Genomic DNA, 112,516 nt, shown 5'->3' on the forward strand with positions numbered 1-112,516 from the left:
GACAGGAGTGGGAGGAGGACAGTGGGAGAGCCCACACCCGTGGTACAACACCCCCAGGCCCACTCAGGCCCCCCAAAAGTGCATGTGACCCCTTTCAAATCTCTACACCTCATTTGCCCCAGGCCATACCCTGGGTCCTGCAGGGCGGCAACCAGACACCAGCACCTGTCACAGTTTAATGGTGACAGACCCATCCTGAACATCCTTTGTCCTGTATAATGAGTTCTATGCAGAATTTTGAATTGTATTAGTTGCATATTTGAATTTTTAGTCATTTTAAAGGTGTTTAAACATATTTGTGACCATTTATCTTTATTAAAGTTACTGGATAAGTCACCCTCCCATTTTGAAGTTGGAAGACAGATTGAGTCTTCTAGTTTAGATAATAGTCTATATGTTTTTGATAACAGCTTTGGGGCATTGAGATTCATGAATTCTGCCACCCTAATAGGTAGCTGTAAGTTTAATTGATTAATGGTATATTTTTACATATAATAGATTTAAGCTGGTGATATTCTAAAAATGTTTTGCTACTGATTCCATATTGTGAGGTGAGAATATTAAATGACAAGAAGTTTCCATTTTCTTTTAAGTTCTAACTGTTTTATTCCTTTATTTTTCCATTGGGTAAAATTAATCAGCTTTTTGTTTTTGCAGGATGTCAGGGTTGTTCCAGAGGGGTGTAAACTAACATGGAAAAAGTGAGGGATTTGGTTATTTTTAGAAAATCCCACCAAGCCACTAAGGAGGAACTGATATTGATGCTTTTAAAACACTGATGTGTTTTGATGGTTGAGCTGATGAATGGCAGGTCAGAGATAAACACATCCTCACACAATGCTTGCTCTACATCTAACCATGTTTCATCCAGACTGCTAGGTTTAAGCCATTTGGAGATATACTGCAGCTTGTTAGCAAAAGTATTTTTGGCATGGATTCCTTTAATCTCTTTATTTTGTCTTATGGCAGCAGCTAGGGGTTCAATAAAAATAGCAAAGAGTGATGGAGAAAGCGGGCAGCCCTGTCTGGTTCCTCTCTGCAAACAGAAGCTTGGAGAAGTTTGATCATTGGTCTTCACACATGCATTTGGGTTGTTATATAATATTTTTATCCAATCTATGTAAGATGACCCAAACCCGAATTTGTTTAACGTTGCAAATAAAAATTTCCAGTCAAATGTTTTTCTGCATCTAAAGAAATGACTGTGGATTCCAGATTATGTAGAGTAGAATAATCTATGATGTTAATTAATCTACGCATGTTAGTAGAGGAATGTCTACCTTTAATAAAGCCTGTTTGGTCAGGATGTATTATTAGAGGAGTTATTTTTTCTGTTCTCCTGGCCAAAGCTTTGCTAATTATTTTGAGATCTACATTTATTAATGAAATTGGACAGTAACTGGATGGAAGTGTCGGGTCTTTACCTGGTTTTAATAGTAGAGTAATATTGGCTAGGTTCATATTTGAAGGTATTTTTTTGTTTTTCCCTTATTTCTAATATCATATTGTAGAAAGTGGGTGCCAGCATTGTCCAGAATTCTTTGTAGAATTCTGCTGGGTAACCATCTGGACCTGGACCATCTGGACCTGGACCATCTGGACCTGGATTATCTGGACCTGGACCATCTGGACCTGGACCAGGTGGACATGGACCAGGTGGACCTGGACCAGGTGGACCTGGACCAGGTGGACATGGACCACCTGGACCTGGGGCTTTATTGTTGGACTTCATGGGGTTCACCGAGGTGAATCCGAGGCCGTTTTATTTTCATGTTTTCATTCTGGAAGATTGATGTTACTAAGAAATTGATCATTATTCTCATCTGTTGTCTTTAGGTGAGATTTATATAAAGTTTTATAGAATTCTCTAACAGTGTTATTTCTCCTGTCAGGCTGTGGTAATGGTGCATTTTTAATTAAACAGTTAAATTGTTTTATAAGTGAACATGTTTCTCAGAGAGCAGTCCTGCACATCAGCAGGATCCTTCAAGTACTAACAAGCATGAACTGGGTGCAGCTACTGATTTTACTCCAGATTTTGAGTTTTTTCCAATAGATCAAACTTAATGTTTCAGCCAAGCATGGGCCAAGGTCCAATGTATTGTGGAAAATAATGTCCATTAGGGGGCCCTGTTGTACCATGTTTGTAGAGACCCTGCCCCACTGCGCCCTGCTTTGCTAGTTCTTAAACATGACAGAATGAGCTCATAGCTAAAGAGCCATTGATGCATAATAAATGTTCTTGTGAGGTAGAGGAATGTGAGGAATCCTAAATTTGCTCTGACTGATGGATCTGAGGGCTGCAAAGATATAACTTATCAAGTCAAGGTAAGCCACACACTGATGGGCCAGCTAAGGACGTGTCCTATCAGTTCAGGCATGATCCCTGGTGTCCTCACAGGTCTTTGATTTAGTTTGTGTAAGAAAAGGAAAGACATTGCAGTGTACGTCCTCAGTGACTGACTTTCCTCAGGAAAGACTTTGAACTCTGACTGGGATTCCTGCTCAGCCTCATGTGAATGTCATCTGTCAGCTTCTTATCTTTCAGCTCTTCTTGTTTTGTCTGAAACTCCACGAGAGTTCCCGTGTCTGAGCTGAAGGCCGACGATGAGTGTGTGACGCTGGAAAGGGAACAAGGACCAAAAATGGTCCTATAATATGTGCCTGTTTCTGGGGACCAATGACAGATACACACTCATCCATGGACACTAAAACACACTGTACAACAGAAATAGCCCATTACTTTTTCAGACAAGGCTTCAAGGCTGGGTCACTTTTTCCATTTAGATCCGGTCTGTTTGTTTTGTATCCACGCAGGTCAGTCGGGTTTGACAGTTTAGAAAATACACTCAGTAACTTTCTTTTTCCAAAGGTCAGATAAGAAGTTTGATACTGATCTTGTGTATTTTAAAAGTCGAATCGGAGTCATTTGTTATTATTTGTTTCCTGATCAGAGGATGAACAATGGTTAGTAAAGTGGGAGAGCAGTTTGTGGAGTCCCCCTTAGAAAAATATGATAGTCTTACTACAAATAACTACAAATAATGATTACTACATATAAAGGGATTCATTTTTCAGTCCTCATTTCTTTCTTCCACAGCCTCATCCTTCTCTGTTTCTCCTGGTCTCTCTTACTTTCTTCTTCTTATTCATTTCTTTTCACATGTTTGTTCTAACCAGTTCTCAGGACTGTCTTGTTGATATATAAAATATAATAAAAAGAATTGTCAATGTATTGTCAGAAATACCAAAAAATGTAAGGTGCTGTTCCATTTGATGTAAACACACATATGTACAACATAAAAAATCTACAAATACTTAAAATATGCAGATATAGATGAAAAGATTTCTTGCACTGATAAAAAAGTCAAATAAAAGTTGATCTTTCACATTAATTATTTACTGTATGTGGCCCGCCTCATCAGCCCAGTGACAGAACACGAATACCTAACTCACTTCCCAACAGAGTCAAATTTCACGTCTCAATGTGTTATAAGACTGATGCTCGACGTCTCACTACATCTGGACACACGCATCAGTTAACATGATGAGACATGTTCAGCACTGTCGGTTAAACTCCCAAAGTGAACCCAGTCTGAGACTCATCCTACACATTTTCCACTGTCCTTTCCTCTTGCTACTTCACTCCCAGTTGCAAATGATTAGGAGTTAAAAACACATCTGTTGACAGATGCTTCACTGTTTGTGACAGAATGTAGTTTACTGAGGCAGCGTGGATGACAGAGGAATAAACACACACAGCAGATGACAATGATCCTGTTGTCAAAACACTGACTTATGTGTGGTTTACCAGCATTGTGATGCTTATTGTGCCATCCACACCCTTTCACACACATATGAGTTTTTTATCACTCTAGAGGACATCACACACAATAATTTGCTGGAGACTTGAGCTAACACTAACCACTGTTTGCGTAGCTCTGAACCAAATGTTTAATACCAGCATCTAATGATTGCCATAATGGTGACTTGTTTATGTCCTCAGAAAGGAGGCGGGTACCCACAATGAGACTCTTTAAATAGATTTATGTCCCTACCATTTGAGTAACACACATAAACACACACATACATGCACAAGCTGGTGCGGCCATCCCTATTAGGGCATTTCTTTGACATCCATTTATTGTGTATACCCCAGCACTAACCTTACTCTAACCTCAATTCCCACTTCAGCCCTGACCCTTTAACCAGGACCCTAGAGATGGTGGTCTGTCTCATTAAGACAGACCTTGGTCCACACACACACACACACACACACGCTTTAAACCAAGTCCTACTTTGTACCTTTGTGGACAAAGTGACTGTCTCCACGTTTACAGGAAATCTCCAGGAGTTGGAGTGCAGTCAGATTTTCAGCTCTGTAGGAACAAGACTAAAGCTTGTTGTTCGTACATGACATGGCCCTGAAGGAAATACAAGCACACACACACACACACAGCATAGACCTCCCACCCATACACACACATATACATATACATCTATGACCAGTTTGAGTGTATGATGAATCTTTCTGATGCAGAAGGGCGTGGTAGCTGACACCCTGTGTCAGGCTGTCAAAACGGAAGTAGGTCTGGGAGGTGCAAGCTATCTATATGACAGTACTGTCATGAGAGTAAATGTAAGAGTGGAGCTCAGTCTGAAGTGAACGGCGCTGTGGTGCTCTGTAAACTGTCTCCTTCTGAAGCTGGTGAAGGACAAGTCAGAGATATTACCATGTAATATTTTACAACAGATGATGGAATAATATATGAAGTCTGTCAAGTCATAGAAACTAAAACCAAACTACCCCTTCCAAAAAAAAAGAAGAAGAAGAGGAAGAAGAGGAAGAAGAAAGAAGTTATACCAAAGTAACCTCTGCATCCAGCTCCATAGCAGACTGGTTTTCTTTCTGTTTACATTTCATTTAGTTGGCTCTGAAGAGTGCAGTTTCTTAGAACGCATCATGGGGCCATGGTAATATGTGTTACTTCTGTAAACACTGTCACAAAATGTTAACATATAAATGCTGGAAGGGTGGGGGGTAAAAGTAAACTAAAAGTAAAGTAGAAGTAAACAGTAAAATGAAACCAAAAAAAGAAAAAAGAGATAAAGATCCACCAAACAGAAGTAACACAATCAGCTGTTCAGTCTAAACAGGTAAAAACAGACATTCAGCTGGTACACCTGGAAGGAAACAGTAAGAAAACAAAGCTGACAATCATCGGGAGCACCTATAGAAAGACAGACAAGCTGGAAAAAAAACATGAATCACAATAACAGAAACTTCAGCAACACAACATGAACAGAAGATCAAACCCACAACAAAACACGGTGAGGTCAGAGCAGACCAGGGCCCCAAGGACCCAGGAGACCAGCCACCACCCCCGAGCACGAATCCCTGCCAGCCCACCACAGGGCCGACCACGCAGCCCACCTTCACCCCCACAGGGTAGGATGAGCCGGGGCAGGCCTCACCATGCTCACCCTTTTTAAACAGACTAACATCTTCTCCACGACCACCGATGTGTCTTTCCACGTGGTTGTTTAGGACATCAGAAGCTGCTCGTTGCATCGGTTGGAGTTAAATAACAGTTGCAGCTGAAAGATAATCGCTGTGCAGTACTTATTCAATGGGAGGCGCCGACCTGTTAGCTTAATTAATTCCAATGTAAATTGCACAATACCCATTTAAGATTAAAAAAAAAGATGAGAAGAACATCAGAAAAAGAAAAAGAAAGATACAAGATGCTACTGCACGACCCCCACAGCCCTCAGAGAGATATGGCACAATTCACGTGTCCATAAAAAACTATTCAGAATTATTCCAAATTATTTGGTAGAAATAGGGACAGAAGAATTCTTTAAAGAAAACATATTTAAACCTCACGGTATTACGTATAAGATGTTCAAATCCAGACCTGCACAGATTTTTCTACATTTAGCTGATTTTCTACGTCTGCAGCTGCTTACTTTTGTACTTTGAGTCCAACCCTCTGACAGTTATGTGTTGGAGTTAAAAGAACATGTTTAGGATTAAATGAATGTATACGGTTAAGCTTGGCTTTTTATAAATTCATGACTGAGGTCAGAAATATTTGTATTGTCATAAAATACACAGTTTAAAGTTATTGTTTGTGGATCTGTCACATGTTGTGATGTCACCTGATGCAAAACAACTGCAAAAGCTGTCACCTCACAATGTTTGAGCTTTGATAGCAAAACTAGTGTAAAGTGGACATATGAACGAGAGTTTCTATTTCACAGATTCTACTGAGACTGGGCTGCATTGCCTCTACTTTTGTGAGTAGCATGATTCTATGTTAAGTTTTATTTTGCAACCTTTTGTTGAAAAATGAATTTAAATTGATTTTGAATCTTGAACCTGGAAACAGTAAACGTGTATTAAGTCATTTTTCCAGAAGACAAAAGCCTACAAACACCAGACAACATGAATTTGACTGCAATGGGAAGCGCTTCACACCACCATCCAGTCCTGCATCAAATGGAGTAGTTATGGGTTTTTATTGGCTGTAGCTCCATTTATCATTGATGTGAATGCAACACAAAAGCAAGCTTTCATTTGAACACGTTCCAGTGTGCACAGCTCACGTCTGTTTGACAGGAAAACAATCACAAAATAACAAACTGACCGAACCCCTGCAGAAAGTCAGGATTATTATTCTGAATGTTTGGCCTGCAGGATAGCGTGCAAGCTCATCCCTACATGTTACTGCAGCTAAGACTTTTACTCCGTTAGTAGTTACTGAGCCAGTTCTGAAAACTCAGATTTAAGAAGCAGCTAAACTCTAATGAGAACTGTAAGAAATAAGAAGAAAGAGTAATTTTGTTAAACTGGTTTTGGTCCTGACGTGGTTTCTTCAGAGTGATTTGTGCTTAGACAGCATCGGATGCAGGATGAGCGGCAGCTTCTTCTGCTGGCAGATTGTGTAACACCAACATTTTCTGCTGAGTGGACTTTTGGTGCCCGAACTGTTGAGTGAGAAGTGAAAATGAAGCGTTACCATGGAGACCGAGCGAGGAAAACATAAACAGCTGAATCTGTCATCCTTCTTATCATTTGCTTTTGTTTTAACGCTCTAGAAATTCCTGCTCACCATCTCGCTGTGGCGGCCTCACGTATCAGCCGCCATCAGAGAACCAACAGGTTGTGTGTAGTTTATGTTTAGTGATACTTCCAAGTAAACTATTTATAGGGAGTTCACCGTATCCAAACACCTCATGTATTGTGCTGAGATGTGTTTATCCCTCATTCCAAGTTTTTGTTTTTATGACGAGAGTCCTGTGGTGCCAAAGCAAAGCAGGAGCAGAGAAAAAGATTTGGGTTGAAGACAAAGAATTTGTTTCAAAAACATGTAAAACTTTGTAGTTGCAGCTGATATCCTGACTTTAGAGTATTTTCATTTACATAAAAAGATGTGAATGATTTTCTAAATCCCTGGCTTTAGTTTAGTTTACGTTTTACTTGCCTGTTATGGACATTATTTATGTGTGGTGTATGAAATCATGCAATACTCCGGCTCACTTCTTCTGCTCTCTTTCTGCTTGTCTTGTCTCTGCAGGTCTGTGTTTCAGACTCAAATGCTTCAGTAATGAGATCATATGATGTCATGCAGCTAGTGCAGGAGCAGCCTTCCGATCACTCTGGCTTAATCTTAGCGTGTGTTTAAGTGTGTGCGCAGTGCCTTACCAAATGCCTGCAACCTCTAAGAGGTTAAACTGTTAACTGAAAACAAAACATTTTTTTAAATCTGAAAATAAGCACATATACATTTGTATTTAAATAAGTTGCTTTAAAGCCTGTGTACATTCTAAATGTCACATGATCTCAGGATATAAAGCCTACGTTTGTTACGAAAGGACCCATGAGTAAAGAAGATAGAAGATAAGCTTTATTAATCCCCTAGAGGGGAAATTTGTTTGCCACCAAACGTCAGATACATTCATACAGTACAAACATAGAAACGGTAAAGTCCAGCATTAAAAAAAAGTAAAAAACGACAAACATCAAGATACTAAGTATTAAAAAATCTGACAGCAGGGGACAAAAGACCTTTTAAAACATTCAGCAGAAGACTGATGCAAAACAAGACGTTTGCTAAAAGAGCTTTAATGATTATCAAAGACTTTATTTAGACTAAGATGGCTTTCTAGAAATAAAAAGTTCTCAGTTTGGACCACGTTTTTTTAACCCAGTATGACGCCCAGAGAATCAGGGGTGATGCTGATAACAGCCGCAGCTTTTTCAGTCAACTTGTTGATCTTATTTTTGTCATCCACACAAATGCTGCTCCCCCACACAGAAAAAAACACTGGCTAAAATTCCCTGATGAAACACAAACACAAGATTCCTATTTACATTTAAAGATCTGAGAGCCTTGTCTGAGCCTTCTCCAAGACCACCGCCATGGTCTTTCTAAAATCTAATGTTCATCCAGCAGGACACCAAGGTATTTGTAGGATTCACAATTTTGTTGTTTAAATGGTAAACACTGAGAAATTAGGAAAATATTTAAATATTTCCATTAAGTAGTGCATGTTTTAAGAAAGACGCATTTGTTGATAGCATCTTAAACAGCCAAGGCAGTCGCCAACACCAAGAGGCAGCGTGTGGTGTCTCAGACTGGATGGGCCGTGGGTGAAGTTCAGCCTCATTTCATAGCTAGTGACAGAGAATTAAACCAATCAACATTCACCCCAACATCGTCTTACACAGAAACAAGCCCAGGCTGGTGAAGATCATCACTCATTCATCCTCCTGCTTCTAATTTTAACAACGGCAGCAACAGTAACTGTCCACACACACAAGGAATGCATCATTTTACATCCTGTCAGCCTCGTTCATCTAGACGTCGTTATCTGTTTCTTCAACATCTGTTTCCACTGAATCCAGTCCAGACGTAGGCCATGAGAAAGGCTGTCACCTTATATTTCATCATGTTTGCTCACGGGCGAACCTGAAAAGACTGACAGAGGGTATCCAGAAACACACACTAAACACACACACACACACACAAACTGCAGGGGTGATACATTCCTGAGTGTGTGTACTGTACCTGTGTTTTTCTGCAGCAGTGATGTAATGCTCATCGTTTATACAGAGTCAACAGGGTGAGCAGGAGTACTAAACACACAAAACATCTACAAACAGCTGATAAGTCAATGAGCCAGTATGACCAGGATGATGTCACTGAGGTCCCGAAAAACAGCTCCATCTGACCCACAGGTCAATGTGTGAGTGCTGCACAAGTCTGAGCCACACTTAACAGACATCTGCAGCATCAAGAGCTACAGTTCAGAAGATCTAGCACAGAGAGCGAGAGAGAGACAGAGAGAGAGAGACAGAGAGAGAGAGAGAGACAGAGAGAGAGAGACAGAGAGAGAGAGAGAGAGAGAGAGAGGGAGGGAGGGAGAGAGAGAGAGAGAGAGAGAGAGAGAGACACAGAGACAGAGAGAGAGAGAGAGAGAGGGAGAGAGAGAGAGAGAGAGAGAGAGAGGGAGGGAGGGAGAGAGAGAGAGGGGGGGGGAGAGAGAGGGAGAGAGAGAGGGGAGAGAGGAGAGAGGGGGGGGGAGAGAGAGAGAGAGAGAGGGGAGAGAGGAGAGAGAGGGGGGGAGAGAGAGAGAGAGGGAGAGAGAGAGAGACAGAGAGAGAGAGACAGAGAGAGAGAGAGAGAGAGACAGAGAGAGAGAGAGAGAGAGGGGGGGGGAGAGAGAGAGAGAGAGGGAGAGAGAGAGAGAGAGAGGGGAGAGAGGAGAGAGAGGGGGGGAGAGAGAGAGAGAGAGGGAGAGAGAGAGAGAGAGAGAGGGGGGGGGAGAGAGAGAGAGAGAGGGGGGGGGAGAGAGAGAGAGAGAGGGAGAGAGAGAGAGAGAGACAGAGAGAGAGAGAGAGAGAGAGAGACAGAGAGAGAGAGACAGAGAGAGAGAGAGAGAGACAGAGAGAGAGAGAGAGAGAGGGGGGGAGAGAGAGAGAGAGAGGGAGAGAGAGAGAGAGACAGAGAGAGAGAGAGGGAGCGAGAGAGAGAGAGAGAGAGAGAGAGAGAGAGCGAGAGAGAGGAAGGGAGGATGAGAGGAAGATCAGTTTGTAAAAGTAACACATTCCTCCCCCCTTATATGGACAAAAGTATTAGAGCCTATCGCACCATCCCTATACCACACACACAGTTTCCAGCAATCTAGGATTATTTTTTAAAATGCTGGCTCCACAATTAAAAGGTACTTTGTCTGAAGAGAGTCCTGCTGGGGTGCTGCCCTTACAGGAAACCTGCACCCACCCATTGCTGCAAGCCTCTGTTTGTTTGCTCTTTCCTCACTGGCTCTGTTTAGCCTGCTCACCACAGCTTGCAAGAATCCTCTGTGTTTAGAGGATAGAAGAGAAAACCCAAGAGAGGCATGCTGGTCATGAGGAAATCCAACCGTGCTCAATGGGTGGCTTGTAGAAAGAGCCAGAGAAATCAGAAAAATAATAGGATAGAAACACAACAGGCAGAGGAGGGTGTTAGCAGTAGTTTGGGGGTTGAATATGCAGCTGAAAGACAGTGAAAGTGAGTGAGAGGAGGACAAGTCAAGCAGGGAAAAGAGAGGCAGAGGGGAAGGAAGCGAAAGCTTACCTTAAAAGGCTGTGTTGCTGGATGGAGACGGGTGTAGTGTTTAAATATGCTTCCCAGGTTGCTAAAGGTCCCAGCCTACATTAGCAGATCGCTGGATTAAGAAGGTTTATAAAGTGGAAGATAGAGAAAGTTTCAGAAGATGGGACTGCAGGGTGTGTATGTGCATCAAGATCACCAGCGGCTACTAGATTCCTGGATAATAAACGATTCAGCTCAGTCAGGTATTCTTTAAAGACTGAAATAGATGTTTAGATTTAAGATAACATTCTAATATATTTTGGAATGTGCAACAGGAACTGATAGACAGGGTTTGTTACCATAACTGACTCGCAAAGATGAACAGATTACATGAACACACACGGACACACACACTCAGCTTCATGTCCTCGTCATCAAATAGGAACTGATGAACTAGGAAAAGGTCCAGGCCCCCTCCCTCGGTTACCATGTCTCCTTCATTCTGAGTGACTTTCTAAATATGGCCAGAGAAAGAGAGAGCTGAAATGTCCCGGGTTCCATCTGTCTCCAGTCCTCAGCTCTCTGTCCAAACTGGAACTAAATCCAAGTGTTTGTTTATTCTGTGTGAGAATAAAGGGTGAGGAAATACACACAGCCAAGATAAAGTCTGATTTGCTATGATTTACAACCTCAAGCTTTGATATAATTCCTTCTATATATAATCCTTTTCTAGATCAGCTGCCTATTAGTTAACCCCTTACGATGCAGACATACCGGTCCAGGTACATGACTACTAATCAACAACACTGCAGCCATGTGTGCAAGCCCCTCCGTCATGAATGCCCACAACATACACATCAAATGAAAGCTCAAAGTCTCGTCTTTCCGATGATATAAACCATTTTGACACACAACAGCCACAGCGCTAACACTAAAGCCTTTTTTACAGAAAAGCAGAGTTTAAATGTTGACTTTCCTTACCTTTGAGGGCTCTCTATAGGTCAAACATCAATATTTCCCATCAACACTGGTCTCATTCTGTCCGTACAGGTTAGGCGAGGACAAAAAAATATTTTTTTCTGTGTGTTCTAAAGTGTATAACTTTTTATCAGTGATACTTACAGGGATTCTGATTGCTGTGGGTGAAACTAGAGAGTGTTACCTTTACAAAGAGCCCAAGCCTGTACTTACAATCCAGAGGGTTCAATGACAGCAGTAATTCTAATTTGGAGGTCAAATTACACGTTTTTACCCCAATGACCTCACTTGATAAGGGGTTAACCTAATCTGTTATAATTCATTATTATTATTATTATTATTATTATTATTTCCAACAACACAGTTTACATACTTGTCAGTTTGGTCTAATAAACTATTATTGTGGAGTTGTGTAGAATATTAAAACCACATCAACAGTATGAAAAGTTCCTCATATGTATCATGTAATAAATAAATAACATTTTTAAAAAAATAAAATGTACCCCTCAAAGAAGCTGCACTGCTCTCACATCTCAGCAGTTTAAAGCCGTGATGTGGACTCTAAGTTGCTGGTTTATGAAACCACTGGTCTTCTGTTATAAAGTCCTCAGGAAGCCAGTTTTTTCACAGGTTTTCTAAGTTTCAAGGTCTTAAATGTTAAGACTGAGCTTGTGTTTAAAGGGTTATAACTTTTTTTCTTGTAAGTCGTGCTGCGTGAAGCCGTTTTGTGTCGTCAGTGTCTTACATGCGATAGACAACGCAGGACTTTCCGTTTGGAAAATTGTGAGAAATCGTTTTGCTGAAGCCAAGTTTTAAATTATGTTCAGAACATAGACGAGCAAATTTCACAGAATCCAAATCTGTTAGAACTGAGTTATTACGGGTGTAGTGATTTTAACGCTGCATCACTTTGGCATTTGCATTTACTTTTTATCACTATTTTTCCTCCAGAGAACATCTGTGTTGCTGTGCATCAGCACATACAGGATGGCTGCATGTAGTCTGCCAGAGCTACACGGTGAACAGCTCGATGCTGAGCAGAACCTTTTCATTCGTCTTCACTGCCTTGTACCAGGGCCGGTTCTAGGAATGCATACATGAGGGGGCAGGCATAAATTTGAAGGGGGCACTATGAGTACATACTTCAGCATTTTCTTGTTGTTGTTTTTTAAGTGTTTCTTTAACGGAACTGTGCTGTTAGTGGAGTCCAACTTCAAAGAAATGGATTGCACTTTGTCAGGCCTCTACTCTAAGACCTGTCCAGCTTGGGTGTCCCACCTGAAACCAAAGCTCCTGCTGGTATAGCTCTTAGAGTCACTGAGGCACGCAAACCCCCTGACCACAATAAGGTGGCAATCCCTCAGGGGGGGAACAGAAAATATCAATAACAAAATGAAGTAAGAAAAAAGAAAAGAATGATCCATTATCAAAGCTTTAACAACCAACAAAATAACAATTGCCCTATTGGACAGCCATTAGATGTCTAAGCATTTTGAATAAATTTGAAACTAATAACAATAAACTCAACTATCTGTGTGTTTGTTTCTGTCTGTATATAGACCATAATGATTAAAGAATCAGCACTACCTTTTTTAAAAGCTCTAAAAAATGGATGCATCATGCAGGAGGACTGAATGAAACTTTCCAAAGTGGTTTTGTGGCCGGAGTTTTTTTTTTTTCTAACTACAACTCTCCAAGATCGGAAATGCACATTGTCGTCTGTTTAAGCTGAGGCATACATGAAGCTCTGAGCTGAACTGCTGAAAGCAGCGGGAATGTAGAGTGAAACTTTCTGTTATTTTTTTCTTCAAACTAGCATGCTGAACTAAAGGCTGGGCGGAGCTTGAGGGGTCTCATATGCGCAGCTCGTTTTCCCTCAGTCTAGTACCGAGGAGGCAGTCACATCTATGGCCCGTGCGTGATTGATCACTGCTCCTACTAACAGGCGTAGACACGTTTAAATAGAACAGAAACAAACCCCAGTTGACAGAATAGATGCAATAAATACGTCTGTTATTATAAGTATTTATTCAGTATCGCTACAACACATTTAACAGAGCTTTACTCTATAAGTTTTACCGCTGGAGCTCAGCAGCCGCTCTCTCTACGAGGGGGAGAAATATGACACCGCAAGATCAGGCTGTATGTCAACTCATTTGCATACTAAACACTGATTGGTTGTTTTCTGTGGTGGTGGGAAGGACTTGTTGAAGACAGTACAATGGATCCTGTGAAGCTCCGACACACAGAGTTCAGTACAGAGGGGAGAGAGCGTTTGGAGAGATTTGCCCATTTCGGCGCATTTGATTGAGGGGGCAGAATGTTTGTTTGAGGGGGCACTGCCCCCTCTTGCCCCTGCGTAAAGCCGGCCTTGCCTTGTACTGAACATCCATCATCTATACCGCTTTAGCCAATGAAGGGTTGAAGGGTCCAGTTAGAGTCTTGGGTATGTCAAAGATTGACAGCTAATGGATTTGATCTCATTAGTATTTTTTTATGTAATATCAGAGATTTTCTCTGACCTTCGGGGCCAAAAGTGTCCCACAGACTTTCATTAAGAACACACATTTTAATCTCTGTCATTACAGATTAAAACTATTCACTCTTTAACATCCTTTGGAAGAAAAGTGGGGATACTGAACGCAGGGAATCCTGGTAGAGGATGGGAACACGGGCCGCTACGAGAGATTTCTTTAAACATGTGTGTGAAATTATGTCTGATTTTCAAAATGTTCATTAGAGTTGGATTAAAAAAATATTTCACAAATACACACAAAAACAAATCTTACTGTCCCCTCGTGGTCTCACAAAAATACCAGTTTCTGCCTCTAACGGGGAACCAGCTGAATCTGGTGGAATGAAGTAAAACTGTCGGTTATCCCTACTTTTGTTTTCAATGCACACTTTATGAGAATTTTTGGAAAATTAAGGGCCTTTGTTCTTTTATTTATTTTAAAGTATCGTGACTTGAAGGGAAGGGGGGTGACATGCAGCAAGGGCCCACAGGCCTGGACCCAAACCCAGACTGGCTCTGTCTGGAGCTTCGGTCTCTGTAGGTGAGACACCTGCTCAACCAGGTGAGCTAACCAGAGGTCCACACATTTTCTTAAAATAAAGCATCCACATTTCTGTTTCAGCCAAGTTTAAACGATTTGGTTCAATATTTAGACATTTTTTAGTGTTATCAGAGTTGTTTATTATCTGCAAGTTAGAATTTGATTTTAAAAATGGATGGAAATTAAACATTTTGTAGTCATTACCCTTGGAAAGAAAAAATGATATTTGAAGGATTTGAAAATTTGGATAAAGGGTAAGAAAATGTCTTTTTTGTCACAGGTCCTTCATGTGTGTTAACAGCCTGCAGGCTCGGGTGTGACTGTAACTTTCCATTTCTTTGTGTAAGATTGTGTATTTTGAAGCTTCTGACATGAAAAATAATCGTTTTCTTACATCTCTGGATTTATTGATGTTTTCCTCTGCATGCTGAAATCCAAAGTCCAGACAAGTCATACTGCTGAGAGACACAAAGACTGAAGGTAGACTAGATGACGAGCGTTGCTCACATTAAACCAGGTGAATCACGTCCCTGGTCTTAGTTTAGTCACCTTGCTTTGCCTCCGGCTGCAAGCAGCTGGTTTGGCTGTATCTGGTCCACAGACTCAGACACACACACAAAGAAAAGGTGTCCTCACATGTGCTGGGCGTGTGAGTGTAGAAATGATTTCATGTTGGTCAGCGAGGCAGGCAGCTGCATACAGGAACATTTAGCCTGATTACCTCTCGGTCTGTATGACACGGGAATCCAGAGGACAAAAAGCAGACCTACACACACCTGCACGTGCAAAGACTTTCCTAGAAGGAAACCGCTTGTGGAGGTAAGAACATATTTTCCATGACATACACCACACACACATGCAGGACAGAAATCCACACACATGTTGCCCTTAGTGACAACACACACACACACACACTTATGAAGATGTCATTATTCCTGCAGTTCTGACTTCCTGATGTGTGTGTGACTCACCGTCAGAGCTGCTGGGTGAGTCAGTGTGATTACTCTGTTTTATGACTTCAGATCTACACAGTAGTTTCCTGTTCTTAGGAAGGAGCTGATACCACACATTAAGTGTGGTAAAAGGTGTGTCTGTGCAGGTGCTTTGGGCTTTAAGTAGCGGCCTACAGTGCTGAAATCAGCTCTTCATCTGCTGATGTCTGTCTTCTGCAGAACCAGAAACGTCTGTTTTTCTCCGACTTTTAAGTTTGCTGTGTCTTGTTTTCTGGTTTAGAACCATTCTGACTTTCTTTAATTGTGGATTGATGATCATGCAGATATACAGTTTACAATGTTCTAAGCTAATGACACCTGATGAAACCCTGCTGGTGATAAATGGTGACTGTAGCCATTAAAATCTGGTCCCGACCCCTGTGTTTGGATGCACCACAGAGTCAGTGTTAGGTTTGTTAGAGAGTGCTGATCTATACCACACCCTGAAACCTGGAGATGCATGCAAGTTAAATCCACAGAGAACTGCACTAAGCTTCCTTCAGCTGATGGGGAGATTTGAGTTAATCTGCTGGAACCTGGTCAAGATCATTTTGTTTACTGACCAAATCTGACAGCGACGAGACAACTTAGTTGTTCAAACAGCCAAGTGTTTCCTAATGGGCACTACTTTATAAAATTATATATATATAAATTATATCAGAATATAAAACAATAAAACAGCAGTTAAAGTCACTTTTTATCCAAAGGCAATGGAAGCCGGGCTCAATGTTTTTTAACACCATTTTCTCATGATGACAGAATAATTAATTTCGTTATAACTGATTATTCAATGCAGAGTTTGAGGAGCTGGAGCTGCTCCTGGCCCACCACAACCAACACACAGAGACAAACATTTACTCAGACCTGCAGTTACTCCTGAAGAGAATTTAGAGACTGAAATCAGTCTATCTGATAAATGAGGCCAGCCCACACAACTGCCCGCCTGGTATTCTGTCCTGGAGCTGGGACTGGTCACATAGGTTGTCCCAGAAACCTCCTGGTTGTTAATATATAAGAATTATAAAATTAAGATATAATAAGTATGTACATTAATAAATAATACTGGATTTTACTGAGTGTGTTTGTGGTCTACTGGGAGAATCACGGACCTCCTTCACACTTTGGATGCAGCAGCCTGTCTCTGAAGGAGCTCTGTAGGGATGTCGGTACTGGGATGCTGGGATGCCTCAGTACAGCAACGGAGCAACATCCATCACTGATCAATATGTCCGATTTTACTTCTATCGTGTCTGACAAAGACTGAAACTGCATTGTGTCTGATTGTTAAGTTTTACCAGTCACTCATTCACATAATTACATATCTACACCATGACTTTAGCCCCTCCCATCAGCTGTCACTGGGTCTGTTTTGATCATTGATATCAGGTTTCATCAATTATTTTATTTTATTTTATTTTATTTCCAGTGTTTTCTTCATGGGGGTCCTTCACCTCGGGAGCCTGCTCTGACTGTGGGATCGTTGCCATGGTTCTGAGTGACTGCGGGCCCTGCGTTGCATCCATATGGTTGCAGTCTGAGCCCCTGTTTGCTCCAAAACATGGTGAGGTTTTTGTGGCAATAACATCTTCTGGGTGGGGTGGCTGTTGATGCGTGCTTACTGTGTGCCTAATGTGTGTGTGTGTGAAAGAGAGAGAGAGAAAGAAAGAGAAAGTGTGACTGTGTGTGTGTGTGTGTGTGTGTGTGTGTGTGTGTGTGTGTGTGTGTGTGTGTGTGTGTGTGTGTGTGTGTGTGTGTGTGTGTGTTTCCTAAATTTGTTCTGAATTGAGCGTGTGAAGATTTGTGTTTGTGGAACTTGTAAAAAGTTTATGCTACTTGTATAAAAAGTTAAATTTGATTTGATTTGGATAAAAAATAAAAGATGTTTTATTTTGAAGAGGCTGTACGGTGGTTATGAAGACTCGCGATGATCAGAAACAAAGCTTGTAGGATACAGTGTGACACTGTGATACTTTCCCTTCATGTTGGTAATGAAATACCTGTTTTCTTTGTTTTTATACTGGTAATAACCTTGTCACTACACGCAATGACAAAGGCTTTAACTGGCTTTGGTTTCAGCTGATTATAGTCTATCTCAGTTTTAAAAACCCTTTTAAACATTGTTTTTGTGTGTATGTGTATAAATTTTATTGCAGCTTTGGAATTGAAATTGTGTTCTGCTGGCCTCTATAGGAGATCATACGTAAACCAAAAGTAAAAAATAACCCTTCACCAAATATTGCTCTTATTTTTTTTCTTTGAGGATCTGAATCCTTTCATTTAAGTTGTTAAGAGTTGTTTGAATCTAGAAGCTTAAAGTTTTGAATTGTGATATTTGGGTGCCTTTGGAGGATTTAAAAACATTAATAAAGCCATTAGAATATGTCAGTGAGGTTTCTGTGAAACAGATTTGTCTGTGGCAGATGCTCATAAAATCCATTTCAATCTAAATATGGCCTTAGTTTCATCTAATGAGTAAAGTTTTCCCCTTTCTATCCCACTTCATCATATGGGAGCTAGTTTTATGTGCATGTTTAAGCTCCTTTTAAAGCAAGTCAGATGATGAAAGCACAAGGGATGAGAGTAAAGCAACATATTTGTTTAATTACCTGCAGTTGAGACTGCACACGCAGCGTCTTTGTGTGCAGATATGCTGGAGGATTGTCTTTCACAGTCTCTTTCATCATTTTAATGATATAGAATGAACCACTTTAGCTTCTTGTTTTGACATACAGCAATCAGTTTGACCCCAACTCCAAATTTAATCTACTTTTCTTAAAACTATCCCTGTCTTTGTCCTTCTCCTTTATACATCTGCCTTTTTACATTCAAGCACACACTTTCTGTCCCCAATCAGTCTGGTTTTTTTCTACCTTTCTCAACTTTGCACACACTTTGTCATTGATATTAAGTAAGCAAATAAGTTTTGCTTTTCCAAAGATCAAAACTATTCATCTCAAGGATGAGGAATCTTTGAGTTCAGCGGCTGAGTCTTACATATTTTAGAAACTTGAAGTGTGTGAACTTGTGTGTCAGAAAGAACACAACTGGATCCAGTTTAGCCCATTTCTCAGTCTTCTCAGCTCACCCCTGCCCTTAGTTTCTACAGTTTTATCCAATACTGTCATTTAGACCGATTCCTTATTTTACTATCAGTCATTTAACAGTTTTTTTTTCCAGCCCTAATCTTTGTCACATTCTGAGAAAAAACAACAACCAGGCATTCATGTTGTGATGGAAAAAATAATTAACTTCGGACAATGACCCGGATGAGAAAGTCCATTCAGATTTATTCAGACTCGTGCATGAGGAGAGTTGTGCAGCGTTACCAGCACTGACGGGCTCTGAAGAGGAGAGGTGTGTGTGTCTTGGGTTCGCCTTGCAGGAACAATGGGATTATTACAGTGTGGTGGTACTCAGTGAAGCGTGATAAACAACAGGATCATTAACACATCAGTTTGGTCTCTTAATCAGCTCTGTGGGAAGAACATTGGTCAAACCTGATCTACTCAGTATAGTGAAGATTTGCTTATGATAGGATTAACCTGCTCATGACACAAGTGTTCTTCCAAACACATCATCTAAAGAATTAAATAACTGTAGGAAAAATAATAAAAATAAATAAAATCTCCTTCACAACGTCTAATACAAATGATCTCTTCTTTACCAGAAGAAGATGACTGATAAAGTAGATGAGAATCGACTGTAAGATGATTTTTGACTCTTAAATTCTGTGTAAAGTTGGTCACATTTTTCTTCCCCATATTTTACATTTTATCCCGTCTTTTATGCCGCTCCGCTTGTTTAAGAAGCAGAAGCTCAGTTTCTGTCAGCAGGTTTCCATTAAGAGTTGTTTCATGAATTTTAAAGTTGAGAGTAGAAAGGGGACATCGAAAAATAAAACTAACTCCTGCTTTTTTAAAGCCAGGAGCCTTTAAAAGGGCACACAAGGGGAAATACTGTTTGCAAGTAAAACAGAGCAAAGCTCTAGTCCTATCCTGACCATGATCCCAAGTCATTTACATTTTTCTCTTCTTCTTGCACTCTCATTTTCTGCTTTGTTAGTTGACTGCACTACATTTGTTATTTCTGTATGTAGTTGTTGTTAATTAAGCGGTAGTGAGACAGCAGTCGAACTACCACTTAATTATGACGTCCATCTACCAACTTGTTTGAATTCTTGCTTGTGTTGTTCTTTCTCTCAAATGTAAGTAACTTTGGATAAAAGTGTCTGCTAAATGACTGTAGAATAGAATAGAATAGAATAGAATAGAATAGAATAGGAGGAAAAATGCTCGCCAGGGTGTGTGTTCCAGCAGAGACGAATTCAACAAGCTGCACACACATGATGTCACTGACCGCCTGGACACTTACAATGGCAAACAGCTGGCTTTTAATAATACACACAAAACACACACACCAGCACATTATGGCTGAGACATTACAGTTCATTGGGCATCACACACACTAGGTAGAAACCAGGGATAAAAGACACTAAATTACATTTTTGAAAAATAATCTATTACTTTTTAAAAGACTAGCTGAGGGGCTGTTTCTTTCTTGCTCTGTTCTTGTACGGTAAGCCAACAGTCAGCAGATACTTAGATGAGCTCATAAACTAAAAATCTTACTGGTCATTAATAAATATTACATTGTAGTAACAAAGTCAGTCAAAAGAATGTCCCGCTGTCTTTATTCTCTACTCTCACTTTGACCTCCTCATTACTCCTCCTCTCCCCTTCCATCCGCTCTCCAGACTGATGAACTGTAAGAAGAGGGCATCTAAAAAGGCCGAACATTCCTCTGTCCTGAGCCAATGCTCAGCTGGAGAGTGTTCAAGCACACACGTACACACACACACACACAGAGAGAGAGAGAGAGAGAGAGAGAGAGAGAGAGAGAGAGAGAGAGAGAGAGAGAATTCCCAACCACATGTTGAGTCAGAGTTGTGGGTTTACCAGAGAGGAACAAAGGGCGACTTCTGGTGCGCCCCTAAGGCGAACCCCCCCCCCCCGGAAAAGGAAAGGTCTGTGCAATTTGTCTGAAAACAGGTAAAAGTGATCAAAAGCCACACTTAGATGTGGACACACACACAACGGATCAGAGATTGGTGAGAATGATTCACACACACCCTTGGGGTAAAATAAAGATGAAGGAGATGTAAACGTTGGAGGGGCTGGTGACATCATACCTTTAAAATCCCAAAGGCGAGGTCATGACGTCATCCTTACAAAAGAAAAAAAATCAAGAGAGAGCGAGAGAAAGAGAGAGAGGGAGGGGGACGACGAGGAGGAGGCAACACCCCCATCGCCTCTGAACTTTTTCTCTTTACCAATTAAGGATCTCCCGGCAGAAGTTAGAAAGTAAAGGACAAGAGAGGCGGAGGTAGAAAAGAGCCAAAGAGCAGAGGGACTATCTCTTTCTTTTCCTTTACGCCACCACTACGACTGAAATCCACCCCTTTGCCCCACCGGGACTGTGCGTGGGTCGGGAGCTCCGGGACCTTGGTGCAGCGCATACACACAGTAACAGCAGTGCCGCTGCGCGTCCTGACCGAGCGGACCAGAGACACGCGCACTTAAATCAACACGCAGGTGAGTGTCGTCCACGCTGCACACTTGTGGGTACGAGTGACACTTTTCACTGTGGGAGAGTTTCCTTCAGTCGGATCTGGACTAAAATCTTCAGGGAGGTTGTGGTAGATTTGGCGGTGCGTGCGCTCTGCACGCGGCGGACGTCTGTGATACAGCTGATGTGTGCCAGCTTCGTGGGTGTGTTACTGTGACCTGTCAGAGCCGTGTGGCAGAGGTAGAGCCTACACCGGAGGGTATGCGGTTGCAATCATGTGAACTACTGTTGCGGTGCGGTGCCACACCTCACGCGCCATCAGTTTTATTGGTGAAATTTACCTGATCGCTGGTCCACAGAATCTATTTTATCTTTGCCGCCACTGGCATTATCATACAAGCGTTTGTATAGGTATAAAACCTGTCCATCCATCCACCCATCCACCCATCCATCCACCCACCTATCCATCCATCCACCCACCCACCTATCCACCCACCCATCCACCCACCCACCTATCCATCCATCTATAGTCGTAACTTTGTTTATAGGCTCTTGTGCACGAGCGCGTGCCCTGCTTCAGTAGAAGTGGGCTGAAGCATCTGTCCGGTGTTACAATTAGGGGCTACACACCAAATAAGGTAATGAACTGACACTGACTTCTTTTACCGGGACAGAAAAGTGGCCGCTTGCGCCCCCCGCCGCTGGGATCGGGTCTCACACTGGTGTGTGCAGCCTGCGAGATGGTTGAACAGAAATGTAACGGTGTTCACACCTGCGGCTCCATCAGGCTGCAGCCATAGACAGCTCCATCCTGGCTTCTCATTAAGCTATGAGGAAGAGCTAGTTTGTTGTTTTTAATTGTTTTAATTTTTAACATGGCAGTTGTTCTCGTGATTAAATTTATTCCAAGCAGAACCATTATGACAAGTCAGCCTGTCATAAAATGTCCATTTTTATGAGATTTGTAGGCTAAAATGTGTTGTTTTTTTCCTGTAGTGGTCCTGTGGCATCAAGATAAAATATTTACATTCTCACATGCTACTGTCATTTTTAATGCATCACATCACACGATGTGATAAACAGAAGGGGATTCGTGCTTATTCCCTCTCTGTGTGCCTTTAAATTCTGATAACTGTTCATTTCAGGGAAATACATGCTTACCTGGCTGGAGTCTGGCTGACTGTGAGTTTCTTTTGGTAAAAGAGATCTTTTTGTCCACCTACTGTTGCCAAGTGCCGCTCAAAGAGAATCTTAAAAGTCAAGTGTGCAACCAAACCAAAGCTCAATGACAGAAAACTTTCTCATCATTAAAAACCTTTATGCACCTGAGATCCACTCAGACAAAAACATCCTCATGTCTGGAAGAATTTTGGCCACTGAGGGCCACCGTGCATTTTTGCTCTATAAAGTGTTTCTTCCACAGCTCTCGTGGTCATTCGGCTGTACCACATGACTGCTTCTTGTTAAATGTGTGATGCAAACAGCAGAAAACCTGCTTGGCTAGGCTGGTTAGCTTCTTGGCTCATATAAACCGATTTTTAAACCCAACCAAGGACATAGGTCATAGAATGAAATGGAAAATGTTTTGTCCTTCATTACTGTTGCTAAAGTGATGTCTAACCACTAGGAGCTGCTATTTATGTTCGATTTTGAGACACTTCCTCACTGGCTTCACATTTCAGACGTGGCTGTAACATACAGGGAGGATCAGCCCAAGGTGGACTTGCTCACATCAAGAACTCAACATTTATTTTAAATTTTTTAAATGACTTATTAAAATAAAGCTAATGACTGTTTTTTTTTGTTTGTTTGTTTGTTTGTTTGTTTTTTGTTTTTTTGAAGTACTTTATGGATCGTTTTCGTTCTCTTACAAAGTGACCTGTTGGATGGGGTGCATCTAAAATTCAGGTGATGATCTAAATTCAGCTTTTATGCAGATGTTTACATGACTCTGTGGAACTTTTGAAAAGTCTGGGAGAGGTTTGGATACTTCTAGCATCTTCTTGGTTTGATGGCATGTTGAATTAAAGAAGCCTGCGAGCGGGGAAGTGGTGAAAGCATGAAGCTGGCATAAGAAGTAAACAGAAACCTGTCCTCATTTGACTCCTCTAGGTCTACTGTCACCCAGTAAGCGGTGTCATCACCACCAAACTGTGCAGAAACTCCAGCAGAAAACCGTAACTTAGCTGTAATCTGTGCATCTGACTTGCTCACTCCACATCATTCATGTGGTGGAGGTGTTGTCTTGTGTTTAACTTCCTGTGCTAACTTGGTGCTGCTGTGGGCAGATAGGGTGCGGTTAGTGATAACGAGAAGCTGCTGATATTACAGGTTTGTATTGTGAGAATGTTAGTATTACTGGGTGGGGAGGCTGAAAAGCCCACACTCATTCAGATACCCTATATCACAAACTAATGTACCTTGATCTCATTTATTATTTACCACGTCACAGTTTCTGTACTTTCAGAACGTTAAGCAGTTAATGCAATTTTTGACAAGATCATCATGCATAAAAGCTTCCTTCCTACTTCTGGTTGGTCTTTAAAATAAGTTTTTAAAGCACCTTCATCTTTGTACCCCACCCTCGGGTTTTCATATGTTTCATTTGTCCAGGAAGTGGAGTTTATGCTGTTTCACTCGTTTTATTGTTTGGCTGGAAGGCAAAAAGTGAAATACCAGTACAATATTAAGCTCTGTTATTCAACTCATCCTTCAGTCTAGATTACAAAGATCATCTAGAACTGGATTCATTCAGGATGTTTTTTCAACATTTAACCATGTCATGCATAATATTAAAAGAGAGTACAATATTTTAGTTCTAAGGACAAGGATGTTTATTTGTATTAGTTTTACTTGATGGAGTTTTATTTTAAATTATTACTGAGTGGGTTGCAGTGAAAGCTGATCTTGTATTTAGTGTAATTCTTATTAAAGTATTATAGTTTGACAAAAAATATAGCTGAGTGGGATTATTTAGGGTAAATGTGCTGGAAGGTGTGAAGCAAGAAGAGTACAATGTGTAATATCATGTTTGAACACTAGAGGGCGCCAAATGACTATCTAGAGAGGCCAGTTCAAGCTTCACTTGTAAGACATCTGGACGTGTCTCGGTCATTTCATAGTGTCTCCGCCCCGTGTTTGTCTGGTTTATTTAGCAAATTCCACAGAAACAATAGGCTGCTATACACAGCGAACATTTTACCAGCTTCCTTAACTCTCACTTACTTCCAGGCAGCTCTTTTCTGCACAGCTGATCCAAACATTCATCCTCTTTCATTCATTTTCTGTAAATTCACTGCTGTTAATTTGGCCTTGTTTCCTGTTTTGCTGTTGTCATCAGTTAAATATGTTAATCGAGCTGGTTAAGTGTTGTTTACACAGAATTAAAAGTTGCGAATTGGAGCAAATTACAAATCTACAGGGATCAGAGCTGAATGCCCAAAATGATCTAACGCTATTGTTCTATTGTTTTAAACGGCAGTGTAAAAGTATGCTGGTGCTCCACTGTGTGTCTTACAATAACAGGGCCCTTTTATTGGGGTGTTATTAAGACTGGGGGCTCCAGGGTTGTTTTAGGGGTGAGGAGCATTCTTTAGATTCCCCCTTAACCAGACACACACAAATAAACCCGCACACACACACACACACACACACACACACACACACACACACACACACACACACACACACACACACACACACACACACACACACACACACAAAGGCTAAGCATTCTTGATGGCTGCAGGCCACACTGTGGCTCCTGGCACTGATCTCCTTATTTAGTCAAAAAGCTGCAGTCACATTTCTCCCACCATCTTATTCAGAGAAAGAAAATGGACATAACTTTAAAAAGAGGTTGTGTTTAAGGACCATACCGCGACGCAGTATTAGAAATTCTCTTGGATGTAAGAATAACTGTTGAATCTGAAGTATGTAACTTCATATCATTGTATTGTAAACTTTCCCTACATCCGATGTTCATTGTGACAAATATTTAAAAGCCCAGAATTAGCTGCATGGTGATCAGACGTGAGGCAGCTCCCTGTCAGAGGGCCTACCTTCCACAAATAAAACGTGTAAAACGTGAGGGTTGCAGTAGCTAGAAACAACATGAAAGCTGACTAGAGTTAAAACACACGGAGAACCTGTCACAGCTAAAATGATGAATGAAATATGCTTCACAATATTTATTTATGCAGTTATTTTAGATGTGTTGTGTTCAGGTGTTCATATGGATACAAAAACACACTTCCCTGTTATCAACCTGGCTTTACCAGCTTCTTTAAATTAAAATTCATTTTAACACTTTATTTTGTGTCATTTTTGCACTTAACGTTTCCCTCACTGTCAGTAGCAGCTGAAATTAAAACCATTTTTTTGGTTTAAGGTATCTTAACAACATGCTAGTTGCAGGAAAACATATCGTGATGCATCTTAGAAAGCTCAGTTTTCTAGTTTACCAGAGGGATGAGTCCCACCTGATCTTCAAAGTCACAAAATATTGTGCAGGCATAAAGTTAGACATGTGTTCTGACTCAGCAAAAAGACAACATTATGTCCATATACTCGAACAGAATGAATACTACCTTGTGTTGTTTAATGGCCTTGCATGCAGCCTCATTAAATACACTAAGATATAAAAGCTTAAACGCTGTTTATCTTTCCTTATTTAGCTCTGAACGGTGGCATGGATGTTTGCATATTGACAGTTATTTGAAGACTGATGTAGACACCACCCTCAAGCTGAACACGTCATCTCCTCACTACCTCCTTTGTGTTCTGTTACACTCCATAAAAGATCTTAAAACTACACTCAAAACTTTAGAAAGAATATATCAGATGAATCTGCCTCCCGCTACACATCTTAACTCAAACACTTACGTTTAGCATCATGAGGCACATTTGGATCTGGTGTGTTTGAGCTGTGGGAGCAAACAGAGGAGGTAGATAAAGTGTGACGTCTAGACATTCAGTGCCTGCACTGTAACCTCTTCAGCGATAGGGCTGCAGTGCAGTGACGTCATGCATGGACTCAGATGAAAGCCAACATTCAGCCTGTAATAAAACATTACAAGTTAGCCCCTCCTTGTGCCCTCACACAGCAACTAAACCCAGCTGAACACAAACAGCAGAAGTCACTGATGCTCCCTCTGCAAAGCTCAAACATTTATCACTCCTGGGACTCATGACCATCTGATGAGCTCATATCCTCACAGGGACCCACCAGAGAACTCATTTCTTAACTGTATATCTGCAGCATCGCTTTGTTTTGTCCACCCTTTCCTCCTGCTGCCTCTGCCTGTGAGGGTGGAGTGCCCAGATCAGTGCTATGCAATATTAGTTTACCACATTTTCCCGTTTCGTCACCTGGTACAAACACACGTTTATCTAATTAAAATATTTTGCTTCTAAAAAATAGACTGCAAAGGTACAATTTAAAATAAAATAAAATTGGATCTTGAATCAACATGTTAAAAAAACTCTCTTTTCTAGACTATTATTTAGGTCTAGACTAGCCAAGCCAACTTTATTTATAAAGCACCTTAAAAACAGCAGCGATGACTGACCAAAGTGCTGAACATTGGAATAAATGTCCCAGAAATAAGGTAAATGTAAAATACAAGTAATGTTTGTGTCATTTACAAATAGTTTGAAACAGAAGTTCATGTTTTAAATGGCATAAAAAAGCATGAACAGCTCTGGTCTCGACAATCCTTCGTGGACTTCTTGTCTCTTTTTGTAATAATTTTTAAGATTTATAATCAACACGTTTGCAAGGACAGAGCAGCCTCTTGCTCTTAGATGGTCTAAGACCCACGTGTGAATATATGTCTCATGGTGCCGGAATAATTCACTGGAATACGCTTTTATGCCACCAGTGGAGGGACAAAGGTACTGATGAAAATCCTGGTCATTCAGCTTATATTTAGTAATATATTCAGTATATTCAGAAGTCAGGTAACCGCCTCTTTTACAGCACAAAAGTAGCTGAACCTTAACCTAACCAAATGAAGCAACCCCAGACCATAACACCTCCCTCCACGTTCGGGGCGTAGAAACTGCCACCACTCGTCTTACTCTGATCCTACCATCCCTGCAACAGGAAATTCTGCCCTCATTAGACAACAGAACCCGTTTCTATTGCTCCAGAATCTATTCTTTATGCTTTACTGATATGTAATGTATTTATTTGTCGTGTCTTCCAACGACCTTGTGGGAACTGATGATGTCTGACACACTGCACTGTGGTAAGCTGGAAATGAATTGCCTGTATGGGATAAATAAAGTTTTCTGAATCTGGATATCTTTAGGCTGCACAACTGTTAACTCCCAGTTCCTTGATTTTTCTGCACACTGGGTGTTAATTCTTTTACTTTCACTGACGAACATTGTCATAAGATCCACTTTTGGTTTGTTAAATTTGATTTAATCAAACATTTAAGTGATCCCCAATAAAGATCCTTCACCACTACATTTCTTCCTTAAAGATGGCTGTTCACCACTGTCATGCCAGTATTTAACCCAGTTTTAGTTGTTCCGGGAGTCCTCTTCTTCTGTTTGCTTGATGCAGACCGATAATTTCACTCTTTTTAATCAGACTAACATATTTTCCAGGGACACTGGTTGTTTAAGAAATGAGAAGCTACTCAGTGCATCACTTTTTTCATTATGTTCCTTTTAAAATATTGAGCTTTAAGCGGTTTGGGGTTTTCCTAAACCTAAACAAGTATCCCTGATGATCAAACTGAGGCTTTGTTTCTGCTGGTTAGTAATGTGTGGCATGTTTCTCCTGGGAATAATTCAGCCTAAGCATTCTTTCATCATGTGCAGTTATGAAACATCTTAGTGGCTTCAGACTGGTCCAATGTGATTATTAACAGAAGTGAGGAACCAGAATAAAGCTGAACACATAAAAACATGTCACAAATTCAGCTACTTCTCTGCGTGTTTCTCCTTCATAACTTTGTTCGGGGTGAATTAATCATCTTCAGTATTGTTCAAGGACGTGAAACATGTCTCCCTAACTGTTGTGAACATGAAAATGCGCGCGACTGCAGCTCGCGCTGCCTCATCACTTTGGCAATCACACTTTTTCTTATTCGCCTCTTTTGTTTGCGAAATCTCTTTCTCCGGGCTAAAGTCAACCTCTCATGTTCTCTCTTGTCTTGCTTTTTCTGTTCTCTGCAGAGGAGCTGAGGAAGGGAGTGAGTGAAGTGAATATCGAGCAGACTCCACCCAGAGACCATAAAAATGAGCGGTTCCCACCCCCGGCTCCACCAGAGCGCCGCGCCCGCTCCCAACGCTCTCTCCACGGACAAGGACGTAGAAATGCCCGCCACGGAGAAGGACCTGGCCGAGGATGCCCCGTGGAAGAAGATCCAGCAGAACACCTTCACGCGCTGGTGTAACGAGCACCTAAAATGCGTCAACAAGCGGATCGGCAACTTGCAAACGGACCTCAGCGACGGGCTGCGGCTCATCGGACTCCTGGAGGTCCTGTCCCAGAAGAAAATGTTCAGAAAGTACAACCAGAGGCCCACCTTCCGCCAGATGCAGCTGGAGAACGTGTCCGTGGCCTTGGAGTTCCTGGACAAGGAGAACATCAAACTGGTGTCTATAGGTGGGTGTGAGGAGTGTGTGAGTGTGTCAGGCAGCCCTGCCTTCTTGGACTTTCTAAGGTTACGAATGTCGGTGGTGGCCGTTTTTCCTTCTGTCACACAGGCTGTAAGCCAGTATGAAGAGCACCGCATGTGCCTGCAGGATGCAGAATGAAGCTGACCTGAACAGTTTGGGTGAAAAAACGCATCTAAACGTGAATATTTCACTCCCATGAACGTGTTAGATAAGTCTGCTGGTAGCACGACTTAATGTGTGTTCACTGACATTTTCCTTGCTGTCCAAGGCTGCACAGCTTTTCTCTGTCCAGATCTGAGGCTGGTTGTTTTGGGAGGAGGGGGTCTGACTGTGGGGCCCTGGGTTTCTGTTCTCCAGCTGCCCTGATTGGACTGGGCCAGTCTGAGCCAGACTTTGTAGGCCTGGATGTGACCCGGGCCCAGTAGGACAGGGTGGCTGATCCTGCACACAGAGAGACAAACACAGGCCTATTGTCTGTGCTCACGGCGAGCTGGGTCTCCACAGCAGCTGAGAATACTTGGCTCATGTTTTCTGATGTAAAAGTGGGTTTAACGCAGCCGCTTGCTTCCTACCAACACGGACACTTTTCCAGTTCTCTGTTGTTTGCGGGTTGTTTGCTGCTGGACTAGAAGAGTAGATTTCTCAAAGGGGCTTGATCAAATAGTTCTTGATGAATTTGCTCACACTTCTAAGTTAACGGGTCATATTTTGTATAAATGACCAGTTAGATGGATGGATAGGCAGCAGAGCATGAAGAGACGGAAGTCTTGTCTTTGAGATAAAACTGGTACTACAGACAGTCACAGGAAGGGGTTTGTGATCGTCTGACGTGAATCAGACATGAGTGAGTCCTTGTCATCCTCGGGAATGTCTGGCTCGCTTCACTTCCACACTAGTTACTGCCTCATGCTGCTGCCAACAGGTGAAGTGATGGCGCTGTTTGAACCTTGTTTCTAACAGCAGGACAGCCTTGAAACGAAGGTGGATGAGCAGTGGAGACTGTATTGTATAAGTACTGTGGTTCATGTAAGGTTGTAAGAATGTCATGTTTTCTAATCTTGATTTCAGAGTATTTTATGAAAGTCTGGGGCTCTGATGTTGTTCAGGTTCAGTACCAGGCTCCGGTAATCCTCCCTGCTCAGCCCTGCCTGTCTGTTCCTCCAGCTGACTCACCCTCATCTCCAGCTGGCCCTTTGAGTCATTTAATCTGAAGATGAGAGGGGAGTTTGCTCTTCTTTTACTTCCTCCTTTCATTGCGGAAAATGGACACACCCAGGCAGCAACACTCACCACAAATTACCAAACTGCCATCTCTGCCCAGCGTGATGCATCAGCCTCGCCCTCCTTCTCTGCCCCGAAGCTTCTTCTCTTCACCCTGAACCCTTTGAAATAAAGTTTATGCTTAAAGGTTTATCCCCATTAAACTAATGTAAGATCTACCATTTCTAACTGAATCTTAGATGTCCACACCTGTTTCACTTCTCCTTTTGTTTGTTGCTAAAAATGGGAAAGAATTGATACACAACAATGACCAGTGTAACACTTCATTAGGAGCTTCTTAGAAATGGCCAGTACTTCACCTGAACGGGACCACGGTATCCGTGCATGGAGCTTAACCAACTACCAATAACAATTAATAATCAATCTGTCATGTAAAACGGCGTCTAGCCTGACTCAGTAGCCTGTTGCTGGGAGATGACTGTTAACTAATGGCTGCCACTGATTTATGAATTAAGAAAAAACAGTCCAACCATAGTCGAAACCAACATGTTTGATATTTCTAAATGACTGAAAGCTTAAATTATTTTGAATTATTTGAATTATTTTTTTTTGTCTAGAATTCCAAAGTAAACTGCTTGCAGTGTTTCAGACATCTGAAGCTCAGACTAGCAGCTAGTTAGTAGTTAGTAGCTAGTTGGCCTAGTCCAGCAGAAAGCTGGGAAAGTCATCACACTGTTCCAAATCTGTTCAATCCAAGTGTAAAAGACACACCCAACAGCTGCATGAAAGGGTCAATGACTTATCAGAAGTTGTTGCACTTTACCAAGAAGTAGTCCCTCCTACAACTTTCTTCTTTCAGTACTCAGGTTTTATAAAAGGAAAAAAACTTTACTTATGCCAGAGGGAAATTATAATGTTCTAGTATTTGTTTTATTTATTTATCTATGTTTTTAAGCATCAGGACAAATGTCTTCTGTGTCAGGACACAAAGTAATCTGGTCCTAACCAGGTCCTGCAATAAAGTAATACGTCTTCAGAAGAACACCACTGGATATATTGTTTTTACTCTAGAAAAACTAGGCCAAAATGCAAAAACAGTCCTTCTACTGTACAGGAATTAAGAGGGTAAATAGCAGCCAGATGCTCCTGATTAACTGTTTCAGCAGGTGTGAGCATCTCATCTATAAAAGCAAACATCTGGTGTGTATGCAGCGACGAAGGACATCAGCATTGTTGCTGCCCATCAATCTAAGAGGGTTTTAAGGCCATTTTCAAACTGTTTGGAGTCCATAATTTTACAGTGAGAAAGTGCTATAAAAGAATGTTAAAGTGAGTTGGATCAGATGGATGTTCACAAAAACCCAATAATAAATTGTGTGCTAAGTTCCAGACATGGCTAAAGCTTTCCTGAAAGAGCAGAGTTTTAAGGAGGGATTTAAAGGTAGCTAGAAACTTGGTTTCAGTGGCCAGAGTTGCATTTGGTGGAGGTTTTAATGGAAAAAGCCATCGATGGAGGTTTGTTTGTGGATCTCAGTGGTCAGGGGGCACGTAGCAGGTCAATATGTCCCAGATAGAATTGGGACAAGGTTATTTAAGGCTTTACAGTCGAGCAGGAAGAATATGAAATCTATCAGGAAGCTAATGCAAGGCAAGCACAGAGGAGATGTGGTCAAACCTTTTTGTCCCAGTACGGCGTCTAGCTGCAGCCTTGTGGATCAACTGGAACTGGCAGAGGGAGCAAGGACGGCTACCTGAGTTCAGTCAGTTACAGTCGTCAAGGTGAGAGTAGACCAAAGTGTGCATGAAGTTTTACAAACAGCAGTTTAAAAGAAACTACTTTGTTTTAGAAATGACCTTTAGCTGGAAAAGAAAAATGTCTTGACTTCAAAACCAAGACTGAAATAAAATTTTACTCCTAGATTCTTTGCAGCCTGGATGTTATTTGAACAACTGGCCCGATGAGCAGTGAGACTTCCAGGACTGCTTTTATCTGTGGAAAACATTCAAGATGGTTGCTAAACTTCCCAGGAGGGATGGTTCCAGGAAGCTGATCAGACCATGCTCAGAGAAACCGCATATCAGACTCAGCAGGTCTCAGTTAGCACGTCACAGTATGGGATGTTTGGAAGGGCTGCAGGAGAAAACATGGTGGCAAAGTCTGAACAAACCACAAGACTTCTGGAACAATGTCCTCTGGACAGGTGAGACCAAAGTGCAGATGTTTGGCCATAATGCACAACATGCAGTAGTTTGAGATTACCACATTTAGCATGAGCATCCAACTCCTCATACCAGCTGTCAAGCATGGTGGTGGGGGGCTGATGATCTGGGCTTGTTTTCCCATCACAGAACCGGGACAGTCATTGAGTCAGCCATAAAGTCCTGTTAATGGACATGTCCAAGTATTCTGTGGTCAGGTGTGAGGCCATCTGTCCTGTAGCTAAGTCTTGGCTGGAACTGGCTCAAGCATGAGGACGGTGATCCCAAACACGGCAGCAAGTCTGCAGCAGAATGACGGGAAAAGAAAACCCTGGAGGTGTTGCAGTGGTCCAGTCAAAGTCCAGTTCTCAGCTGGGACTTAAAGAGAGCTGTTAATAAGTCAACAGCCTCAAACGTCAACAATCTGTAGCAACGATGTACAGAAAAGACCGAAATTCCTTCATGATGTGAGCGTCGGATAACGTTAAACAGGAGACAGAAAACGACTGAAGGTCATTGCTGCTGAAGGTGGTTCTGTTATTCAGTCATTGTTCGTAGTTAGATTCTCACCAACTGCTTCTTGGGTTAGTTTTGGTTCAGTAACTGTTATGATGTTTAAGGCCTGATTTTTATTCATGTATCATGTCTTGAATGTCAAACTTTAGAATTTAAAGAGGGTTTACTTTTGGTTTAATATAAAAACATATTTTTATAATGTAATTATTGTTGTCAAATAACATGTTCAGATTTTTTAAAAAGCAAACCTTTAATTTAAGTTAGCTTAGTTGTACATAAACTGTTTATTTTAGACTCATTCTGTGATCTGTGAAATATGAAAAGGAAGCCTGTTTCTGCCGTCTGCTACGCCCTGCCTTGACTAGATCAGCTTCTTAGAAAGCCTGTTTTTATTGGTGCAAAGCAGTTCCAAGGTGGAAATTCTCAGCCAGCAAAGCTTCTGTAATTGAGCTTGTACTTCATTCTACATCTGCCACTACCGGCCTGCTCCTCCTCCTTTAATCACAGGGCCGTTACGTATCATTAGAATCTGATTTCAGGCTTGTTCCGTGAGGTGGATCAGCTGCTGTCACCCTGCTGGATCAGCTCTGAGCTGCAGTGTCCAGCCTCGGTCTCCTCCCATTCGCAGTCCTCGCAGATTGCAGTGCAGTGTTCATTGTTAAGAGGCTGCAGCTCAGTAGGTAATCTCTCTTTCTGCAACTCTGACAAAACCACCCATGATTTGGCAGCAGCAGCAGACACATGACTACTGATAAATCCAGAGATCTCGCATGTGTTCATTCAGGAATGCAGTTAGAGCAGCAAGGCTGCCATCTAGCAGGGACTGGAGACACTGACTGTACCGCTCGTCATCCTGCGCTCAGTTGAGTCTGCTGTGATTGAAGCACGCGGCGTTAAACGGCTCTTTAAATCTGTAGGTTGCTGAGAACACAGCTTGTTTGTGTCCAACAGCTGTCTGTCTCACCACACCGAAGTTGGTGGAAGTTGGATGATTTCCCTTGCATCATCCTGTTTGTGGCGTCAGCTGTTCAGAATAAGACCTATGTTCATTATTTCAGCCAGTCAGCAGCCCAGACATGATTTGAAAAGCCTTCAGGAAAACGTCTGTAGCTGTACGTGACTAAACCTGCTTGGAGTTTGTGGTGGTTTGATGGTGACTGTCCAGCCAAGCTCTTCCCGTTACCCACGCAGGCAGGATGCATCATAAGCCCGGTGGAGGTGGAACTGCACATCTAGCAGCTATGTTGGATGTGCAAGTTGAAACCAACCGTCTCTCCGTGGTGTTGCATCATAATAGAATAATTGTGCTCCATGTTGGTGATAGAAGAATCAGGTGTTGTATTTAGTGGTAGGGGTTTAAAACTGGTTGAACGTGAGACCGGTTGATCTGGGCCCTCATGTCTCTGCACTCAGAGGGTTTTACAGTATAGATTTATGCAGTCGGGTTTGAAAGTTACCGTACGTACGCAAACAGAAGTGTAAAATAAAAACTAAACACATTGTGAAATTTGAAGATAAACCACAGAAGTCATGCAGATTTTCTCAGCCCCCTATCAACAGCTAATCCAGCATCATCTTCACCCTACCTGTGCTGTAAGATCTCCCCAGCCAGGACAGTGTGGGTGAGTGGACGGTGTGGGTGAGTGGACGGTGTGGGTTAGTGGACGGTGTGGGTGAGTGGACGGTGTGGGTTAGTGGACGGTGTGGGTGAGTGGACGGTGTGGGTGAGTGGACGGTGTGGGTTAGTGGACGGTGTGGGTGAGTGGACGGTGTGGGTGAGTGGACAGTGCTTTCCTATTCATTCCAGTGGTATTCCGGCTATTGCATTACATCATAGTTGGAAAGATGCCTTCATGCCCCATCCCTCGTGTTCAGAGTGAACAAGCACACATAACAGAGCTTGTTCTTCATAGATGGCAGATTATCAGCAACGAGACCACATCCTGCATGACACACTGTTCAGGTGAAGCTCCAGCTCGTTGGGTTTTTACTCTGCTCTTTGCTTGGTGTCTTGCTACGAGGTTTTACCTACAGCTGCCTGTCAGAAAGACGTCTAGAGGGGATCGGCTTTCCCAGACCGGAATCATGTTCGCCAGGCCAGAAACGACCAGCCGCTCCTCGGCTTGGTGGTCGTTTCCAGAGTTGATTAAAGAAAATGTTTTAAACCTCATTCACCATTTTTACGTTGAGCTTTTCTTTCTTTCTTTCTTTCTTTCTTTCTTTCTTTCTTTCTTTCTTTCTTTCTTTCTTTCTTTCTTTCTTTCTTTCTTTCTTTCTTTCTTTCTTTCTTTCTTTCTTTCTTTCTTTCTTTCTTTCTTTCTTTCTTTCTTTCTTTCTTTCTTTCTTTCTTTCTCTCTCTCTCGCTCTCTCTGTCTTGTTCCTCCACCCCTCTGCCTCCCTTCCCCGTCCTCCCTCCCGGTCTGTAACCACAGCCCAGGGAATGGGAGGTCTGCCAAGTTCCAGTTTGCTTTTGTCCTTTTAAGGCTAAAAGACCGGGGGAACTTTTTCAAGTGGAGGAGAGCAGAGGGAGGGAAGATGACTGGAAGGAGTAGAAAGGAAGAGCAGGAAGTGTAGTAGCTACAGTGTGTGAGGAGGAAGGAAGGAAGGTGTGCTTAATATTTTGGATGTTTGGAGATGCAGTCAGGTGTTATAGGTGATCTTTATTTTTTATTTCATCTCACTATATTAAGGCAAATCTGCAACAGCTTCCATCTTAAAGTGTAGATTAAAGTGTGTGTGTGTGTATGTATGTATGTGTTAAAGTGTGTGTGTAAGACCAGCGTGAAATGTGACATATTTCCTCTGTGTGTTCTGTCTGGACACACTGAGGAAACGCATGCTTTTTCCAGTCATGCTTGCATGTATCTGCATTGTGCTTCCTTCAAGTATCTTTAGGAATCTTTCCAAGCATGAAGGTTTGGAATCTGCAGTCCCCCCCCCCCCCCCACACACACACACACACACTAACTGCTCTGTACTTGATGCAGTCGCTAATTTTCTGCTCATCAGTACAGGTAGGGCTGGGCGATATGGCCTAAAAGTAAAATCTCCAATTTTTTATAACCAAATCCGGTTTCTGATTTTAATCTTTTTCTTTTTCTTTTCTTTTACAAAATATAAAATAAACTTATTAAAAACATTTATTTGTTTATATAAATGAATGCCAGCAAAAATAAAGCATATAATGTCGTAGCTTTTCCACTATTTAAACGACTTCATATACATAGAAATATGCGACACAAAGCATCCGTGATCTCTTTCCATCTGGATCCTCATCATACAGGATCCATTGCAGGAATATTTTCCCCAGATGAAGGTCGTCTCTTAACTAGAGTTTTTGGGTTAAGTTGGCTTCTGCATCTTGTACAGAGCAGCATGTCTCACTGCAGTTATACACACAGATAAATCCCAGGCGTGAGTGAAGAGACACTTCACTGAAAATCTGTCAGACACCGTTCTGGTGTGGAGGGAGGGCGAAGTCTGCTGCTAACTAACTGGAAAATTCCAGATTTTCATAAAAATAAATCTCCAGAAATGGAAAATTCGATTTATCGATTAATCGCCCAGCCCTAAATACAGGTGTGTTACTTGCTGGTAGCAATCGGGTAAAGTGTGGGTTCATTCCTTAAGTTTGACCATTTCTCACACACTAACTATCAAAACCAAACAGACAAGTGTCCATGTCCAGTTAGCACATTTATACGGCCAAAGCCCCCAAAGTGCTTTACACAAACCAATAAAATATAAAAACTCAGGGACAACACACAAAGGTTCAACATAAAAACTCCAGTAGGGACCCTGTGCTCAGCCAAAGGCCAACACGTGCATCTTAAACCAAGATTTTAAAGCTGACAGGCTGTTTGCAGAACACACGTACATACATTAACAGGAACATCACTTATCCAAAATTTCTGTCTAATAAACAAACTGTCTCCAAATCTTTTCAAATTCTTCATGTCACCCTTTATGTACATTATGAATCCACCTGAGCCGTGTAGGTGGCTGTACATCCTTCCACTGATTAGCCATACAGTTATTAGCCATTCAAATAAATCTAAGTTTGTATTTTTATTATTCCTGTTACGTGATTAATTTTATTAAATATCATTAGTTATTACCAGAACATATGTATGTAACAGTGTTCCTGTTTCACTTTTACGTCTCGGACAGAATTGAGAGTCTTGATTATTTGTGTAACCTGCTGGGAGTGTAATATGTCCTGTTAATTAGATTATTTCGAGTAATTCTATGTCTAGTGTTGTAAGAGAAACACTGACCCTGTCTACATAATACCTCCCAGTCTTCTTCATTAAATTTCTCTCCAAGGTTTTCTTCCCATTTATATTTTGCTTTTATTTCTTTATATCCTACATTTCAGATATTCCTGAATATATGTAGGATATTAACTGTCCAGCTTCCTGCTTGTTAAGGCCAAGTTCATCCAAGGGTGGCCTTTCTAGTGATCGTAGGTGATGTAATGCCTCACCTGACGATATTTTAAAAATAAGTACTTGGCGGCCTGTCTTTAGAGAAGGTTTGTAAAGTCCCTTTTTAAACAAGTCTCCAAAAGTTTTAATACCTTCCACAAACCATCTTCCACCTTTTTGTTTCCTGCCTTATCAGCTGCCTACAGTTCCGAGTCATTGGCCAGGTTTGTAGTTTGCTTGGACAGTCTTTTACTGCTCTAGTCCACTGAAAACTGGTGTGTGTACCCTTATGATATTAAAATGGACACATATAATTCAAGTAGACCTTTCAGTTTAATTCATTTCTATCCTGGTGGTCTTAGTACTGCACTTTGGATTTGACTGTCCTGTGTGAATATCTGTGATGACTACTGAGGACAGGGACGGCAGAGACCTCAGGACTTTCTACCAGACTGTGCTGCTTGTTTTTTACCCCACAAGATCCAGGACTAATCTGCTCCAGATGCTTCAGAATAACCTGAATGTTGTGCAGAGCCTTTCCTCCTGCTGCTGCCCTTCTCCCTCGTCGAGATGCTGGGATAAAGTCAGGCTGCGGGTCAGGGGTAGCGATGACGTCATGCAGTGTCATGGGTCTGACGGGGTGGGAGCGGGTGTCCTGCAACACAAACAAGCTAAATGGATGAGTCATGGGAATTTTGGGTACAAAAGGAATATCAACCACATATACACACTTTCTACATATGGTAGCTTCTACACTAGACACACGCAAACTTGTGTCAGGGGGATTGGGAGGGTTGTGAGTCAGCACAGGGGAAGTCTGTGGCGATTTGTGTCCGTATATGGGCTCCATCAGGCTTGCTACGCTGTGGTCTGCTGGGAATGCTGGCAAATTCTTTGCATGTTTAGTGGCTTCCTGAAGTGAATAATACAGTCATCTGTGTACGTTATCAAAAATGTGAGCACATTTACAGTATGTCCTAACAGCAACCGAGGAGGAGGAGCAGCTTACCTTTCATAGTAGATTCTCCTCATTTATATATTTATTACTTTTTAGGACCTTGTCTGGTGTGTTTTATGGTGAAATCTTCTAAGTTTAAAATTGTGCTTCCTGAGGTTGCTGTGTGGTACACCCCTGTTATAGCTGATCTATATTAGATTCAACTTTGTCATTACACATGTACAGATGCGGAGTAACAAAATGCAGTTTAGCATGTAACCAGAAGTGCAATAATTATTCATAAGTCCATACATACATCCATCCGTACATACATCCATCCGTACGTACAAACATACGTATGTACATCCATACATACATACATACATACTGCCTTGACCACTGAAGGGTCACAAGGAAGCGGGAGCCTAACCCAACATTTTAGCAGGTGAGAGGCAGAGTACACCTGGACAGGTCAGTGCAACAATTTTACACTTTGTTCATAGTATATAGATATGTGAGAAAGTACACATACTGTAGGTATGCATAAATATAATGTGCAGATATTTATTCAGATTGTGATATATGGAATGAATTACTATAAATATACTTTACAGGTTGTGGTATAGAGGTTAAGGTGCAGTAGACAAGTGTAAATCTACAGATACATGGATATGAATGATATAGACATGATGTACAGACATGAGGAGATATGAACACTAAGGTTTAATACGGTGGACTTAAAGATGGGTGAGACACACATAGTATACTTAAAGGGGAGGTGGTTTAGTGATGTGTAGGGGCAGGGGGCAGAGTTCAGTAAGGAAACAGCTCTGGGGAAAAGCTGTTCCTCAATCTGGTGGTCCTTGTCCGGAGGCTCATGAAAGCGCCTGCTGGAGGGCAAAAGGTGGAGGTTGGCAGGGTGGGAGGAGTCCTTGAGGATGCTGCAAGCTTGGTGTAAGCAGCCTTTCCCCTGAATGTCCTCAGTGGCTGGAAGTGCAGTCCCTGTGGTTTTTACCACCCTCTGCAGCATCTTCATACCACACTGTGACACAGCTGGTCAGGATGCTTTCCATCGTATAGCTGTAGCGGTTCACCAGAATGGATGAAGACAAGTGGTGTCTTCTCAATGTCCTCAGAAAAAAGGTGTTGGTGAGCCTTTTTGACCAAGCTGGAGGTGTTGGTGGACCAGGAGAGGTCATCAGAGATGTGGGTCCCCAGGAGCTTGTAGCTGGAGGCATGTGCAGCGCAGCATGCGGCCAGATGCTGTACCTCCTTCCTGTAGGCCGTCTCGTTGTTGCTGGTGAGGCCTATCACTGCTGTGTCATCTGCAAATTTGAATGGGCTCAGAACACAACCCTGCAGTACGCCTGTGTGATGATAATGATGGTGGAGCAGGCGTGGCCTGACCTAACTGGGGCCAGTTGGTCTGGAAGTCTACTATCCAGTGACAGGTGGAGATGTTGATGCCCAGATCTCCAAGTTTAGTGATCAACTTGGAGGAGATGAGTGCTGAAGGCTGAACTAGTCAACAAGCAGCGCTATGTTATTGTCCAGATGTGTGAGCACAGTGCAGCACTGTGGTGGTGGCTGCATCCTCTGTCCTCCTGCAGCAGACAAACTGGTATGGGTCCAGTGTGGGTGGTAGGCTGCTCTTCAGGTGTGCCAGGACCAGGTGCTCACTTCACAACAATGGGTGTGAGTGCTACACGGCGGTTGTCGTTCAGGCACGTCAGGCTGTTTTGGCACTGGAACAACGGAAGTACAGGGGTGGAGTTGCTGGACTTGTAGTCACTGATAGCCTGGATGCCCTGCCACATGCGTTGGGGATCAGAGTTGGAGAAGTGAACCTCCAACTTCAGCTTGTAGCACTGCTTGGCCATGATGATGCCCCTCCTCAGACTTGCTCTGGATAAGCTGTGTGTCACCTGATCTAATGGCGGTGTTGCAGGCCCTCCACATTCCTGTTGCAAGAACTAACCCGTGATGCACAAGCAGGCGCAGCTCGAACCCTCCCATGAGTGATCAGGACCATTTAACTGTTAGTTTATCTCTGTCCTTAGGCAACCTTTTTCTGTTGCTCAGCCTCTCTTCTTTTAATGTGCCTCACCTTTACAATCACGTTATTTGTCTCCATGTTGTATCTTTTTCTTCTTCTTCCATTCCTGAATGGCCTGAGTTACCAGTTCATTTCTAAGAGGATGGCAGTGAGTTGTCATGGTGAGACCATCCGTCCAGCCTTTCACCTGAGCCTGCTCTGTTTTAGCAGCAGGAGCCACCATGTCATGCATCAGTGTTGGCAGTTTGGGTGCACGTCTTCCATATGAAACATGGCTTGACGTGAGCAGCCACCTGGGACGTATCCTAGATGAAGCTGGGTATTGCTTGCTTCTCATCTGCATGGAGCATCAAATTCCAAACCTTCCTCTGTTGGTTTAGATCCCCATCCAACCGGACCCTGTTCTTAAACTCTTGTTGTGTCTCTTTGCCAAAGAGCTTTCAGACGCTGCTACGGCAGGCCTTGAATATTTCTCTGTGACCCCCGCCCCCAACTGCAGCCCAGCGCTCTTATGAAACAATATCCAAGTGTGAAGGACCGTTTGAGGCATTGTTATTGATGGTGAGCTGTTGCTGCCAACAATATTTGCAGTCTAGACAATGATTGTAAAAAATGTTGACATTGATGTTAACTTTGAACAGACTGTCCAAACAGTCTTCGTTGTCTCAAACCACTAAAAAGAAACTGCCTGTAAGATGTGTTTTTTATTCCCAGATACAAAGATTTCACTTTTCATACACCCCACAGAGGTTTCCACGGAGTTTCTGAGATCCATTAGCATATAGCTCCACATCCTTATGAGTCACTAAAGCTTTGATCCCATTTTCACCTCTTATAGCTGCCATGTTCTGATCAGTCAGGAGATGTGTTGATGCCGAGCTCCACCTTTCCTGTTGGGTGGATCTCGGCAGTCGTCCAGTTTGCTCCTCCTGCGGTATGTGTGCCATGCCCAGACTAGCTTCAAGTTGCATCACCTTCCCTTCTGCTTGGAGCAGTATGTGTGGTTGAGACTCGAAAGCACACCCCAGAGCAGATAAATGCTAGATGTGCAGCTTTGTCATTCTGTTACATCCATGAGGTAGTTGTGTTCACATCTATGTTGAAACTCCTGGAAACGTCCCTAATAGTTTATCTCCACACCTTCAGATTACTCCAACTACATCTCAGACAGAGAAAGTATGGCTTTGTTAACGTTGTGTCCACGATACTATGGTTTATTTGTAAAGTTTTTGTTTTTTTATTTTGAAGTTCATTTACTTGGTTTTTCTACAGAAGTCTAACATCCAAACATACAGAATGTTTATTGCAATTAATTAAAATTAAATTTGAGAGATGTATTTAGAAAAAATGAGCTAAAATACAAATGGATAAAGCGTCACATCATGCGTCTTATTGCAGGTACAGTTTGATTATAACTTATTTTTAATGAAGGAAGTGTTTTTGATAAATTATCAGGCTTGGTATGCTGTAGTCTGTTGGGAATGCCGGCCATTCTTTTCATGTTTTGTGGCTTCCAGATGTAGAGAATACACTCATCTGTGCACAGTATCAGAAAGTTAGAGTGAATAATGTCCTAACAATAACCTTGAGGAGGAGGAGGGCTTTGTGTGACAACTAACAGAGGTGGATTGTTCAGGCAGAGGTAGAAGCTTTCCAGGAGCCTAGTTTTTCCTTTTACTCTTTTCTTTCCTTTTTTTAGGGCCAACATCAGAAATGCTCTAATATTAGTTTGCCCTTTTCAGGTGTGTTTTATGGTACCATTGTGGTCTTGTAAGTTAAAATAGTGGTGCCTGAGGTTGCTGTGTGGCACACCCCTGCTGTAGCTGATCTGCATTCCTGTGGCAAGAACTAACCTGTAATGCACAAGCATGCACAGCTCGAACCCTCCCATGACTGATCAGGACCATTTAGCTATCTTAGTTTATCTCTGTCCTTAGGCAACTTTTTTCTGTTGCTCAACCTCTCTTCTTTTAACCCTTTAATGCATAGTGTCCACTACAGAGGACACATATTTAAAGGCTGTTTTTAAATGTATGCGTGGATGTGGATCGTACATTAGCAGCTTCATTGGACATTAGTGAGTCACCAACACTCTGCCACGTATGAAGAATAACTACATTTGATATAGTATATATACATACATTACTGTTATATACCATTATATATATATATTATACATACATTACCAAGTTTGCCTCAGTGATAAACAGGACAAGAAAATGATCCAGGTGTTTTTATAGAAAATTTATATTAATATGACAAGATATTATTTATAAATATTTTCATAGATCAAATAGAAAAATCAACACACTGAGTAAAAGTTTAAATAAGATTAAAATACAGAAAAGCATCAATGTGCATGTCTGTAGAAGTAAAATATTTTATTTAAATAAATGTGGTACTGTTTGTAATAATTCATGCACCAGAGGGTTAATGTGCCTCACCTTTATTTGTCTCCATGTTGTATCTTTTTCTTCTTCTTCCATTCCTGAATGGCCTGAGTTACCAGTTCATTTCTAAGAGGATGGCAGTGAGTTGTCATGGTGAGACCATCCGTCCAGCCTTTCACCTGAGCCTGCTCTGTTTTAGCAGCAGGAGCCACCATGTCATGCATCAGTGTTGGCAGTTTGGGTGCACGTCTTCCATATGAAACATGACTTGACGTGAGCAGCCACCTGGGACGTATCCTAGATGAAGCTGGGTATTGCTTGCTTCTCATCTGCATGGAGCATCAAATTCCAAACCTTCCTCTGTTGGTTTAGATCCCCATCCAACCGGACCCTGTTCTTAAACTCTTGTTGTGTCTCTTTGCCAAAGAGCTTTCAGACGCTGCTACGGCAGGCCTTGAATATTTCTCTGTGACCCCCGCCCCCAACTGCAGCCCAGCTCTCTTATGAAACAATATCCAAGTGTGAAGGACCGTTTGAGGCATTGTTATTGATGGTGAGCTGTTGCTGCCAACAATATTTGCAGTCTAGACAATGATTGTAAAAAATGTTGACATTGATGTTAACTTTGAACAGACTGTCCAAACAGTCTTCGTTGTCTCAAACCACTAAAAAGAAACTGCCTGTAAGATGTGTTTTTTATTCCCAGATACAAAGATTTCACTTTTCATACACCCCACAGAGGTTTCCACGGAGTTTCTGAGATCCATTAGCATATAGCTCCACATCCTTATGAGTCACTAAAGCTTTGATCCCATTTTCACCTCTTATAGCTGCCATGTTCTGATCAGTCAGGAGATGTGTTGATGCCGAGCTCCACCTTTCCTGTTGGGTGGATCTCGGCAGTCGTCCAGTTTGCTCCTCCTGCGGTATGTGTGCCATGCCCAGACTAGCTTCAAGTTGCATCACCTTCCCTTCTGCTTGGAGCAGTATGTGTGGTTGAGACTCGAAAGCACACCCCAGAGCAGATAAATGCTAGATGTGCAGCTTTGTCATTCTGTTACATCCATGAGGTAGTTGTGTTCACATCTATGTTGAAACTCCTGGAAACGTCCCTAATAGTTTATCTCCACACCTTCAGATTACTCCAACTACATCTCAGACAGAGAAAGTATGGCTTTGTTAACGTTGTGTCCACGATACTATGGTTTATTTGTAAAGTTTTTGTTTTTTTATTTTGAAGTTCATTTACTTGGTTTTTCTACAGAAGTCTAACATCCAAACATACAGAATGTTTATTGCAATTAATTAAAATTAAATTTGAGAGATGTATTTAGAAAAAATGAGCTAAAATACAAATGGATAAAGCGTCACATCATGCGTCTTATTGCAGGTACAGTTTGATTATAACTTATTTTTAATGAAGGAAGTGTTTTTGATAAATTATCAGGCTTGGTATGCTGTAGTCTGTTGGGAATGCCGGCCATTCTTTTCATGTTTTGTGGCTTCCAGATGTGGAGAATACACTCATCTGTGCACAGTATCAGAAAGTTAGAGTGTTTTTGATCAATTATTGGCTTAAATCTGTCTCGGCATTAAGACGTGACCTCTGACTCTGTGTTGATAAGATAAAGGTTGATTTATTCTTTACCTTTCACTGTATTCTCCCTTGTGCTTATTCTCTATTGCCAGTAGCACTCCAGTCCTTTAATGGGAGTGAACTAGGGTGTAGCTGATCTTGTGCATAATTGGTCTGTTTGGGGACACAGGCCGGAAGAATTGCAGTGACCCAAGAATCGAACCCTGGGGGCCTCCTGACAAACCAAATACCTTAGTTATAATCAAAGAAAAATGGTTATGATCTGAACTATTTAACCTGTTTTCCCAGTTCATCAATGGTTTCTTCCAGCCAGCAGTCATATGTTCCCTTTAATCGGTGTTCAGATTAAAGTTATTTAACACCTTTTATGAGTGTGCTTGGTGCAGATTAAAGCTAGATTGAAATCTGCCCAAAAGTCTAAGTAGTATACCACAAAGTAAACGATTCCTATCTCCTCCAGGGCTGAACATGGTCAGTGATTACTTGGTATGCACCCCACTCCTCTCTAAAAAAGGAGGGATGTTTTACATGCTATACATCAAATGACGGGTAGCAGAGATATGAGTGAAATCTGAGGGTTTTGAAGGACAAATCGTTATATATCATTACTTTAAATCAAGGAATGTCTTTTATAGCTTGTAGTACTGAGTTTTTTTTTTCCTTTGCATAGTTTTTGGTTGTTTTAACCTGAAAACGTTCAAGTACTTATTATACATTTAAGCAGACCTAAATTATTATTCTCCCCTTATACAGTGTGTCCACATAATGACTGCCTTTGTTTGGGTTCTTGTGTTCAGAGTGATTATGAATCTTAATCTGCACTTCCTCTGTTTCTCAGACTCTAAAGCCATTGTTGATGGGAACCTGAAGCTGATCTTGGGTCTGATCTGGACTTTGATTCTGCACTACTCCATCTCCATGCCGATGTGGGATGAGGAAGAAGAGGCTGACGATGGCAAGCAAAAGACTCCCAAGCAGAGACTGCTGGGATGGATCCAGAACAAACTGCCAGAGCTCCCCATCACCAACTTCAACAAGGACTGGCAGACTGGTCGGGCTCTGGGTGCCCTGGTGGACAGCTGTGCTCCAGGTGAGGGAGAAATGTGGATGTTTTGGGAGCTATTTGCGGCTCTGTGTCTTGGAGAATTTTGGAGTGGTTTCGGTGTGATTCAGGGTTCAGTTGAGGTGAAGAACTAAAATGCATATGTACCATGCACTTGTTTATGCATTAAAAATAAATGAGTTGTTAACGTGTTATTTGTGACAGCCTTAGTTCTAATACGATGTTTAGCAGAGTTACTGGAGGTTTGAGTCTAGCCTCCTCTAACTGGAGGAGTGATGCTAGCCTCGCTTGTAGCATCATAACTGCAAAGAAAAGCCATTAACACATGCAGATCTGGGATCAGGAGAGGACATAAGGGCATAATTCTCATCTAGTCAGGGCTGAACAAAGCAGAGAGGGAGTTCCCCATGAAATGGTGATAGAGTAGGAGTCTGCAGGGAAGAGGGATGAGGTGAAAGTAGGAGTAGGTTTCCTGTTACATGCTCTGGATGTTTGGCATACCTGCGGATCACCATCAGCCCCGAGCTGGAGATAAGGGTTCAACAATAAGTTTCTCTTTCCCTCCAGATAAATGCCTTAAATAAACTAAAACTGTGCTTGAAGTACAGCTTTACTTAAAACTAACGCTGCTGCAGACATGTTTCCAGGACAACCAGGTTTCTGTCCAGGGGGCTGTTAAACGTTCACGGCTTGATTCAGAGTCTGGATTGCTCAGAGTCCTAGAGACATAAACGTGACCCCACATACGTTTGAAAGAAAGGCGTGCTTTGCATTCTGCCGTTTACCAGCTGAACGTCCTGAATGCTGTAACTTTGGAGAGAAAACACAGATGACAGACAGACTGGAAGCTGTTGGCTTCTCAGTAGTGACGTGCATTTCTGTTTAAATCTGCATTAATTCAACATAAATCCCTCTCAAAGCATCTCACTCCCTGCTGTTCAAAACAGAATCAAATACTTATCTTGCTTTAAGTCAGCATAATTCATATAAAATGATTATATTTATTGCCTCAGCAGACAAAAAGAGGGACAAAAGGTAAAACAATTTATTTCCAAAGCATCCAGACGACTCTGTCTCATTATTTTTTCATTTAATTTTTGTTTTAAGGCAATAATTGGTGAATGACAGCATTTTCTTTTTATTTATTTAATCCAGCTAATTTTCGTTCTTTCCTTCAGGTCTGTGTCCTGACTGGGACCAGTGGGATCAGACCAAACCAGTGGACAACGCCCGTGAAGCGATGCAGCAGGCGGATGATTGGCTGGGCATCCCTCAGGTGACATATTTAAATGTGGAACAATAAGAAATGACTTTTCTTATCTAAATGAAGGGGAAAGGTGTAATTTGGCCTTATTTAAACGCTTATGGGGGCGTGTATTGGCTCTTCTTGGTTGTGTAACGGACCACTGAAGTTTGTCACTGTTTACCTGAATCCATGGAATACAAATAGAGATCTCAGAAACTCCAGTAATTCATTTATCTACACAGTCACACCTGATAATGGCCAAATATTCAATTTAATGTATTTTTTAGCTTATTAACCCTCTCTGAGAGAGGCAGATGAGTTGGGATATCCTTGACCTTGACAGGGTCACCACCCACCTGATGAGGGCTATTTTTAGCTTTGGATGAAGGGTTAAATTCTTGCTTTTTAACCTTGCCGTCATAAAGGTGAACAGCTCCATCATTGCTGTCATTGTTCACATACTTGCTTGCTGCAGTGTTGTAAATAATATTTAAGGCTACGTAGTCATCCAGTCACATTTCCTCCTCATCTGCCGTAGTGGGTCACCTTCATGTGGCTCCGGTAGCTCATTTATTCCTGAGAACGTGCATAACCGTACATAATCCAAACACGTCATCAGAAGCATGGATAATAAAAAGCAAGTAGATGTCAGCCTACTGCTCAGCGCATGTTAAATACAGTGAATAATTTGACTTATTAAAATGTTTAGTAATATGGTAGGAGGGCTTAACTCCAACATTATTTCCTTGTTTTTGTTGAAGTTTGAACATTTAGTGAGGAAATGTGAAACAGACGTTGGTTGTACTGTTTGGTGGCTGTTCTCGGTGCCATGCAGCCGTGTGTTGGTGAAACTGGCACAGCGTAGCGTGCTGACAGTTGGCTCTGTGGTCGCTGCTGCTTCCTCCTTCATCGCTGCTCCTGCAGAGACGCCGGTTTCCTCTCAGCCTGCCGTCTTTGCGGGCAGTAAAATCAAAGAGCGACACTGAATGATTGGCTGTCTGCTGGGTTGCATGTGAATCTGGTTCAGGTACTTTCCGGCCTGTGGTAAAAGTTGGTATGTGGCTAAATCAAAACATGATTCACTTTTGTGTGTGTAATGTTTCCATGGCAACAGCTGGAGCGTTTCTTCTCTTTGGTAATGAGGACGAGAAATGCTCTTTCATTAGTTAAATATGTTCTTTCTTGTCTGTATTATAGGTGATAACCCCAGAAGAGATTGTCGACCCCAATGTGGACGAACATTCAGTCATGACCTACCTGTCCCAGTTCCCCAAGGCCAAACTGAAGCCTGGTGCACCTCTCCGACCTAAACTGAACCCCAAGAAGGCTCGTGCCTACGGGCCAGGTACACACTTCCCAAATCTGAGATACAGCCATCATTTAGTATATAAATTGTCTTCTATTTTGATTTTGATTCTTTTTTTAACTTGCTGTTCTAACTCTTGTCTGAAGGCATTGAGCCAGTTGGTAATGTTGTGATGAAGAAGGCTGTGTTCACGGTTGAGACCATTAGTGCTGGGATGGGAGAGGTGCTGGTTTATGTGGAGGACCCTGCAGGACACAGAGAGGAGGTTTACCAATTTTCATGTATTTGGACTTTGTGTAAACCTTAATCTTGACTTTGCTGTTTTGTAAATGCCTTTTAAATCTTTCTCCAGGCTAAAGTGACGGCAAACAATGACAAGAATCGCACCTACTCTGTTTTCTATATTCCCAAAGTGACAGGCATGCACAAGGTAAGCTCACCACATGCTGAGCCCACAGTAAATAACTGTGGGTGACATGTCTACTTGATTGTTTTCACTTGAATGATAAAAACAATCAGCCCATAAAATACACTGCTCAAAAAAAATAAAGGAACACTTAAACAACACAATGTAACTGCAAGTCAGTCACATGTGTGTGAAACCAAACTGTCCACTTAGGAAGCAACACTGACTGAAATCAGTTCCACGTGCTGTTGTGTAAATGGAACAGACAACAGGTAGAAAATTATCGGCAATTAGCAGGACACCCCCATTAAAGGAGGTTCTGCAGGTGGTGACCACAGATCTCTTCTCAGTTCTGCTTTCTGGCTGATGTTTTGGTGACTTTTGAATGCTGGTGGTGCTTTCACTCTAGTGGTAGCATGAGACGGAGTCTACACCCACACAAGTGGCTCAGGTAGTGCAGCTCATCCAGGATGGCTCATCAATGCGAGCTGTGGCCAGAAGGTTTGCTGTGTCTGTCAGCGTAGTGTCCAGAGCATGGAGACGCTACCAGGAGACAGGCCAGTCCATCAGGAGACGTGGAGGAGGCCGTAGGAGGCAACAACCCAGCAGCAGGACGCTACCTCCACCTTTGTACAAGGAGGAACAGGAGGAGCACTGCCAGAGCCCTGCATGACCTCCAGCAGGCCACAGATGTGCATGTGTAGCTCAAACGGTCAGAAACAGACTCCATGAGGGAGGTATGAGGTCCGACATCCACAGGTGGGGGTTGTGTTTACAGCCCAACACGGTGCAGGACGTTTGGTGTTTACCAGAGAAAACACCAAGATTGGTAACTTGGCCACTGGCGCCCTGTGTTCTTCACAGATGGAAGCAGGTTCACACTGAGCACATGAGACAGACGTGACAGAGTCTGGAGACGCCGTGGAGAACGTTCTGCTGCCTGCACGTCCTCCAGCATGACCGGTTTGGCAGTGGGTCAGTAATGGTGGGGGGTGGCATTTCTTCCTCCATGTGCTCGCCAGAGGTAGCCTGACTGCCATTAGGTACTGAGATGAGATCCTCAGACCCCTTGTGAGACCACATGCTGGTGCGGTTGGTCCTGGGTTCCTCCTAATGTGTCAGCAGTTCCTGCCAGACGAAGCATTGATGCTATGGACTGGCCGCCCGTTCCCCAGACCTGAATCCAGCTGAGCATATCTGGGACATCATGTCTTCATCCACCACAGACCACAGACTGTCCAGGAGTTGGCGGATGCTTTAGTTCAGGTCTGGGAGGAGAACCCTCAGGAGACAATCTGCGACCTCATGAGGAGCATGGCCCGGCGTTGTAGGGAGGTCCTACAGGCACTTGGAGGCCACACACACTACTGAGCCTCATTTTGACTTGTTTTAAGGACATCAGCCTGTAGTGTGTTTTTCCACTTTAATTTTGAGTGTGACTCCAAATCCAGACCTCCATGGGTTAATAAATTTAATTTCCATTGATCATTTTTGTGTGATTGTGTTGTCAGCACATTCAGCTATGTAAAGAACAAGGTGTTTAATAAGAAGATTTCATCCATTCAGATCTAGGATGTTATTTTAGTGTTTGCTTTATTTTTTTGAGCAGTGTATTTTTAAATAGAAAATGACAGATTTATGTGTTAAGACTTTTTCAGACACTATTTAGAGTCTGAGTCAAAGCCGCTCTGACTAAAAGGTTGTTGTTTTATCTGATTCATCAAGTTTAGCTGAAGCTCATTTTAGATTTTTTTTTTTTTTTTTTTTTTTTTTTACGGGATCAGTAACGTTTGTGACTGACTCGTGGTTGTTATCAATGACTCTGAGATTATTGGCTCAGTTTGACTTCCAGCTGAGGGGCTGGAGTTTAATTTAGGTTGTTTGTTCAGGTGGAAACTCCAGACAGATTCACGTGGTTAAAAGATCTCGGGACTTCTTGCACCCCTGCTGGACAAATTTTCATTTACAGTTTGATGAGCCTAAAGAGAAACAGAGAAAAGTTAAAATTACAGAAAATATTTTTATGCACTCATACTTTTTAAGTTTAAAAAAAAAAAAAAGAAGAAAAAAGGAATAAAGTCACAAAGTGTGACCATAAAAAAATGAGACAAAAAGCAAGACCCAACCAGACAGAAACATGAGGAAAACACTGGACCCCCCCCCCCCCCCCCCCCCCCCCCCCCCCCCCCCAAACCCTGCATTGAAATAAGCGGGTCAGGACAATAATCGGGTGGGTCTTCGTCCTCCCTTCTGCCTCTTTCCAGGTGACTGTGTTGTTTGCTGGACAGCACATCTCTAAGAGCCCCTTCGAGGTGGAGATCGGCATGGCTCAGGGAGACTCCAGTAAGGCCACCGCCCAGGGACCAGGTCTGGAGCCCTCAGGAAACATTGCCAATAAGATCACCTACTTTGAGGTCTACACAGCAGGTAACATACCAACCAGGGGGGTTTGCCATTAAATGAGTGTAGAAATGAAAGGAGCCAAGATGTGTGCGTCCCTACTGATATCGCTGACCTCCTCTCAGGTGCTGGAGTTGGCGAGGTGGAGGTGGTGATCATGGACCCTGCTGGCAAGAAGAACACGGTGACTTGCACCATCGAGGACAAAGGCAACAGTAGCTACCGCTGCACCTATAAACCCACTCAGGAGGGCCAGCACACCATCTTTGTCACCTTCGCTGGCGGTCAGATCAGCAAGAGTCCCTTCACAGTAAACGTGGGAGAGGGTAAGGGTTACAGCTTCAAGTCACGGCTAGCAGTGATCCTGTTAATGCTTATGATGTGTAGGGTATCGCGGCATGATCTGTGGTTAGTTTGGAATGTTTTGCCCCACCAGGATGTAATTAGTTGGTGTCCAGCGTTTCCTCTGCGATGATGAATAACTGGCGTTTTTCCTCCTTGTCTAATTGTTTTCTGTCTTTTCTTGCTGCTGTTTTCTTCTGTTCTCTTCCTTCTCTTTAACAGAGGCCTGGTGGCATCTGTCTTCTCTGTGGGACGGCCTCTTCCTTCTGCTGTCATTTCCTGTTTCCTGGGATCTCTCTTGGGTACCTGTGTGTGTGTGTGTGTGTGTGTGTGTGTGTGTGTGTGTGTGTGTGTGTGTGTGTGTGTGTGTGTGTGTGTGTGTGTGTGTGTGTGTGTGTGTGTGTGAGGAATAAGCAACCTTAATAGGGCCTGTCAACGTTCATGAAAACAAGAAGTCAGCGGTATATTCTCTGATTACAAACCAACACATTTAATGCAGTTTGTATTTAATCAGGGAAGTGATCCAGATCCAGTTTAACTCGGTTTACCAGTAAGAACCGAGCTGGTGAAACTAGCTTTAGTTCTCTGAGTGATGACATCACCTTTAATGGATGAATGTGTGCTTCCTGACACCCTGTGTTAGCATCACATAGCAATCTTTTAAATGCAGCTTTTACAAAGACCTTAAAGTTTCTGTAAGTGTGATAAATTAGACGTATTATTAGGAAAGCTTTTTATGGTTTCCAGGTTACACAAGATTTTAAAGGAATAGTTTTGGTTTTAAATGATAAAATTTCTCTTTTTGTAAAGTCCATTATGAAGAATAGTTGTGAAGAATGAGATTGTGCTTAAATGTAGTTTTAAATTCACAGAAATGTGAGAAATTTAATCCTTTTGACCTGCGGCTTCTTTCAGAAAACAAATCTTTCTGTTTTATGTTTTAAGTCTTCTGTTAAATGAATAAAATTAAATGGTTTGAGACCAATAACCTCTTGATGAAAATTTCTCAGAAAGTTTTTTAGCACAGAACCACTTGGCATTACCTCCATGTAGATGTGCAAAACATTAATACTCTGGAAACTGCAGCTGCAGCCTTGTTTTTATAAAATAGTGGACCTTCATCTATGAAGATCTGTTTTCATGTCTGCTGTCGTGTTTCATCTAGAAAGAGAAAAACATTAATTTAAGCAACATTTTAGAATATAACAGAATATCAGCATATCTGCTTGTTGCAAGGCATTGTGCTGTGACTCAGCAGCTTCTTCTTTAACCCTTTTAATGCGGAGATATGAGGAGCACGCCGCTTCCTGAGCTGTTGTCTGTAAATACCCTCTGTGGGATAAGATAAACATGAGAGACGGAGGATGAGTCTGCAGGGTGGCAGGAAGGAGGGAAACAACAGAAAAATGTGGAATGCTTACTAGCAGAGTTTGTGTTGGATGGATGGACTGACATATTGAATGGAAATGGTTTGGTTTTCACATATTTCACCCCACAGCTCATTCCACCTCTCCGCACTGAAACCACCAGTGAGCTTGCATGTGGTCGTAATGCTTGAGTCAGAGTAGCTAGAGCCGCCTCTTTGTCTGCTTCCCATTAACTCCTGTGTCTCCTTCCACAGCGTGTAATCCAAGCCTCTGCAGAGCGAAGGGTCGTGGTCTGCAGCCAAAGGGCCTGAGGGTGAAGGAGACCGCCGACTTTAAGGTTTACACCAAAGGAGCTGGCACCGGAGAGCTCAAAGTCACCATCAAGGGCCCCAGTGAGTTGCACATTCCCACAGCAGTGCTGGTTCAGGGAACAGATCAAATCCGTTGGAAGCACATTTATTACGATGATCTAGCTTTATTACACTCCTATTCACGCTGCTTGGAATCAAGATTATGTTCCATTTAAAAATGCACATCTTATAAAACCTTGGACTCTGAAACCACCTGAGTCTCACTAACTCAGCCTGTGGACAGAAACAAAGCATACTACATCAAAATCATCACATTACTGCCTGTAGCATCCGTAAAGTCCCGTGTTAGTGCGGTTTGATCTGTTGGTGGCGATAGAAATCTTAACCAACCTACAAGGGAGATGTTTGTGTTGTTTTGTCCAGTTAGGACGGTCTTTATTTCATTTATTTCTTTTTGTTTCATTTATCAGGATATAACAGGAAACATTACAGAAGAGTTAGACACCGAAACACAATCCACTGCAATGAGTCAGCGGCGCCTTCAGCAGTACCACAGCTAATCAGTTTCATCATGTTAATGGCCAGAAAGTTGTTTATTATGAAATCAACCATGAAAATACCACAGCTCAGAAAACACAATGAATTTATTAAAAGAATTATTCTCCTTTTAAAAACAAAAATCTTTTCAAATATGCCTTTTAAGTTGTTCCTCTTTATTCATTAATTAATTTTTGTAAGCTTATATTTTGGGAAAAGAAACTAAATGACAGCATGTAACTCCACCAAAGAAGCTTTTCAACATTTTCTGTCCATACTTGAGCTGTGCGGCTCAGATAAAATAACTGCTGCACAAAGTTTGTCCTGTTTGTCTTTCAACTTCCTGTTTGGACAGGAAGTTGAAAGACGGCACACTTCCTGGTTGTTGAAGGCCATAAGACCAGCAGCCCGCTCAGGAATTCATCATCAGGAGCCATCTAGTGCTGAGTTCTGTAGGTTATAAGTTGTCTTTATCCGGTTCAGCGTTGGCTCACGGCTGTTGCAGGGAGCAGAGCTAACGTCTGCCCGGGGGAAACAAAGTTTTACAGGTTATAGTTTGATCTTGATATTTTTGTTATGAGATCATATCATTGATCTAAAATTAACTAAAATCTATAATTTGCCCTAAATAATAGAATTTGCCTGTTAGATACCTCACGTTGACCCCAGAGCCTCGGCTTACATCGTGAGTGTGAAGCTTAATGTGTTTCCCTAAACCAGGATTTAAGTTAAAGTTTCTTAAAGAACTGAAACCTGGATGCATCGCTGTGTTCACAGAGGGACTGGAAGAGCCATGCAAACAGAAAGATCTTGGTGACGGTGTGTATGCATTTGACTATTACCCGACCACACCTGGAACATACAGCATCACCATCACCTGGGGAGGACAGCACATCCCTCGCAGGTACACATACTGAAGCACAGCTATGCTAGAAAGTTCTGCACCAAAACGCACCAAGTTATCGTGTCTGATGAGGCTTCTCTTTATTCAGTCCCATTGAGGTGAAGATTGGTGCTGAGGCCGGCCAGCAGAAGGTGAGGGCCTGGGGTCCAGGGCTGGAAGGAGGTGTCGTTGGCAAATCTGCTGACTTTGTGGTGGAGGCTGTTGGAGACAATGTCGGTACACTGGGTACGTAAGGCAGCCTGAGCAGAGAGATGAAACTGTGCAGTAAAATAATCCTAAAAATGCTAAGCTGCATGCGTTCTGTTTGCTCAGGTTTCTCTGTGGAAGGTCCGTCTCAGGCCAAGATTGAATGTGATGACAAGGGCGATGGATCCTGTGATGTGCGCTACTGGCCCACAGAGCCTGGGGAGTATGCTGTTCATGTGCTCTGCAACAACGAGGACATCCAGCACTCTCCCTTCATGGCTGAGATCGTCAACGCACCAGGCAAAGACTTCTATCCTGACAAGGTATGCAGACGTCCAGGGGCACGTGTATGTACGGAGGGCGTGGCTAGAAAATGAAATGCAGTCCACTTTCCCTTCAAATTGTTAATGTTTTTTCCAGGTTAAGGCCTACGGTCCAGGTCTTCAGAGCAGTGGTCTGGCTGTTGGGAAACCCACAGAGTTCACAGTTGATGCCAAGCAAGGAGGACAAGCTCCTCTGAAGATCGTGGCTCAGGTGTGGAATGACTCTTTGGACACAGTCATGTAATAAAAATGTGAAAACCTCAACGAATCCAGAATAAAGCAGATGTGCTGAATAATTTTTATTGTGATTTGCTGTTTTTATACAGTTAGAAGCTCTGGCTGTTACTGAAACATGCAACATGTCAGAAAGCCAGCGTAGTTATACCACCTGGTCATAGGTTAAACGTCTACAATAGTCATACTTTAATTGTTTATGTCTGGTTTTAAGAGGTTTTCAGTGGAAGACCTGGTCTCAGCTCAGTCCCCTGAGGACCTCAACTGTGTGATAGATTTCTACCACTGTGCTGTTTTCTTCACAGGATGGAGAAGGCAATCCTGTGGATGTGCAGGTTAAGGATAATGGCAACGGCACATACACCTGTACTTACACCCCACGTAAACCTCTAAAACACACCGTCATGGTGTCCTGGGGAGGAGTCAACATCCCGGAGAGTCCATTCAGAGTAAACACAGATTAAATCACATTTTAATCAATAAATCAGGTTTTCCTCGTCACAGAAAGCCTCTGAAGCTGCTGTGTTTTTGACAACAGATGAATGTTGGAGCAGGCTGCCATCCAAACAAGGTGAAGGTATCTGGACCCGGAGTGTCCAAGACGGGCCTGAAGGCCTTCGAGCCAACGTACTTCACTGTTGACTGCGCCGAAGCTGGTCAAGGTAGTGAAATAAGAAAAAAAATAATCTCACACAATTTGTCACAGACTTTTCATCCAGCTTTTCAGTTTGATTTCCAGTGCTGGTATTTCCAGCAGTGGTTTCTGTTCACCAGATCCTAACGAGTTCTTTTTCTTCCGTTCTGGTCATTTTGTCTCCGCTGTGCCAAGCTCAGACTCTTCTGTTTGTATCAGGAGACTTCCAGGGAGGGAGGGAGGTCGCTTCTTCGGTCCCTTCCTGATCAGTGACCGCTCCAGTTGTGTAAAAATTCTCCGCTTCCTTCTTTCTCCAGGTGACATCAGCATAGGAATCAAGTGCGCCCCTGGCGTGGTGGGACCTGCAGAGGCCGATATTGACTTCGACATTATCAGGAACGATAACGACACCTTTACTGTTAAATACACTCCTCCTGGAGCAGGCAGCTACACCATCATGGTGCTCTTTGCTGACCAGGTGGGTTTAACTCATTGTGAATGGGAGTGCTTGAAGATGAGCCGACTCTGTTTATAAGTGTGTTTTTTTTTTTTTTTTTTTTTTGTTTGTTGTTTGTTTAGGCCATTCCAATGACTCCCATCAGGATCAAAGTGGATCCTTCTCATGATGCCAGTAAAGTCAAAGCTGAGGGACCAGGGCTCAGCCGCAGTGGTACGAACACAGTAACACAGCAAACTGGTGGCACAAATAGTCCCTTCATAAGCCTCACGTCACATTTCATAAGAAGTTGTGCTCTTTAAGATCCAGGCTCTGGTCATTTCACGCATTGACTACTGCAACTCCTTACTGGCTGGCCTGCCTGCATGCTCAGTTAAACCTCTGCAGATGATCCAGAACACAGCAGCACGTCTGGTCTCCAACCAGCCCAAAAGAGCTCATGTCACTCCGCTGCTAATCGCTCTCCACTGGCTTCCAGTTGCAGCGCATCAGATTCAAAGCTCTGCTTCTGGCTTACAAAACAAACGGCTCCGGTCTACCTCCACTCCTTAATCCAGAGCTACACTCCCTCTCCACAGTTACGCTCTGCCAGTGAAAGACGCCTAGTGCTCCCACCACAAGGTGGCGCCACATCAGTAGCTAGACTCTTCTCCTCTGTTGTTCCCCGGTGGTGGAACCATCTACCAAACTCCGTCCGATCCGCAGAGTCCTTATCCACTTTTAAAAGCAAGCTAAAGACTCAGTTGTTTAAGGAGCATTTCCACACTTAGCTTAACTCTTCTACTCAGAATGAGTTAGAAAGATTTGTCCAGCTCTTTGGCTCAACCAGGTACTGAAGAAGCTGTGTGCACTTATGCCCAAGATGATGTTGTTTGATGAAATTGTGATCTTGTATTGAAACAAAATGACTTACAAAAAAACTAAAACTAAAAAAAAAAATATATAAAATCATATGCACCACCTCAGCAGTCTGATTTCCACTTAATGATGACGTCCATCTTGTTTGAATTCTTGCTTGTGTTGTTCTTCCCCTCAAATGTAAGTCGCTTTGGATAAAAGCGTCTGAATAGAATAGAACACACATGTTTTTATTTCTGCTTTTTTATTTTAGGCAGAGGGTGTATGACTAGTAAAGAGAAAATCTTTGACTAAAAATATTGGAAATGAATATTTCAAAAAGAATTGTTCCTGAAAGTCCAGATGGATCCGGATTCAACATGTTGTCTTGCTCTCAGGGGTAGAGTTCCAGAAGCCCACTCACTTCACCGTGAGCACTAAAGGAGCAGGAAAGGCCAACCTGGACTGCAGCTTCAGCGGCCCGAGCAAAGGAGAAGCCGTCAAGGACTTTGAAATCATCAACAACCATGACAACACTCACACTGTGAAATACACACCTGTGCAGCAGGTAAGATGGGAGAGCTGCTCCCACCTTCTGATGCTTAGGTGCCTCTGTGAAGGTCTGAATAAGAGACCGCCTGTAGGCTTTCAGCTGGGTTTTGTTTGTTTTTTAATTTTCCACATAAGATCTTTGTGCTCACACCCAGATTTTTCTCTTTTCTGCACCAGGGTCCTCTGGGAGTGGCTGTGACCTACGGTGGAGATAACATCCCCAAGAGCCCCTTCAGCGTTGCCGTGGCACCCACACTGGACCTCAGCAAGATCAACGTCACAGGCCTTGGAGACAGTACGCACCTCCTGTCCTGTTTCGTTCTGCCCTCGTGCTACATTTAGCTTTTTATGTTAAGCAGACAGTTAATAATCCGATTTTAATAATATTTTGATTTTAATTGAAAAAGTGTGAAGCTGATCAAATTTTTACTGTATTTAGTTTGTATTGGCCCATTTTCATGCTTCCTGTCTTTACCAGATAATAATCTTAAGCACTGAAGCTTTCAGATAATTATTTTGGCTTCTCATAATTCTTGGCGGTTTTGACTTCGTTTCTCAGATTTCGACTCTTAATTTTGAGTGAATTTGGTGTTGCAGCTCCTCTGGTTGCTTCTTTAGATCAACCACGCTCTTTTCTCTTTATGTTGTTGTAGAAATGACTGTTGGGAAAGACCAGGAAGTGACCATCAAATCGAAGGGTGCTGGTGGTCAGGGGAAGGTGGCTGCCAAGGTGACCGGGCCGTCAGGGAAGCCGCTCACCAGCAAGGTAACGTTTCTTACCATGTAGAGACCATGCTTGTTTTTCTTTTAAATAATGAGCAATGAGTATTTCTGTTTGTAATTGTTTTGTTTTTATTTACCTTTTTTAATATTTTGTCCCAGGTTGAGCCAGGGCTGAGCCCAGAGACCAGTCAGGTGAAGTTCATCCCCCGTGAGCCGGGGCCATACCAGGTGGAACTGACCTACGATGGAGTGCCAATCCCCGGATCACCTTTCACCCCCACAGCTTATCCTGCTACAGACCCCTCCAAGGTTAGCCACAGTCAGCAAGAAACGGTGTTCCCTTACTCCCCGTCTGTCAGCGGTCATTCATCCCTCTCACCTCTCCTCAGGTGCGCTGCTCTGGCCCAGGCTTGGAGCGTGCCAAGGTTGGAGAAACAGGGGAGTTTGTTGTGGACTGTACCAACGCTGGTCCAGCTGAACTGACCATTGAGATCATCTCTGACAGCGGGACTGAGGCAGAAGTCCACATCCAGGATAACGGAGACGGGACCTACACCATCACCTACATCCCCCTTTATCCCGGCTCCTACACGCTTACCATCCGCTACGGTGGCCAGGATGTGCCCAACTTCCCTGCTCGGCTTAACGTGGAGCCCGCGGTCGACACCAGCGGAGTCCATGTATTCGGACCAGGCGTTGAGGGGAAAGGTAACACATCCGGCTGTCACACACTCATGGTTTAAATGTGTTCACTCTTTAATTTGGTTTCAACACATTAAAACAAACGGAAAGAAAAACGAGTGATTAAACAGAATCATGTCGGAGTGAAGTCGGGTCTGATCTGGGTATACGTGTCACAAACATGCTGCATGCTGCCGCCCCGTGTTTTTGCAGGAGTGTTCCGTGAAGCAACCACAGACTTCACCGTGGATGCTCGAGCTCTCACGCAGACCGGAGGCAACCACGTCAAAGCCCTCATCAGCAACCCGTCCGGAAGCCGCACAGAATCCCTGGTCACCGACCGAGGAGATGGAACCTACAACGTGGAGTACACGCCCTATGAGGAGGGTGAGTTTAAATTCAAGCATGTTTTCATAAATAGCTTTGATTCTTTTATTCTTTCACTTAAATTTTTATTTATTTCTTTAACTATGAAGCATTTTTTACCTGTCGCATGCTGTAGGACCACACAGCGTGGAGGTTTGCTACGACGGCTCTCCAGTCCCCAAGAGTCCGTTCCGCGTCGCAGTCACTGAAGGATGTGATCCAGCTCGCGTCCGTGTACATGGTCCTGGACTGAAAGGTGGCATCACCAACAAACCCAACAAGTTCATGGTGGAAACCCGGTACGTGACACAAAACTCCAAGTCGGGAATCACAAATGTTGCTGAAGTGTTTTACTGCTTGTGTGTTTAAATAATACGTTACCTTCCATCTGCAGTGGAGCAGGCACCGGCGGTCTTGGTCTGGCCATGGAAGGTCCATCAGAGGCCAAAATGTCCTGCACTGATAACAAAGATGGCAGCTGCAGCGTGGAGTACGTCCCATATGAGCCCGGCACTTATAACCTCAACATCACCTACGGAGGACAGCCCATCGCAGGTAGACGTAGCAGGAAAATAAAGTTCAAGTTTTTAAAACTTTACTGTCTCAGCTGAGTTCTGACTTTTTTACTATGTTGTGTGTGAGTAGGTAGTCCATTCTCAGTGCCAGTCAGTGACACAGTGGACAGTACCAAGGTGAAGTGCCAGGGTCCTGGTCTGGGCAGCAACGTTAGAGCCAACATCCCACAGGCTTTCACCGTGGACGCCTCCAAAGCTGGAGTGGCGCCACTGCAGGTCCGCGTACAAGGACCCAAAGGTGACGCATGTTCTAATCTTTCTGAATCCTTATGCATGAAGTTTTTGATTCTTTGATAGAGATAAAATGTGTGTTTTGACCTTTTCTCTGTTTCTTTGTTTGTAGGAGTTGTGGAGCCAGTGGAAGTGGTGGATAATGGAGACCAGACTCACACAGTCAACTATGTTCCCACCAGAGAGGGACCCTACTCTATTAATGTTTTATACGCTGATGAGGAGATCCCACGCAGGTACATAAACGCATCTATCGACACACACTCATGTATAATGAGAAAAACTGTAGGTAAATGTGGCAGAAAAAATAATTCAAAGTTAAAACACGGGACTATAATTCGGTCTGATGTAGCAAATAGCCCTGACTGCGCTGCTCAAGCTTTTCTGCTTCCTCTTCACCTGTCAGCCCTTACAAGGTGAAGGTCCTCCCCACCCACGATGCCAGCAAAGTGCGTGCAAGTGGACCGGGCCTCAACACCACGGGTGTGCCTGCTTCTCTGCCTGTTGAGTTCACCATTGATGCCAAGGATGCTGGGGAGGGGCTGCTGGCAGTGCAGATCACTGTAAGTGCTCACATTATGCACATAGACACCATGAGAACTGCCAGCAGGTTTTAATTCACATGCTGGTAAAACCTTTTTCTGCAGGACCCAGAGGGGAAGCCTAAGAAGGCCAACATCCGTGACAACCACGATGGGACCTACCTGGTGTCTTATGTGCCAGACATGACTGGCAGATACACTATCCTTATCAAGTATGGAGGGGATGAGATACCGTATTCACCGTACCGTATCAGAGCTCTGCCCACTGGAGACGCCAGCAAGTGCACCGTCACAGGTTAGAATCTCAGCCTTGCATTGGCTGGTTTGGTTTCTCTTTGCTCCGTATACTGTAAGTGTCATTCTGAATGACGACGCATTTTGTTGACGTACACAATGCATCCAGATTAGATTCGTACCAGAGTTTTATATGTTTGCATCACAATGACCACAAGCAAGTCTGTGATCAGCAAGGGCAGCTCAGAGGGTCCTGACTTCACCTGTTTGAACCCACTGCTCATGTTTTATTTTAAGCATTGGTATGTTGTTCCTCACGCTGTGCTCCTCAGTTACACCCACACACACACACAAACACCCACACACACACACACACATGCACCACCACCACACCCCTCTCCCTGCTTCACACTCCACCATCACTGTGCATTTTCATCCAAGTGTCTGGACAGGTTATTGCCACTCACCCCCCCACGCCCCCACCTGACTGTCTGTTATTTGTCACTTTTGTTTTTTCTCGCTCCCTCGCTTCTCACCGTTCCTTTTATCAGTCTCAATCGGCGGTCATGGTTTAGGTAAGCCTACTGAATGATTTGTAATGTAGAGGAATTGCTTTACTTTTTCTTTCTTCTCTGTCGGCATGGAGGATAGTGGTTCCAGCTTTCAGGACATTTCATTCTAACTTCTATATTTGACTTTTTCATGCTTTTAAACATTTTTTTACCCTCCAATTCAATTTTTACCTTCTCATGTAACTGTGACTAATGGACTAACAGAGTAGGTATGATGGCATGGTGGAATGGCTCTCTGGCTAATCTAGCTTTCAGTGATAAGCTGAAACTGTTCGTAACAGACGACTCGTTGGCAACGACCTACAGCAGGTTGAAATAATATGACTAGAACTCATCCAGCTTTAACCCAGTCTCATGGTTGTGGAATGTGCATGCCAAAGGCAGCCTGTATCTGCACCAGAAACCAACCACATCTCCTTTGTTCTCTGAAGGCGCTGGTGTTGGCCCGACTATCCAGATTGGTGAACAGACAGTAATTACAGTGGACGCCAAGGCTGCTGGGAAAGGCAAGGTGACATGCAGTGTGTGCACGCCTGAGGGGGCGGAGCTTGACGTGGACGTGGTTGAGAATGAGGATGGGACGTTCGACATCTTCTACACGGCGCCACAGCCTGGCGAGTACGTGATCTGCGTTCGCTTTGGAGGAGAGCACATTCCCAACAGTCCGTTCCAAGTCACGGTGAGTGATGCGTGTTCTGGCCATGCGCGGCTGCTTGGCTTGTATGTTCTAAAGCATGGTGGAACAAGAACTCACGAATGAAGCAAACCATGAGGCTCATGCTCAGTCAAAGCTTCACAAGAAGGAAGAGAATAGTAAAACTCAGGCTGTGATTGAAAGTGGTAAATGGGATCTAGCAGGTTTAAAATGTGTCACATTAGGGCCTTAAAAGTTTAAATATAAAGTACATTTGCTTTTACAAGCAATGCCGTCCTCTGCTTATTGACCAGAGGTGACAGGATTCTCAACAGGCAAGGACCAAAGACGCCGCCTTTTCCTACAGATTGGGGTCCTGTTGGCATTAAGAGTTTTTTTTTTAAACGTTCTGACTGCAGTTTTACTACCCTTCAATCCCTTATCATCTCTTTTTACCTTCTCAATCCCCTGTTCTGCTCATACCAACCCCATCTTCACCACCTCCCACCCCTCTCAGGCACTGGAAGGAGCTCCATCAGACCAGCTCATGCAGCAGAGCCAAATGCCTCAGTACTACACTCCACAGGCCTGGGTACCTAAAACTTCAGTTTCCAGCCTCTTTAATTCTTTCTGGCTTTGTTTTTGTTTCCTTCTTTTATGTAATCATCATCATCATCATCCCTCATGACTTCATTTTACCAGGGTTCATCAGTGTCTGCTGTCTCTCTCTTTACAGGTGTTTCATGTTGTAAGGGTTTTTTTTTTTTTTTCCTTCTTCAATAATTTCATTTCATTTTTCAATCATTTCTTTCCCTCCATGTCAAAAACTACGCCTCATACACATGGACGGTGCAGCAGAGTTGCACAAAACCAAAAAGGCATGTTCCCGGTGTTGCACTTGGTTTTTTGGGGGTTTTCAGCAGCATGGAAAATATTTTAAATGAACTTGCTTTGCAAAGATAAGATATTTTCCATTAATGTTTGTGCAGCTCTTCTGTTCAGCGCTCCATGTTCAGCCATTTTGAGAACCACTGATGTGGGCATGCCAGACGCTCCACTTTGTTCAAAATGGTCCTCCATGCTTTTTCGCACCCCTTTGGTCCATCTGTTTGTTGTTTTCTCTTGTAGTTTATGTCGGTGTCATCATCCTGACCATGATCACCCATGTTACCTTCTCATCTTAGAATTGTCTCATCCTATGTTGGTGTTTGGAAGCTTGTACCCCTCTGCCTCAGTTTGTTGCTCACATCTGTCATATTTTGTTGCTGGAAGCACACCTACCCCACAGCTTCTTTATAATCTATCCTTTAATTCTGCTCTTTGTCTCCCAGGCAACAGACAGACCAATGGGAATGAATGGTCTGGATGTGGAAGGACTGCGACCTTTTGACCTGGTCATCCCATTCACCATCCAGAAGGGAGAAATCACCGGTAACATAAAAGAAGGTTTGACTCTCATCCTCCATGATTATTTCTGTGTAGCAGTTCTGACAATTTGTCTGTCGACTATTACAGGTGAGGTCCGAATGCCATCAGGCAAGGTGGCAAAGCCTGACATCACCGACAACAAAGACGCCACTGTCACTGTCAAGTACGCCCCCACGGAGGCCGGCCTGCATGAGATGGATATCAAATACGATGGAATCCACATCCCTGGTAGAGCTGAACCATCTGCAGACAGAAAAGAGACAATTAAAACCTACAAGCTGCATCAAATAATGGAGCTTTAATCACTTCTTTGTTGTCCATCTACAGGAAGTCCCCTTCAGTTCTACGTGGATTACATGAACAGTGGTAATGTCAGTGCCTACGGCCCGGGCCTCATCCATGGCACCGTCAACAAGCCAGCGGTCTTCACCGTTAACACTAAAGATGCTGGAGAGGGTACGTGGTAGTGGTTTTTAGTACAACTTGTGTATCTGTAGAATATGTAGACAAGCCCAAGTGTTTGATAATACTCTGCTGTTTCAAACTTTAACACCGGCACATTCCAAAGAGGAAACCGGACCATGGAGTGACTAACAAAATCACATTTAACCCTGTTAATACCATGTCCTTGTAGGTGGTCTCTCTCTTGCCATTGAGGGTCCTTCCAAGGCAGACATCAGCTGCGTGGACAACCAGGATGGGACCTGCACTGTGTCCTACCTGCCAGTTCTGCCAGGAGACTACAGCATCCTGGTCAAATACAATGACAAGCACATCCCAGGCAGCCCCTTCTCAGCCAGGATCACTGGTGAGGTCAACACTTTCCCATCAACCCGGGTTTTCTTTCTAAACGTCTAATCTGGTTTCCATGGTGTGGGCTTACCAACCACTTCTTCACAGGATGAGAAATAATGTTTTGTGGGATAATCACGCTTTAATTTTAGAAAACCCTTTTTAAAAGGTTTCGTTGAGTTTTTTTTACTCCTAATTCGGTTTTAACATGATTTATTTTAAAGTCTTTTAGTCTTTTATCTTTAAGTCTTTTTGACTTAGAAACTGAATGTTAACAACCCAAACCACATAAACTGACCCCAGCTGAATAGAAGAGGTGGGAAAGAATCCTCGCTGTGTGGTATCAAGGCCAGTTTTCTGGTCTCTGTCCAAACCTCATGGGACCAACAAACACAGTGGCTTAGTCTCTCATGTTGAAGAAGACTCTACGATGCAATCACTCCTTTGCTCACTAGATTTGCAGATATAACTACCTGGAAAGATGGTGTAAAGCAGCACAAAGGGTTGTTTGGTTGTGCTCATGTTACTCTCACTGCCGTCTCCAGGTGATGACTCTATGAGGATGTCACATCTGAAGGTAGGCTCAGCTGCAGATATCCCTCTGGACATCGGAGAGCTTGACCTTAGTCAGCTGACTGCCTCCCTCACCACACCCTCAGGCCGTGAGGAGCCCTGCTTGCTGAAGATGCTGCGTAATGGACATGTTGGTGAGTTTGAAAGCGGCTGATGTCAACCTGACGGAACATGTGACTGTTGCGATAACTCTCCCTCCTTTTTGGCACATTTTCCCGCTGCAGGCATCTCTTTTGTTCCTAAGGAGATCGGTGAGCACCTCGTCAACATCAAGAAGAATGGTCGTCATATTCCCAGCAGCCCCATTGCTGTGATGATCAGCCAATCAGAAATTGGCGATGCCAGCCGTGTGCGAGTCAGTGGGCAGGGTCTGAGTGAGGCCAGGACCTTCGAGCCTGCGGAGTTCATCATCGACACTCGGGATGCAGGTGCAGGCTTGAATAAGAGCTTTAAACTGTACAGAGGATAATTTAGCCTTTAGCGTCCAGATCTGACATTTTTCTTTTCCACTTTCTCACTCTTTTTCTATAGGATATGGTGGCCTGAGCCTGTCTATCGAGGGACCCAGTAAAGTAGACATCAACACTGAGGACCAAGAGGACGGCACCTGTAAGGTCACCTACTGCCCCACTGAACCAGGAAATTACATCATCAACATCAAATTTGCTGACCAACATGTGCCAGGTGCTTGCCATACAGGGGTCTGGGATTAAAGAGCAGAGATGCTTTCGAGTCTTCTGAGTAATTAATTGGTGTGTGATGTTGCAGGGAGTGCATTCACAGTGAAGGTCACCGGCGAGGGCAGGATGAAGGAGAGCATCACCAGGAAGAAGAGGGCTGCGTCAGTGGCCAACGTTGGCAGCCAGTGCGACCTCAGCCTGAAGATCCCAGGTAACCAGATGCTTTTACAAAACCCTGAGGGTCCTTCTGCTAAATTAGAAAACCTACTTTCCTTCTCACGCGTGTATATTTGTGTCTTTTCAGAGATCAGCATAGCAGACATGACAGCTCAGGTGACCAGTCCATCGGGCCAGATTCACAAAGCTGACATCATGGAGGGAGAGAACAACACCTACTGCATCCGTTTTGTACCCACTGAGACTGGTGTGCACACTGTGTGTGTGAAATACAATGGCATGCATGTGCCTGGCAGCCCATTTCAGTTCACTGTTGGGCCCCTGGGTGAGGGTGGGGCTCATAAGGTTCGCGCTGGAGGGCCAGGCTTGGAGAGAGCAGAGGCTGGAGTACCAGGTTGGTGCAGTGTGTCTGTGTGAGTGTTCAGTATGTTTTAGATGATGCACCTGACTGGCCTGTGTTTTTGTTTAGCTGAGTTCAGTATTTGGACGAGGGAGGCTGGAGCTGGAGGTCTCAGTATCGCTGTGGAGGGGCCGAGCAAGGCTGAGATTGCCTTCGAGGACCGGAAGGATGGCTCCAGTGGAGTGTCCTACATTGTGCAGGAGCCTGGTGAGAGGAGACGAGGGAACTGAACACATCCAGCAGATTAAATCTGATCTGAATGCTTTTGATTGTCATGTTAACATACGGTAGTTTCTGCTTCGTTGACGTGTTTCGGCCGTGTTTCGACCGTGTTTGGGCGTGTGCAGCGTTGTGTACGTGTGTAAAAGTTTCTGACTGCTCTCATCTGGTCCTCTGTAGGTGACTACGAGGTTTCAATCCGTTTCAACGATGAGCACATCCCTGACAGCCCCTTCATCGTGCCCGTGGCCTCGCCATCAGATGACGCTCGCCGCCTCACTGTTGCCAGTCTTCAGGTGAGGCTCTGGGACACGCACACATCCGTGTGCGCACACACCAGGCCACAGCTCACTGCCCACAATGCAGCAGCTTTTCATTTCATGTCTTCAACGTTGCATCAGATAGAATGAGACAACAAAATTAATTAAGGTTCCAGTTGAGTTTCTTTGGGTTAACATGACGATCGGCTTACTGCTTCCATCTTTAATATGAAACTTGCTTCAGCAGGCGTAGGAGTTACATCACCGATCAGGTCTGATGACCATGGCTCAGCGTCTGGTACACCCAGAACCAATGAGATGACCAACATGTAAATATAATTTCATAGCTTAGTTTAGTTTTTAGGGTTAAGTTCACCTGCTTTATTTATCCCCGAAGGGCAGTTCAGTTTAGAGTCCACCAGACGATCACAGACATTCTTTACACTTGGTTATTGGCAATCAATAACCACGTCAGGACAAAAAGCAGCAAACACAGGCCGCCATGTTACATGCTGTTTAGCAGATTTAACACGCTACAGAGTTGTGGTCGCTCACTCCGGCAAAGGCATGATGGGTAATAGTCACACCCTCCCATACCGAAAAAAACCGGCAGAAAACACCTGCTAACAGCTTCTAACATATTTTCCTGCATGTCAGCCGGTTCATCAGTTGATGCTGGTTTATTTATGTATATATTTATATTTATATTAATCCTATAATGATGATGTATTTCCCGTTGATTATACAATATGACTTTTCGAGAACAAATTTCTGCAGCATGGCAACTATGATCTTTAAACGAAGAGGATTGTGACAAGAAAATATTAATGCAACCGTCGTTTCTAGCATTTCTCCAGGTGTAATGTTAGTTTTCCCTTAAATAAGATGAACGTTCCAGGTAGAATAGTTTGGTCAGCTGCTGCATTGTTGGGCAGAGCAGAGGCTTCTGGGAAACAAGAGGACTGTGTGTGTTTCTCGTGCCTCATTCTAAAGGCCGTCAACAGCTTCTCGACTCTGAAAGTGTGATGGGGCGCTAAAGGGTTAAAGAGGTTGGATATGGGCTGTTTCTCCCTTTCTGTCTCTGTTCACACTCAAAGCTGCAGAACAACACGAGGCTCATTTCTCACAGAAAAGACCGTATGGACGAAGAAACTGAGGCCAAGCTGCACTTTTCTGCTGGGAATGAGCTTTCATGTGTTTTAAAATGAATCTTCAGCCGTTTCCAGACCCCCTAAAGACTCAAACTCCACTATTTCTCTCTGTCCATCTTCTGTTTCATTTCCACTCTTACTTGACTTCTCTGCCTTTTCACGGTACAGCCCTCCTCTTTAGTCTTGTTAGCGACCTCCAGGTAAGATGAACATGATGCTGTTGTCGTAATGCTGTTAAGTAGACGGGACTGCTCGCTGTTAAGTCGGGGGGTGGAACGGGCTTGTAATTGACTGGCGATGCGGAGTTTGAGAGTGTGAGTGTGTTGTTGTTGAGCAGGAGTCGGGTTTGAAGGTGAACCAGCCGGCATCGTTCGCAGTCAGCCTGAACGGTGCCAAGGGTGTGATCGACGCCAAGGTCCACAGTCCATCTGGAGCACTCGAGGAGTGCTGCGTCACAGAGATTGACCAAGGTAACCCAAGAGAAGCTCTTCTGAGCATCTTCACACTTTGCTCGAGCTTAATGCCACTTTTGGAAAATGACTCGTGCGTTAACATTCCCTCCTTCATTGTGTAGATAAGTATGCAGTCCGGTTCATCCCCAGAGAGAATGGCCTTTATCTGATCGATGTGAAGTTCAACGGAAGTCACATCCCTGGTAGTCCATTCAAGATCCGTGTTGGAGAGACAGGCCAGGCCGGAGACCCAGGAATGGTGTCTGCCTATGGACCAGGACTGGAGGGAGGCACCACAGGTAGCGCACCACTGTCTGCACACAATGACCTGGATTCCTGCTCGGTATGGTTTTAGTTTTCAGTTTTCCAGGCCTGGACGAGTCCGGATGAATCCATGTTTTACAGACTTTTGTGCCTGTTTGTTCATTTCTTTTTTTAATCTTTTGAAAAGCAGAGTATTTTAACACAGACTTTAAATTAAAGGCCAAAGGATATACTGGGATATCCCTGAAGATCTTTTAAATGACATCACAACACACTGGTGATAGTAGTCGAGCATCTAGGTTGACAGATCTGCCTCCGCTGCTGGGTGCAAACGTTTCATACTGTTTTCTACGTTTTAAATGTCTATTTGAACATGAAAGGTACCGTTGCTTTAAAACCGTGAAAACCAGCCACTGAGATGATCATTAGGAAACATCACCGGCACAATAAATGAACATGAGGGCTTAATATGTATTTCTCCCAATCCTACATCCTCCCTTCATGCCCCGAGGAAGAGTTCAGGTGAAACACCTGGTTGCACTGACTCATACCTGAAGGCTGCAGCCATCTTTGATGTGCAGTCAGCCTGTTAGGAGTTCTAGTGGCCGATGGTCTAGTAGCTGCTTAGTTTTCTTCTTCTTGAAGCAGAGAGGATGCTTTCTGTGTTGCATTGCTTTGGTTATAACTGATCTGTATGTAAGTATCTAGAATTGGAATCTTCTAGCAAATATTTGGCTAAACATTTGGGTACATGTCAGAGTGCATGTAAAACTGATGGGTATTAAGTCAACAGTTAGACGGATATTAGCTACCACCTGTGAAATATCAGCAAATTTCACTGGTTGGAGCTAAAAAAAAAAAGTGGAGAAATCCTGAAAAGAAGAGAGAAAATGTGGAAATAACAAACTCTTCCTCTTGATAGTCACCTCTCTCCTCCCTGTTGTTTCCATCACCTTCAGGAACTGCGTGTGAATTTGTGGTGAACACGAGCACGGCTGGCCCTGGAGCTTTAGCTGTGACCATCGATGGTCCTTCCAAGGTGAAGATGGACTGTGTAGAGTGCCCCGAGGGTTATAGAGTCACATACACCCCAATGGCCCCTGGCAACTATCTTATCTCCATCAAATATGGTGGTCCTTACCACATTGTTGGAAGTCCCTTCAAGGTCAAGATCACAGGTGAGGAAGACTTTTTGTTTTTTATTTAAAGCTGAATAGAAATGTTTGCACTACTAACTTACAATCTTTTCCTTTTTCCAGGTTCAAAGCTGGTGTCCAGCCATAGTATGCATGAAACTTCTTCTGTCATGGTAGACCCCGTGACGCGTGCCATCAGCTGCTCTCAGCAGGGCGCGCCCATCCATTCAGACGCCAGCAAGGTGGTGGCTAAAGGCCCAGGCCTGAGCAAAGGCTTCATCGGTCAGAAGAACAACTTCTGTGTTGACTGCAGCAAAGCAGGTGTGTACAGCCGGGCCGTGAACAGCCCCGTTTCTCTCATTCTCTCATCCCTCCATTACGTACGTCTGAGTCCTGCAGAGAAGAGCCAACAACCTATTGACCACATAAAAACACAATTTTCTGAAGCTGCAGGTCATGTTTATGCTTAAGTTTGCTTAGAAACACATTTAAAGTTGTATGTCACAGAAAAAATCATTTCACCAGGAAAATAAGTATTTAGAGGAAACTATATTTGGATGGAGTTTTCTAAATGACTTTAGATGTTAATACATGTTGAGTGTTTTGTCAGCACTAGACAGCGAGTCAGTCAGTAAAAAGATCTGTTTGATTCCAACTGTAAGTCTTAGACTTTGTATTGACCCCCTTCAAAGGCAGGCCAAGCCGAGAATGAAACCTACATTGACATCTGGAATTTCTATGACCAAACATGCCAATAAAAAACTCTGGTGAAAGCCTCAGAGCTGAAATATAAATCTTGTTTTCTGTTTGCTGTCGTGTGCGCAGACCGTTTGCAGCAGTGTTTGTTCTCCCTCTGCAGAACAATGAAAATGTCCCACTATATTTTAAAAGCGCACGTAATGCCAGGATAAAGACGTGCGTGGCTTTACTGTCTCTAACACTAAGATGTTGTTGCAGTCACTCCTGTCTTGTCTCATCCTGCAGGTCGTAACATGCTCCTCGTTGGTGTGGATGGTCCCAAGGTCCCGTGCGAGGAGATCCTAGTGAAACATCTGGGTAACCGTGTGTACAACGTCAGCTACCAGCTCAAAGAGAAGGGAGAATACATCCTGGTGGTGAAGTGGGGAGACGAGCACATCCCCGGCAGCCCCTACCACATCACCGTCTAAAGATGCAGCAATGCCTCGACCAGAAACCTGTACCACTGTTACAACTGCTACCCTGTCTCCAAGCTAACCAATAGCTGTTTACAGCTCCAACACCCTCCCCACATACAAATTTAGATTTCCCTTTTGATTATTTAAAGCTCATGTTAGATCTTTTGTTTTTTTAGAAATCATCTCCGCTGTAATCCAGTCCAGAGGAATGTAGTGAATGTTCCTCTCTGCAGTCGTTCAGTCCATTTCTTCTTTCTCTCATTCAGTAAACTTAGGGAGGAAAGACTTGCACCTTTTTTTTTATTACTGTAAACTAGCCGTCGGTTGTTCCTGACCTGTATGTGGACATTAGTGGATTAGTCTAAACTAGTGCAGAATGTCAGTAGCAGACGTCCCCCCTGCTTTAGATGGAAGGTTACGTTTACACTGGAGGAGCTCTTACATATGATTAATAATGGATCTATGAACTTGTGTATGAACAATCACAGGACTCGGATCAAAAAGTGTCAGGAGTAATGTGCCTTCCTCATGTTTGGGCCTTTTATGTAATGTTGACTTGCTTCGATGTCAGACCTTTAGCTGTCGGTATAAAGGTCAGCTTGACTGTTACTTGTGCAGGAGTAGCCTTGTTTAGCCAGTAAATGCTCAGCACGGCCTGATTTTTACCTAACCCAGTTTAACCTGCTGCTAGTGTGATCCAGTTGTAGCCACTGCTGTTCTTAGTTGTAGGAAAATCCTCACAATTCAAAGGTTATGTGAACAAATAGGAGGAAGAAACGGCTTTGATTTGCTCTCTCAGCACTGCCACTGAGAGATGCTGCTTTCTGTGTATTAAGATTTGAAACCTGCATGTGCTCCACATGTGCTTTGGTTGTGAAAGTCCTTCAGATGCAGAGCGGCTTCCACCAGCATGACGCGCAGCGTTCGCGTGGAGGAAGTTTCTCTGATCAGTGAAAAGGTTTAAAAAGGGAAGTTTCCAATCTTGTGCTGGACAGAGGAGTTAGAGTCGGAGGTGATGTTGTGGTTTGCCATGTCCTTCAAGCACCATGACCAAAAATACGAGAATGTGTTGCTTTTTCTGCTCAGTGGTTTTTCCATCTCACCGCGGCCTCCCCCTCCCCTCATCCTTCCTGTTTGCATTCTGCCTACATGTCAGAACAAAAAAATCTTGTTCGAAACAAAAAGGCTTTAAAAGTGATTGTAAGACAGTATTTTGATACACAATAAAATATTTTTCTGTCTGTCTATTAGCTGTGTCCCGTGTCTTTATACTTTTGCAAGCATTTAAAACCAAACTACAGAAGCTCTCTTCAGAGCAACCTCCGTACTCAGTAAACATCAATATGAAGGTGTCCCAGTGGGTGGAAATTTTACGGTTTAATGGACTGATGCCACTGAAGGCGGCTTTTTTACAGAAACTACCCTCTACATGTTGCTGGAGGACAGAAAATCTTATCACAAGCTTTGAACATATACAGCAGCGAGCATCAAGCCTGCCGTAAAATACCTTTAGTTAAAAGCAACTTTCTGCAGCCGAGAGGCTTGTTTAGTTTACACCCACTAGATGCCCCTCCCCTTATTAACCCATGAAATAATTTAATACGTCAACCATTTCTTTTTTTTTTCAGTATTTAACAAATTTTGAAACATACATTTCCTGCGTTTTTGGTTTTTTTTTTAAATGCAATTTTTTCTTTCTACCATTTGTACATGTTTACATGTATTTGGTCTGTTTTCTATGTCACCAGCTTTATTTCCTGTACCTAACTGTAACATAGTACATTTATCCAATGGGATCTGCCAATAAAATGAATCCACATGTTGTGAAAAACAGACGTGAACAAACGTTCAGGGAGATGCACCACAATGAGGACAAACCCTTTCCTTCAGAATGACGCAGCGTCTGCACCACTGCTGCAACACAGAGCTTCCAGAAAGTAACCAGATTATAAAGTATCATTACAGTATTCTTAGTATTAATAAGAAATCAATAAAATTAGATTGGAATAGATAATCAGAAAGAGGAGGATGGAGTTGGAGCTGGACCCGAGAGAAATGAGGGAAACTGAACCAAACGATGTAGACGTAAGAAACATCTCCTCAGGTACTAGGGAGGGAAAATCACGGCTACTGTAACTTATTCTTTTATAGCTTTACATAGTACGAGTACCTCAAAAATAGAATCCCGTTTCCTATTTCTTCTGGATAAAGCTGTAAGGTGATCATAGTTTTAAAAACTGGGATAATGAAAGAACAGATGTTTATCAGCACTGAAGGTTCTTAATAGTTCATCAAATAATATTTTGATGGATTTTATTCTTCTTTACGTCACTTTGGTCCACTGTGGATGTTTTAGAGTGCTTTATAAATTTGGATTGGATCAAATACAAGGACGCGAGTCTATGCCAGTATAACCAGCTTCTAACTACTGAAACACTACCAGTCAGCCATAGTTGATATTAAATCTGTTACTAGCCATGCTTTTTTTAGGAGCAGTTAAAAAACTATTTTATTCAGGAAAGTTTTTTGTTGATTGTATTATTTATTTTACTAAATCATATTGTTTCATTGCACCTATTTAATGTACAGCACTTTTTTTAATTTGTGAAAAGTGCTTTATAAATAATCGTTGCTAACTTTACTTTATATACAGCTGTCTGCAACATCAAATTTGCACAATAAGAAACAAATCTGAGTCTATCTAAGCTAATAAAAGTCTATCTGAATCATTAACACGAGTTAATCAAGCTTCCAGTAGCGGCGCTGAGCTAGGTGGCAGATTTAGATAAAAGAAAACAGGACATGTTTTCTTCTTCTTTTCTTCTTCTGCTAAGGTGGGGTTTTAATCACTGCTCCAAATCTTTTTTTATTATTATTTATTTATCTTTTGGTACTGAAGAACCACATTTGTCAAATTCTTGTCCAATCAGCTACTATAGTGCAGTAAAAAAACAGTTCTATTTGGATTTTTCTAATTTTATTATATATTTAGAAAAAAAACACCAAATTTTGCATATCAAAAGGTATCATCCTTTTAAAACAGTGTTTTTAGAATAATACACTAGAGCTCTGGACCAAGTCTACTGTAACATCTCACATAAAGCTGGACTTCTGCCACACCTGGGACTGTCAGAGCATCAGTCTCTGACTCTAATCCCAGCATACAGACCACTCAGCTGCAAAGAGAAGCCAACTACAAAGACAGCTCGAGTCTGGACTGAAGAAGCCACTTCAGCTCTGCAGAAAACACAGACTGGGAGTATTTGCTGAAGGGACATACTACAGCTGTCCTATCCTACATAATCTTCTGCTCTGAGTTTGTTGTTACTTAACCAAAAACCGTGGTTTGACAGCAAGGCGAGGACCCTTCTTGAAACAGCGGGATTCTGCTTGTGGGTCCGGGGACACTCAGGCCTACACAGATGCATGGAGGAGCCTTAAAGGAGCCTTAGGAGAGGCATCAATTGGGCTAAAAGCAAATACAAGCAGCACAGAGAGAAACACTTGAACACTAACAGCTCCAGATCCGTGTGCCCGGGGATAAAGGCTCTTACCAACTACAGAGAGAACTGTTCACACTGACACTGGCACTACACACTACTCACTCCAAGATACACTCACTTCGACCAGCCAAAAAACTTGGACAGTACTGTCTCCACCCTACATGGACCCACGTGTAGAGTAACATCTTGCTCCTGCAAGCTACAGTCCCAACCTGTCACAAGTCAGCTACCATGATCCCATGATTACTGACTGCCTGTCGTACAGGAAGCAGGACGTGAAGCTGGGACTATCTTGGACTATCAGCATCGGTTCTCCTCAAGGCTGCGTCCTTTCCCCCCGTCTCTTTTTCCTCTCCACCAGCAGCTGCACCTCCAGTCATCAATCTGTCAAACTCCTGAAGTTTGCGGATGACACCACCCTCATTGGACTCATCTCTGGTGGGGATGAGTCCGCTTACAGGTGGGAGATTGACCATCTGCTGTCTTGGTGCAGTCAGAACAACCTGGAGCTCAATGCTCTAAAGACAGTGGAGTTGGTTGTGAATTTAGAAAGAACACAGCTCCACCCGGCCCCATCACCCTGTGTGACTCCCCAGGCAGCACTGTGGAGTCCTTCCGCTTCCTGGGCACCATCATCAGCCAGGACCTCAAGTGACCATGAAAGCTCAGCAGAGGATGTACTTCCTGCAGCAGCTGAAGAAGTTCAAGCTGCCAAAGACAATGACGATGCACTTCTACACCTCCATCATTGAGTCCATCCTCACCTCCTCCATCACCATCTGGTACGCTGCTGCCACTGCCAAGGACAAGAGCAGGCTGCAGCGTATCATTCGCTCTGCAGAGAAGGTGATTGGCTTCAATCTGCCTTACGTCCAGGACCTGTTCACCGCCAGGTCCCTGAGGTGTGCAGGGAAGATTGTGGCTGACCCTCCCACCCTGGTCACAAACTCTTTGAGATGCTCCCCTCTGGTAAGAGACTGAGGTCCATCAGGACCAAAACCTTAGTTTCTTCCCCTCTACAACCGGCCTCATCAGCATGGCCGGGGACCCTCCACGACTCTGACACTGGTTCAACCACTTACTGTCAACCAGAGATGGTCTTACTCGTTGAGTTGGCATAGCTGGCTTCACCAACAGTAAAACAACCGCATAGCTCTGCCCTCCACCCATTTATTCACAACTTCTGACAACATAAACACAGAGCTACATACTTCCTGTTGGAGTATGGGAGCCGGGAAGGCTGAATAAAAAATCACATTTTGATCAAGTAACTGTTGCAACTGCTGCTTATCTTCTACCCCAAGTAGTAACTGCTAGGGCATAACCTTTACATCTTATAACATTTAAGCATCATTTCATTTAAAAACTAAGCCTATATGTGAACACTTTGTATTAGAGTTCTAACAAGACAAGTAAATTTGAACTTTACTCTTAATTAAACTCACAAGTACTCACTAATGACATGGGTTAACTTGTGCATAGTTGTGAGCATCTACATTTACTCATCCATTTCACAGAACAAGCAGCTTCTCTGCCGGCCTTTCCAACATACTACATTTAGTTTTAACACATTAAATCAGAATCAGAAAGTGTCCTCTCAGCTCTTCCCATCAACCAGGAGCCTCTTGGTGCACCGTCATCCACAACGAGGACACCATCTCCTGGTTTCACATTTCTTCTGGTAACTGACCACTCCTGTCTCTCTTGGAGAAGCAGCAGGTTCTCCTTTGTCCATCGTTTCCAAAAGATGTCTGATTAGTACTGTACTTGCATCCACCTCCTCCTGGCATACAAATCCTCCTTTTGGAACAGTCCAGGAGGTAAAGCTGGGTGTCTCTGGAGAAGAAGCAGATGGTTTGGCGTGATATCATATCATATCAGATCCATATCATTCTGGTCATTTGACACTGGTTGATGGCCTGCTACTGAAAGTGACTTCAGCTTCACGTAACAATGTCTGAAGACTCATCATCAAGAAGCTGCTCTTTAAGAATCCTCCTCACAGAATGAATCTGTCTCTCCCAGATCCCACCAAAATGTGAGCCGGCAGGTGGGTTAAATATCCAGGTATCATAGACATTAGCATCTCTGAGATCTTTGATTGCTTCATGCATTTCTTTCTCTTCGCCCACCAGGTTTGTACCATTATCTGATCTCGTAACACTTGGCCCCTCCTTGCAACAAACCTTCTGAATGCATTTATGCATTCGTTTGACGAGTGAATGGGCAACTTCAATGTGAAAATAAGACATGTAAACAATTCTCCTCATCTTTTGACCTTGCCCCTCCCACATTTCACCTCAAAAGGGCCAAAATAGTCTATTCCAGCTCTGGTGAATGGAGGCTTGTCAGGTGCTGGGCCATCTGCCATGTTTTGTTCTCTAGCTCTGGCTCAGATTTTTCTGGTGGCAGAATCGTGATCTTTAGGAAGAATCCCAGGATGCTTGGCATCTGTTGGCATGGCATGTTCCACAACAGGATCAGGCTCGACAGTCTGACTTCTTTTAAGTTTGTCACCTTTCAGAAGAGTCTTAAGTTCATCACGGAGATTGATGATCTCCATGTCTCCCATTGCAGCATCTGCTGTAGTAAGCAAGGATCCTTTGAGTTGATCTGAACTGAACATTTGTCTTTTAACCACATCAGTTTTCTTTTCTTGACTCAAACCACCATCTGCTTGAGACTTGAGGAACTTGCGATGCTGAACTTGTGCAGCAGGTGTTTGGATTTCGACATCTCTCCGAATGAGTTTTTGGTATTTCTCTCATGTCTGGTGCAACTGGACAGTTTCTCTGTCAAAAATTCTGTCCCAGAAATCCAGTCTTGACCCTTGAACACTTTCATTCCTCTCGCTGCATGGTCAGCGGGATGCAGCTCAGGGTTTACTCACATCCACTGGCTTTACTCTTTGATTGGTGACACTCGATTTACTGCAGATGTTTGAAGCTGGTGTTGTCACTGGCAATTTTCTCTGGACTCAAATTATTTCAAACATCAGTGACAAAATTGTAATGATCATAAACACGGTGCTTTCGTTACTCTTTTTCAGTCTTTTTTGTACTTTCAGTAGTTCTTTTTTCAGGAAGAGCAGACATATATATATATATATATATAGAGAGAGAGAGAGAGAGAGAGAGAGAGAGAGAGAGAGAGAGAGAGAGAGAGAGAGAGACCTGACTCAAATTAATGAAGCACAACCAAAGTGTAGGACCATTTATCACAGAGGCTTTAGTTTTCCTTGTTTTTGGTCATTTGAGGGAATTTGGGCAATATTAAGAGACAAAAGGGGTTAACAGAAAGTGGCATTATTTACATGTATAGGTTCCAATAAAAATCAGTCTAATAACTGGAATGAAAGAATAGAAGGCAAGGCTAGTTTAATTTGCACATTTCATGTAGAAGACAATTCAAAGTGCTTAACATAAAACATTAAAAGCATGACAGCGGGGAGCAGGAAGCAATAACAAGCACATTAAAACTAACTTTAAAAGAAATGAAAGAAAAAACAGAAAGAAAAAAGCTAAAATAAAATAGATAAATGCAAGAAATAACGCTCCAGTGTGGGGAATTAACAGCTGTTCTGATAAAAGGCAGCAAATAGAAAAGTTTTAACCCTGATGTAAAACCGGATCATCTTTCTAAGAATTTAAAGATTAATGAAGGCAAACAGAAAAACAAACAAAAATAAAACCATTTTCTAAATGCTGGTTACAGCCCGTTGAACCGGATCTGTAACCATCACATGAGGAACAGGTAGCAGGTGGCAGCTGCCAGGGCGGCGAACAGCAGCAGTGCCGCCACCACCTTCCACCTGTTGCCTCCAGACTTCCGCCCGAGAGGCTCCCTGATCCGCACCACCCGGTAGTTTGTTCCTCTGTTGCCGAGCTGGATGAGAGGACTGAAGCACAGGAGGGAAGGTTTAGGACAGATAAACCGGATAAACATGCTGCTAATTCAAACTTTAAAACTCACTCTTTGTCTAGGTCCAGTTGCTCGTCTTCGTCTTGCTTAATGCTGCTCCTTTGCTTCAGCCTTGGTGGAGCAAAAATTCAGAATTTGTAAACAGCAAAGCAGCACGATTAGTTAGCAGGACGGAGGTCAGCAGGCCCAAGCACAGCGCTGAGATGGCCACTTTGTATTTTCCTTTATTATATTCAGGTTTTTTCACTACATGCTTCTTGGCCACCATTTTTCAGAGAACACACAGATAAATGTTGTAATTCATCACCGGATTTAAGTCAAACTGCCGGATTTTTGCAGAAGTGCATTGAAAATATTTGTAAAGTGCATCAATTATTTCTGTTTTTAAATGAAGCCAATGGTGTAAGCTTTTCTCAGAGCCAGTTGTGGTGAAAGTGATGTCAGGTGGCCCTCTCCACCCTTTGCTCAGAGTAATACGACTAACTAAATGAATTCATAAATGAATAAAAAGAAATAAGCATGAAGCAACAAATCCAACCAATTCTAATTGTACCGTGACGACACTGAATGCAACACAGTCTGCTTAGCTGCACCTTTTTCACTGGAACTGTGGAGATGTGAAACTGAAAGCTGCATTTCTGACACATTCCTAAGATTAGAGGTGAGACTGCATGAATGTTCTCAGCTGACTGGTGCAACATGTTTCAATGGAACAGTGTTTCTGTCTCATTGCTGCTCAACAGGATACCTAAGACTCTCCTTAGGGTTCCTTTCCTTAATGACCTCCTGAGAGCCATTCATGACTCATGGGTCCTTATTAAGTGGCAAAACAAACAAAAATTTTTTAAAGAATAGCCTGAGGAACCTTTGCTCAAGACCACGTAAATAGATGAGAAGAAAATCTGGTGATTGTGACTGGTACGATCCACGTGTCCCACTCAGACAACCTGAGGGGTATGTGCAGCATCTTAGGCTTTCCTTGGAGTTTTTACAGGGATCTGTTGGAGCCACTTCTCCTGTGGGGGTCACAGTCCTGAGTACCAGTGGTACAGCAGCTGACAGGCTTAATTTGCATAGTTCTACTTCGTCATTCAGCCATTGGTTTTTCTGACGTTGCTGTTGCTTGAGATTGCTGCCACTTTGTCAGCTACCATAATGCCCATCACCAGTTTATCAGTCTGGCTCTAGAAGTCCCAGAAGATATCCCAGCCAGTCATGTTTATGGTATTCCATGCACAGTACACCATGCATACACTCATTGCATCAGGCTCATTTCTATTTGGAGGTTTGCAGCAAATAAACTTAGTTGCATACTTTCATTATAAGGTTGTGTTGTAGGATTACACAATAATAATAACACAGTAAATCTACTTTTACTAGATGAAGTCCTCACACTGTTCATCAACTCTCTGCCCTCAAACAGGCTACTGTGGTTTCATTCTTTCATCACTACACAGGACTTAAAACTGCCTCCAGGATTTAATCTGCATATTTAACGGGAAGACCTGGTTTCGAGGTTACAGTATGAGGATGATAAATACATTATGTCAATGGAGCGTCTCCATGGGGAGAACGGAAACAGAAGTGTGTTGTGTGTGCTAAAATGTACTCACGTGGTGGCATAGCCATCTTGCTTCTTCTGTAAAATGAAAGCGGGAATGTTTGTGAGATTACTGTGGTCTTCCAGAGAAAAATAAATTGGCAAAACACAGAACACAGCAATCAGGACTAACCGGACCATGGTGCGTGATGTATGTAACTTCCTCTTCTGCAGCAAACATGCAAACAAACAGCTGCATTATTTTAACTTAATGACATTAACTTCACAATATTCCATAGTTACATATGCACGTTATAAAAAATATGGAAGACAAAAAAAGAAAGAGAGGAAAATATAATTACAGAACTGAGCTGAAAAATATACATTCATTAATGTCCACCTGAAACATTGAGCACAGAAAAGAAAGAAGCACACAGAAAGTCTGGACTGGATTACTGACTGATGCATTATTACTATTATTATTATAATTATTATTATTATTTATATTATTATTATTATTACTATTATTATTATTATTATTATTATTTATAATAATATTATTATTATTATTTTATTTTTATTATTATTATTATTATTTTATTTTTATTATTATTATTATTATTATTATTATTTATATTATTATTATTACTATTATTATTATTATTATTATTTTTATTATTATTATTTATAATATTATTATTATTTTATTTTTATTTTTATTTTTATTATTATTTTATTTTTATTATTATTATTATTATTGTTGTTGTTGTTGTTGTTGTTGTTGTTGTTGTCTACTATTAGTCTCCAGTTTGCAGCCTCCCCTCAGCATAGAACTGGAGGAAACTAGCAGACCCAGTCACTCTAAATGAAACATGGTGTAGCATCAACCTCACTATTTCTCCTCTGTTGCTGAACAATCAGCGAATTGACCTCAGCAGGGAATCAGAGTGGTCAGAGCATCCTACCTTCTTCTCTGTAGAAGGTCTTGTCAGAAGACTGTTTCACAGAGGTCTTTGCCATGATATGATCTCTTCTAACTTCTGAGAGAAGCCTGTGCCACACAAACACATCCACACAGCTACATATGTGACGTTTCAACATAAGTTAATAAATTGATGAATTCTTGTGTGCCTTATCTTGTTGAAGCCAACATTTACTTATAGCAGCCAGCATTTCTTAAAAATGATAATTAGCTTCTTTAAAAATTAAATTCGATATAAAAGGGTTTCACTCACCTTTGAAGAAACAGAGTCTTTTGAAAAGCAGGAGAGTTGAGAAGAGTACGGAGCAGCAACGTGGGTGTAACCAGAGAAGTTATAACACCTCCCAGTTATTGTAGAGTTATGGAAAGCCTGCAGGTGTCATGGTCTTATACTGGTATTGGGTGCTTTTCCTCTTGAGTCTAGGTTGGGAGGGGCAAGCTGTAGATCCTCCTCCTGTTTCTCCTGTTGTCGTATCTGTTCTTCATCTGCTCTTGGTCGGACTAATTGCTGCATTGCTCATGAGGACCAGCTCCCTACCCACCCTCCCATGACTTCTGCATCCATGAGGGCCATCGGTGGACCCTCCTGAAGTCCCATCATCAATCTTTTAAGTAACTAACTCATCCACATCACCTCGCCAGCTGTTCTCTTGGACAGTTATATTCTCTGAACCAACCAACCCATGTCAGCTCGCCTCTCAGAGACTCAGACTTCTGTCACTGGACAGTTTTCTGGAGTCGACTGCCTCTCTGGACAGGACTGATTTAACAATAATTAAAAACTGTCTGCTGAGGAGTCAACTATCCATGGTCACTTCTGGCTGTGACAGCATGATTACTTTCTGTGTGTTGCAATTTTTCATAGTGTGTTTGGATGAGTGACAGCATTAATCAATACCCAATGATGCCTATTAAAGGTAATGGGATGATGCTACTTCGCAGCAGGACCAGTCAAAACACAGGAAAGACGGGTCAACAAGCACCATAACTATGAGCCAGAGATGTGCTGAGAAAAGAAGAAAAGCACAAATTAATGACAACAATAATGCCAAATATTTATACATGGAGCGTTAGGTGCAGGGACAGGCTCGGTGCATCATGGGACGTCCCCCAGCAGCTGAAGCCTATGGCAGAGGAACTAAAGGGGTGGTTAGGGTCACCAAGCCCGCCCTGACTATAAACTTTATCAAAAAGGAAAGTTTTAGGTCTAAACTTGGAGGGTGTTTGCTTCCTGAACCCAAACTAGAAGAAATACTGAAGCTTCTGCCTCCCATTCTGCTTTTAAAAACTCTGGGAACCACAAGTGAACCTAAAGTCTGAAGACAAAGTGCTCTATTGAGAAAATATGGAATTATGACATCTTTAAGACACAGTGCAGTTTAGTCACTAACAGCTTTAAGCGTGAAATGAAGAATTTTAAATTCTACCCTTGACTTACCAGAGATGTGAAGAGCAGCTAAAGCTGGAGAATATGATGTTATTCTAAACTCATCAGGACCTCGTTAAAACACTTTGGCTCAACTGGAGCGTTCTGAGAGCTTTTTTGGGACGGGCCATTATTAAGGAAATGTAGTCCAATCTTGAACTAACATATGTGTGGACCACATGTTCTTGATTGCAATATTTTGTTGGAAGGAAAGATTACGGATATAATTACAGTGGTGAGAAAAAGTGTTTGCTCCCTATTTGTCAAAGAAAGCACGAGTAAACACAAAATGCAGCTTTGGTTTTATTAAGGGAGAAAAAAATCCGAACCTACGTGGCCCTGTGTGGAAAAGTGATTGTCCCCTACACCTAATAGCAGGCTGGGTGTTTGCGATAACTTGCAATGAGTCCTTTACAGCTGTGGAGGAATTCTGGACCACTCATCTTTGCAGAATTGTTGTAATTCAGCCATATCGGAGGGTTTTCCAGCATGAACTGCCTTTTTCAGGTCATGCCACAGCATCTCAACAAGATCCAGGTCAGAGCTTTGACTAGGCCACGCCAAAGTCTTCGTTTTGTTTTCCTTCAGCCAGTCAGAGGTGGACCTGCTGGTGTGTTTGGGATCGTTGTCCTGCTGCAGAACCCAAGTTCATTTCAGCTCAAGGTCACGAACAGATGGCCGGATATTCTCCTTCAGGATTGTTTGGTAGAAGCAGAATTAATTTATCACAGCAGGTCTGCCAGGTCCTGAAGCAGCAAAACAGCCCAGACCATCACACTACCACCACCGTTTTCTATTGTTGGTATGATGTTCTTTTTCTGAAATGCTGTGTTACTTTTACACCAGATGTAATGTGGAACACCTTCCAAAAAGTTCAGCTTGTGTCTCATCAGTCCACAGAGTATTTTCCCTAAAGTCTTGGGGATCATCGAGATGTCTTCTGGCAAACTTGAGACGAGCCTTAATGTTCTTTTTGCTCATCAGTGGTTTTCATCTTGGAACTGCCCTGCAGGCTGTTTTTGCCCAGTCTCCTTCTCATGGTGGAGTCATGACCACTGACCTTAACTGAGGCAGTGATGCCTGCAGCCCTTCGGATGTTGTGGGGTCTTTTGTGGCCTCTCGGATGAGTCGTCACTGCACTCTTGGGGTAAATTTGGTCAGCCGGCCGTTAAAGGTTCACCATGGTTCCATGTTTTAGCCATTTGTGGGGCAATCACTTTTCCACACAAGGCCATGTAAGTTTGGATTTATTTCTTCCTTAATAATAAAAACCTTTGTTTAAAAACTACATTTTATGTTTACTTGTGTTGTCTTTGACTGTTTAAATTTGCTTGATGATCTGAAACATTTAAGTGTGACAAATACTTTTTCACACCACTGTAACTCCAAGCTTCCTCACTGTAGTACTGGAATCCAAGTTAATGCTGTCCAGAGTAATTCTGGTAGACAATGCCCTCCGGAGGTGCTCAGGTCCAAACACAGCAACCTCCGTCTGTCTGAATTTAGAAGGAGAAAATTCAGTCATCCAGGCCTTTATATCTGTTACATATTTTGGAATCACATCAGCTGAATATATAACTGAAGCCTGATGACACCGGATCATCTGTGTAGCTGTAAAAATGTGTGCCATGCTGTCTCATAATATTACCAATATTATACCTTTGTTTTTCTCAAACTGCTTATTTGTGTGCCATGTCGGGGGGATCGATGCTCCCTTTGCTTTGACCAACCCTGCAGCTTCAGACGTCAGACTGCAGTAAATGAGGTTTACCAGTCACCATGGAGAGATGGGTCTGGACTGACAACTTCTGTAGTGTAGCCTCCAGCAGTTCATCTCATGCTTTATCGGAGTGCTTTCTAGCTCTTTAGCCAGGTGTAAACTGGTTGCATAGATGAACATAGTAAAACCGAAGCTTGTTTATGTATTTGTTTTCAGGGGAAGACTCCGGATGGGTCCCTGTTGCCCTTAGAGCTGAAAGAATCTGGTAAATAGCAGCTGGTTCAACTCATAATAATGAACTAACACTACATTTAAAAGTCATGCTGGATGCACACATTTTACATTAGAGAGAGGCAAGGGACCAAATTAATGTGCTGATCTCTGTTTTTCTAACCATCAAATTCCTCAGTAAACAAGTGAATAAACACTTGTGTTCTATCACTATCACAACAAGCAAAGTTCATTATTGTCACAACTTACAGTTTGAACACATATAGCATAGACTAACAAAAAAAATTTTATTGCACAAATACTTCGTTTTTTGCAAAAGATGTTCAAACCTGGTGCAGTTTAAGAATGAGTCTTTATTTCTGTTATAGTAAATGTACATTGGGAATATTTTAAAACCATAATAAATGTTAATTTATTGTTTCCTTTCTCTTTGCTTTCTCTGAAACCAGACAACTTCTGGTCCCATTCCTCTAAAAGAGATGGATCTAGCCAGCATGATTCTCCCCATCGAGCTCCAACACCTTTCAAGAAATCTTTATTTTCCCGTGAGGAAGCAGTAAAAACAATCAGTGCACATTCACACAAACAACAATAAGTACTGTATTTAAAAGACTATGATATATAGCTAAACAGTCAGAAAATAGAGCTACTTGTTCAACTTATTCAACAGGGCCATGGCTGCAGGGAAAACTTGTCTGTTAGTCCTGCATCTTGGCAGGATGGACCTGCGTCCTGAAGGAAGCAGCAGGAACTCTGCTCCACAAGGAGTGAACAGGCCTAGCTTAGGACTCTAGTATGATACAGGGCTGACAGGCCTTTCAGGGAGATCCCTGCAATTTTCCCACACAGTCTTACAATCCCTGCAACCTGTTCTTATTTTTGAGGGAAAGGGAGCCGTAACTTTGCAGCATCTGCAGCTTTCATGTCTTCTGTGGACTCATCCATCCCTTTAACAAGCTCCATGTCTGCAAGGAACGTCTACCAGCTGGTTTCAGTCTGTAAGTGTCTGTAGCATTACCTACATGGAATACATGTTTTTTCCTTGTTTGTTTTTCATTGTCTGTTCTTGCCGTTGGCTGATCTACTCATACCAAACACTCCTCTCTATTCCCTCAGGGATCTGACCATGAAATCTTGTGGGACGATCCGAGTCACTTTTGTTGTTTTTGGTGGTCTTTCCACCTTGATGGCCTCTGATACCTGAGCTCTGATCTGGTTTACGCCATCATTTTCCTCAGCTGCTCGTCAAAGGCACTGACACATACAGCTCATTGGCTGGATCTCTTTCTGGTACGGTGCTGCATGTAGGTGGAGATGAACGACATCTGGAGCTGCCTCCTTCATTTACTGGCCTGGCTGGACCTCTGACCAGCAGATGAGTCACACTGGCGGGAAGATGGAGTTTAAATGTTTGTCAGCCAGAGTATTGATCAGGGCTTTGCTGTTCTTTTGTTTCATGTATGAACTTACACTACTTTTGATTAAATCATCCTCAAAACAATGAATTCCTACAAATTGTTGACGTGAATATTTAAAATTGTTAGAACATTAATGTAGTTACATCAGCAGTTATTTATTCTTGATCGGTGAGCAGCCAGCACGCTTGCAGTTACTCTGTTATTCCAGGAGGTGACCATAGCGGACCAGATATGATCAGCCATCCTTAGAGCCAACTAAGAATGATATTGATGGTAAAAAAAAATCCTTAAGGATCCAAAACAATGCCAGGATGACACTGGCATATTGTGTTGATATCAACAATTATTTACTCAGTAAAAAAACAACAACAACAACAAACAAACAAACAAACAAAAAAACACTTTAAATCAGTTAGTATTATCATGTAAAATGAAAACATATAACGCATTGTAATATGTACAAAACAACCTTAGATAGTAAAGAAAACATAGAAATTGTGTTCATTTGGTAACAGACAGGTTCAGTGAGGAGAAGCATGGCAGATAAAGTTTATAAGACACTGCAGGCAGATTTGTTGGCATGCCAGAAAAAAATAAGACAGTGATCCTTTATTTAAATAAATTGTTTTGTTTTTTAGTCTTTGTTGGAGTTGTTAGCTGAGAATATGCTTCATAAGTTTTTACCTCGTTTACTGTGGGTCTACAACATCCCATCAGGAACATACAAGGGTCCAAATAGATGCTATCACACAACAACTCCTACTTCCTGCATCGCCTCCTGCAACGCAGAGTGAAGGCAGCCAGCAAGGTCACTGGTGTCCCTCTGCCCTCCCTCACATTTTCCACACTGCCTCTCCCGTAAAGCCATTAGGATGACTGAGGATCCCTCACACTCCCACTTCAGCGTCCGGCCTTCAGGGACAAGATCCTGCAGCATCTGGGCCCCTTCACCCTGTGGACCAGCTTCACCCGCCAGCCGGTCGGCCACCCTGTGGACCAGCTTCACCCGCCAGCCCGTCGGCCACCCTGTGGACCAGCTTCACCCGCCAGCCCGTCGGCCACCCTGTCGACCAGCTTCACCCGCCAGCCCGTCGGCCACCCTGTGGACCAGCTTCACCTGCCAGCCGGTCGGCCACCCTGTGAGGATGCTGAACTGTATCACCACCTCCCTCTGCACTGGAAATATTATAAATACTTATTCTGAACACTTAAACTGTCTGCTACTGCCACGGTTTTATTTATTATCATTCTATTTCATGTGTCTTTTACTCTTTTTTACACATACCCGTGTTTCATCTCGATGGTGAAAGAAAACAGTATTTCTGTTCCTCTGTATGTACTGACATTTGTACAATAAAAGTCTGTTAATCTTTGAATATGGTTCAAAGATTTTGGTCCAAAGTGTGGTCTAAATTGTCACATTCAGGTTTATGGGCAAAGGGGACAGCTTAGGCTCTGGTATCGCCAGGACTGGAGAGGGTGATGAACTGTAAATAAAAATAGACACAGAAAATCAGAAAAGTGTGAAAAAGCCACTTGTAAATGTTCAGTAAGACCCTACCTGACAATATGTTCCTGAAATCCAAGAGCTGTGATGAAGATGTTGATCAGGACCGTGAAGAAGACGAAGACTGTGGCGACATCGTTCATCCTGTCCAGCTTTGCATGTTTCCGCCTGTCGTTCAGATTATACTTCACTGCTTCCACAAGATGACAGAAAAAGCGTGAAAGTGAACACCTTGTACACCTCGTAAGACTGAAAAAATCAGCTTTTCTGTATTTGCAACCTGCAGTTTAATATTTATAATCTGGGTTTTTATATTATTATAGATGGAACTGATGTGTATCATATAATGGATTTGTTTTAACTGGATTATAATCACAGTGAAATAGTTTGAATTATAAATTAATCGGACTGTATCTTTAAAAGCAGAATGAGAAGACTTTGTCATGAATCAGTGCAATACAAATAGTTGATTTGAATTGAATTGATGGGATGGACCAACTCCTATTTAAAGCAGCTGAAGTAAAGAAAAGGAATTCAAGAGCTGATGATTCAGACCAGGAGTCGATCTGTGTGCAATCTGAGCGCCGCATCAACGTCACCTTCAGCCCTTCATCTTTTTCCACTTTCACGTGTTCCTTCCTGACGTCGCCGCCGCCTCCACTGCTGTCCCTTCTGTAGTTTGTCAATCATCACAATGTCCACTCAGTTAGCCTTCACCAGTTTGTTGGGCTAGATCTGGCCTCGCCATCATTCTCCACCACCTTTGGCTGCATCTCCCACCTCCACCCTGGGACTTCTGGTCTGAACTCAGCACAGATGTTCCTCTACACCAGTCACCTGGTTATGGTGCATCATGTACCTGCCTGCATCTGCTGGGCAGGCTGCACCTGGGGTCCTGTCTGCTGTGGTAGACCCTCTATTGCTCCCATGCTCGGTGTCTGTGAGCTGTCTACCAGACCAGCCTTCTCCTCCCACTGATGGGATTTCTCAATGTCAGCCACTTCTTGAATCTCTTGTTTGTACATGCCATGCAGGTTTTTATCCTTTTATGATGGTTCACCTTCCTCTTCCCCCATGCTGAGTTCTAACTTATTCCCTGAGCAGTTCATCACTGGGAGCCATGTTCCTGATGTATTCCTGCATTTTTCCTGTCTCATCCTAGATAGTGGCTCTGGCATTGGACAGCACCCGGCGTCCCTCCCTCCTCTTTCCAGATGCTGTTGAGATGAAACCCTCAGTGTATTATGAGGAGTTTCTTTTATTAGGCAAGTGACTTCCACCTCCTCCTCTTTTAGAAGCACCCTCCTCCACGCATACACACTCACCCCCACCTCTAACAACCCTGCACAGGACAACGGTGATGGATGAAAACACAACTTGATCTTAGACAATACGTAGAGTCTCACAGCTTTGAATGCATTTGATAAGCAAAGTAGTCGATGGTAAAATATCAACAAACTGATGTTCTTCCACGTGGTCTGAAGCATGGAGAAGAGGAAACTGAAGAAGTTATACTCCAGAAGAACAGAAAAACTTAAATGTAGTTATTCATTTTTTGGCCTGAGGATTTCATCAGATCTTCATCTTGGTCAAACAGACGAGACGAGCTTTGTCTCAAGGTTGAACCATCTTTTGAATATAAGTCTTTGATTCTTTGCACTTTTACTCCTGAAATCAAAACTATGCATGGAAAGTGCATGATGACACAAATGTAGTGAAATGATAAAAATTCAGGGTAACTTGCCAATGAACATGAGCAGCAGCCCCACTATGACCTGTAATGTGATGGACAGAGCCAGCAGGACAACGAGGGGGATGTAAAAACAGTACTGAGGCCCCACATAGAGGACGGTTTTCAGCTGGGACGAGTTGGCCATCAGCAAGGCGACATCGAGCATGCTCTGAGCTGCACTCTTCTTTGTAGCATAGTGGTTCAAGTCCATGCCGTGAAAGCTTTGATTGGCCTGTGAGGGTAAAGAAAAGAGGGACTGAGAAAGCTGCAACATTACAGTCTCCAGGAAAGGGTTAAAAGTCTGGCGCTCTCCTGTGGCACATCCTCATCTTTTTGTTCTCTTGCACTGGCCGGACTGGCCGGACTGGTCGGACTGGTCGGACTGCTGACTGAACATGTGTCAATATGTCTTCTGTTTTTTTCCAAACTCAGGGAGATGTTATGTATTTTGTTTGGTTGTATCTAAGTGAAACACTAAATGAAGGGTGGGATGACACCATGCATGCACTTACTCAACTAGGCTGCAGAGAAAGAGAAACAACACGACACAACGTGGTGAATTCTCTGTTTCTATGGAAACATAAATCATCACATCAGCTGAGAAGTAAGTGCAAGGAAACAGTTCTATCCACGGCGGCTTCATCTCGCTGCATCGCTGATGAACATTTGCTTTTAAACCACATAAACAGCAAAGGTATTTCTCAGAGCTTTGCCTAGGCATATATCACAGGTAAACATTACATCACACCTGGGTACAACTCTCAACAGTCCAAAAGCATTCAGTTATCTCTGCTCTCAGCTGAAAAGTATTACACTAAACGCTGCTTTTTTCTTATTTTCTTGCTGTTTCACTTACTTTATTAAGCTGTTTTACATTTTACTTGTCATATGAGGGCCAGCTAATCAACTCACTGAGGTAAAGATCAGCTGTTTAATCATTCCTCTGGCATTTTCTACTGCAACTGCATGCACCCTACAGTTTTATTCTTAAGAAAAGACGTTGAAAATCTGCCTTAAGAGGGACACTTATACAGTTTAAAACCAATAAAGAGTAGGTAAGATGAGCTAAAGTACTTATTAGTGCATACCTTGTATCTCAGTACAAGAGTGTGTTTTTTCCACCAGTTCTGGATCTGAAGAGCAGGCATTGGAATAATTTGGTGCTTACCTCCATGTCACCTGGTTCATTAAGAGCTAGACTCTCTCCATTGTCTGCATGCTCGTCTTCCATCGTCATCTATGAAGTAATTTTCCAACAGCTCTCAGAAGACTGTCCTGCTGCAGTTGTAGGGAGGTGCTCTCTCTCTCCACGGAGAAAATGAGGTATAGACAGAACAAATAAGGAGGATCCTTCGGTTTCAGGGATTTTTACCACACCCACTCCTTTATCCTGAGGTGTTGGTTATTATATTATTAATCATTAGTGATGGGCTCAAATAATGTTTTGTTGAAACACTTAATTTTAAAAAGTAGACACGCTTGTGTATCTTTTACGCTGAACGTTTGCTCTCTTCTTTTTTCTATTTATCCATTATAACATAAACAGAAACTGAAAGGGAACATTACACTTCACGTATAATTTTGTTTAGGTCTCAGAGTCAGTTACAGACTCGGCGAGGCTTTAATATTCTCTCATACTTACTAAACTAGATGAAACTTTGTTTTAATCAGCACTACACACATGAACTCGTCTGCAGTCATGGTTGTTAGAAATAAAGCATCTTGTGGGCTTTACTCTGAGACTTCTGGTATGTCTGGTTTGTAATCTCTCTTTTAGACAAGCAGTAATTCTAAATGTTTTCCCATTTCTGTGTTAAACTGCACTGATTATGAGACTGAACTGAATTTTATTGATTTATTTTTTAATAGATGACTTGTGTTGTTATAATAGGACCAAGGTTTATGTGGCTGTTTTTTTATTCTCATTTCCAATATATAAGTCAACAGAACTAAAAAATTAAAGATAGAAAATTAATCAATAAACTCAATTTTATTGATTTTTATTTATTTGTTGTATTCAGCTGAATAAACATGGTCTCAAAATAAAACTCAATTTCCTCTGAAATTTCCTGTGTTTTGTGTTTCATTGTTAAACACTTTGTGATTTTTACCTTGAAAGATGCTCTATAAAATAAAAATTTACTTACTTACTGAGGCAACTGTGAGGTTTTATGTTGTTTCAGCTATTTTTAAAATAACTTTGTAATATTTATATACACAATATTTCCTGTGTAAATGGTAGTGCAGAATATAGACCTTTGTGTGTATAGCACAGATGTTAAATGTTGTGTAGGTATTTGTGTATAAAGTATACTCTTAAGGACTAAAGTGTAACAACTGCAGTATTAGTCTTGTGAATGAATAAATAATTTTGTAACAGGTATTTCAGAAAAAAGTTTAGTAATTTAATAAAAGCTGACAGCATCCTGCTGTACCCCCGAAAATGTCTTATCAATACCAAATATTAATTAGCTTGTGTAATCAGAAAATAAAAAATGTGATTAAAAAAAAACTTAATAAAACACTTAAAGACTCGAGTAGCGAATAAAAGTGTGAAAAATAAATTCATATGTGTAGCCTTAAATGAACGGAAGTTGCTCTCCTCTTCCGGGTCGGTCAGTTTATTATGTTACACAAGATGGCTGCGCGCTTCACCCTTCAGTCCGTGATGCTCTTCAGGGGGCTGCGAGGAACCTGTAAACTGCACAACCACAGATCTGCTGCTCCATCTTCAGCCGTCGGGCTCAGATTTGTTTCTAATGTTGTTCCACAAGACAAGCGGGCGACGATACTGGAGTCGACGGAAGATTACAAGTTCGTGGAGCGCCTTATCCCGCCATCACGAGTCCCCCACCCGCCTAAGCACGAAGGGCCCTCCCCATCTGGCTGGATCCCTCCAGCAGATTCACCGCCGTGTCTACCGTACATGATCCGGCGTTCCCGCATGCACAACATCCCGGTTTACACCGACTTGACACACGGGAACCGCAGGATGACGCTGGTACGGAAGGTGGAGGGGGACATTTGGGCTCTGGAGAAGGACGTGAAGGAGTACCTGAAGGAGCTGACGGGAAAAGAGCTGCCAACGCAAGTCAACGAGGTCACCATGACACTGAAGGTGAAAGGGCACTTTGACAAAGAGCTGAAGGACTGGCTGATCAGCAAAGGCTTCTGACCAAGGAGGAGATGGAGCTGCTGGACTCACGTGGAGCAGGGGACTGAAGACATCCAACTACAGACCTTAAGCCTGCCTGTATCCACACTGAAGGCCAGCTTTCAGCAACTACCACGTGGATGGACTCTGGCACCACAGAGCTCTAATCACATGGTGTTAAAATGTGTAAATACTTATCAGTGTAACATTAAAGATTTAAGTACAGCTGAATGTATGATGTGTTTGTTGCAGCAGGAAAAGTTGTACTAACTTCTACCGAAGGCCTGTGGACGTTCAGCTGTGAAACCCAACGCGTTATTAGTGTCTTCCAATCTAAAAAAACATACCACATAACAGATCCTTATATAAATGAAACACAGGATAATTGCATTATCAAACATAGTTTAATTACAATTGAAGCTTAAAAGATTTTTATTTAACAAAATATACAAAATAAACATTTATAGTTAACAGACGAAGTTAGAAAACTATTCTAACTAGTATGTGTTAGGTTTCTGTTAATTATAAAAATCTGAACCAATATAGTGATATACTTTAGAATAGATGGGGTGTGATGTTCCAAGAATATTATTTTAATTATACCAATAGGATGTTCCTTTGGAAATTGTGGCAGCAATGGGAGCTGAAATAAGAAAATAAAAAAGTGAGGGAGTTCTCGCCACCACGGTTCAGTCTCCCACAGTTGATTTTGAGCCGCCAGTGAGTTTGGAGGTTCTGTTCTGTGGTGTGAGGGATGCAGTCAGGAATGAAGCTGCCAGAGAAAGTCTTCAATTCGCTTTGTGAGGTCCTGCAGTTGATCAGCTGAGGGTGGGACAACAGAGACAACTCAGTAACACATCAGCTACATGCAGGACATATGTTAGTGAGACAGTTGACATACGGAGCGTGTGCTTTTCTCCTCGGCTCCAGTAGCGAGGTTGTGTTTGTAGCTGCTTCACCTCCTCGTTCATAGATTCAGAAGCTTCTGACACTTCTTTAAGCATTTCCAGCTCCTGGCAAACAGGGAACAAGCAGCAGGCGCAGGCAGTTAGTACGGCTAACTATGGAGACTGCATTTATGATTTGGACATCCTTGATTCCTTTTTGTAAGCAGAAGATGAGACAAAGTTTCTAGAAAACCTTGTTGGAACAAACATACTTCAGTTAGTGAACGCATTTCATATTTTATGACCCAGGGCCTGTTCCAGAAAGCAGGTTCAACTAACTTGAGTCTGAAAAGAAACTCTGGGTTAACTTGAGTTGTCATTCCCAGATCAGCTGCTTTCTTTATTCAGAGTAAGGAACCACAATAACAAGCAATCATCAATGCAGCTGATACCTGGAGTCACCATGCTAACCTCTGAAACGGTGTGCCAGATATTTCCCCACGTTAGAGCAAGAGGTTCTCACAGCAGCGTACCAGAATTATGAAGAGGAATTCTGGGTAAGAAAGTCAACACTGCTGCTGGTGAGGAGAGATGCATCCTGGAAGAAACTGCTGCCTGAGTCAATGTGGAAGTCAGAATCCACCAGTCCACTGACTGAATGTTTAACCGGATTAAAACAGGTGTGTGTAGGTTAAAACGGGGGATAGATCAAATCTGGGTTTAAGGTTAAATCCCACCGGGGACGAACCACTTCTGACAGCTGCTTCAGGGGGAAGGAAAATCTTTTTTATAGCAGGGCCAAAATCCTGCAGGTTTTCTTTCCCTGTTCCAACACACCTGATTCAAACTGAGTCATTGTGCAGAACTTCATAGGCTGTTGGAGTGTATTGAAGCAGAAATAGTGAAAACCTGCAGGACAGCAGCCCTCCTTGGACCGAACCAAATAGCCCTGCTTTAGAGCAACCCTGCTGGAGTTCGTTACCATGGTAACAGACTGTGTAAGACTTACCTCTCTCTGGAACGGAAAACCCAGATTTCCCTCAACTCAGGGTTAACCCGCTTTCTGGAACGGACCCCTGGTGATGTCATTGTTTCTTTTATTATTTTTGTATTCAGAACATGTTCCTGAGATCCCAAATGGTCCCTCAAGATGCACATAGGGACACAGAAACGTCAGGGGTAAACAAAGGTACCTAAAACTGTCCAATTGTGATTAGCTCATGCAAGGAGGCGTGTCAATACAAAATGTGAACAGGACCTGGTCGACAAGCAAGTTTGGTTTCACTTGCTTGTGAAAGGAACTTGGTAACTCTTCTTGCTTGTGTTCTGACTCTCAGATGTAAGTCGCTTTGGATAAAAGCGTCTGCCAGGCTGTAGAATAGAACATGAAGCATGATTTGTCTGTGCCATGTAAGCTCATTAGATGGAAAACACCGGGTGTGTACTGTGTTTATGTAGCAGTTCTAGCGACTCTGAACTGAGGTAAAAGAATTCTGACATTAAGTCACCGATGTGGAATTAACACAGCTTTCCACCTCGGACAAGGCCCCTTGCTTGCCTACCGTGTTGCAGGCCAGCAGCAGCTCGTGGACTCTCTGGAAGACATCGATCTCTGTGCTGAAGCGGGGGGGGTCTCTGGTGCAGTATGCTCTTAAGTCCGTCTCGTAAACGTGGCAGAAAGTAGTCATCAGCTGCTGGAGGTCGCATGCTACCAAACGCAGTGAACTTGGAGAGAAGACGGGCAGACTTTTCTCCTCATTGACCAGGAAGTCACACTGAGAACGGGACGTAGACAGATGAACATATGACCACAGAGGCGTTCACACACCTTCAAACAGATCTTTGAGGTTTGTGCTTCAGCATTAATATTTTTAATCATACAAATCCGCCCTGATTCAGCTGTTCAACACAGCATTAGAACCTCTAAACAAACAGACTAAACGTCTGTTTCAGCGCTGCTTTGCTACATGATGATTAAAACATGTCATGAATGAACAAGAAAGTTATCAAATAAAAGGTGTGTGTATTTCAACGAAGAAAACTAAAATTAGAGATTTATTTAAACAATCTTTGTAGTGATTCAAGCACAAATTCTGAAATTTCGAGGCACTCTTGCATTTAGCATGAATCAGCGAAGTGAAAGTTTCCTGTTCTAAACTTTTCAGAGCAACAGACACTCAGCTGATGTGGAAGGGTGGCTGGACATGTGGACCCTGGGATGAAGCTTCAGAATAAGAGCTCAGATGGAAGGAAAAACAACAAGTACAGCGCAGTGCAGGCGAGTCTGAACTTATCCGAGAGGAAGTGTGAGCGAGAGGTGCACAGACCCAAAGGTCTTAGTGAGACAGTTTCACAATAAATAAATCAACGTGTGGAAAAAAAAACACATCGTTCTGGCCCTATATAGCATTTATTCTACTATATCACACACATGCATACCACACCTTTGACTTTAGCTGCTCCAGCTCTGACTGAGTCGACTGTAGAAGAGCAGCAACATCTGAAACTGCTTCTCTCGGCTTAGACGATGACTTGGTGCTTTTCCGTAAAGCCCTGTGAGCGAAAGGACAAACAGTAATAGAGGCTGAAGAGAAAACAGCTGTTAAATTAACTTCATTAAGTCCTTTTTTGAGCATAAAATGCAAAACACTGCTGGCTGCATGATCCTGTTTAAGTGATACTTGGATTACACTTTCTCGTGTCTTCACTCAGATGTACTGCACTCGTCTCAGTGACAGTATGCACAGCATCTGCTTTCTATAATAATGTCATGTTTTGCTTAATGCCTTAACGTATACGTATGTGCTGAGGGATTCTCTGCTTTTACAGCATCAACATGTGAACCGTGATCATCTTTGTATAAATAGAAAATGGACTGTATTTGCATAGCACTTCAACACTGCATGCCACATTCACCCAATCACACACACACACTCATCCAGCATCTCTAAGCATGTATTAAGTGTTTCTATACTCATACACGTCCAGTTGGTAAACTCTTCCCCCTCCTGAACTACAGCTTTGCTACAGTTTTTGTATAAAAAATGACCAAGATGCTCATTCAAACATAATATTCAACTGTCAGATTAATGGAAAAAGGGCATGTCTAAAACAGCTTTAAATCCATCAAACACCTACGAATCCGCCTCTAACAGGCAGCATGACAGAGAGAAGATAAGCTGCATACAGCAGGATAACCAGCCAGCAAACGTACTTGATGTTCACAGGCCATGGGTCAAGAGTGGGTTTGAGCATTTGAGTGAGGTGAGGCAGACTCTCAGCTGCAAAGAGCTCATTCAGAAGCGCCTCCCCATCGGGGAGTCCTGCAGACTTCTTGAAGTGTGGGACAAGAGTTAAAAGCTGCTCCAGGAACCGAAGTTGCCGATGAGGACTTGCATTACCCTTGATTTAAAAAACAAACACACTTTTAAGCACTTGTTCTTAACTGTGACAGTGGACATCTGTAAAAGTAAATTAATTACTATGAGAATAGTAACAAACTTCTCACCCTGATCAGCTCCAGGTCATCTCCTTTGCACAGCATCAGCTCCTGCCCAAACGCAGTTATTTCTAGACCACAGTAGAAGAAGTGTTATTTTACTCTGAATTAAACAAACATACATTTAAACAGTGAAGCTAAGTTACTGTCTGAAGAACAAAATTACCTTTAGTTAAAAGATCTGGATCTTTGGAACTCATCACCGTAGCTTTATGATTGGCAAAGTTTGGGTTGATGCTGTGACACATGGAGACAGGCCTGTTAGGTATTGTTACTGATCTTTTTAGACAGATGATGGTTATTATACCTGCTGCAGATCCATGCAAGTACGTTGATGCGGAGTTCCGAGGGACTGCAAAGCAGCGGCAAAATGTCTGCTTCCGGCAGATACAGACCTTGCACCAAGGGACACGATGCAACCTCAAACACAAAAGAAAAACGTTCCGTTTTAAAAGTGTCCCTGGCTTTCACTGATAAAATGCTCCCAGTCAACAAAGTAAAAAATAAGAAAATGCAATACTTATTAATGATAATAAATAATAATAATAATAATAATATTGTTTGCGACTTGCATCTTGGCATTCATATGTACCGTATTTTTCGATCATCCTTAGATGTTGAAATCAGAAAAGACAACTCATTCTTGCATTTTCATAAATATCAAAGTATTATTATTTTTTTAACAACGCAAGCTAGTTTAAATGACCCCACATGATTGTCTAAACATCGCAATTAATTTGCCTTCATAAAGAACAAGATATTTCCTGATTTCAAATTTCACATGTCTCCAGGAGAGACATTAACTACTGCTAACTGTGGTCAGTGGAAACTTTGAAATGTGACCATGTCTTTCGACGCCGATAAACAGAGAAGCTAAATTAGCTAAGTAAAGAAAGATGTCAGAGCAACAATCTGAACCCAGCGAGCAAAACTAAACGTAACAACAAAACCCCCCGAAACCCGCTGTTTTCCAAAACTACTTCTACACCTCTTTAGTTTACCTGCAGAGAGCCATAAACGTGCTGTGCGAGCTGCTCGTCTGTCAAGGAGCCCGCCATTTGCCAAACAGATTCTTCTTCTAGGTTTTTGGATTATCAAGCTGCATGAGCGCATGCGCGCCGCCTTCAGGCGTCTTCCGTAAAACATTTTTGTATTTCTTCACTGTATTCCGTTTATGTTTGCATATGTTTCTATAAATTGCTGCACATATGTCTCATTTTTCTAATAATATATGAAAGAAATTATGGGTGGCTCGAGACTTTAGCACATGACTGTATTTTAAAATATATTGCTGTAGTAAAGTTTGAATTAAAAACCTATTTTTCGCCAGGCCAGCAGGTGGCGCGATTACAATGATAAACTCGTTCGAAGTACATATGTAATTTCCGGGATGAGAAACAAACGTTAGCCGTAAAATCTAGTATTTTGCTTATTTTAACGACAGAGCGTTGCAGAATTTAGCTGTTTTGTTTTACATTTAAGAGCTTATCCCAACACAGTTTGTTGGGCTAAAATAGCTTTTTGTACGTCTGCCTTTTACCCGCCATTAAAATGAAGAAAAGGAACTCCGAGAAAAAACGCCATGTGGTTGCATGGGTCAACAAAGCTGAGTGGGACCAGGTTCTGGAGTATCTTTACTCCAAGGATGTCTCTCTACAGAAGTATGCAGTGCACAGGATATCAGCCTGGAGAGGCAGGTATGCCAACAGCACTCCCGTGGCCGTGGACTGCACCGCTGACCTGGTGAGGTGCCAGGTCCTGGACCGGGCTGGACAGCTGAACGGGGATGATCTGGTCCTGCTGTATGGTGCGGCCCTGGTGAGGTTTGTGAATTTGATCACGGAGAAGCAGCAGGGTAAAACAGCCCGCCCACTGCGGCGGCTGGCCGGGAATCTGAACATCCCAGAGTGGGTCGTAGATCTGAGGCACGATTTCACACATCGGAAGCTCCCCACTTTGAAATGGTGCAGGAAGGGATGTAAGGTGGTTCTGGAGTGGCTCCAGCAGGAATACTGGTCCAGGCAGCTTGGAGGAGGCACTGATGAGGATTGGGAATCACAGTCTGATGGAGAAGATGAAGAGATTGACCTGAAGCACAAGGAAGATGAGCTCATTGCCAAACAGAAGGAGATGGAAGCCTACAAGACAGCTCGGGAACTCCTGATATCTTATGAAAAAGAACAGTACCAGTCTTTTGATGCACTTCAAGAAGACAAAGAGAAAAGCTTGTGGCAGGCTCCCTTTGCAGACATGAGTTGGTTGCTGGGGGAGATCAAGCAGTTTGCTTTGGAGTCGAGTGATTTGCTGATTGATGTGCTGTTGGAAGATGGATTTCTGGTTCCTACAGTGGAGCAGCTAGAAACGTTGGGCTGTGACTCCTCTGAGAACCCCTATCTCACAGAACCCAGACTCCCTCAAGCATTCTTGCGTTTTTGGCTGCCTCTGCTGAAGATGCTCAACTCACCATCTTTTATTCACCAACTTCTGGAGAAGCTCTTTGTGGAACTGAAGCTGCTCACCAAAGAGCAGAATAACCACAGGGCTTTCTACATTTCTGCTTGGACCTCAGAGATCATCCTCTGTAACAGCAACAAATTTGAGTACCGTTTTGAAACAAAGGTGCAAAAGAAGGCCAGACTGAAGGAAAGGATTTTTGTAAACCGTATCCAGCTGAGGTGGCAGCAGCTGCTCTCAGCATGCCTGGATGCTCCCTGTATCAGCACGCCTCACTTGCTCCGGTTAATCCTGGATGACATGGAGCATCCCCTCCCATTGGAAACACGGCAGAAGCTGCACCAGCTCTGCTCCATCTACACACAAACCACACACACCGAGTGTAGCACTTCTCAGGTGCAGAAACAACAGCCCATATACACTCTGGAGAGTTTGCACGAGAAGGGGCAGCTCAGCCATATGTGGCGTAATGGGGCTGACTCGGAGTCCTCCCTCGAGTACAAGTGGGCAGATGTTCTGGCTGAAAAGGCAAAGATGCTCAGAGGTTCTCCCTGGCAGATGTGCACTGATAAAATCTTGTGGAAGAACTTTCCGCTTGGAAAAGTTCCTGGACAGTCAGATGACCCTTCGTACCTCATGATAGAAAACTACTCCACAATGACTGTTTTTGACCAGCCAGTGGAGCTGGAGAGCAACACCACACACAGCATCCCTGGAGTCTCTTCACCTACACGAACACCTGAAGGCCTTCTCTGGAACCAAAATGATGTTAGCAGACTGAAAACTGGGCTGAAACTTTTTTGAATCATGTTCTGACTAAAGCAGATGTTCTGTAAAATGTTTGTTTTTTCATGGTAGTATATTTTGTTGTAACAAACACAGTTTTGAAAATATGTACCTTTTCTTTCCTAAGACAAGATTTTAGTCTCATTCTAGCTGTAAATGTGCCTGGCAAAGAGCCTGAACCTGAGAACGTATTCTGTTTACCATCAAAAACAGGCATCGGAGCCTCATATTTATGAAGATGGAATTAGCAAATGTTCATAATTTGGCTTGAAAGTCATTTACACAATAAGTTGACTGTGTTAAGGACTAATCAGCTGATTGTTGCACCTCAACTAATCAGTTATTGGGATTTATCAGTTAAATGGTCCAAGACTCCTGTGTGTAGATTGACTGCTTTTCTCTGTGTAGTGTTTTTGTGTTTTTTTGTTTTGTTTTGTTTTTTAACTAAAATTTTAAGAAATTACGGAAAATACTCATAATTTCTCAATTCTTAGGGTGATGTATCCAAACAAGCTGATCACAATTTCTTGACAAGCTTCTTGACATTTTACTGACCATCTGTTGGTTCTGGAGAAAATATATCAGATTGGCAATGAAAGCAGTTCGAGTGCAGCCTTTATGAAAATCACTTGTTAAAAGGCTTAATGTCTATTTTCCATAGGTGCACAGAAAAAAAGTGGAATTAATGCAGGCAGTTAAACATTTTCTGCACACAACTAAATATGCTGCGAAATCTGCAAATGACAATATTTATGTGATGGTCATTTAAAGAGGGTCATCTGAGGGTTTTATTTGGCAACTATTAGTTTTCAAGTTAATTTCAGCCAGAAACCCCAGAATGAGGGTAATGTGTGCGTGAGGCTGCTCTTTTCTGTCTTATGAAGAATAAAGCTTGTTCTCTACTTCGGGAATGCATTTTCTTTTTGTATTATTCAGATATACGACTTGTGGAGTTGAAGTTCTTTATATGTGTGAGGGAAAGAGAAGGAAGGGAGGAACATGTAAGGACATTTAGCTGATACTTCTTCCAAAGACTTGCCAGAGAGGAATACATTCAGAGTAATGTGGGGTTCAGTATTGTGTCGTTGAACACGCAAACATCAGTAGTTCTTGATTATACCAAAAACCTTTCAGGTAGTGGATAACTGTTAAAATATAGCTCTTATCAGCTGAGCTAAAGTCAGACATATTTTATTTTTAAAAAGTATAAGATGTAAATGTTGGTAAGAAAATTTTTTTCCAAACAGGACTTATTGTTCATACTCATGCTGTAGGCAATTTACAGATCTAAGAATTTGTATCTAAAACGGAAGTTGATGTTTTTAATGAGGTGTTACAGCCTGCTGGGGACGAGACAAAACTATTTCCATGTTATTTTATTTAATTATTTAAACAAACGTTATTTAAGATCCAGACATGACTTCACAACCCTGAGTATCTCCACCCTGTAGGTGGCGGCATTTACTTTTAAAAGTTTTTTCTCATATCAAAACGACGAAGAAGACTTCTCCCGTCCTACTCTTCAGTTGTCGACGTCCTCCCGCTCTTTTGTTTAGTTGGTTTAAAACTGCAAGTGGTTTGGAAAGTATTTGTTAACTAACGTAGTTTTATAGGCGGAGGGAGTCGCAGTTTGTTGTGTTTGCTTTTGCAAACAGCACGGTAAGTTGTAGGTAGAAGAAGCGGTGTCTAAAGATGATGCGTCATTCCGTAGCTAACTTGGCTAAAGTTAGCCAGTTAGCTAAAGCCAAGTTTAGCTACAGCTAACAAAAAGTTAGCGGGCAGCTGCTGACTTAACAAAATAGTCGTTTGCTGGCTAAATTTACTGGACACTGGACACAGCGGGCTAATATTGTGCGCTTTTTGTCAACACACCTAAAAGGTTTATGTAATTTGAGCCATGTTGATTCTGTTTGGATTAGCTAAGAGCTACAGGAACGGTTTAGCTAACACCAAGAAGGTCTTTCTAGATGAAACACCAGATGTACGGATAAAATAAACAATTTAAAATAATATGATAGTTGTCGCAGCAACGTGTTGCGTGGTTAAGATAAGAACTGCTTATATGCATCAAACAGTGAATTAGACAATAAGGAAGCGCTAATGCTAACGGACATTAGCAGGTTACGTTTGCTAAACGTTCACGGATCGCGTTAGTTCTATTTCTGTGAAGGGAGGTGGTGCACGCCAACAGCTTCACGTGTATCAGGTCCATGTTGTGCAAGGGTTAGGATCGATACAAATAATAGTACATCTAGTAATGTTTCACAAGAACACCAGTTAAAAAATCTATATGCTTGAGCCAAGACAGCATCAACCGATATTGCAAATTTACGGTCTGAACTTTTTCACCTTTTTTATTTGGCAAAACATGTGGTTATAATACAGATGTGAGACCTTTTTGACTAATTCTGTTATGATTTAAACTTAGAGACTGAACATTTGTTACTATTGTAAACGTATTTAAAAGATATATTTAAAGAATTAAAAAAATAAATTTTTGTCATCAGATAAGTTAAAGGTAGCTTCCAAGTTATTATGGAAAAGGGCTTTTATTGATTAGAAAGTATGAAATGCATTTTTTTCCTTTTTTTGAAGTCTTGTTAGATGGAGATATATCAGTCTTGAGGGTTTAGAAAAACCTGATATATTTACTGTTGTGTTAAACAGTGTTTCTGTTTTATAATAGCCTTATGGAATCTTACTGACTGTGCCAGGTTTTGGTCAAATCCTTAATATATATGTGAAAACTTAAACTGTCTAATGCACAATATTTAAATAATAAAATGGTGACCTTGATTTAGTCAGAAATGAGAAGTGCAGGACAGAGAACACAAAATTGAGATTTTAAACCACGGGAAGTCTTCCAGCATGTTTGTGAACAAGCTAATCTCTGTATATTTTGATAATCCAAGGAGAGCCCACCACCACCACCACACACACACACACACTTTTTTTTTTCTTAACTGTGTGTGTGTATATATATATGTATATATATGTGTGTGTGTCTGTCTGTCTGTCTTGGGGCTAACAAGCTTTATATTGTTGACTTAATATAGATTCCATAATAAATATTGATAAATTATAAGGTGAAGTAGTGCAGCATTGTAATGATAGTCTTTTGTGTCTGCAGAAAAACAGAACATCAAGATCTTCTGGCCAGCTTCGTTGTGGCCCCACTGTCACACCACAATGATCACCAGAAGAAGAGGCCGCACTGTGAGCAACGCAGAGATGCAGCCATTGGAGGTTGAAGTAGTAGACGTTGTGGAAACTGTGGAAGATCTCTCAGCACCATCTGAGGAGTTCCCTGCCGATGATACAGATTCTGCTGGAATTGAGTTTGATGACCTGCTTGATGATTTGAAATGGACACTTGAAACAGACAATTCATCCCCTCTCTTTGATATGGACATGGCTGATCTTGGTGTCTACAAAAGCCACAACTCTGGCACTGGAGTTTCAGCTTCTTCATCTCCAGAGAGAATATCATCTAACTCAAGGATGAAGAACAGACAAAACCAGTCGAGCCATGTCAATAAAAATGCCATCGCTGCCAGACGGAATCGTCTGAAGAAGAAAGAATATGTTAACAGCCTGGAGAAGAGCGTTGATGTCCTGTCAACAGAAAATACTGCGCTCAAACAGGAGAATTCTCAGCTGACTAAGAGGGTAGAAGAATTGGAAGATGAGACCAGGTACCTGAAGGCTGTGTTGGCTAATGAGAGCATGTTAGCCCAGCTCTTATCCAGGCTTAGTGGTGTGAATGGGATGAAATTATCTTCCTCGCTTTTCCAGGGGCCCAGCTCAAACGAACATGACTATGCGCTGCCCAGGAAGCGGGTGAAAGTGGAAGAGAAAGAGACCTCTGGTGGCGTGTGCCTGCATGTAGACAGGAACCATGTCTCAGTGGAGTTCTGCACTAAATGTGCAGCAAGTGCAAGCACATCGCTCAAAATGTAGGGTCAAGTACTTCTCTCTGTTTTCTGATATTGACACTGAACCGAGGTGGATGAACATTGAATTAGTTAAAATTGCATAAGAACTGCAGAATATGCATGTTTTTGTGATGATGGAATACGTACACGTTACTGCTAAACCTTGTTGACAGTTTCTTCTAGGTAATGGTTGCTCCACCATGAGCGGGATGAGTGGCTTTCTGAACACCTTTACCTGCTTGACTCCATGGTAAGGATCAGCTGAAAAAAGACTTGTTTTACAGGCCTCAGCGTTCAGCCGCAACCTTAGTACTTCCTGTTTCCATTTAGTGGATTTTGAGCACTTAGCTCATTTATTTAGTTTATAACTTGTTGTGATAGGAATTGTTTTGATTATGGTTAATATGTGACAGAGTTTAAACCGTTGTGAATTAAAAATGTTGAGATGAAGGTGAGGGTCCACAAAGAGTAATCTTTAATCACCTGTCAAATTGAAAACAAAACGTGGGTGAGGGGAGATGTACATATTATTTCTTTTATTTGTAAGAATGAATCTCTTTGTGAACCTTCCCCTCTGTACAAAAGAATGCTTTCATTTAGCGCCACCTATTTTTCTTTATGCTAAAGTGGATTCTGCTGATGGAAGGTGAAGAGGCTGGACAAGCTGCTGCCAACGTGGCCTGGTATATTTTTTAAAGGTAGTATTGGTAATAAATGGTATATGTGATTTTTATTTTTTCCATCACTCTGCAACATCTGTAGCTGTTGATCCTGTTATGGCTCAAGCAGCATCTTCTGGGCTGAATGCACCTGCTCCATTACTCAGAGCAATACTACCAGAGGCTGTAAAGTCCCATTATGTTTTGTGTATATTTGAATGTACATTAACTACACACACACTGCTGTGACAAAGAAGTTTCAAGTCTTGATCATATGTAATAAATTGTAAATGTTTAATTTTGAATATATACTGTTTGAAGTAAATGGCCTTTCAGAAGTGTTGGACAAATAAATCAAATTTATTACGTTTAAGTAACAAATATCTGCTGCGTCTTGTTCTGTACTGTTGATATTAATGCATCTCTTTTTCTCTTCCTAAACAGCAAGCTCTCTGCCGATAAAGATCTAACTTTTCCTGAACATTTGGGTCAAGTCTGGTAAAGGTTGTAAGAGCAAATGAGCAAGACCTCATTTGACGGAAATACAAAGCAAATAGTTCACCCTGCCCATGTGTTTAGCCCATTTACTTCACATGGTAGATGTTTACATTAATGCAGTGATTCCCAAACTGGGGGATGGGCCCTCCAGGGGCACAGCAAGGCTAAATAAAACTCATAGTTTTTGCAATGCTAGCAAAACTTGGAAATTTGTAAAAGTAGCCATGGACTTACAATGATAATCAAGAACGCAGAGACCACATATGTTGTATGTCTCAAAATATCAGCATCTGATGGCATGAAGCCAAACTAGTTACGACTCGGACGTCTGAAAGAAAAGTCTGTTGATTACTTTATTGTTGAATGTTGATGAAAAAAGGGAGATGGGGGCCATGTGGAAAAGGTTTGGGAACCACTGCATTAATGTAAGATCATATTCAAGATTTAACCAGCTTTTATTATTATTCTAGGCTAAGTTTACAAGGTGATTATCATTTCTTTATTTTCAGTGTCTCCTTTTATACTAGAAACAACAAAAAACATCAATACCAATAATCATCTGGCTTTTTGTCTGAGCGAGAGTACAGTCTGCATCCTGTCTTGCATCAAAAGACTCCTGTTGTCGCATTTATTATCTCTAGCTTTGATCAGCTGTGATCAAAACATATCGGCAGTTTTCAGGGGTTGTGTTCAGGTAAACAAGTGGACATGGCTCAGTTTTTATTAGCACGTTTACCAAGACAAAAACAAAACAAATGCTTTGAAATTGAAAGGTGTTCCAACCTGTGGAAAAAAGCTGGATCCATTTCACAGGGCTGTACCATGGCTGGCACCTGATAGTCATAATCCAGCTACATTAGGCAGTAAAATTAGGTGTCACCACTTATTTAATAAATCACTTTGATTCAGCCTGATTCAAGTAGATTTAGATTAAATCCTATTTCATTCAATATCAATTCAGGTACAGATATTTATGTAACGGCAGTTTTTTCTTGAATATTAAAGACTTTCTCATAACTTCATAAAACACCATCAAAATCATAACTGGGACTACTTTTCTGATGTGTATTCCTGCACTTCTGAAATTCATTATTTATACCGCTTTGTCCATGCTTCTGAAATACTAAATTGGAGAAATAGTCTATTTACCAGTCCATTATCAGATTTATTTCTGGATACATAGGTGCATGATGACCTCACTTCCTCTAATTTTTAAAACATTTCATTGAACATGGCGCAACCTGTGGTCTTAGCAATAGCAGCTAATGTGGTAGCCAGCACTCTTCGCGTTAGCTGCTAATGTGGGAATCAGCACTGTTAGCATTAGCTGCTGATTTGGGAGCCAGTGGTCTCAGCGTTAGCTGATAAATGTGGGAGCCAACAGTCTTAGCATTAGCGGCTAATGTGCGAGGCAACAGCTTTAGCATTAGCTGTGACTGTGGAAGCCAGTGGTCTTAGCATTAGTTGCCACTGTGGGTGCCAGTAGTCTTGGCGTCAGCTGCTAATGTGTGAGTCAGTTCTGTTCGCATTAGCTGCTAATGTGGGAGTCAGCGCTGTTCGAATTAGCTGCTAATGTGTGAGTCAGCGCTGTTCGAATTAGCTGCTAATGTGTGAGTCAGCGCTGTTCGAATTAGCTGCTAATGTGTGAGTCAGCGCTGTTCGAATTAGCTGCTAATGTGTGAGTCAGCGCTGTTCGCATTAGCTGCTAATGTGTGAGTCAGCGCTGTTCGCATTAGCTGCTAATGTGGGAGTCAGCGCTGTTCGAATTAGCTGCTAATGTGTGAGTCAGCGCTGTTCGCATTAGGTGCTAATGTGGGAGTCAGCGCTGTTCGCATTAGCTGCTAATGTGGGAGTCAGCGCTGTTCGCATTAGTTTCTGATTTGGGAGCCAGTGGTCTCAGCATCAGCTGATAAATGTGGGAGCCGGTGGTCTTAACGTTAGTTCCTGCTGTGGGAGCCGGTGGTCTTAACGTTAGTTCCTGCTGTGGGAGCCAGCGGTCTTAACGTTAGTTCCTGCTGTGGGAGCCAGCGGTCTTAACGTTAGTTCCTGCTGTGGGAGCCAGCGGTCTTAACGTTAGTTCCTGCTGTGGGAGCCGGTGGTCTTAACGTTAGTTCCTGCTGTGGGAGCCGGTGGTCTTAACGTTAGTTCCTGCTGTGGGAGCCGGTGGTCTTAGCATTAGCAGCAACTGGGAGCCAGCTGATAATGTGGGAGTCACGATCAAATAAATTTCTTTTAAATTTTCTTGCTTAAATCAGCTCTAATAGGCAGACTCCCAGCAGTCCCAGTCAAAAGTAAATGTTTTCCACTGTTTGTAGAAGGCTGTTGTGATTCCATCACTTTCTGTTGTAGCCTACAGCATTTGACATTATGCACATTTGATCAGCACAACATTGGTAAACTTAGTTAAGTTTACCAGTGGGGTTTTAGTGTATTGTTTTACTAGGAATTTGGAAATTTACATTTATGCTGAGTTGAATGGAGAAAATCTATTCAGATATACCATGTTATCAGAGGTGGAAAGTAACGAATTACATTTACTCACATTATTGTAACTGAGTAGTTTTTGTGAGTACTTTGTCATTTTTTAAAGTAGTTTTTGAAATGGGTAATTTTACTTTTACTCAACTACATTTTGATCGAAGTATTTTACTTCACTACATTGGAAACCTCCCCCGTTACTGAGTAAATGCAGGCAAAACACATCAGCCTGAACGGTCATTATCTGAACTTCTTCAGTTAATTTACTTGAGTAAAATTTAAGCAAATTAAAGATACTTTTACTTAATTACAATTTTCAGTACTTTTTCCACCCCTGTGTGTTAGACAAAACATGTTACCTGGATTAGCCTCTGGTCTGAGGGACTGAGAAGCCCTGTAGAGCTACAGCTGGGCAGCACCATTCAAATAGTTAAACATTGTGTTTTGCGCTATGACTTGCTAAGTCAGTGTCTTTATAGATGTGCATGGGCTTTTTGTGCTAGCTTTTTAAAAAAATGTGCAGTTTCAATTCAGTCCAGTTGTCATTTTGGCTTAAGCAGGCTCTCAAGTTAAAATATCCCACAGGGGTGTGTGAACTCTTGGGCTTGTTGAGTTTTTTAAGTACGTCTTTAATGCTCTCAATCTCAATGAAAGAAAATGAGGTAAATTTTCAGGAGTAAAACTGAGCAAAGCAAAACTGATTAATTTCACAGTCTGAGTGGGGTTTGTGTAAAGAAATGGGAGACTGGAGGGTCAGTGTAAGCAAACAAACCTTTTTAATGTTATAAAAATACTTAAAAATATCCTTTTTCCTGCTTTTGTTTTAAATTGGCTACTGATTGTGGAGATGGAGTAATGTTTGAACAAGGTATATAGGCAGGAAGACTTTTGAGTAAGATCAGAAAAAAGAGACCTCTGCATAAATGAACATAAATGAAGGGATTCAGCCATTGGATACAGGTGTTTTGAAGAAAGGATGCAGCTAAAAGTTGCAGGATAGTAGATCTTGAGGACCGGACTTGGGCTCCCCTCTGTTAGGGAAAAGTGAGGAGTATTTATTTAGTCTCAGCCCTTATCCCCAAGCAGCTGTCATGGGTTTGAGCCGACAGAAGCATGAATCTGTTAAGTGTGGGCACCATTCGGTTAACCAGTGAGAAGGTGCAAGATGATGTAAGCAGTATAAATCTGATGCTCAATTAACACCATAAATTATAGGCTCCAGTGTTTTATTAGGGTTGCACAATCACAACACAGGCTGTGTTGATATGTTGCTGAGTTATGGATGCGTAGCTGTGGTTGACCTGTGAATTTAACAAATTGTGTAAGACCCCATAAGCTTAGATCTTTCTGTGTATCAACATCAACATGGAAGCAGAAGAAATGTCTCTAAACCCGTTCAGCGCTGCTGTCATGCTGAATATGCATACAGAACATAATGTTCATGTCCTTCCCTGCTCTTTGCTGCACAGTTCCAGCTCCTGCCCCCACCCCCCCAAAGCCACGAAAATAAAGATGTTGCATGCTGACTCATGGAAGGCCCCTGTTAGCTTCCATGACTTTTCAAAACAATCAGCCCTCTCGTCCTCAGCCGACAATGTTTCCTGCTATGAGTCAGTTCGTGAAACATACTTGAATTGAACTTGATGGCACGAAGGAGAGCATTCATTTTAACATTGTTTACCTGAAGTACATGAGCTGAAATCAGTTCCAAACAACCCTTCTAAAAGAACTCATTCCTCGTGGCACACTTTGTAAATGTAAATGTTTTAGATTGTGTTTTTAAACTGCAGGGCTGCTGGACTGCTGCATTAACAGTGTTTCACATACAAACCTCAGAAAAACGTCTTCCTGCAAGGCTCAGAGGAGGCCTCAGCTTCAGCACAAAATATGTAATCCACAGAGATAGAAATGTTTTTATGTATAGCTATATATTTTACTCCTGCCATGCCAAAGACAAGGTAAATCTTATGATTTATGCATTTGAAAAAAAAAAACATGATGTAAATTACCGAGTTATTGTACCTGTTTCTGGTCTGTTGGTGAAAGTTAAGTTATCTCAGTGGTGACTGAAGTTCAGTAGGTTGCTTCAGGTTTAGGTTTATTTACTTTCTTTCAAGTATAACCAGTTAGAACAAATGGTGCAAAATGGGAGCATTTAGCTACTGACCTAAATATGAGCCGTCCAGTGGAGGCAGCATGCCACCTCTTCTGGTCACCAGTAATGTGAATGAAGTCAGTCATTGACCTAAGGAAAACTTCCAAGGTGGAGAGAGCTTTCAGAACACTTCGATGACGGGTTGGAGGTAAGAAGATGAACAGGAGCTGCAAAAGATTCATCTAGAAATATTTTCTCAGCAGACACCGATTTGTCAAATCAAAGCTTTTTAAAGCAGAATCGCTGCAAACGCCATGATCAGGTTTTTGCAGGAAATGATCGCCTTTGTCATCATGAGACCAGAAACTGGTTTGTAAAACGCTTCCTTATGCCTACTCTGGTGAAACAGAACTCTGAATATCCCTGACTTTTCTACGAGTAATGCACATATAGTCGAGTATATACCAGTACACAACATGTACCAGTTTGCATGTTTATAACTGGGCAGATGTGTTTTATGTAGTCATTCTTTTATTCTTGGTTGAAAAGCACATTTGCCACAAATATTTTTATCTCTTGTGGTTTCCTTTACAAAGTGAAAAGATCTGTTGAGTATAATTTTATCATTTTTTTTAATGCCTACAAACAGAAACAGCCTACATAGATGTTTTTTTTTGGCCAGGGCTTTTCTGGCCCTGTGCGTTTACCACAGGTGGAAATGTCAAGAATGAACAAACCCAAACAGAAAACACAGGACCACAAAGACTTTGTCAAAGTTATTATTGTAGAATACTTTGATGTAGTTTTTTCTTTCATACAGACAAAAGGTGTTGGACTTAATTCCCATTAAATTCTCTTGGATTTCCATACAGATTTAGTCTACAGTATACAGGTGTGTTCTTTCTCATATATAGATATTTATTCGCTTAAATAACAGGCAGGTAACTCTTTAATATATTCAATAGTCTTTATGTTTTTTTTTTTTGTTGTTGTTTTTTTTGTTTTTTTTTTACATTTTTTGGGATTTTTTTTTTAATTTCAGCACAGTTAAGGCTGCATTTTCTGTCCATAGAACAGCGCTGCATTGTGCAAGATGGGGGGGCCATTCCACACAGTATTTACAACAGTATGTATAATGACCAACGTGAAACCTTAATTTGGTGCCCCTGTAACATGGCAGTGAATCCTGGTGGCAGATCTAAAAGAGCAGCCTAAACAATGCAAAGATGCACTGCACTTCTGCGGTCTCTAGCTCTGCATCGCCTTCCAGATCTCCATCCTCTCTGGGCCCCCACTTTGTTCAGTTCTTTAGATCATAACGAGGTACGTTTGTATCTCCTGTTCTCTATTTACAGAGCGCCGCCTCTGGTCTTAAAAGACTTAAGTATCTCCACACATCTCAGGGACTGTAAAATGGACAGAAAACACAGCCCTCAGAATATGCTCAGGAGAATGTGCAACTGTTTTTCCATCAGTGGGCGCACCGGTGGAGAAATCAATAATACTATTAATAATAATAATATACAAGCGCTTCCATTTTGTTGTTCCTCTCTTTACAAAAAGCGATAGGAATAAAAGAAAGAAAGATAAATAAAAAAAGTGTAACAGGAACATAGTACCTGTAAATCAAAGATGCACATGTGCACATTTGGGCGATCTGTACAGTTGTGGTGCAGTTGTACAATTATAATTCTGATAAATATATTCTTTTTCACATTGAGTGTTGCCTTCTGTGAAACGGTCTCACAACATGGTGATGTAACGTGGCTGGATGGATGGACAGAGACGGCTGGAACTGGACAGTCAAATTCACACCACTGCAGGTTATTCCCATCGTTTGGTGCACACACATGTTGGAAATGGCAGAAAGCTCGGATGTAGCCATGCACAGAGGTGCTGAAACAGAACAGGTTAGATCTGAATGGAATGTGTGTGTCTGTGTGTGTATAAGAGAAAGAGCAGATGTGGAGAGATAACAGCACACAGAAGTGACATTAGCCTAAATGATATACCAACACATAAAGAGTGATGTTAATGATACCAAATGCATGCTTCAAAACAGACAGAACAATACAGTATCACCACCTGCTGCTCCGACTAGTCAGGCCAGTGATGATGATGATGATGATGATGAGCATTCAAGAAGACAAGAGTTCTGTACAGGTAAGAGTGTTTCCAGAGAGCCCTGCGCACATCCTGAAACACAACTAGCAGGTCAGACATGTTTCAGGATGTGTTTGCATCCCCTCCTACGGCTGCGTGCAGGCGTTGACATGGCAGTCTGTTGCATATTGTCTGCCCTCGCCTTCTTCTGGTGGGAGGATCAGTTCAGGGGAGTCATCTGACGGAGGAGAAGGAGAGGAAGGAAGGGAAGGAGGTTTGCAGGGTTTGCATTGCTCAGCGATGTCACGCTCTGAGGCAACATGAAGTCAGCGGTTCACCCACACCTAGTGCAACATGGGACACAGGAGGGCACTCATACCCAGTTTGGAATGTGATGCAGTCGTTTGGAATGTATGATCCATGGAATGTTGAGGTTTGGAGAGGAGACGGAGCCTTAAATGGGCAACTAATGATTATCATGTTATTATCGGGGTGCAGACGTGCAGAATTTGCCCTTTTCCACTGGGCAGCTTGAACACAAAGTGCCTTAAAGTGACATTTTGGTAAACGGGCTTATGTGCTTTCTGGTAGAAAGTTAGATGAGGACGTTGATTGTGAAGCCAGTTGCTTTAACGAAGGAAAGATGGGAAAGCAGGTAGTCCATCTCCACTACAGTAATCTTTCTAGGATAGGAGCGTGTGTAAAGTTCACACAAATCCTCTTGATTAATTAAACCGATTGATTGCATATAATATCTTTGGGACTACATATCACACTAGCATCTGTCCCAACAGTGGCATAAAAATCCTTCTCCGTGTGTTCTTTATAGTTGCTCATTTCCTGGAAAATAACTGGAAATGTCGATGCCTTGTCTTAGCCTGGTGGGCAGCGATCAGGCCGCTGGAGCTCACCAATCAGATCAGGAGGACGCCTCTTTAACGTCTCTTTTTGCAGAACGTCTCATTCTCTGCAGAGGCACATAGAACTGTGCAAGCCATGTACTGGAGACGTGAGTCAGTTTTTAGTCTAAGAACCACATAAGTTCATATAGCCCACAATGGTAATAAGTCTTTAGCAACATGAATTATTTTAACTTCAGAGCCACATCTTTAACATTTCCCTTTCTTTTTTTCTGCTTTTCCTTTGGCTTTTTTTTTTTTTCTTTACATAGAGGTCTTAGAACCTGGAAGCGTTTTCATTTTAGCCAGTAAACAATCTTGTGCCCTTTGCTCTTGGATATGCAGTGAGGGAAGTGAAGCTGAGAAAGTTAACACAACAATATTATTGTATTCCTGTTCCATGACTGAAATCTGGTATTAAATCATTTATCCATCCCAGTATGATATCTTTACTATTTCAAAGATAAAATAAATCTAATAAATATCTTTGCATCCTGCATTTTTGCATTTGCATCTTGTGATGCAAATCTACCATAAAAGGGAGGATAAATAAAAATAAAAAATAATAATTGTATTTATATA

At 42.4% G+C, this 112,516-nt stretch overlaps 7 protein-coding genes across 12 annotated transcripts; 4 read left to right on the forward strand and 3 right to left on the reverse strand.

Moving 5' to 3' along the window:
• The first annotated feature begins 20,967 nt into the window (after nt 1–20,967).
• On the forward strand, nt 20,968–71,754 carry flna (filamin A, alpha (actin binding protein 280)). 3 transcript variants are annotated; one of them, XM_042003000.1, is made up of 49 exons: nt 20,968–21,200; nt 28,366–28,798; nt 44,994–45,245; nt 46,397–46,494; nt 47,662–47,809; nt 47,917–48,035; nt 48,123–48,200; nt 50,441–50,603; nt 50,702–50,902; nt 52,540–52,677; nt 53,911–54,037; nt 54,126–54,262; nt 54,350–54,546; nt 54,644–54,757; nt 55,086–55,229; nt 55,319–55,442; nt 55,732–55,892; nt 55,994–56,084; nt 57,107–57,276; nt 57,438–57,555; nt 57,914–58,026; nt 58,143–58,292; nt 58,373–58,691; nt 58,878–59,051; nt 59,167–59,329; nt 59,425–59,585; nt 59,676–59,843; nt 59,949–60,072; nt 60,243–60,399; nt 60,484–60,673; nt 61,164–61,187; nt 61,616–61,863; nt 62,336–62,410; nt 63,150–63,249; nt 63,334–63,474; nt 63,574–63,702; nt 63,881–64,054; nt 64,584–64,745; nt 64,836–65,039; nt 65,143–65,295; nt 65,380–65,502; nt 65,596–65,862; nt 65,938–66,075; nt 66,268–66,383; nt 67,836–67,968; nt 68,073–68,249; nt 69,174–69,392; nt 69,474–69,671; nt 70,335–71,754. In XM_042003000.1, exons 2-49 carry the CDS (start codon nt 28,429–28,431, stop codon nt 70,517–70,519), a joined length of 7,635 nt encoding a protein of 2,544 aa, XP_041858934.1. In that variant the 5' UTR covers nt 20,968–21,200; nt 28,366–28,428; the 3' UTR covers nt 70,520–71,754. The 3 variants fall into 3 exon arrangements, with proteins under 3 accessions (XP_041858934.1, XP_041858936.1, XP_041858935.1); XM_042003002.1 differs by lacking the exon at nt 62,336–62,410 and having other exon boundaries at nt 20,969–21,200; XM_042003001.1 differs by lacking the exon at nt 61,164–61,187 and having other exon boundaries at nt 20,969–21,200.
• A 5,755-nt stretch (nt 71,755–77,509) lies between these two features.
• Nucleotides 77,510–80,838, reverse strand: emd (emerin (Emery-Dreifuss muscular dystrophy)). The gene is made up of 6 exons (XM_042004587.1): nt 80,707–80,838; nt 80,437–80,522; nt 79,665–79,699; nt 79,545–79,570; nt 77,983–78,042; nt 77,510–77,908 (listed from the first exon to the last, which is right to left on the reverse strand). Exons 2-6 carry the CDS (start codon nt 80,489–80,491, stop codon nt 77,749–77,751), a joined length of 336 nt encoding a protein of 111 aa, XP_041860521.1. The 5' UTR covers nt 80,492–80,522; nt 80,707–80,838; the 3' UTR covers nt 77,510–77,748.
• Nucleotides 80,839–85,645: 4,807 nt separating this feature from the next.
• On the reverse strand, nt 85,646–91,931 carry si:dkey-93l1.9 (uncharacterized protein LOC562339 homolog). 3 transcript variants are annotated; one of them, XM_042003482.1, is made up of 5 exons: nt 91,913–91,931; nt 89,656–89,792; nt 88,500–88,719; nt 86,810–86,948; nt 85,646–86,735 (listed from the first exon to the last, which is right to left on the reverse strand). In XM_042003482.1, the coding sequence occupies exons 2-5, from the start codon at nt 89,722–89,724 to the stop codon at nt 86,657–86,659; spliced, it is 507 nt and encodes a 168-aa protein (XP_041859416.1). In that variant the 5' UTR covers nt 89,725–89,792; nt 91,913–91,931; the 3' UTR covers nt 85,646–86,656. The 3 variants fall into 3 exon arrangements, with proteins under 3 accessions (XP_041859416.1, XP_041859417.1, XP_041859418.1); XM_042003483.1 differs by lacking the exon at nt 91,913–91,931 and having other exon boundaries at nt 86,810–86,945; XM_042003484.1 differs by lacking the exon at nt 91,913–91,931 and having other exon boundaries at nt 89,576–89,710.
• On the forward strand, nt 91,099–91,866 carry mrpl49 (mitochondrial ribosomal protein L49). The gene has a single exon (XM_042003481.1). The coding sequence runs from the start codon at nt 91,114–91,116 to the stop codon at nt 91,660–91,662; it is 549 nt and encodes a 182-aa protein (XP_041859415.1). The 5' UTR covers nt 91,099–91,113; the 3' UTR covers nt 91,663–91,866.
• A 124-nt stretch (nt 91,932–92,055) lies between the features above and the next one.
• haus7 (HAUS augmin-like complex, subunit 7) lies at nt 92,056–97,119 on the reverse strand. Its single transcript, XM_042003480.1, has 9 exons — nt 97,029–97,119; nt 96,335–96,447; nt 96,194–96,264; nt 96,037–96,098; nt 95,743–95,930; nt 94,973–95,081; nt 94,091–94,303; nt 92,543–92,654; nt 92,056–92,463 (listed from the first exon to the last, which is right to left on the reverse strand). Exons 1-9 carry the CDS (start codon nt 97,083–97,085, stop codon nt 92,402–92,404), a joined length of 987 nt encoding a protein of 328 aa, XP_041859414.1. The 5' UTR covers nt 97,086–97,119; the 3' UTR covers nt 92,056–92,401.
• Nucleotides 97,120–97,195: 76 nt separating this feature from the next.
• Nucleotides 97,196–100,169, forward strand: las1l (LAS1 like ribosome biogenesis factor). The gene has a single exon (XM_042003479.1). The coding sequence runs from the start codon at nt 97,579–97,581 to the stop codon at nt 99,283–99,285; it is 1,707 nt and encodes a 568-aa protein (XP_041859413.1). The 5' UTR covers nt 97,196–97,578; the 3' UTR covers nt 99,286–100,169.
• A 580-nt stretch (nt 100,170–100,749) lies between these two features.
• Nucleotides 100,750–104,242, forward strand: crebzf (CREB/ATF bZIP transcription factor). 2 transcript variants are annotated; one of them, XM_042004212.1, is made up of 4 exons: nt 100,750–100,926; nt 102,398–103,223; nt 103,376–103,452; nt 103,830–104,242. In XM_042004212.1, the coding sequence occupies exons 2-3, from the start codon at nt 102,457–102,459 to the stop codon at nt 103,383–103,385; spliced, it is 777 nt and encodes a 258-aa protein (XP_041860146.1). In that variant the 5' UTR covers nt 100,750–100,926; nt 102,398–102,456; the 3' UTR covers nt 103,386–103,452; nt 103,830–104,242. The 2 variants fall into 2 exon arrangements, with proteins under 2 accessions (XP_041860146.1, XP_041860147.1); XM_042004213.1 differs by having other exon boundaries at nt 100,751–100,926; nt 102,398–103,452.
• Nucleotides 104,243–112,516: the final 8,274 nt, after the last annotated feature.

The sequence above is a fragment of the Melanotaenia boesemani genome, chromosome 13 (genome assembly GCF_017639745.1).
Source record: "Melanotaenia boesemani isolate fMelBoe1 chromosome 13, fMelBoe1.pri, whole genome shotgun sequence".
NCBI lineage: Eukaryota > Metazoa > Chordata > Actinopteri > Atheriniformes > Melanotaeniidae > Melanotaenia > Melanotaenia boesemani.

Bases quoted from the DNA above. Each gene is read 5' to 3' on its own strand.
- flna (XM_042003000.1), top strand. From the start codon at position 28,429: ATGAGCGGTTCCCACCCCCGGCTCCACCAGAGCGCCGCGCCCGCTCCC. The intron at 28,799-44,993 runs GTGGGTGTGAGG...TCTGTTTCTCAG, and splicing joins CATCAAACTGGTGTCTATAG to ACTCTAAAGCCATTGTTGAT. The intron at 54,758-55,085 runs GTGTGGAATGAC...TTTTCTTCACAG, and splicing joins CTCTGAAGATCGTGGCTCAG to GATGGAGAAGGCAATCCTGT.
- emd (XM_042004587.1), bottom strand. From the start codon at position 80,491: ATGGCAAAGACCTCTGTGAAACAGTCTTCTGACAAGACCTTCTACAGA. The intron at 79,571-79,664 runs GTTAGTCCTGAT...TTCATTTTACAG, and splicing joins ACATCACGCACCATGGTCCG to AAGAAGCAAGATGGCTATGC. The intron at 78,043-79,544 runs GTGAGTACATTT...TGCTCCACCAAG, and splicing joins CAAGATGGCTATGCCACCAC to GCTGAAGCAAAGGAGCAGCA.
- si:dkey-93l1.9 (XM_042003482.1), bottom strand. From the start codon at position 89,724: ATGACGATGGAAGACGAGCATGCAGACAATGGAGAGAGTCTAGCTCTT. The intron at 88,720-89,655 runs GTAAGCACCAAA...TTACCCTCACAG, and splicing joins ATGAACCAGGTGACATGGAG to GCCAATCAAAGCTTTCACGG. The intron at 86,736-86,809 runs GTAGGGTCTTAC...TTTTATTTACAG, and splicing joins TTTCAGGAACATATTGTCAG to TTCATCACCCTCTCCAGTCC.
- mrpl49 (XM_042003481.1), top strand. From the start codon at position 91,114: ATGTTACACAAGATGGCTGCGCGCTTCACCCTTCAGTCCGTGATGCTC.
- haus7 (XM_042003480.1), bottom strand. From the start codon at position 97,085: ATGGCGGGCTCCTTGACAGACGAGCAGCTCGCACAGCACGTTTATGGC. The intron at 96,265-96,334 runs GTATAATAACCA...CATGTGTCACAG, and splicing joins CTTGCATGGATCTGCAGCAG to CATCAACCCAAACTTTGCCA. The intron at 95,082-95,742 runs GTACGTTTGCTG...TTTCGCTCACAG, and splicing joins CCATGGCCTGTGAACATCAA to GGCTTTACGGAAAAGCACCA.
- las1l (XM_042003479.1), top strand. From the start codon at position 97,579: ATGAAGAAAAGGAACTCCGAGAAAAAACGCCATGTGGTTGCATGGGTC.
- crebzf (XM_042004212.1), top strand. From the start codon at position 102,457: ATGATCACCAGAAGAAGAGGCCGCACTGTGAGCAACGCAGAGATGCAG.